This window comes from Triticum urartu, chromosome 2A, assembly GCF_056163025.1.
Source record: "Triticum urartu cultivar PI428250 chromosome 2A, HENAU_Tu73, whole genome shotgun sequence".
NCBI classification, from domain to species: domain Eukaryota; kingdom Viridiplantae; phylum Streptophyta; class Magnoliopsida; order Poales; family Poaceae; genus Triticum; species Triticum urartu.
The window spans coordinates 307,327,262-307,471,440 of NC_141874.1; the positions used below are offsets into that span (position 1 = coordinate 307,327,262).

The window sequence follows — 144,179 nt, forward strand, 5'->3', positions numbered from 1 at the left end:
CCAACCGTGCACCATACCGTACCAATCCAGAGGAGACGAAGGAGATTATGCGTCAAGTACAAGAACAGCTCGACAAAGGTTATATACACGAATCCCTTAGTCCTTGTGCTGTTCCTATCATTTTAGTGCCGAAAAAGGATGGTACGTCGCGTATGTGCGTTGATTGTAGAGGCATTAATAATATTACTATTCGTTATCGTCATCCTATTCCTAGGCTAGATGATATGCTTGATGAATTGAGTGGCTCTACAATATTCTCCAAAGTTGATTTGCATAGTGGATACCATCAAATTCGTATGAAATTGGGTGATGAATGGAAAACAGCATTTAAAACTAAGTTTGGATTATATGAGTGGTTAGTCATGCCTTTTGGGTTAACTAATGCACCTAGTACTTTCATGAGGTTAATGAACGAAGTTTTACGTGCTTTCATTGGACGATTTGTGGTAGTTTACTTTGATGACATATTGATTTATAGCAAATCTTTGGAGGAACATTTGGAACATTTACGTGCTGTTTTTATTGCTCTACGTGATGCACGTTTGTTTGGTAACCTTGGAAAGTGCACCTTTTGCACTGACCAAGTATCTTTTCTTGGCTATGTTGTTACTCCACAGGGAATTGAAGTTGATAAAGCCAAGATTGAAGCTATTGAGAGTTGGCCGCAGCCCAAAATGGTCACACAAGTGAGGAGTTTCCTTGGCCTCGCTGGTTTCTATAGGCGTTTTGTGAGGGATTTTAGCACCATTTCTACACCTCTCAACAAGCTTACAAAGAAGGATGTGCCTTTTGTTTGGGGTACCGCACAGGAAGAAGCCTTCACGGTATTGAAAGATAAGTTGACACATGCTCCTTTACTCCAACTTCCTGATTTTAATAAGACTTTTGAGCTTGAATGTGATGCTAGTGGAATTGGATTAGGAGGTGTGTTATTACAAGATGGCAAACCTGTTGCATACTTTTCTGAAAAATTGAGTGGGCCTAGTCTGAACTATTCTACTTATGATAAAGAATTATATGCTCTTGTTCGGACCTTAGAAACATGGCAACATTATTTATGGCCAAAGGAATTTGTTATACATTCTGATCATGAATCTTTGAAACACATTAAAAGTCAAGCAAAACTGAACCGTAGACATGCTAAATGGGTTGAATTCATTGAGACTTTCCCTTATGTCATTAAACACAAGAAGGGTAAAGAAAATGTTATTGTTGATGCATTGTCTGGTCGTTATACTATGCTTTCACAACTTGACTTTAAAATATTTGGTTTGGAGACCATCAAAGATCAATATGTGCATGATGCTGAATTTAAAGATGTATTGCAGAATTGTAAGGAAGGGAGAACTTGGAACAAGTTCGTTCTTAACGTTGGATTTGTGTTTCGTGCTAACAAGCTATGCATTCCAGCTAGCTCCGTTCGTCTTTTGTTGTTGCAGGAGGCGCATGGAGGAGGATTAATGGGACACTTTGGCGTCAAGAAGATGGAGGATATACTTGCTACACATTTCTTTTGGGCAAAGATGAGACGGGATGTTGAGCGTTTTGTTGCTCGCTGCAGTACATGTCAAAAAGCTAAGTCACGACTCAATCCTCATGGTTTATATATGTCTTTGCCTGTACCTAGTGTTCCTTGGGAGGATATATCAATGGACTTTGTTTTAGGTTTACCTCAAACAAAGAAGGGGAGGGATAGCATATTTGTTGTCCTGGATAGGTTCTCGAAAATGGCACACTTTATACCATGTCATAAAAGCGATGATGCTGTTAATGTTGCTGATTTGTTCTTTTGTGAAATTATTCACTTGCATGGTGTGCCAAATACTATTGTTTTAGATCGTGATACTAAATTTCTTAGCCACTTTTGGAGATGTTATGGGCTAAGTTGGGGACTAAACTGCTTTTTAGTACTACTTGTCACTCCTAAACTGATGGACAAACTGAAGTAGTCAATAGAACATTGTCTACTATGCTTAGGGCTGTTTTGAAGAATAACAAGAAAATGTGGGAAGAATGCTTACCTCATATTGAATTTGCTTATAATTGTTCATTGCATTCTACTTCTAAGATGTGCCCTTTTGAAATTGTGTATGGTTTCCTACCTCGTGCACCTATTGATTTATTGCCTCTTCCATCTTCGGAGAAGGTTAATTTTGATGCTAAAGAACGTGCTGAATTGATTTTAAAAATGCATGAGTTAAGTAAGGAAAACATTGAGCGTATGAATGCTAAATATAAACTTGCTGGAGATAAGGGTAGAAAACATGTTGTGTTTGCACCTGGAGATCTTGTTTGGTTACATTTGCGTAAGGATAGGTTTCCTAATTTGCGCAAATCAAAGCTAATGCCACGTGATGATGGTCCTTTTAAGTTGTTAGAGAAAATAAATGATAATGCATATAAACTTGAGCTACCTATAGATTTTGGGGTTAGTCCCACTTTTAACATTGCAGATTTGAAGCCTTATTTGGGTGAGGAAGATGCGCTTCCGTCGAGGACGACTTCATTTCAAGAAGGGGAGGATGATGAGGACATCAATACCATTGTTACACCCACAGCCCCTACTGTTACATATACTGGACCAATTACTAGAGCTCGCGCACGCCAATTAAATTACCAGGTACTTTCGTTTCTTGGTAATGATTCTAATGTTCATGAGATTATGATGCTGCCTAAATTGGATACATTTGTTTTGCTTACAAATGAAGGGCCTAGCTTGGAGAAGGATGAACATTGGAGCAAGAACACGCATGGAGTTGATGGCATGCGCAAGGGGATCAAGAACGGAGTTACAAGTGATGATTTCAGGACTTTGAAGCCGCCATAAGGAGTGCATGAAGCCTTGGACGAAATATACAAGATGCCACTTCATAATATTCGTCCATAGGCTATTCTAGGTGCTCTGTCACCTTATTAATGGGCTAGGCCCATGTAATTTCGAAATACTTAAGTATAGGCTATTTTTAGAGTCCGTATGTGTGGGGAAACAAGAGTTAGGGTTGGTTTCGGACCCCACCCTCAAGGGCCACGAAATTCCCCCCTCTTCCTCCATATATACAGCCCTTAGGGCGTCGTTTAGACTTTGGGATTTGTTTAGTTAAAAGTTAGCCATTGCAACTTCGTGTACTTCGTTTGTGTCCAACGACCAGACCAAGACCGCTTACGGATCCCCACCATTATCAATACCTCATATATATTTGCAATATTCAGATTGCTTTATCATATTCTTGCTCGTTCTTCGATTGCTTGCAGGAATAGACCTTCGTGGTCAGGCTGACCGTGCTTCCGGCATCGTCAGTAACCTCAAAGAGGCTAAGCATAGAGGCGAGGGTGTACCGATCTTTCGATGAGATGATAACTATCGATTTGGTGGAGACGACTTTGACGATCGGACTACAAACATGCACGACATTGCGCCTTAGCAATCGCTAAACCAATCTCCTGAGGTTACTGACGATGCCGGAAGCACGGTCAGCCTGACCACGAAGGTCTATTCCTGCAAGCAATCGAAGAACGAGCAAGAATATGATAAAGCAATCTGAATATTGCAAATATATATGAGGTATTGATAATGGTGGGGATCCGTAAGCGGTCTTGGTCTGGTCGTTGGACACAAACGAAGTACACGAAGTTGCAATGGCTAACTTTTAACTAAACAAATCCCAAGGAAAAAGCTACTGGATAGATCTACTTATATAGGAGCAAGGGGTGGCGGCCAAGGAGGTGGGAGGACGTCCCAAGGCAGCCTAAAACTAACCCTAGGTCGTACAAGGCTCATGGGCCCAAGTGGAGGTGATGCAACACCTTTGGGCTTGTAGTTTGACTCGGATTCTGCTGCAACGTCAGATTGTTTCGTCCGTAACTCAACGCTCTGGACGAATTTGAAGGTGAATCCAATTGGGTTGGAAAGAGCACGAAATATAGTTTCCAACAAAAAAATAATCACCCAATTCGGAGTCCGTATGAAAAAGTTGTTGGCGTTTTGAGTCAGGTATGTCTGTGCAGTCCGAATCTGAATCCAGAACGTGAAAGACTTGGACTCTATCTTCTCTTGGCCCAAAAGTGACGTGAGAGGACTTTTTGAACACAACATAAACTTCTCCTTTTCCCTTATCTTCATATGTGGATTGTACAAATGTCCCATACACCTGCAATTAGACAAAACACAAAAGTGTGTGAAGTATTTTTGTTCTGGATAACATAAATAGATTATTGAATAGTTTGCATTAGAAATCACCTGACAAATATGCATGTATGCAATATTTTTGGTCGTATCCAAGGTAGTCATGTCTTCATCAGGGAACCACAATGTCATTGGAACCAAGTGGATATTTAAGAACAAGCAAGATGCCCATGGGATTATCATTCGCAACAAGGCTCGTTTGGTAGCACAAGGCTACTCCCAAGTCGAGGGTATCGACTATGGTGAAACCTTTGCTCCCGTTTCTCGTCTTGAATCCATTCGCATGTTGATTGCATATGCTTCTCATCATAACTTTAAGTTACAACAAATGGATGTGAAGAGTGCTTTTCTTAATGGTCCTATTAATGAATTGGTTTACGTCAAGCAACCCCCCGGGTTCGAGGATCCCTACTTTCCCGATCATGTGTATCAACTCGATAAGGCACTCTATGGCCTTAAACAAGCCCCACGTGCGTGGTATGACCACCTTACCGAGTTGTTACAAGACCGTGGTTTTTGAAGTTGGGCTAATCGACCCCACCCTTTTTACTAAGAAGGTTAAAGGGGAGTTGTTTGTGTGCCAATTATATGTTGATGATATTATCTTTGGTTCACCTAACAAAGCTTTCAATGAGGAATTTGTCGCTCTCATGACCTCAAAGTTCGAGATGTCTTCCATGGGAGAGTTGAAGTTCTTTCTAGGGTTCAAAGTGAAGCAAAGAAGAGAAGGAACCTTCATCAACCAAGCCAAATACACTCAAGACATGCTCAAGAGATTCAAGCTAAGTGACGTCAAGCCGGCTTCCACTCCAATGCCCACCAAGTGCCAACTTGACATAGATCCCAATGGTAAAGTGGTGGATCAAAAGCTATATCGCTCCATGATTGGATCCTTGCTTTACCTTTGTGCATCTAGACCGGATATCATGTTGAGTGTGGGAATTTGTGCACGGTTTCAAGCCGCACCTAAGGAAAGTCACTATGTGGCGGTCAAACGAATCTTTTGATATTTGGCTCATACCCCAAACTTTGGCTTATGGTACCCAAGAGGATCAAACTTCAAGCTTGTAGGGTACTCTGATTCCGATTGGGCGGGAGACAAAGTGGATAGGAAGTCCACTTCCGGAGGGTGCCAATTCCTTGGTTGCTCTTTGCTAAGTTGGTCTTCCAAAAAGCAAAGTTGTGTGTCTCTCTCGTCCACCGAAGCGGAGTATGTAGCGGCCGGTAGTTGTTGTGCACAACTCCTATGGATGAGGCAAACTTTAAAGGATTACGGTGTCACTTGTGACAAAGTGCCTCTTTGGTGTGACAATGAAAGTGCCATCAAGATCTCTCTCAACCCGGTGCAACACTTCAAGATGAAGCATATTGAGATTCGGTATCACTTCATCCGGGATCACATTAGGCGAGGAGAGATTGAGCTCAACTATGTCAACACTCATGATAACCTTGCAGATATTTCCACGAAGCCCTTGGATGAAGCAAGATTTCGCGAGTTAAGGCATGAGCTAAATATCATTGATTCGAGCAATGTGGCTTGAACCCTTGCACACCCCACCACGCTCAATTTGCTGTCTAGTTTAGGTGTAGGCATGGACATAGGGGGAGTGTTGTTCTCTCAATGAACTCTCCCTCCCCCCATTATGCATAAATTGATCAAGTCTTTCACTTTAGCCATTGTTGATGGTACTTGTGTTTCAAAGACGAGTTTTGGTCATGGGCCCAAGGTTAAAATCTTCACGGCGCCATACCTCTTGACTCAAACATAGGTGGCCTCGGCCACCGCCCTCTCTTGAAGAGGTGTGTCTTGGCCGTTTGCTGGTGTGCTCTCTCTTCTTGCCTTTTTGTTTTCCTTCGAGCTAAGCCATGTTGTTTGGTTGCTGTGGCATGCTGGGCGGTACTAGCACTGGTGGTGCGTGGTACTACCGCCCCCAGCACGGTACTACCGCTGAGGGACGGGACCAGGGGGTTATATCGGGGCAGGGGGAGGTTTCTTCTCCCCCATACCCATTCGCTTTGCCCACTCTTTCCTCTTCCTCTCTCCAACCTCGCCTCGCCGCGGGAGGGCTTCGGCGGATCTTCGTCTCCGGGGCATCCCTCTCCATTTCCTTCGGTGGAGTCGATCCCCACCTCGTTCTCTTGCCATGGATGCCGGTATTGCCCCCGTTCCTTCTCTCCTTGTGTCTCGTTTTCAGATCTTGTTTCTTAGGGGCAATGGTGGTTGCATCTCTAGATTTTTGGCTAAATCTAGGCTTGAGTAGGTTGGAGAAGGCAACTAGACTATCTAGATTAGAGTTTGGTAGGAATATTTTTGAATTTGGCAGGCCGGTAGTGCCGGATCTGACCACGGTAGTAGGAAACTGCTGTTTCCCCGCCTCGAGCGGTACTACCGCTCTCGTTGGAGCGGTACTACCGCTTGACCTCGAGCGGTACTACCGCTCTCTTTGGAGCGGTACTACCGCTTGGGCGGTACTGCGGCGGGCATGTCACGGTACTACCGCTGCCTGCCAAGTTCCATCATGTTCCTGCCTTACCTTGATCCTTTTGTTGTGTTTGTTGGCTTATGCTCGTTCTTTCTGGTTGTTTTGTGTGTTTTTGTGGTTGGTTCCAGGTGATGAACATCCTGAGCATCAAGCTCGCCGTGTCAACCCCGGGCGTGCAACGTCAAAGCGCTACCGCACCTCTAAGCCAGCCGGTGGTTCCTCTAGCACTCAACTGCCACCAGCAGGTGCATCCGCAAGTGCTCCTCCACCACCTCAGTAGTCGAAGAGATCTGCCAACAAGCCAAAGGGAAAGACTGTGACTGAGATGACTGCTAAGGAGTTTTGGGAAAGGCGTCGCCGCAATCCCTATGAGGTGGACCAAGATCCCACTTTGGTCAACCGCCCGTTCTGGAACCGCTTTCAGTTTGCCATCTATTTTGATGTGATCAAGGCCAAGAAGAATCTCTATGTTGATGTTCGCTCCATCGACACTGATGCCATGGAGAAGGACCCTGCGTACTTTAGCGAAGCCCTTCAGATGTGCACTCAGCTGAACATTCTCAGGATCATGCAGTTCAACAAGGATTTCGATGCAGATTTGGTGGCTCAGTTCTTTGCTACCGTTCATCTTGGAACGGATGCCGACAGGACTCTGACTTGGATGACCAATGGCAAGTTGCTTTTTGTCAAGTGGAAGGCCTTCATGGAGTTACTTGATGTGGAAGATCGCGGGCTTGAGACTTCAGTAGGTTTCCACCCTCACCGCAATACTACATCCACTCACAAGCAAGCCCTTTGGCCCTACTGCACTGTGAAGGTTCACCCAGCGACTAAGAAGGAAACCTATGAGCTGTCTACGTATCTGGACATTCTCCATCATGTCTTCCGTGAGACTCTCTTCCCTCGCATCGTGAATCTGGATATGGTCCACTCATATCTTGTGGACATGCTTCTTTTCTGTCAGCATGAGAAGGAAGCAAACACTGGAGAGAGCCTGGATATTTCTCATGTTATGTGGTCTGAACTTCTCTCTGTCGTTTTTGAGCGCAAGTACCCGATATATGGTCCATTCATCATGAGGCTCATTGAGAGGGCCTGGGCACAGATCTATCCCAGAGTGATGCTGGAAACTGGAGACTTGGTTTCTCATGAGATCAAGCGTCTGAGGAAGAAGGACAATTGGGGCACCCCGGCGCCTAAACCCCGGGGTCCGTCTGCTGCTGCTGCTGCCATGGAGACTGAGGGTGGGGCTGCCACTGATGATCACGAGGAGGACTTTGGGCCCTGTAGTGCAGAACCTTTGTGGGCAAAGAAGCTTAAACGCAAGATGAAGAAGCTTTTCTACATGGAGTCTCATGGTCAGTACATGACTCATGTGGCGGAGAAGCATGCCAGGGTGCGCCACAAGGAGCTCATGCGTCACCTGGGAGTGACAGTTGCCAGTGGTTCTGAGGGACAGATCACTAAAGAGGAGGAATGGATTCACCAGCATTGCCCTTGGACCGACTCCGACGTCGAGCAGTTTCCGACCAACGACGAAGATGCAGATGATCACGCTGAGATGTGATGTTCAGCTTGCCATCACCTAGAGTCGTAGCTTCGCTCTTTGCCCTTTTGGTGTCTCGATGCCAAAGGGAGAGAGAGTTTAGGGATTTGTGTTGTTGTCGTCTTGTGTCGTCTTGTGTTTTCTTGTGTGTTCTTTCGTTGTCTTTGTTTGGTTTGGTTTGGTGCCTGTGAGACCTAAGTTCTAGACATATGGTGTGAGACATATGCTCCCTATCGCTACCTTATTACTTATGTCTATTCAGTACTGCAGTATTTTATACTCTTCTCTCATATATCATGTGCTTAGAATTGTTGGACTATAAAATATAGGGGGAGTGTTGATCCGGATGTGTGTGTCTTGCTTTCCAAAGGCTCCACTAACTAGATGCACACATTCAGGGGGAGCCCGTCTATATTTTATAGTTCTTAGTTTTCTTTCTTTTATATCTTTTCCTTGTGCAAATCCCTAGTTGTCATCAATCCACCAAAAAGGGGAGATTGTTGAGGCACATCTCTCTCGATGTAGTTTTGGTGATTGATGACAACATGTTTGCGGACTAATCATGTGCTTGATTAGTTCACAGATTCATCCTTGGCACGAGACGTTTTCTTCCCTTCGCAGTGTCATTCAAGACGGTGTAGCTCTTTCATTTCTCTTTCGATGGACTAGTTGCGTAGAGGGCACCGTACTATCAAGAGGGGGTCCGCTGGGGTATTTCTTGGGTGGAATCAACACATACACATCAGCTTCTCACCCTCAGAGCTCTTCCACTTCATTGGAGAGATCTCTTCTCTTTTTGTGTCCTGTCTGGGTTCCAGCGGTAGTACCGTGCAACCCAGCGGTAGTACCGTTGAGGAGTCACAAGCGGCAGTACCGCTCCACAGTGGTAGTACCGCCGATGACTCCACAGAAGTACTACCGCTGGCCTGCCTGGCATCACCGGCTCATCCTCAGCCTCGACGGAGAGATCTTCTCTCTCTTGTCTGTGTCCCAGCAGTAGTACCGCACTACCCAGCGGTAGTACCGCCGAAGGGCCACAAGCGGCAGTACCGCTCCGCAGTGGTAGTACCGCCGGTGACCCCGCAGCTGTACTACCGCTGGTCTGTCTGGCTCCTACCGCCTCGACTCGAGGACTCTTTTTCTCGTGTCGGGTTTTGTGGCACTAGTTGTGGCAGTAGAGGCGGTAGTACCGTTTCGGAGCGGTAGTACAGCCCTTACCACCGCGGTAGTACCGCGCTGGGTCCTGATCCCTGCTCCTCCCCTCTGCGCGGCAGTACCGCTAGCTGGAGCAGCAGTATCGCTGGCTCAGCGGTAGTACCCCCCCCCTAGCGGTACTACCGCCCTGTGCGGGGCTAGTTGGTGGGGCAACGGTTGGATTGTTGCCCCCACTATAAAAGGGGGTCCCTCTCTTCCCCGTTGACTCACCTCTTTCCCCTCAAGCTCCATTAATGCTCAAGCTCCATTAATGCTCCAAGCTCCATTTTCGCCCGATCTATTTCTCAAGCCAATCAAACTTGTTGATTTGCTCGGGGGTGGTTGAGAAGGCCCCGATCTACACTTCCACCAAGGGATTTTCGATTCCCCCACTCATCCCTAGCGGATCTTATTACTCTTGGGTGTTTGAGCACCCTAGACGGTTGAGGTCACCACGGAGCCATAGTCCATTGTGGTGAAGCTTCGTGGTATTGTTGGGAGCCTCCGATTAAGTTGTTGAGATTGCCCGAACCTTGTTTATAAAGGTCTGGTTGCCGCCTTCAAGGGCACCAATAGTGGAATCACGACATCTCGCATTGTGTGAGGGCGTGAGGAGAATACGGTGGCCCTAGTGGCTTCTTGGGGAGCATTGTGCCTCCACACCGCTCTAACGGAGACGTACTTCCCCTCAAAAGGAAGGAACTTCAGTAACACATCCTCGTCTTCACTGGATCCACTCTTGGTTATCTCTTACCTTTACTTGTGCAAGCTCTTTAGTGTTACTTCTCTTGCTTGCTTGTTTCCTTGTTGTTATTGCATCATATAGGTTGCTCACCTAGTTGCACATCTAGACAACCTACTTTGATGCAAAGTTTAATTTGGTAAAGAAAAGTTAAAAATTGTTAGTTGCCTATTCACCCCCCCCCTCTAGTCAACCACATCGATCCTTTCAGGGAGACTATCATTTGAAGCACAAGAGCAAGGAGTTCATTATCAACACACCATTTGTTACTTGGGAGAGTGGTGTCTCCTAGATTGGCTAGGTGTCACTTGGGAGTCTCCGACAAGATTGTGGAGTTGAACCAAGGAGTTTGTAAGGGCAAGGAGATCGCCTACTTCGTGAAGATCTACCGCTAGTGAGGCAAGTCCTTTGTGGGCGATGGCCATGATGGGATAGACAAGGTTGCTTCTTCGTGGACCCTTCGTGGGTGGAGCCCTCCGTGGACTTGCGCAACCATTACCCTCCGTGGGTTGAAGTCTCCATCAACGTGGATGTACGATAGCACCACCCATCGGAACCACGACAAAAACATCTGTGTCTCCAATTGCGTTTGAATTCTCCAAACCCTTCCCCTTACATTCTTGCAAGTTGCATGCTTTACTTTCCGCTGCTCATATACTCTTTGCATGCTTGCTTGATATGTATTGTGTTTGTTAAACTTGTGCCAAAACTCCACTTCAACTTAAAGAAATTAAAAACTGCAACTTTTGGTACTTAGTGTCTAATAACCCCCCCCCTCTAGACACCTCTTATCGATCCTTTCAAAAGGTAACAAGCGTCAGATCCACGTAGGATCAATCTCTTCAGTGATGCTCAATCACTTGGGGTTTGTAGGTGTTTGGGTTTGGGTTTTTCCTCACTTGATGATTTTCGCTCAAAGTCCTCGGAGGATGGGTTGCTCTCAAATGACAAGTGTCGGTTTCTCTTGGAGCAGCCAACCAGCTAGTGGTTGTAGGGGCGGCTATTTATAGCCTAGGGAGCAGCCCGACATGATAAGACATAAATGCCCTTCAATGATATGACCGTTAGGTGGATAGATATTTTGGGACAGCTGGCGCATAGCACAAAAACGGTCGGAATTTTGAGTAGCAAAATCCCCAGGGCTATCATGTTACTCACTGTGCAGGCAATCCGCACTGGCGAATTCCTAACTCCTCAGTCAGAACAAATTCCTCAGAGACCAGAAGAACTTCGTCTCTGTCACTGAAGAATATGACTGGACTGTATGAGATTTCCAATGGCTTCACTCGAAGGGATTGGTAGGTGTAGGATTTTGAGTTGAGCATCACATGGAAATTTTTCCTTAGTATTTCCTCGACCCCCTTTAACAGTACGGTGTTTCCTATGACTCAAGAAAGAGAAAATGAAACTACGAAAACAAAAGTCTTCACGCTTCATGTTCCTCGAATGAATACCAAGTCTTCAAGGTCACACCAATTTCTTCACTTTCAAAGTCTTCAGAAAGTGTGACGCCCGGATAATTAGGCTACAGTAATCACACGTTAATGATGCCACGTCACCATGGTTACTATTGTTAATCTCGCGTTAGTTCAGAACTGATCCAAATTCAAATTTGAAACAAAGGCAAAACATCAAAAGTTTTCAAACGTTAACACTAAAATGTTCAAAATGTGACAAATAAATCCTAAGTCATAATGGTGGAGGAACCACATTTTTGTAGAAGGATTAAATGCACTAAAATGGTTCAAACAGTAGCAAAAACAACTATTTAAACGCTTTTCGTATTTTATAAAATACTAAACTATTTTATATCGGGCCATACCTTTTTACAGTAGTGGATTGTTCTGAAACGTTATTTTAGGGGTTGTAGTCATATTTTACTAAACTAAAATTAATATGTAACTAAAATAAAACAGAAAAGAAAAATAACGAAAAGTAAAACTAAAAAACAAGACCAAACCCTCCCCCGGGGCCAACCGGCCCAGCTGGCCACTGGGCTAGCCAGGCCGGCCCACCTACTGGCCTACTTAGGCCACGCTGCTCCCAGCCAAACCCTAACCAACCACCCGCACCCCACTCGCTCTCTCCCCCTCCCCCCCCCGATCCAGTTCTGGATCAGGATCGGGCCGACGACCGCGCCCCGACGTCGGCTTCCCACCCCGTCACCGCACTCCAACCGCCCCTGGCGCCGCCACCCGCCGGCGGCGGACCCCTCTCCTTCGCCGCACGCCACCGGTCGAGGCCACCTCGCCGCCGCCCGTCATCGTCCCCCTCCCCACCGTCGCCGCCTCGCCTCCTCGTCCACTCCCCGAGCGCCGTCATCGGGGGCCGCCCCGACGTCGAGCTCCTCCGTCCTCGACCTCCTCCTCGCCGGATCTGCGATGCCGACCCATCGCCCGACCCCCACTCCTCCCCGTGCCCGCCTCGCTCAACTATAGGGCTTTGTGAGCCCCCTCCCCTTCTCCTCTCTGCCCCCCTCACCCGCCTGCTAGTTCGTCGTGGCGCCGCCGTGCTCGCCCGTGCTCGCGGACACTGCCGCCCCGCTCGTGCCCCGCCACGTCCGTCGCCGTCCGGGCGTGTGCCAAGCCCCGCCCGGCTCGCCCCGCTCACCTGTCGCCGCTCTCCCTCCGCTGTGCAGCCCTGCTGCTGCTGCTGCTCCGCAGCGGGCGCCGCTCACCGCGCGTCCGCGCTGTTCGGGTCCCGCATCGCCGTGCTGCCCCGCACTGGCCCGGTCGCACCACCCCCCTAGCCTGCGCTACCCAGCCCCGGTGCTGCCCCGCCGTGGCCTCGCCGGTGCCATCTCCGACGCCCGACGCCCCTCCGTGCCCGCTGGCCCTCATCCGGATCGGGCACCTCCAGCGCCCCCTCGTCCGCACCCGCACGCTTGCGCGCCCGCTAACCCGCATGGACCCCGTGGGCCTATGACACATGGGCCCTGCCCAGAACGTTTTTTATAAAAAAAATAATAAGAAGAAGAAAATAAATAAATAAAATTAATTATTAATTAATTGATTAATTAATTAAGTTAATTAATCCTATTTAATTAATCTAATTAACTAGTTAGATTAATTAAACGGTAATTAGTTTAGCTAAATCCTAGTTAACCTAAAACAGAGTATGACAGGTGGGTCCCACTGGACCCACATGTCAGTTTGACTTAGTCAACCCTTGTTGACTGCTGATGTCAACATGACATCATGCTGATGTCATTAATCCTGTTTCAAATTAAATTAAATAATTAATAGAATTCTAGAAATTAGTAAAATCTTTAGATAATCATATCTTTTAATCCGTAACTCGGATTAAATTATTTTCAACATGAAAGTTGCTCAGAACGACAAGACGAATCCGGATACGTAGCCCGTTCGTCCGCCACACATCCCTAACATACCGAACTCGCAACTTCCCCCCTCCGGTTCATCTGTTCGAAAACGCGAAACACCGGGAATACGTTCTCGGATGTTTTCCCCCTTCACCGGTACCACCTCATACCGCGTTAGGGCACCTCTAACGCCGTTACTTGTCATGTCATGCATCACTATGCATATGCTTGCATTATATCTATTGTTTCTTCCCCCTCTTCTCTCGCTAGACACCGAGACCGACGCCGCTGCTACCCAGTACGACTACATCGATGACCCCTCTCTCTTGCCAGAGCAACCAGGCAAGCCCCCCCCCTTGACCACCAGATATCGCCTACTCTCCTCTATACTGCTTGCATTAGAGTAGTGTAGCATGTTACTGCTTTCCGTTATTCCTATCCTGATGCATAGCCTGTCCTTGCTACTACTGTTGTTACCATTACCTGCTATCCTACTGCTTAGTATAGGATGCTAGTGTTCCATCAGTGGCCCTACACTCTTGTCCGTCTGCCATGCTATACTACCGGGCCGTGATCACTTTGGGAGGTGATCACGGGCATATACTATACACTTTATACATGTTCCATTACTTGTGATACTGTTCGGAGATGGGGGCTGAAGGGGCAGGTGGCTCCATCCCGGTAGAGGTGGGCCTGGGTTCCTGACGGCCCCCGATTGTTACTTTGAGGCGGAGCGACAGGGCAGGTTGCGACCACCTAGGAGAGAGGTGGGCCTGGCCTTGTTCGGCGTTCGCGGATACTTAACACGCTTAACGAGATCTTGGTATTTGATCTGAGTCTGGCTACTGGCCTATACGCACTAACCATCTACGCGGGGACAGTTATGGGCACTCGACGTCGTGGTATCAGCCGAAGCACTTCGTGACGCCAGCGACTGAGCGGCGCGCGCCGGGTTGGACCGCGTAACGTGACTTCCTTTGAAATGGAGGTTGCTAGGTCTGCTCTCCGGCCGCGTACGCAACGTGCAGGTGTGCTATGGGCGATGGGCCCAGACCCCTGTGCGCTTAGGTTTAGACCGGCGTGCTGGCCTCTCTGTTGTGCCTAGGTAGGGCTGCGACGTGTTGATCTTCCGCGGCCGGGCATGACCCCGAAAAGTGTGTCCGGCCAAATGGGATCGAGCGTGTTGGGTTATGTGGTGCACCCCTGCAGGGAAGTTAATCTATTCGAATAGCCGTGATCTTCGGTAACAGGACGACTTGGAGTTGTACCTTGACCTTATGACAACTAGAACCGGATACTTAATAAAACACACCCTTCCAAGTGCCAGATATAACCGGTGATCGCTCTCTCACAGGGCGACGAGGGGAGGATCATCGGTTAGGATTATGCTATACGATGCTACTTGGAGGTCTTCAGTCTACTCTCTTCTACATGCCGCAAGACGGCGGCTGCCAGAAGCGTAGTCTTCGAAAGGACTAGCTATCCCCCTCTTATTCCGGCATTCTACAGTTTAGTCCACATATGATAGCCTTATTCCAGTTGATACCAATGCATACATATGTAGTATAGCTCCTTGCTTGCGAGTACTTTGGATGAGTACTCACGGTTGCTTTCTCCCTCTTTTCCCCTATCCCTTCTACCTGGTTGTCGCAACCAGATGTTGGAGCCCAGGAGCCAGACGCCACCTTCGACGACGACTCCTACTACACCGGACGTGCCTACTACTACGTGCTGCCTGCTGACGACGACCAGGAGTAGTTAGGAGGATCCCAGGCAGGAGGCCTGCGCCTCTTTCGATCTGTATCTCAGTTTGTGCTAGCCTTCTTAAGGCAACCTTGTTTAACTTATGGCTGTACTCAGATATTGTTGCTTCCGCTGACTCGTCTATGACCGAGCTCTTGTATTCGAGCCTTCGAGGCCCCTGGCTTATAATATGATGCTTGTATGACTTATTTTATTTGTAGAGTTGTGTTGTGATATCTTCCCGTGAGTTCCTGATCTTGATCGTACACGTTTGCGTGTATGATTAGTGTACGATTGAATCGGGGGCGTCACAAGTTGGTATCAGAGCCGACTGCCTGTAGGAATTCCCCTTTCCACACTCCTTGGCCGAAGTCGAGTCTAGACATTGCAAAACTTTTACTAACATGGTTGTGTGCCTTACGGGCCCACGTCGCCATCTGGGTGGTATTAGGATCTTTTACTCCTCGATCCTTACTCTGGGACTCTGAGCTCTCTTCTATTCGGGTTAAATGAATTTTGCTAAATCTAACATTAGGATCTCGTTATCTCTTTCACCCAGAGAGCCCCTTATTACTGATGATCGTGTGCTGCATGCGGAGACCCTGAAGATACTCTCCGCTGTTAACCCGAGAACTTGTGTTCATCGCGTTTGCAATTCCCTTCCACCATCAACCCTTATGGATAACTACTTGCAGTTGTTATTCTTACATTCATCCCCAGTTGGTCTTGTTATTACAAGATACCACAAATTACTCGTCGATGTTTCGATAATCCTTTAAGCTTACTGCCTTGCAGTTATTTGTCACCTGAATACCCCTATGGAAAATTCTCACACTTATCGAGTATCCGCTCATCCCCCAGTTGTTCATGTGTTTCACAGTGGTCTTCGAAATACTATTCGATCTTCCGAAAATCCCGAGCAGCCTATTGCTCTTGAAATTCTCGCTTTCTGAAATTGTGGTTAATCCGATAAGTTTCGTAATCTTATTGGCCTCCCTTGTCTTTATCATTTTAAGTCTGTTGATTCAATATGTTGAGGATGCCCGCATTCCTCGGTCGAATCCTAGGATTCATCCTTCCAGCTCAGACGTCATTTGGATATGAGTTGGTTCTTGACTAATCAATGCCTTGATCGTTTGTGCTTCTAAGTCTATTGAACTTATTCATTTTTGATCAGAACGATTGCTTCTGATCCCTTGATTTGGGAATCATAAAATCTTTGCATTAAGCTTTGAATTAGTCAGTTGTTTCTATAATCTGATGCCTTGGCATTCCTTCTTCCTTTGATTGAGTACCGATACTCACATCAGCCCCGTTGTGGACCGCCATACCCATTGCCGGGTTATTTTCCGACAATGTCCTTCACAACCAAAATTCTTGTGAGTTCTTTACCTAATACATAATGCCCTTGTAAATTGTATACTCTACTTTTGTCAGCCATGCTCTACTTTTGAGCTTGTGTTATTTACTCCTAAAGTTCATGGTATATGTTCTAAGAAGCCCCGATGGGTTGAACCTATGTCTTCCTTAATCTGTGTGAACCCGGAAGTTTTCACGGGTCATACTCCTCTGGTAATTCACCGGGTAGGTTTTGACACTAAGATCATTTTTACCTAGAGCAATGAATGAAAGGTTATGCATTGAAGAAGTGGGAGTCGACCTTGAACTTTGTGTTCATGCCCATGGACATGATGTAGATCTTACCATTAAAGCTTCTCTTTAATTAATTATTCCCTTGGTAGAAGTTCATCTTATATCTGGGATCTGGCCTTCTGCAATCGTGGTTCCGACCATGTTCTTCTCTGATCCCATTTCTCGGGCAAGTTTAAGCACTTGTTTTCTGTAGGTCAATACACCAGTCCAACCTTTACTTTGACATGTCGTCGAGTATTACCCCCTGGTATCTCGAGATTATCATGGAACTGCATAACCTCTTATGAGTTCTTCATCAGGTATTACATTCGCACGGACTCCAATTTTTCATGGGCTTTGAGTTATGAAACACTCAAGGACACCGATAACGGAATCGAGTCTGCACTGCGATTCAACGAGGATTAGAGATCTTCATCGCTTACAAGTTTAATACTCCATGTCTGTCCTAGCCTGAACGGATACATCATTATCGTGCTAATTTTAATCATCAACATTCTGAGCTCTTCAAGGGTATCAACTGAATTCATGATGAGAAATACCATCCTTGCCCCTGATGATTTGTGTTATCATCGGCCACTTTATTGCCTTCCCTCCAACACAAACTTGTTCATGTTTTGTGTTATACCTTGAGTTCCTTGCTATCCAGCATTTGTCCTTCTTTACCTTGGAACATTACCACCTTTATGTCAAGAATGTCGTGGCAATTTTACCACCTCTTGAGAATTCTTGATATAGTAATATCTCTCGCCATTTGCGTTCATTCTTGGTCTCCGTGTTGTTTCTAACCGGAATACCTACAAATGGTCTATGATGTGTAAATTCTAAACTTCTAGCAACCCTATTGCTTTGAAGTTAATGGTCGCCATTTCATTCTTAGACCATTGGTTATCGAATCACCATTCTAACACTGATCATGCTACCTATGCCTATATTTTGGGCGCACATTTCAACCAATGTTTAATTGTGTATGTTTTCCTCGAGCATACATCATTATACCATTTGATCTGACAAATGTTATCTTCTTTTTCACATAGTTGTGGAAATCCATGTTTTGTTAATCTCGATGAATTGTCGCTGATTCCATCAGCCACCTCCTCATCCTCTCGTTGGTTTACTGATGAACTCTTGGTTCGGAACTCGCTTCCATAGTTCAATTCCCGAGAATCTTACAATGTCACCTCGACAATTTGTGTTGCACCTTTCTTCTCAGGCATCCTGAGTCTAAGGTATCCTAACACCAATTAGATCTGAATCTCGGTCAGATATGATGGTTGGAACATATTTTCAAGAGTTATAACATTGGTCCCTATATGCCCTGGTAAGGTGATGTCATGCCTAGCACACCTGACCAGAGGACCTAGTGTTATAGTTTCCTTTTAACAAGGTTAAATCATTTTTCCATGAGGAAATTGAATGCCTTGTTTAATAAGTTTATCCTGATGGATCCTTTGTGTATCCAAAGTCCGATCTTTGCTTGAAGACCATGTCAATACTATCTCGAAGCATGTCTATGGTACTCCGATTTTCAACAAGAACATTTGAAGCCCAATGCTAAATGTTTCCTGCTCAATTATCCAAACACCGTTGTATGGGTAATATCATGAAATTTCTCTCCCCTACCTAAAGAGTTTTCTACATTATATCCTGACATGGATATCATGCTCTGTTTGTCCTTGGGAAGGTTATACTCCTGATATATGTGTTTAAACACATTTTCCTTTCCATTGTTCTGTTTAATCTGATAATCACATTTTTCTTTCCATTGTTTTGTTTAACCTTCTTGAGGTTTATATGATCTAAGCAGTAATAAGTCACTGCTTTTGTAAGCACCTTGGTGTACAACTTTGTTAGTAAGAACCTGTTACTATTGTTGATGACATTCCGGTAACCACCGATGGACGGGAACTTTGCCCACTGGTCCGCCTCGTTCAACGAGCAGGAAAATGGTTCTCTTCGTCCCTCGCCCTTGGTACCTATCTTGTTGCCGACATGACCGACAAGCTATCCTCTAACTTGACTTGCTTATATGATCGTGCAAGATTTCATCACCCTTTCTACCTTCAACCCACATGGTGGGCTCATAACCCACAACTCCACAGGATCGAAACCTGACTCTTCTGTACAACCCCTCTTCGCAAGGTTGTTCCTCGCGCGTGGCCTCATATGTAATTCATGGGTCATCTTCTTAGAAATCTACTTTTGTATCAGACGCAATACTTATTCTCGTTGCTCTGGACCCCTTTCCCACTTTGTTCACGCATCAAACGATTGCCTACCCGCTTAAACTTCTCATGGTAACTTCTTACTTTGCTCTCGATTTTTTTAAGTTTCAGTTCAAGAGTTACTTTCCGCCACCTTCCCCGATGTTAGCTACCGGATAAGCAACCGTGGAGAGTTCCGTTCTTTCGAGTTACCCCTTATCATTTTACATAAGTACGATGAAGTTCCTGAAGAAAGGATGACGACTTCATCATGATGAGCTGGAGCAGAGAAATAAAGACATCAACGAAAGGGATCAACTTCTTCGAGAAGAGCAACCAAGACCGAGAAGATCCATTAGAATTTCGCAACCACAACTTCCCCCCTTACACCACCTCTTAAATCTCGGGACGAGATTTCTTGTAGTGGAGGAGAATTGTGACGCCCGGATAATTAGGCTACAGTAATCACACGTTAATGATGCCACGTCACCATGGTTACTATTGTTAATCTCGCGTTAGTTCAGAACCGATCCAAATTCAAATTTGAAACAAAGGCAAAACATCAAAAGTTTTCAAACGTTAACACTAAAATGTTCAAAATGCGACAAATAAATCCTAAGTCATAATGGTGGAGGAACCACATTTTTGTAGAAGGATTAAATGCACTAAAATGGTTCAAACAGTAGCAAAAACAACTATTTAAACACCTTTGGTATTTTATAAAATACTAAACTATTTTATATCGGGCCATACCTTTTTACAGTAGTGGATTGTTCTGAAACGTTATTTTAGGGGTTGTAGTCATATTTTACTAAACTAAAATTAATATGTAACTAAAATAAAATAGAAAAGAAAAATAACGAAAAGTAAAACTAAAAAAAAAAGACCAAACCCTCCCCCGGGGCCAACCGGCCCAGCTGGCCACTGGGCTAGCCAGGCCGGCCCACCTACTGGCCTACTTAGACCACGCTGCTCCCAGCCAAACCCTAACCAACCACCCGCACCCCACTCGCTCTCTCCCCCTCCCCCCCGATCCAGTTCTGGATCGGGATCGGGCCGACGACCGCGCCCCGACGTTGGCTTCCCACCCCGTCACCGCACTTCAACCGCCCCTGACGCCGCCACCCGCCGGCGGCGAACCCCTCTCCTTCGCCGCACGCCACCGGTCGAGGCCACCTCGCCGCCGCCCGTCATCGTCCCCCTCCCCACCGTCGCCGCCTCGCCTCCTCGTCCACTCCCCGAGCGCCGTCATCGGGCACCACCCCGACGTCGAGCTCCTCCGTCCTCGACCTCCTCCTCGCCGGATCTGCGATGCCGACCCATCGCCCGACCCCGACTCCTCCCCGCGCCCGCCTCGCTCAACTACAGGGCTTTGTGAGCCCCCTCCCCTTCTCCTCTCTGCCTTCCTCACCCGCCTGCTAGTTCGTCGTGGCGCCGCCGTGCTCGCCCGTGCTCGCGGACACTGTCGCCCCGCCACGTCCGTCGCCGTCCGGGCGTGTGCCAAGCCCCGCCCGGCTCGCCCCGCTCACCTGCCGCCGCTCTCCCTCCGCTGTGCAGCCCTGCTGCTGCTGCTCCGCAGCGGGCGCCGCTCACTGCGCGTCCGTGCTGTTCGGGTCCCGCATCGCCGTGCTGCCCCGCACTGGCCCGGTCGCACCACCCCCCAGCCTGCGCTACCCAGCCCCGGTGTTGCCCCGTCGTGGCCTCGCCGGTGCCATCTCCGGCGCCCGGCGCCCCTCCGTGCCCGCTGGCCCTCGTCCGGATCGGGCACCTCCAGCGCCCCCTCGTCCGCACCCGCACGCTTGCGCGCCCGCTAACCCGCATGGACCCCGTGGGCCTATGACACATGGGCCCTGCCCAGAACGTTTTTTATAAAAAAAAATAAGAAGAAAATAAATAAATAAAATTAATTATTAATTAATTGATTAATTAATTAAGTTAATTAATCATGTTTAATTAATCTAATTAACTAGTTAGATTAATTAAACGGTAATTAGTTTAGCTAAATCCTAGTTAACCTAAAACAGAGTGTGACAGGTGGGTCCCACTGGACCCACATGTCAGTTTGACTTAGTCAACCCTTGTTGACTGCTGATGTCAACATGACATCATGCTGATGTCATTAATCCTGTTTCAAATTAAATTAAATAATTAATTGAATTCTAGAAATTAGTAAAATCTTTAGATAATCATATCTTTTAATCCGTAACTCGGATTAAATTATTTTCAACATGAAAGTTGCTCAGAACGACAAGACGAATCCGGATACGTAGCCCGTTCGTCCGCCACACATCCCTAACATACCGAACTCTCAACTTCCCCCCTTCAGTTCATCTGTTCGAAAACGCGAAACACCGGGAATACGTTCCCGGATGTTTTCCCCCTTCACCGGTACCACCTCATACCGCGTTAGGGCACCTCTAACGTCGTTACTTGTCATGTCATGCATCACTATGCATATGCTTGCATTATATTTATTGTTTCTTCCCCCTCTTCTCTCGCTAGACACCGAGACCGACGCCGCTGCTACCCAGTACGACTACATCGACGACCCCTCTCTCTTGCCAGAGCAACCAGGTAAGCCCCCCCCCTTGACCACCAGATATCGCCTACTCTCCTCTATACTGCTTGCATTAGAGTAGTGTAGCATGTTACTGCTTTCCGTTATTCCTATCCTGATGCATAGCCTGTCCTTGCTACTACTGTTGTTACCATTACCTGCTATCCTACTGCTTAGTATAGGATGCTAGTGTTCCATCAGTGGCCCTACACTCTTGTCCATCTGCCATGCTATACTACCGGGCCGTGATCACTTTGGGAGGTGATCACGGGCATATACTATACACTTTATACATGTTCCATTACTTGTGATACTGTTCGGAGATGGGGGCTGAAGGGGCAGGTGGCTCCATCCCGGTAGAGGTGGGCCTGGGTTCCTGACGGCCCCCGATTGTTACTTTGAGGCGGAGCGACAGGGCAGGTTGCGACCACCTAGGAGAGAGGTGGGCCTGGCCTTGTTCGGCGTTCGCGGATACTTAACACGCTTAACGAGATCTTGGTATTTGATCTGAGTCTGGCTACTGGCCTATACGCACTAACCATCTACGCGGGGACAGTTATGGGCACTCGACGTCGTGGTATCAGCCGAAGCACTTCGTGACGCCAGCGACTGAGCGGCGCGCGCCGGGTTGGACCGCGTAACGTGACTTCCTTTGAAATGGAGGTTGCTAGGTCTGCTCTCCGGCCGCGTACGCAACGTGCAGGTGTGCTATGGGCGATGGGCCCAGACCCCTGTGCGCTTAGGTTTAGACCGGCGTGCTGGCCTCTCTGTTGTGCCTAGGTAGGGCTGCGACGTGTTGATCTTCCGCGGCCGGGCATGACCCCGAAAAGTGTGTCCGGCCAAATGGGATCGAGCGTGTTGGGTTATGTGGTGCACCCCTGCAGGGAAGTTAATCTATTCGAATAGCCGTGATCTTCGGTAACAGGACGACTTGGAGTTGTACCTTGACCTTATGACAACTAGAACCGGATACTTAATAAAACACACCCTTCCAAGTGCCAGATACAACCGGTGATCGCTCTCTCACAGGGCGACGAGGGGAGGATCATCGGTTAGGATTATGCTATACGATGCTACTTGGAGGTCTTCAGTCTACTCTCTTCTACATGCCGCAAGACGGCGGCTGCCAGAAGCGTAGTCTTCGAAAGGACTAGCTATCCCCCTCTTATTCCGGCATTCTGCAGTTTAGTCCACATATGATAGCCTTATTCCAGTTGATACCAATGCATACATATGTAGTATAGCTCCTTGCTTGCGAGTACTTTGGATGAGTACTCACGGTTGCTTTCTCCCTCTTTTCCCCCTATCCCTTCTACCTGGTTGTCGCAACCAGATGTTGGAGCCCAGGAGCCAGACGCCACCTTCGACGACGACTCCTACTACACCGGACGTGCCTACTACTACGTGTTGCCCGCTGACGACGACCAGGAGTAGTTAGGAGGATCCCAGGCAGGAGGCCTGCGCCTCTTTCGATCTGTATCTCAGTTTGTGCTAGCCTTCTTAAGGCAACCTTGTTTAACTTATGTCTGTACTCAGATATTGTTGCTTCCGCTGACTCGTCTATGATCGAGCTCTTGTATTCGAGCCTTCGAGGCCCCTGGCTTGTAATATGATGCTTGTATGACTTATTTTATTTGTAGAGTTGTGTTGTGATATCTTCCCGTGAGTTCCTGATCTTGATCGTACACGTTTGCGTGTATGATTAGTGTACGATTGAATCGGGGGCGTCACAGAAAGTCTTCAGAGATCCAAAGTCTTCAGTCGAAGAACTTTATTTTTAGTGGTCGACTTTCTCTGTAAATATCAAACTCCTCATAGACTTATAGACCTGTGTACACTCACAAACGCATTAGTCCCTTAATCTATAAGTCTTCAATACACCAAAATCACTAAGGGGCACTAGATGCACTTACAATGGGAATTTGTTAATATCCGGTTGTAGAAAACTTGATAGTTAACTTAATTAAAATGTATCAACCGCGTGTGTACCTGTGATGGTCTCTTTTCGGCGGAGTCCGGGAAGAGAACATGGTATCGTGTTATGCTTGAACGTAAGTAGCTGCAGGATCACTTCTTGATCACTTTTAGCTTCTTGACCGTGCATTGCTTCTCTCCTCGCTCTCTTTTGCGTAAGATAGCCACCATATATGCTCAGTGCTTTGCTCCAGCTCCACCTCACTACCCCTTTCCCACCCTTAAGCTTAAATAGTCTTGATCGCGAGGGTGTGAGATTGTTGAGTCCTCGTGACTCACAGATACTTCCAAACAGATGCAGGTGCCGATGATGCCAGTGCAGGGGATGCTACCGAACTCAAGTTGGAGTTCGATGAGGATTCGGGCCGTTACTATGTTTCTTTTTGTCTGGATGATCAGTAGGGGAGCCTAGTTGGGGTGATCGGGGATCTAGCATTTGGGGTTGTCTTTCTTTGTTTTGGTTCCGTAGTCGGACCTTGATTGTATTCTGGATGATGTATGATTATTTATGTATTGTGTGAAGTGGCGATTGTAGGCCGACTCTTTATCCCTTTCTTATTCAGTACATGGGATGTGTAAAGATTACCCCTCTTGCGACAGACCTATCATGCGGCTATGCCTCTAAGTCGTGCTCCAACACGTGGGAGATATAGCCGTATTGTGGGGGTTACAACTCTACTATGGGTGAGCCACTCTTTGTCACATCTTCACAAGTCCATTGCCACTACAATGGACGGCAAGCTTCAAGGATGATCTCTTCGCGATGCTCCACTTGAACTTGCACACCGCAACCTAACCCCACAAAGAACTCTCACGAATACCGTGGGTTAGTACACACAGTGTAATGGACAATGCTTACCATAACATGGGATCACTTGATCCCTCGGTACATCTTGTATGCTTTGTGTGTTGATCAACTTGATTCACTCTTGACTTAGTCTTGATCAACCTTGAATCTTTCCAACTCTCTTAATTTGGATGATGTCTTGAAGGTAGACATGAATGATCACACACTCTTCTTCTTCAAGACATGCTTGCAATAAGCTCATCACTCACATGACCAATCTTTGAATAATTCCTTAATAGCACCTTGGTCAACTCATAAACTCCTTGGATGATGTCTTTGGATAATTCACTCTTGAGTTAGTCTTGATCAACCTTGAATCTTTCCAACTCTCGTCATTTGGATGATGTCTTGAAGGTAGACATGAATGACACACTCTTCTTATTCAAGACATGCTTGCAATAAGCTCAACACTCACATGACCAATATTTGCATAATTCCTTAATAGCACCTTGGTCAACTCATAAACTCCTTGAAACCAACACATGGACTTCAAGAAAAGCCTATGGACAAATCCTGCAAATATAACTCAATGCAACCATTAGTCCATAGAGAATGTCATCAATTACCAAAATCACACATGGGGGCACCGCATGTCCTTTCACACAGAAGGAACAACGGCACAACATGTTCCTCCTGAAGCAACACCAGCTGGTGGAGGGCCAGATCTACGGCAAGCGCGTGAGCAAGGAGGCCGTGGAGGCCATGGCCACGTCGAACCCCAACTTCATCGCGAAGCAGCGTGCCACCTAAGATGTCATCCGCGCTCAAGCCGCCGCTCGTCAAGAATCAGCAGCTGTGGAGGCGCAACTGCAAGCCATCGCGGAGGAGAACAATGCCAGCTGCGCCTCCTACGCGCCGCTGACGAACTATCAGGCGGTCCGGTGGGAGGACGCCAACGCCGATGCCACCATTTCCATAGTGGACCTCACGTCTACCGATGATGGACATGCCGTGGACTCCTTCAAGGATGAGTAGGCCATGGGACGCGGCAGGTCCTTATGTCCCATGTGGTCTGGCTCGTCTCCCGTGTTCTACTCTTCCTCGCCGGAGACCGCACCTTCACTTCACGGGTCTTATCGTCGGTGCTCATGGAAACGGCGGACGGAGGACGACATGGGCTTGGACGCCGGGCGCTGCCGCCATAGGATAGGTTTAGGGCCGGGTCGGTTTTTTGTTCTAAATGTTCGAAATGCAATGAAAATCCGCCCTGTTTGTATGAAATCCGTCATGTTAATACGAAATCCGGGCGTGTTTTCACGAATTTCCTCCGTTTTGTTGAAAAGGAGTTTGAAATGTATGCGGCTACGGTTGGATGACGGCCTCCCGCATCCATGTTCGCGGACTGGTCCCCCCTGTCCGCGGATGGATGCGGGAGAAAATTTGCGGGTTGTCGTTGAAGATGCTCTTACTAGGGGACTGAGAAGATCTAGTTAGAATATGTGTCGTTGCATTCGACAAACGATTTACATGACTAAAGCGAACGAACGGAAAGAATGACGCTAACTCCTTGATATCAGCAATGATGAGTCCCACCGGTGAGCGACTGGCGAGCGACCAATCACCGAAACATTGGTTCTTTGAATAACGGACAAACAGTTTGAGCGGAAAACAACCCTGGGAAATCTTTGCCGGCGGGTGAGAGCCACCGCACATCGTAGTGCCGGTGCTTTAGCTAAATCTAGAGCGCTAACCTTGTCGGCGTGCTAGCGGCAAGCCAGCAAGCAATCTCCGATGTGATTCCTAATCACCATGCCAATTCTCATCCGTTGAGACTCCTTAAAAAGTGAAGCATCCACATTGACGGTCACTACATATGTCGATGACGGAACCCATTTAACACGAGATACCGGGATATCACGCCTTGAAACAATTGTAGTCTTACCACAATTCTGCACAATGAAGTCAACAAAAACTAAAGCTTTCTCAGCCACTCTACCAGGATGCATCCTAAAATCATTGTTTCTTCCAACATTTCAGGTCTCTTAAATGTGTCAATTATTACTACCAAAGCCGTGGCTTTGAGAGAGGTCGCTCTCTTGACGAAATCAAATATCTATTGCTTGGTATGAGTAAAACTTTTACGGCGTAGAGGTTTACGGCGTAGAAGCCTAAATTCCGCTTCAGAAGGTTTGCTAGACGCGTCAAAGAAATGAAATGGTCGGGGAATTTGGACGTGATTTACACAGCTCAAACCGGTCGCGGCCCGGAATGAGAAGTCGTCTCACCGCGGACACACAGGCACAGGCAGATCGGGCTCGTCTCCTCAGTGTCGGCGCCAATGGGCAGCCACGACCGGCAGAGAGACCCCCCGCGTCGTCTCGCCCAAATCGGAGAATAGTTCCAACACATCGCACATCGCACAGAAAAAGCTACTACGACTACGCGTCCCCTTTCCCACTGGTAGGAAGGAACCAGCATCAACTGCAGCGGCCTCCACTAGCAGCAGGACCAGCCGGGACGCGGGCGGGGATGGCGAACGCGTCGTCCATCTCGCGTAGCCTCCGGCGATCCCTCGCCCCTGACGACCTCCACCGCCTCCTCCTCCAGCGCTCGCGGGCGTTCGTGACGGCTGAGTGCCACCGCCCCGTCGTCCTTCACAAGCGCGGCCCCGACATCCTCCACGACCCATGGTTCAACCGGGTACGCACCTACTCGCTCGTCGTCGTCTCCTCGTTCCGTTTGCAGAGGGTTTCGCGGCGGTGGCCTGACGCGCGCGGGTTGTGCTGCTTCTGCAGGGAACGGCGTTCTCGATGACGGAGAGGGACCGGCTCGGCCTCCGCGGCCTGCTCCCGCCCAGTGTCGTTTCCTCGCAGCAGCAGATCGACCGATTCAGTACGACATGATACCCCGGCGCTTCAATTCCTTCCTTGCTTACTCCGTGTCTCGTTTACGGCTCTCCCAAAATTGGATTGGTCGGTGCCGCGCAGGGAGGTATTTTGGTGGATGATAACCAGACCGGTCCATTTTTAGGGGTTTTGGAGGGTGAGTGACTTTAGCTAGTACTCCAATTCACAGACATTGAGGCCTCCTTTGGTTTGGAGGAATTTCATAGGAATTTTAGAGGATAGGATTTTTATAGGATTTTTTCCTTTAGAGCCCTTTGGTTCATAGGAATAGATTCCTATTCCTACATAGGATTGGTTCCTATCCTTCACATTTCATAGGAAAATAAAAATGAGCCTAGACTCAATGAAAAAATTCCTTTGGTGTCAACCAAATGACATCTCGTTTCCTATTCCTACTCATAGGATTTGAGATACATGCCATCTCATTTCCTACAAAATTCCTATTCCTATAATAATCCTATCCTATGAACCAAAAGAGGCCACACTAATGTTGCTCAGTATGTGCATTGTTGAATCGTTGCTGAATGCTGAGCAACTGCAGGCTAAACTTTTTGGTTTGATCTCTAGTCTAGTGTAAATGTGTGCATTGTGTTTAGGCTCCAGCTTGGAATAATTCCAAATTTCAAAACCGGCTTCTAGTGCTCTACAAGCTAGGTCAAACAACTTCTCTGAAAACTAGAATCAAGTATAGCTGATGGCCCGATGTACCGGTTAAAGTTCAAACGGCAATCACAAACTCAGTTGAAAAATTGTCCAAACAACCAAGTGGCTCCAATGCTGAAGCTGCAAGTTTCACTCAGGTCTAGAGATGTATGAGGGTTTAGTACTAGCATACTAGGGGCTAAGGGTCTAGCGTCCATCGTGCCGTAGACGTCCGATTATTGTACTGGGGCTGAGTATACTCATTCCCTTTCATGCTCGTGCTAGCGATTACGCTCAATACTCTACATATCAATGAATGATACGCAAGCTTTGCGTATTCGCGAAAAAAAAAGTTAACTGAGGTTCTACAAGTGCTGATTTTAGCGGTGGATTTACCTCTTCTTTTATTTATATTTATTTTGATTATAGTGGGTGACCTTAAACGGCTGGAGCAAAATGCAAGAGATGGGCCATCTGATACTTACCAACTGGCGAAATGGCGTATTCTTAACAGACTGCATGACAGAAATGAAACGATGTACTACAAGGTGTGCAACTCCACATCTCACACATTCTTTTAGGCGCAAACATATTTCTGTTGATGATGTTTCTCTCATTATATGGTTTTGCAACCACTTTGTTAACTCTATTGTATTGCAGTCTCAGATGTAGGCTCCTTTTCAAAGTGGTTACCTTATTTAACCTTATTTTGATTCTTCATAGGTCTTAATAGATAATATTGAGGAGTATGCACCTATTGTTTACACACCGACTGTTGGCGCTGTTTGCCAAAATTACAGTGGCTTGTTTAGACGGCCTCGGGGAATGTATTTTAGTGCAGAGGATCGTGGTGAAATGATGTCCATGGTGTACAACTGGCCAGCTGATCAGGTATGCATTTGTTCTTGTCCATTTACTGATTTGGTCTTCTGTAGTTCAACTCTTTCAGTGTCTTAAAATTATAAAGCTCTTTTGCTAAGAGTCTAAGATATATCTTTTGCCTTTTGAAGATCTCCTAGGGCTGGGAGAGCATCTTCTGACGACAAGTTTCTTATATTTCAAATAAACATAAGTGGCTAATCTTTCGCAGGTCGACATGATAGTGGTGACTGATGGAAGCAGGATATTGGGCCTTGGTGATCTAGGGGTGCAAGGTATTGGCATTGCTATAGGGAAGCTGGATTTATATGTTGCTGCTGCTGGAATAAATCCCCAGAGGGTATGCTTTTGTTACTCCTTAGGAAACTGTTAGACTTACCTTGTTCTCTATCTTCCATTTTTTTACATCTATATTTTCATATTTGATATCTCTAATTTCAAATAACTATAGTTTGATATTTGAGTTACACGGATTTTATTCACAACAAAATAACGTTTTGCTACTCAATCTGATTGTGCCAATCAGCCTCTTCTCATAATAATTCAGGGAGATAAAATTTCTTTTAGAATGTTATCATTTTGGCTTGCTTTTGTACTGAACCAAGATAAATGATGTTTATCAAGCTGAAGCTTCAAATACGACTCTTGATGATCGCGTTTGTGTTGCATGACCTTACAGCTACAGCGCTGGTTGCTTAGATATTATGAAGTTGCAAAGTGTTCTACTGCTATATATTTCCTACTCGCTCCGTTTCTTTTGTAAGACATATTTTGATTTGTTCAGATAATGCTTGAATAATAAGTACTCTATTAATAGGTGGTGCATGTGAATATGTGATACCAATCACAATCATAAGCAATTACGTTTGAATTAGAATCTGATGACACCTTATGCTATATAAATTGCATACTGGTAGAGTAATTGATGGTGAAAGCCTTGTCTCAAAATACACCCTACCAAAAGCAACAGAGGGTGTATTATATTCTGTTGGTATAGTTTATATTTATATGTTCCAGTGCTTAATATTCTTGTAGGTTCTTCCAGTTATGATTGATGTGGGAACTAACAATGAGAAACTCCTCAAGGATCCTCTTTGTAAGTTCTTCTTTGAACATTTTGTTAGTTGCACATATTTTTCTCTAAAACATTTGACCACCCTTGTTCTCTAAAAGGGAAATAAATAAATATCAGAGTCACCTACTCACTCATTATGGCTGTATTTTAGATTGATTCAGATTCCAGGAAAGATGCATATGTGTGATGTTGTAATCTTTACTAGCTCGTGAGAATCAATGGCCTTTTCTGTTCTTTGTTACTCTCAAGCATTATTCTAGAATTTCTTTAGAATATGATGCAGGCAATTGCACCTTTTCACTAGATAGTGAACAAGAGATTGAATAGTCTTTTCTGCTATTATTTTCCTAAATTTTGTGCTGTACAGATCTTGGGCTACAAGAACACCGTCTTGAGGGAGAAGAATATGTTGAAATTATTGATGAATTCATGGAAGCTGTTTTTTCTCGTTGGCCCAATGTGATTGTACAGGTGCTATTTTGGTGTTTGGTGCTTGCTCAACTTTTTTCTGCATGTGTCTTTAGCTGGAACATTTTCAAAATTACTTTTTTTATGTCCTCTAGTTTGAAGATTTCCAAAGCAAGTGGGCCTTCAGGTTGTTGCAGCGTTACAGGAAGACTTATCGTATGTTTAATGATGATGTGCAGGTAACTAGTTTGACTTATGCCAGTTATGTTTTTCCATTATGTGTTGTCTTGTGCTATGATATCTACATGTTCCTTCTGGCACACCAACACTTTTCATGGCTAAGAACGTTGTGTATCCTTCTCTTTCGTAGTCATTGTTACCGAAAAAGGCTTTCGCCCCGCTTTATAAATAAAGCAACCACCAAGCACAAAGTATCGAGGTCACAACAAAACACAACACACACTCACCCAAAGCCACCGCTGCCCGGTCCAACACAAACACAAAGACAAACAGACCCAAGTTCAGCTGTGGGCACAACACAACATGCCCAACTCAGGCGCACGACGATACAACACATAAACGGCAGGGCGGTGGCGATGGCGAGAAGACGACGATCTAATCTGGTTCCGGTGGTGGTGGGGGAAGCGGTGGAGCCATCCGGAGAGCCATCGCGCGAAGCTGGGTGATGATGGAGGTGATGGCGTCTCTCTCCCTGGGGCAGCTAAGCGGCCGCCAAAGCTGCAAGTAACCAGACCATTTGAGCAAAGCGTCAGTAGCACGACGGAGAGGAATGCGCTGAATCACAAGTTTATTCCTAACAGTCCACAGCGTCCAGGCAAGCACCCCAATGGCCAGCCACCTAATGTGGCGCACTGCGGATGGGATCGCTTGGAGTTCGGCGAAGAGAGCGGGGAAGTTGTTGTGGTCCCAGCTTCCACCCACTAACTCGCGGAAACAGCTCCATAGGAACTGCGCGAACACGCATGTGAAGAAGATATGATTCGAGTCCTCTTCCGGCCCGCAGAGCGGGCAGCGCCCATCACCAGGGCCATTGCGCTTCAGGACCTCCACGCCGGACGGGAGGCGACCGCGAATCCATTGCCACAAGAAGATCCTAATCTTCAGGGGCAGGCGAAGCTCCCAGATGCATGTGAGAGCCTCATAGCCAGGCGATGGGGCGATGGCCTGGTAAAGAGATTTGGTGGAGAATTGTCCAGAAGGCTCTAGTCGCCAACTGGAACGGTCATCTTCAGTCGTAAGATCAGGCTCGTGCAAGGCAATGCAGTCGAGCAGCTCCTGCCAGTCGGCGGCCTCGGCCGGGCCAAAAGGTCTCCGGAACGCGAGTTGCCCCAAGTCAATAAGGGCCGTCGCTACCGAGATCTGTGGGGCAACCGCTATGGAGAACAGGTCGGGAAAGCGGGCCGCGAGGGGCAAGTCGCCAGTCCATCTATCGAACCAGAACAGAGTGGCAGTGCCGGATCCAACCTCGATCGAGGTCCCGATCCAGAGGACAGGGAGGAGCTGGATGACGGATTGCTAGAACTGGGAGCCTCCAGGCCGCTGGCAGAAAGCAAGAGGTTGGCCACGGAGGTATTTCTGCTGAATGATGCGAAGCCACAGGCCACCATCTCCGTTGGCAATCCGCCAAAGCCACCGAGTCAGGAGGGCAATGTTCATGCGTTTGGAAGACATGATCCCGAGTCCGCCCTGGTCACGAGGCTTGCAGATTTCTGACCACCTAACCATGTGGTACTTCTGCTTATCGCCCTCACCGGCCCAGAAGAAACGCCCCTGAATAGTGGCAATCTCGTGATGAAGGGTCTCCGGATGGCTGTAGAAGCTCATGATGAACAGGATCAGGCTAGAGAGGGACGAGTTAATGAGCACCGTACGGGCCGCTTTCGAGAGCCAGCGACCCTGCCAGGGCTCGATACGGTGCTGAAGCTTCCCCACCGTGGGGCGCAGGTCGGCCACCGTGAGCCTAGTGTCACTAATGGGTATCCCCAGATATGTCGTGGGGAAGCTCCCAAGCTGGCAGTTAAGCCGATCCGCAATACTCTGACACTCGTTCTGGGAGTAGCCCAAGACCATCACCTCGCTCTTGTCGAAGTTGACCCTGAGGCCCGACATCTGCTGGAAGCACAGCAGAAGGAACTTGAGGTTCGAAATATCGCTCGCCAAGCCTTCCACCATGATAATGGTGTCATCCGCATATTGGAGAAGGGAGATCCTGTTCCCCCCAACAAGATGCGGGACTGTACCCTTAATGTGGCCTGCAGCCTTGGTTATCAAGGATGGCAGCCAGAGCATCGACCACCATGTTATACAGGAACGGGAAGAAGGGGTCGCCCTGGCGTACCCCACAGAAAGTCGGGAAGAATGGGCCGATCTCCTCATTAATGTTCACCGCGGTCCGACCCGAGGATACCATCTGCATCACCCTAGTCACCCAACGATCGTCGAAGCCCTTACGAAGAAGGCATTCCCGAAGGAAATACCAGCTAACCATGTCATATGCCTTGTGGAAGTCCAGTTTCAGGAAGATTGCCTTGAGGTGTTTGGAGTGAACCTCATGAAGTGCTTCGTGAAACATCAGGACTCCGTCAAGGATATAGTGGCCCTGGATGAAAGCCGACTGATCAGGGTGCGTGATCCGGTCGGCAATAGGGGCCACCCTAATGGCGTACCCCTTCGCGAGGATGCGGAAGATGACGTTAATCACCGTAATCGGCCGGAATTGGCGGATATCCGAGGCCCCAGACACTTTGGGGATGAGGGTGATTACGCCAAAGTTGAGACGGGCGAGGTCGATGGACCCGACCAAGAACTCGTCAAAAAGGGCCATCACCTTAGGTTTGATCACCTCCCAGAAGGTATGGAAGAACTTCACTGGGAGCCCATCCGGGCCGGGAGCCGAGGATGGATTCATGCCCTTAATTGCCGCCCAAACTTCAGCCTCAGAGAACGGGGCCGTGAGGGCTGCGTTGTCCGCAGGCGAGATGCAACTGTGGGCAGGCCAAACATCTTGCGCAAGGGCAAGACCTCCCTGAGGGGAGGCAGAGAATAGGTCTCTGTAGAAGCCGTCAACATGTGCCCGGATGTCCTCGGGCCGCTACAGGAGGGACGCTCCGTCCCAATGGAGGGGGATGGAGTTCCGGCGCCAGCGGCCGTTAGGTAAGGCCTGGAAGTAGGCGGTATTGGCGTCCCCTTTGAGGACCCAATTCTGAGAACCCCGCAAACGCCAGTATGCCTCCTCGTCTGTGTATATGACCGTGAGCTGGTCTTCCAAGTCGTATCTAAGCATCCATTCGTCGGCAGAGAGGCCAGCGGCGTCGGCCCGCAGGTCAAGAGCCTGGATGTCTTCAAGGAGAGCTTTTTTCCGCTCCCGGATGTCACGGCCGACGTTTGCACCCCAACCCTTCATGAATTGCCGTGACCGCTTGGCGCAGAAGTGCCAGTTGTCAACGGCCGGAAGGGATCGATGGGGGGCCTCACGAGCCTCGCGCCATCGTGCGCCCACCGCGACAGAGAACCCAGACTGGCGCAACCAAAAGGTTTCGAAGCGGAATCGGGCGGAAGGGGAGGGCGCTCATTCTCCGAAGAGAGGAGTAAGGGGACGTGATCTGAGCCAATTCGTGTAATCGCTCGGAGCGAAGCTAGGGGGCAGCGAATGTCCCACTCAGGGGAGGCGAAGACCGTATCGAGACCGGAGCAGGTCGGCTCCACTTGACGGTTTGTCCAAGTGAACCTGGCCCCGACTCGATCGAGCTTCCGTATTTAATAGATTTTTTCTGTTACAAATGTTGATTACAGTAATCCCTCCATTCATCATTTTTTCGGACAAATGAGGGCAAGAGTTATTAATTCTACATGCATGCCTTACATTTTCGTAAAAGATTCCGAAAAAATATAGCCCTTACATTTTCTCTCCTATTCCCAAGATTAACGTGTCTACCACGGTCATGTCCTCTACTCCCTCCGTTCCGAATTACTTGTTGCAGGTATGGATGCATCTAGATGTATTTTAGTTCTAGATACATCCATTTCTGCGACGAGTAATTTGGAACGGAGGGAGTACTATTTAATGGCTCCTGAATCCTTGTGCTATACCGAAATACACATGAAATGAAATGTGAGGAAGTACCATCTATGCTCATGGAAAATATGTCAGTTGTGCCTTTCAGTAACACCAGTTCAATTATACTTGTAAATATTTATCAATATATCTTATGTTCAATTACTTTCAGACTTACAGTCAAAATCAAGTCTGTTAATCTGAGGTTTTGACATCTCAGCATTTATATTTGAGAATGTGCAGTCTAGCTTCCCTAGTTGGAAGGTCCTTTTCAGGAAGATATCACTCTTATTTCCCTTAGAATACCTGCCCACAAAAGGCAACCTCTAGTTGATTGGATTAGTGCTTTGTTGTAAATATGGGGGATCTCCCCCCCCCCTCTCATGTACATATGTTTGTTTCCTTCCTGATAAGATGCCGCGAATGGCTCCGCTTCGCTCTCCGCTCCCTAGCTCTCCCCTACCCAACTAGCCACCAACCCACCGCCGGTGACCCCTCGCCGGCTGCCCTCCCCACCTCCCCCTCTCCCCACCCTGCCCCTCCCCCTGCCATGGCGGACTCCGGTGCTGACCCTGTCGACCGCCGCGCGACCCTCTTCGGCGAGCACGTGTCCTCTGGTGACCGTTGGCTCAGCTCGGAGAGCGAGTCCCCGGCGCGCTCGTACAGCGACGTCGCCCGCACCCCGCCGCCTCCCCCGGCCCCGTAGAGGCAGGCTCCTCCGCCCACCCACGGCTCCTCGGCGGCGCGCCCCAGGCTGCCGGCCAGACACCGCCTTGGCCCCCGCTCGGAGGTACACCGTGTCTCTGGCGGGGATGTGGTGGACAAGGACGGATACCAGCTCCCTCGGCGTCGAAACCGCCGCCGTCGCCCGCGACAGGCGGCCACCCCCAGCCCGCCGGCGCCCCGCCGCCGGAGCCCCTCGCCCGAGGAGGTAGCCGAGCTCTGCTTCCGTTGCCTGGACCATCGCCACCGGGTGCGCGACTGCACTAACGACATCCGGTGCCGCACATGCCTGCAGTCTGGGCACGACTCCCGCTCCTGCGCCCCAAGTCGCCGGGATGTGGCGTCGCTTCGGCCACCGCACGGCAACACGGCCGCCCCGGCACGCGTGCAACCGTCGTCCGCGCTCACCTCCCTGCCGCCCCTCACAACGCCTGCCACGGCGACACCTACGGTCGGCGCGCGCCCATCAGAGCCTGTGCGGATCATCATGGCACGCACCGTCGAGATGGAGGACGCGGAGACGGTTCTGTCCTGCGCGATGGTCGCGTCCATCACCGGCAACTGCCTGTCCGCCTCCACCGACGAGGTTGCTGCGCTGCTCTGGGACTCATTCGACCTCGCCGACGGCGACTTCACCGTCCACCGCCACCACTCGGAAGACTTTCTGATCCTGTTCAGCTCACTGGCCATCAAGGAGCGGCTTGCCGGCGACCACTTCATCCGCTCGCCACGCTTCTCCCTTTCGATGCGGCCTTGGTGCAAGCTCGCGCACGCCGGCTGCAGCGAGTTCGAATTTCACGTCGAACTCGAGCTGCGCGTTGTCCCGGCACAAGCATGGCACCTCTCCACCGCCGAGCACATCCTCGGGCAAAGCTGCTGGATCGAACGCCTCCACCCCCACACCCGCTCCCGCGCCGACCTCGCCACCTTCCGGCTATCTGGGCGCACGCACGACCCCGACAAGATCCATCGCGCTGCCATTCTTGAGGTGGTCGACAGATGCCGGCGGCCTTGGACTCCGACGCGCCCACCATCAGGATCCTGACCTACCCCATCTCCATCGCGCTCGCCCGTTCCGTCATGATCAGACCGCCGGCGACTACAAGGCCCTCGGGTGCAGGGCCAGACCACGAGCGCGGCGCTGGCGGGAACCGCGACCCCGCCCCCGACCGCAGACCGGGCCGCGCGCGCCGCCGCGGACGCAAGCGCAGGCGCACGGACACGGCCGTCCCTGGCCGGGCCGACGGCATGGCCATGGACGACCTGGGCTGGCGCGTCGCTAGGCAGGGAAGGTCTGATGGCCTTTCCTCGTCGCCGACGTGGCCTACCGTCGTCGGCTCCGGCGTGGCTCTGCCCGCGAACCCGCTGCGTGCGGGCATGACGCCCTGGCCTGGACAACGAGGGGGCCACCGCCCGCGTCACCATGCCAAAAGAGGAAAAGGCAGAGGAAAGCAAAAGGAGCAGACAACTGAGGGCCCGTCTGGCTGCACTGACGTGGTCGCCGCAGACGCCCACCTGTGCCCGGTCGGGCCGCGTGTCGATCCACGACCGGCCGCGAGTTCAAGTCTGGTGGCTGGCAACGATCCCAATGACGATCCTGTGGGGCAAGGCCCGCCCGCCCCTGACGCACCGGCTTGTCGGGATCTGGCCCCTGCCACGGATGAGCCTGTCGCCTTACAGGAGGGATCTGCAGCATCAGAGACCCGGTCGGGACAAAGTGGAGATACCACCCCACTCGAGCCAGAGGTGGGGCTGGATTCCGCTGACCAGCCCGCCGCCACCAACCTCGCACGCGCTGCCTCAGGCGGGGAAACGCCCTCCCTCGGCGCCAATCCTCCCGCCCATGATGATGGGCCACCCCCACCTGCTGCCGCGCAGCCGGCCCGCAGCCCAGCTGGCCCGATCGTGATTCTGCGGCGGCCCACACCCACACCTCCCCAGATATCCCCAAACGCTGGGGCCGGGACAAACCAAAGCCCAAGTGGTCGCACGCCGAGCCGCTTCGCCTCGCCCCCAATTACGCTGCGGTGATCCCGAGGCCACACCACGCCACAGCCATGGACCCTTGGAGAGTTTCTGGCCTCCGCCACGAAACACCTCAACGCCGCCCTGCCGGCCCCGGGAAAGAAGCCACGCCGACCCCTCAACTTGGCCGCCCCGCGCCGTGGACGATCTGCAGCTACGACCTGCCAACCGAGCGCCCCTCCCACGTGCAAATCCTGCGCACTCTGGGGATCATCCGGATCGATCAGAAGATCACTGCCGCTGAGATGAAAGCCTACGACGACATGTTCGCGGCACCGCTACCCCTGACGGTCCTCAAGGCCATTGCCACACTGGTTGACCGCGAGATCCCAGTCTGCATGGCATCGGCTGCGACCGGCGGCGTCGACGTTTCATGTGAAGGCTAGACCAGTTCACGCGCGTCTACCCGTCAATCCCGTTCCTATGGATCACGGCCTTAAGATTGCTATCTGGAATGTACGCGGCTTGAACGTGCGGGCTCGGCGATATGCTATCCGGTCGCTGCTGGACACCACCGGGGCCTCCATTGTATGCATCCAAGAAACAAAAATGGAGTTGATCTACTCGGCTATTGTCCTGGATGCGCTTGGTTCTGAGTTCGATGACTACACATACCTCCCGGCCGATGGCACGCGTGGCGGCATCTTGCTGGCGTGGAAGAGCAGGGCCGTGACCATCACGGACCCAATGTTCACCACCAATGCGATCACTGCTAAGGTGACCGCGGCCACAGGCACACCTTGGTGGCTAACGGTGGTATACGGACCCCAGGAAGATGCCGACAAGGTCGCCTTCCTGCAGGAGCTTTGCGAGATCCGTGCCGAGTGCCCTGAACCATGGATGGTTTGCGGCGACTTCAATCTCATCCTCCGCGATGACGACAAAAACACGGGCAACATCAACCGGCGTATGATGGGCAAATTTCGCCGTCTCACCAATGACCTCGCGCTCAAAGAGATCTACCTCAACGGGCGGCGCTACACTTGGTCCAACGAGCAATCACCGCCGACTCTCGTGCAGCTCGACCGTGTGCTTTGCACTGCTGATTGGGAGGACGCGCATAGCGGATGCCACCTCCGATGTCTCGCGGCTGTGGTGTCAGACCACGCCCCGTTGCTGCTGGACTGCTCACCCACGCCTACCTCACACAGACGATTTCACTTTGAGGAGTACTGGCTACGCTTGGACGGATTCCACAATGTGGTGACCGCGGCCTGGGGCTCTACACACCACGCCGATCCCTTCCACCGCCTCATGCTACGGCTCCAAGCGACGGCGGCGCACCTCACCAGCTGGAGCTCCAGGTCCACGGGCAATATCAAGGACAAACTTGCGATCTCACGGGAACTCATCTCGCGCTTCGACCACGCCCAGGAATCACGCAGCCTCTCGCCACCGGAGGCTTGGCTCCGTAAGCAGCTCAAGATATCCTATCTTGGGCTCGCTTCCATGGAGCGCACGATCGCCCGGCAGCGTTCCCGAATTGCCAACCTCAAAGACGGCGACGCTAGCACCAGTTTCTTCCACCGGCAGTGCTCGTTCCGTCGGCAGAAGAATCACATCTATAGCCTGGTCTCGGACAGCAGGGTGCTCACGGACCACACTGACATGGCGGAGGCTGCCTTTGCTCACTTTGAGGCCTTGCTTGGCACGGCGACCACCCGTGAGCACACCCTGGACCTGTCTCAGCTCATTGAGCCGACTGACCTTGCGGACCTCGACGCGCCATTCAGCGCGGAGGAGATCTGGGAGGCTGTCAAACGCCTTCCCGCTCGCAAGGCGCCGGGCCCCGACGGGTTCACAGCGGAGTTCCTCCGTGCATGCTGGACCATCATCAGGCAAGATCTCCTTGACGTGTTCCAGCAACTTTATGACTTGCGAGGAAGGGGGTTCCACAAGCTCAACCAGGCATTGCTGACGCTGCTCCCCAAGCACGCCGACGCTCATGGGCTACGCGACTACCGGCCGATCTGCCTGATACACCTCGTGGCCAAAATTTTCGCCAAGGTGCTCTCACTACGACTTGGGGCCAAGCTGGACCACTTGGTTAGCCGCAACCAAAATGCATTCATCTCGGGAAGGAGCCTGCACGACAACTACGTCCTCGTCAAGCAATCACTCAAGCTGCTGCACCAACTGGGAGCTCCGAGAGTTATGCTCAAGCTCGACCTCACGCGCGCCTTCGACTCCCTATCATGGCCTTTCCTCTTTGAGGTGCTGTGCCAGTATGGATTTGGGAACAGATTCTTGGAGTGGACGGCCATCCTCCTGTCCTCTGCCAGCACGCGCATCCTCCTGAACGGCGAGCCCGGCCCCCCCATATGGCATCGACAAGGGCTCCGGCAGGGCGACTCCATGTCCCCGCAGCTTTTCGTGCTCGCCGTCGACACTCTGGGACGGCTCCTACGACGCGCACACAGCCTGGGCATCCTGCAGCCTCTACACCCACGTCGTCACATCCCGGCGATCTCCCTCTATGCCGACAATGTCATGGTCTTCTGCCACGCCACGGTGGAGGACACCACTGCGATCAAGGAAATCCTCGCCTTGTTCGGCAGGGCTTCCGGCCTGACGGTGAACTTCACCAAAAGCTCCGCCACCATCCTGCACGGCGACCAAGCGACCACGGAGATGATCGCACACCTCGGCTGCCCGACGGCGAACCTTCCAACCACCTACCTTGGCATACCCATGTCCACACGCCGCCCATCTGCCGCCCAGCTGCAGCCCATGGTGGACGCGGTCGGCGCGCGCCTGCTGACATGGAAGGCCTGGCTGATGACTAAAACCGGGCGCCTTGCGCTGGTCAAGTCAGTCTTGTGTGCCATCCCAGTGCACCAACTGCTTGCATTCGCGCCCCCAAAAAAAACCCTCAAGCAGATCGAGAAGATCCAGCGCGGCTTCCTCTGGGCTGGCCGTGCCGCTGCCAATGGTGGGCACTGCCATGTGAACTGGAGCAGAGTGTGCCGCCCCATCAAGCTCGGGGGCCTTGGCGTGCGAGACCTCGAGCGGGCCGGCCTTGCCCTGAGACTACGCTGGCTATGGTTTTCCAGAACGGACCCGGAGCGAGCTTGGCAAGGGCTCGACCTCCAATTTTCGCCCACGGAACGAGCCCTGTTCTGGGCATCCACGTTCACGATCCTCGGGAATGGGCTGTCCGCCCTGCTCTGGGAGGACCGGTGGATTGGCGGCCGATCCATGCGCGAGCTCATGCCCAACCTATACGGCTGCATACCCAAGCGACGACGGACGACGAGAACTGTGGCGGATGGGCTCAATGGCAACTCCTGGGCACGCGACATCCAAGGAAACCTAGGCCTCCACGAGATTGGTCAGTATCTGCAACTCTGGCAGATCATGCAGCGCACCGAGCTTTCCACCACACCGGACAAGTTGATTTGGCGCTGGACAGCGAGCGGCAACTACTCTGCGAAGTCCTGCTACACGGCGACCTTCCATGGAGCAACGGCCTGCCACTCATGGAAGCTGATCTGGAAGTGCTGGGCGCCACCGCGAGTCAAGTTCTTCCACTGGTTGGCCAACCAGGACCGATGCTGGACGGCTGAGAGGCTGGCTCGCCATGGCCTCCAGCATCACCCCCGCTGCCTCCTATGTGACCAGCAGCAGGAAACGGTGCGACACCTCATGCTGGAATGCCCTCTCGCCCGTCAGGCATGGCACGAGACACTGGCCTGGCTTCGCATCCCGGCCCCGATCCCCTCGCAGGAACTATCGCTTACGGACTGGTGGAGACAGGCCAACGAAGACACGCCGCCGACCCTGCGCAAGGCCCTGAAATCTGTTGCGTTGCTCGTGCCTTGGATGGTCTGGAAGCACCGAAACAGCTGTGTCTTTGATAATGCGGCGCCTTCCCTCAACACACTACTAGATAGCATTAGGGACGAGGCCCGCTCATGGGCGGCAGCAGGGGCACCTGGCCTCCGACTTGTGCTGCCCCAAACCTGGGATGTGCACTAATTAACCGGCTGTAACCTGCACATCCTCGGATGATTGTAACTGAACCCCCCCTTTTCAATGCAAAGAAACGCAAAGCTTTTGCGTTTTCTCGAAAAATAATTTTAAAAATACTGCAGGGGCATCCCACGGTCTCTCGGATAAAAAAAGATCAATTGAAATAGTACTCTGTTTGTTTTTATAAGGTCTATGGTTTTTCGTATCCACTGTCAGAAATTAATGCATGCACATGATTTTTTTCAGAAGGTTTATTGCTATTTTTCCTTTCTTGGCGTCGTTTATCACATCTTCCCACCTTTATAAGAATAGAACCACAAACTGTTCGCTCTTCCATATCCAAGATATTTAAATAAGAATAGCATAGTCATTTCTTTTGATATTTTTGTTGGCTTATATACTTAATCCTTTTCACTCACAATGTGCAATATATTTGAAAATTCATGGAGTAAACTTATCAGACTTGAGATGACTATTATTTATGTACAAAGGGAACTGCTGGCGTTGCAATAGCTGGTCTTCTTGGAGCTGTAAGAGCACAAGGAAGGCCAATGATAGACTTCCCAAAGCAAAAGATTGTTGTCGCAGGTGCTGGCAGGTTCGGATCATGTCCAATGTTTCAGAACTTATTACAAAATTAGAGTGTAACTCTTTCATGATTAATGACTGAATTGATCCTATGCACTAACTATGATGTTACTGAAACTTGATTACATCAATAAAGATCAAAAAATTATCATAACCTCTGATCAAGTGCATTTCAGAAGTATGACGTTAATTACATTTCACCTTTTGCAGTGCTGGGATTGGTGTTGTGAATGCTGCAAGCAGGACCATGGCAAGGATGCTGGGAAACAACGAGATTGCTTTTGAGAGTGCTAGGAGCCAATTCTGGATAGTCGATGCTCATGTGAGTCGGATCCCTAAGAATTTTTCTTATGCCTGCTGGAGTTTTCTTGTATTTGTATGATAATAGTTTCAGTAAGGATTACACTACTCTGTTGTTCTATCAAAAATTAACTGCATGTTCTATCAAAGTCCACTCCACTATCACATTGCTTGTGAATGATTATCATGCTTATCAGCCAATCATAAGCTGAATAATTTGGCAATGTGTTGACACTTGACACGGTCTAGAATTTTTGTATCTTCACGATTGATCTTCCTTGCATGCACTTTTGTAAACCTTACTAAATTATCTCTATTCTATTTTGGCCAGGGTTTAATAACAGAGGAACGTGTAGACATAGACCCAGATGCACGTCCTTTTGCTAGGAGAAAGAGTGAGCTAACTCATCAAGGCCTAAATGAGGGTGCAAGCTTGATTGAAGTGGTATTTATCTAAAGTTTATATTTATTATATTAGATTATAATAGATGGTTCTTTTCACAGCATATGTACTGTTAGGCATACATCTTACTGACTACCAAGATCCATGCATGGTAATATGTGCATGCCAGAGTTTATTCACTATTAGCAAGATTTTTTTCTAGCTTATTCGCTAAGTATAGTTGAATATTTTAGAAGTGCTCTTTTTAATGAGTTTAAAATGAACCTAGATGCAAAATGTTCAGAAATACTACTATCTCTAGCGATCTATCCCTACAGCCAGTGCTTGTATTATGTGGTATTCGCTGTTGTAATGTCTTTCACGAATTTTGTGTGGCCTAGAACTAATGTCATTCACAAAGTCCACATTCCATGTGGGAGTATAACTCAGATCGCAAAAAAAAAACTGTTACAAAAAAAACCCTAGGGCTCTAATACCATGTTAGGAAATATGCAACTTGTAATCCCATGAGGCCATAGGCCAGTATATATACATGTACAGGTGTAGGATATGCAGAAAGCCCCTTAAACAACGGGGTAAATACAAAAGGCTACATGGCTATATAAATAGTACTCTTAACAACTTTTAATCTCTTCCGGTCTGGTGCCGCCACCAATGGTACTGTGTGTTTCTTTTACATTTTCCCTGAACTTTATTTACGATATTACGATATATTGCATTTGTCAAGTTATATCAGTATAAGCTTTCCATCGAAAAGCCAGCCTTAAGTCTGTTTAAAATTCACATTTACCTTACCGAAATAAAATTCAGTTCATGAAAGAATAAGACATGTGGAGTTTAAGACTGATGCATATGAATAGTAGCAGTAGGATATATTACTGAAGCTCCAAATGACCCCATTAGAATTCAAGATTGTCCAGCTCATGCATTATTTAGTGTTGATCCTCTATAGTTTTGAGTTCAAGTTTTGGTGCTGCTGATGCTCAACTATTTATACTGTACCATGTGTATCGAACAGGTTAAAAAGGTGAAGCCTGATGTCATACTTGGACTATCTGCTGTTGGTGGTTTGTTCTCAAAGGAGGTATAATATTTTACAATAACTGCATGCCAAGTTTGTTCAGCGTTGATTCCAAGCAAGTTTCACCGAAGCTAAAGCCATAAGCTAATTCATGATCTGTGTCCTATTGTTGTTACCGCCACTAGTTTCAGTGACTAGTTATATGACAGGGCATTTAATATGTTGCAGATGGCAGAGCCATTAACTTCCCAGTTATGTCCGGACTGTTGCTAGTTAAATAATGAAATTCGTTATATTTATAGTACCCTTAGGTTGTACTCCCTCTGTAAACTAATATAAGCCGTTTTAGGTCACTAAAGATATAAGACGTTTTAGGTCACTCTTTTACAGAGGGAGTAGGTCTTTTTTTTTCTGGGTCTATAGGGCCCCTGCAAATCCTATGTTTATCTGAAGTTATGGACCTTGCATCAGGACCAGTTTGGCGCTCGTTGATTAGATTAAATCATTAGTTGCATGATGTCTGCTATTTTGACTTTTTGATAATGGTCAACAATTGAAGTGATGCCGCTGATTGTGGTGGGTTCTTTGTACCTTCAGGTTTTAGAAGCACTAAAAGATTCGTCCTCTTCCAGACCAGCAATTTTTGCGATGTCAAATCCTACTAAGAATGGTTTGTGATATGAAAGTTTACTAATGTTTTCTTTACAGCTGCCATCTAATTCTGTGTTGGTTACATATTATAGCTGAATGTACACCTGAAGAAGCCTTCTCAATTATTGGTGAGACGGTCGTATTTTCCAGTGGAAGCCCATTTGACGATGTGGATCTTGGTATGTCTGTCCAGTCTTGCGTCCTTCCTTTTGTGGTGCCCCTTCCAATGTCAGCTGAGCATCACTATGTCATAATGTGTCAGTTATATCTTACTATGCTTGGCATCAGCTAATGCAACGGATCAAACATATTGCGTAACCAAAACTGTGATGATTTGATGAATTGCGGAGATACTCAATCTGTAACATGTTACTCTGAGTAGCTTATACTGATTCTCTTGCAGGTGATGGAAAGATCGGCCACTCTAATCAAGGGAATAACATGTATCTCTTTCCTGGGTTAGTCCTGTTACTATTGTAAACTATATATATGCAACGAGACTTGGTTCTTGTGCAAATTATGATTCATTTCCGTTGCTTGACCACTGTGCAGAATAGGACTTGGAACCCTGTTGTCTGGTGCACGGATTGTCTCTGATGGAATGCTTCAGGCGGCGGCAGAGCGGTGACTTCCTTGACCTGTCATCTTTTGACACAGGCTGCTTATTTAATCTAGTTTATTTTATTAACCATGAAAATTGCTTAGCTTGGCTTCATACATGAAAGAGGAGGAGGTTCTCCAAGGGATAATTTACCCTCCAACCTCCAGGTTATATACTCGTACAATCAATGTTTCAGTTTTCCGTGTTATATGCCTATTGATTATATATGGTTACACTCAGAATACGTGACATCACTAAGGAGGTGGCGGCAGCAGTTGTGAGGGAAGCTGTTGCAGAGGACCTAGCTGAGGGATACCGTGACATGGATGCACGCGAGCTTGCAAGACTGAGCGAGGTAGGAAATCACCTTACTGCTCATCCAGGATTTATGATTATGTTATAGTTGATTAACTTTGAGCAAAAAATTTGTGTTGCAGGAAGAAACAGTTGATTATGTCAAGAACAACATGTGGAATCCAGTTTATCCAACAGTAGTGTACAAGAAAGACTAGAATTCTACTCATGCTGTAAAATACATGCTCATTCATCATGTGCAATTTACCTTAGGCTATTCTTTCGATCTTTGGAAATATAGCCACCTCCACTACGAGCATTGAGTCTCACGATTGTTTTAATGCGATCGATCACGTGATAGAACACAAGACCGGTCCCAGTTTTTAGTTGTCTAACGCTGTCAGAGGTACACTAGGTAGTGCGGGATAGGCTCGCAGCTCCCTGTCTGTCACATTTGAAGTTGATGAGGTACTTGCAATAATAACTGGAACTTGCATTCCTGTTTTCTCCCAACGGTCATATCTTATGTCGTGTGTCTCTAACTGGGACTTGGAAGCAGCAAGTTGACCGCTTGCCTAACATCATACGGTCGTTGGCAAAAGGGAGAGATGGCTTCAACGAGTAAACTAATTTGTAGCCCCTCTAGTCCCCAAATCATGGTCAATGTATTTCCTCCTTTCCAAGCTCCCATCTTTTTCCTAATCTCTTAACCTTGGTGCACGAGGCCATTGGCAACTGGGGCTGTTTGGTTTCTAGCCATATCTTGCCACATTTAGCCACACCTCATCTTAGGCAAGTTTGATCAAGTTAGGTGGGTGTTTGGTTCTACCACATCTAAGGCAAAAATAATAATTATGACAAGTGAATCCCACATTGTCATAGACACAAAGGTGTGGCAAGGTTCCCTTAGACATTCCAAAGTGTGGCTAACAATTTGAGCAATCAAGTTAGGCAAGTGTGGCAAAAATAATGTGGCAATATATGACAAATATAGTCACAATTCAAACAGCCCCTAAACCATGCAGGAATTCGCTGGTTTTGAAGGCACGTTTGGAATGATTGAATTGTGCTAACTACCCTGCTCCAAACCTGTTCGATGTAGAAGTATGAATGACTGAATTGTGCTAACTACCCTGCTCCAAATCTGTTCGATGTACAAGTATTGCCCATTATCTATGTTCGATGTACAAGTATTGTCCATTATCTATCACGTAAAGTAATTCCTCGGTACCAAAATACAGTCGTACAAACACTTAATTTGGGAAGGAGGGAGTGTGTGCTTGTATGAGTAGTTTTTCCAATGTTATCTTTCATCCGGGTGCATTTCAGTCTGAGTTCCACCTTCCCTACAGATCTTTCTTGCTCTAGATTCTAGTTCCAGAACAATATCTTCTTTTAATGGAGGTAGTTTTTTTTTGCCTCATTCATTAATTAAGAGGGAATGGAGTTTGTTACATGGCCCATGGCCCCAAATATATTACATTAGGTCTTTAGTCATTACTCCCCCGACATTATTAATCCCAACTTTTTCGCCCCGGCAATGGCATTGATTAATCCCAACTTTTTCGCCTCGGCAATGGCATTGATTAATCCCAACTTTTTCACCCCGGCATTGATTAATCCCAACTTTTTCGTGCCGGCAATGGCATAGATTAATCCCAACTTTTTCACCCCGGCAATGACCCAAAGCTTCGCTTCATTCTTTATATTATGAAGAAGGATCATCGGTGGGGTGCTCTTGTGATGAACGACTCTTGTGTTCCTTTCATTCCATATTGTCCACGATGCAAGCATTGTGAGCGAGGCCATGGCCTTTCTATTTGAGACGGAGTCATCGGACATTGTCAATCCACCAGCCCACAACAATATCTTCAAACAGGCCGAATAAGTATATAGTACAAAGAGGTGCAAAAGGTCAAAATACTATTTTACATGAACTACAGCTTATGCAGCATAGGATGAACAAGAAGTTGCAGGTACATATACACCAGAGAGAAAAATGTCTCCAATCCCATGTCTCAGCCATTCAAAACCGAAGGGCAAAGGTTTCCAAATCTTAGACTCATGAGAAACCCACAGCGGCTATAAACATACATGGTTCCATCTTCCTCTTGCATGCACCATTTCCAAAACTTGTTGCTGCATCCCCTTATCACAAATGGCTCTTCCACTTCATTGTCATCTCACATCTATGTTTTTTCTGCTGCCTTTCCTCTCCATGGTGTTTGTAGATGCAAACTTCACCGTTTCAGAAGCGGCATATTACCCTAATTCTGATACAAAAGGGATCAAAAGTAAGTATTGCATATCTCAATATGAGATATGCTGCTAAAATTGTGGAGGTCACATGTTGTCAAAAAAGAAAATACTACTACTTGTTTCTGACAAATACTTTTAGATGGAGCATGTGAGTGGCACATTTCAGGCAACACTTAACAACTTCGATGTTTCTGCATCGGCAAGCCTCTACAGGAATGGGGTAGGCTGCAACGTGCCAACACATGCTATCGGATCCATCTGTGGTGGTGCCCCAGGTTGCGTAAATCATAACACCATTTTTCTGTTTCAGATACAAATGCCAATATCCAACATGTGAGGTGCACAGATCCTTACTGCTCTGCAAATGGTGTGACAATCGTAATCACTCACTCGGTGTGGAGTGACGGCTCTAATTTCATCCTCAGCCTATGGCTTAGAGTGCGGATGGTGGTGAAGCGCTGCTTGCCCTTGTCGTGTTGAACTGAGTACAGAAGATGCGTGAATACAAGAAATGTGACAACCCCGGCTAAGAGAAACCGGATCGTCCCGTATTCCAGACCAGAAATCGAGGAGAAGTCTTCTGTAATACAGCACTACTTACCATAAAACAAATCAGCTCTTTATTACAATCTATATTGGGTAAAGGGGTTCTAATATAACGAGAAATTACATCGGCACGACGACACTACGCTTGCCACTGTTGCTTTATGCAAGCAGCAAAACAACTCGAAACAGCAGAATAACTTCTAGCAGCGGAACAACGAACTCCACTTCGCAGGGACTATAACTGGAACGCTTATCCTAACTCGCGAACAAGGGATCCACGGCAAACAAACAATCAATTCCGGCATGACCTGCAAACTGGCATGACACATCAGGTCAATATATTGAATGTACTTGCAAGCTCACAATAACCAGAAACATTCAAGACAAACAACAGCATGACAATTGCAGGTTAAGCAGGGATTATCATGAGATCATCAGAATAACATGGCATGAACAACATGAACATGATACAGCTAGAACAATATAAGCATGGAATAAACATATGAACATGATGATACTATCATGCAACCTGACGACATTATATACACCACTTATTCTGCTCGGGTTATCTCATAACCATCACATGCATCACTTACCAGCCTCGGACATCACACGATCATCTCAGAATCAAATCAAGTTTGGTATAAACAATGCCGTAGTAATCATTAAATGACCACAAGAAGCTTGATCTTTACCCATGATACCCACACATCACAAATATCCAACAACTCGGTATCCTCGATACCACGGTGATCATCTCACGATCACATAATGATCAACCAACTCTGGTATCTACGATACCTCCGTGATCCTCTCTTGATCACAACCAATCTCTTTCTCATCATCAAACAAGGGTTGTTGTTAAGCAAGTTATTATTATTACTGTTGACCCATAGTGTGACCGACACAAATTGGGCCCTTATCCACGGGCACGGCTATCGATAAATTTAATACACTCTGCAGAGGTAGCGCACTTTACCCACACCACGGAATCCATGGCCTCGCACTCCCATTCGGGTGGACCAACGGCATTCCGACAGAATTCACCCATTGCCATGACACTCTTATGGCCACTCCGACCAACTCCCCACTGGGCTTAGTCCTGGGTGGCCCAGCCTACCAAAGGCAAAACTACCACCGTCGTGGCAAATAAACAGTCTCAAACGGGGACACTGTACCATAACAACAACGAGTTCACAAGGTCATGTCTGCTTACCGGCCAGTGTAACCAGTGTAACACATGCCCATAACCTTCCCTCGTTGGAGGCACCGACAAAAGGCATGACAACGGACGACTACCAGCCTCCCCATAAAGTCAAATGTGGTTGCACTTGTCAGCCCGATATAGTGGCACCATGACTCAGCCAACAGTTGTTCAAGTTCAATTAAGTCGATTAAACTTGAATGCAATAAGCCGAGTCGTATGAAAATAACATGATGCAACTACAATACATGAGTATGACATCAACATAAGCATGGTTGGGCATCATTACTTCTTAACAATACAACAACAAATCATACATCTGACTGAGCATGGCATACTGACTAGCATGAACATCACAAGTATACACTTCTCAGAAACATAGCATGACCACTAGCATCAACAATAAATATCATGCAACAACATATCAGCAATGCTACCATGCAGGCATTTAACCAACGGGATGCAATGGAACATGCATAACGATGGCACTCGGAACAGATGATAGTCATGCACCGAAGACCATCTCCGACATCAACATGTACTACTAGCAAGCATAAGCATATGAAAGGAATACTAGCAGGAATACATGATAACCAAGTGCAAGACAACATAGCACGAGAGTGAACATGAAACTCTAAGCATCACCGGAACAACGGTAACCATATTTTAAACGAGCAAACATTGATTAAATATTCAAGTTAAAAACCATGGCTACTGCATGACTATCATGCAAGTGGGTATTGTGGCTTGCTTGGGGATGAAGAAGGCTCCGGGGAGAAGTGTGGAAAGACCGCGAAAGGAATCGCCGAAAAAGTTTCTCTCCCAAAGGGGGCTGATTAGGGGCAAGGGCAAATTGATCATTTTCAAAATTTCAAAACATGGTGAAAATGATTCCATCGAAACGGGCTCGACGAAACGAAGAAGTGGGCTTTGGATTCACCTCAATCGGCTCAATCGGAGTTACGAGCAAAAAGATATAGTTGCTTTTCTGCCAAGGACCCATTTGTAAATAAAATCATCACAAACAAGCCCTCAGCCGGAAAAACAAAACGCGCACTTCCGGAAATACGCCTTTGCCTCGGAGAAACATATTCTAGACTGAAACAGAGAGAAATACGCTTTCAATAAAAGAAAACGCACTCTGCCTGATGGAGAAGCAAAATACGCTTTCCAGAAATAGAAAGCATACTCATTGGAAGTACGTCGCCACTTATCCGACGTGATGATAGAGGCGAGGGTGTCCCGATCTTTCGATGAGATGATAACTATCGATTTGGTGGAGACGACTTTGACGATCCGACTACAAACGTGCATGACGTTGCGCCTTAGCAATCGCTAAACCAATCTCCTGAGGTTACTGACGATGCTGGAAGCACGGTCAGCCTGACCACGAAGGTCTATTTCTGCAAGCAATCGAAGAACGAACAAGAATATGATAAAGCAATCTGAATATTGCAAATAAATATGAAGTATTGATAATGGTGGGGATCCAGAAGCGGTCTTGGTCTGGTCGTTGGACACAAACGAAGTACACGAAGTTGCAATGGCTAACTTTTAACTAAACAAATCCCAAGAAAAAAGCTACTAGATGGATCTACTTATATATGAGCAAGGGGTGGCGGCCAAGGAGGTGGGAGGACGTCCCAAGGCAGCCTAAAACTAACCCTAGGTCGTACAAGGCTCATGGGCCCAAGTGGAGGTGATGCAACACCTTTGGGCTTGTAGTTTGACTCGGATTCTGCTGCAACGTCAGATTGTTTCGTCCGTAACTCAACGCTCCGGACGAATTTGAATGTGAATCCAATTGGGTTGGAAAGAGCACGAAATCTAGTTTCCAACAAAAAAAGAATCACCCAATTCGGAGTCCGTATGAAAAAGTTGTTCGCGTTTTGAGTCAGGTATGTCTGTGCAGTCCGAATCTGAATCCAGAACGTGAGAGACTTGGACTCTATCTTCTCTTGGCCCAAAAGTGACGTGAGAGGACTTTTTGAACACAACCTAAACTTCTCCTTTTCCCTTATCTTCATATGTGGATTGTACAAATGTCCCATACACCTGCAATTAGACAAAACACAAAAGTGTGTGAAGTATTTTTGTTCTGGATAACAAATAGATTATTGAATAGTTTGCATTAGAAATCACCTGACAAATATGCATGTATGCAATATTTTTGGTCGTATCCAAGGTATTCATGTCCTCATCACGTGGCAGGGACGGGGTCAACGCGTGTGGCTGCCAGGTGGGGTCACGTGGGGAGTGGGGCCCGCCTGGCCTCTGTCTTCTTCCTCGCCCTGCTCCCGCACGTGATAGAGGAGGCAGGGGAAGGCGCGTCACCGACGACGGGTCGGCCGGCTCCGGCCATCTCCGGCGAGGGCGGAGCCACCGGTGGGCTTGGGAGGCCACGCCGCTTCCATTCAAAGAGATAACGGACACCGAGGAAAGCTAGGATGGCCACGACTTGGAGACAACAGAGGACGGAGTGGCGGCGGCCGTTCGTGGGGCGGTGGCCAAACGTGGCTTCGGTGACAAGGCAAGTAGGTGGGGATGGTCGCCGGAGTGCGGTGGTGGTTCTGGTGGTGAAATTATGAGGAAGGGAGGCCGGTGCTGAGCCAATTTAGGCTGAGGCCGACGGCGGGCACGGTGGCCATGGGGGTCGAGGAGAGGCTCTCGAGCTCGGGTGAGAGGCTGGGGAGGTCTAGAGAAGGGAGGAGAGGAGGCTGATGAGCTCGGGAGGCCACTGGGATGGCTATATATAGCCGGGGCGAGAGGCACGAGCTCAGGTGCTGCCAGGCACGTCCGGCCGAGGCCCTGGCGACGGCAGTGATCACGGGGAGGCGCGGGGAAGGCGGCGAGGGGAGAACAGACGAGCTACAGAGGAGCACGGGGCAGCAGGAGCCAAGTGGGAGCAGAGGAAGAGGCCGAGCGCCATTAAAACGCTGTCGGACACAGTGATCCCGTGGGCGAACGACGACGAGCGCTGACAGAAAGGCTTATGGAGGGGAAGATGGCTCCAGGAGGACGGCGACGACGCGGGGAACCTGTTGGACATGCTCACGAGCGCGAAGACGACGAGAGGAGGAGGGGCCCGAGCAAAACACTACCCAGCTCGCGGCCATGGCATGCTAGGGCAGTGGTCACCGCGTGACCCTGGGCATTCAATGCTCACTGGCGCCCAAATTGGTGTCTAGCAGAAAGTCCCTGGTGCCCTTAGTCTATCTAAAGAAATAATTGGGTCCAGGGGCAAAGAAGAGATTTGCACCTAGCTCCAAAGCAGATCAACGGGAAGGTGTTTGTTGCCCTCCGTGGTTCACATGAGAGGATTTAGGCTCTGAGATTTGGCATAGCATGATTAATCACTAAGGTGATTCTGGTTACCAAAAATCAGACTAAGAGGAGAGGTTTAGCTGAGGATTGCTGTAGAAACTGTCATACTGGCCAGATTAGGTGATTTAGATGATGCACTCATTTGAAGAGGCAAGTTGATTTGAAATTGGGCATGGCCCAATGATTTGAAGATATGAAGATGCTCAAAAAGTTTCATGTTATTTGGATGAACCAAAATAGCACTTGTTTCATATAGTTTTGCTCTGGACAGAAACTTAGAAAAATTGCACAAAGCAAATGATGTAATGGATTGAGCTAAATCTTGGTGGGGAGAGTTTATATGGATAGGAGAATGCCCTGGTAAATTTTCAGCTTAAATGAAGCAATATAAAAGATGGTTGCTTCACAAACTGAAAATCTGACCAGAAACTAAGATTTGGGGCTGGGCTCACATAGTTGAGTTATATGAGCTCATATTTGGTGAAGAGTCATTATTTGATCATCTGAAGGACCTTGCAAAATTTCAACTCATTTGGATATGCCTAGCCTGTACTTCCTTCACAATCAATTCCCTTAGACGGGAACTTTGAAAAATTGCTCAGGAATATTTACTAGACAAATTAAGTTAAATTTTGGCATGATACAATTATTTGGACATGAAAAGGTGTCCAAAAAGTTTGGGGTCAATAGGGTAAAGATAATTGACACTTGCTTCACAACTGCCATTCAGGACAGAATAGGAAAGGAATTAATTGAGCATAGGACAGAATAGGAAAGGAATTAATTGAGCATGATGGGAAACATGGCCAATGAAATATTTTTCCATATTTGAGGAAGATATGACCCAAACAATTTATGAGAATTATTTGGGAATTTTTGGGAGTGATAGAAATATAGATTGCTTCACAACCTAGGGCAAATTGGGTTATTCCTTTAATAAAAGGAAGAATATTCTCTAGAAAAAGAATATTGGGATTAGGTCCAAGGTGGAAATGGAAAGGTCTAGGAAAGGATTTGAGGTTGACAAGCCACTCTGGAAGCAAAGAAAAGGTCATCTTCTTCAGTTTCCAGACCACATAGTCACGAAAAAAGAAAACTCAGACAAAAACATCAGAAGAAAGGGTCAAAAATCAGGCTGTTATAAGAAACCTGCCTCAAATTATTGCATGCACGACACTTGACTGCTTTCATCAGATGGCAAAAGGAAAAAAAAGAGAGGCAAAACTGAAAAGTACGCTAGTTCTGATCTTGAAAAATGAGTTAACAACAAAACTGACATGTTGCAGCTTCGTTGTTATCTCTCTGCTACAGGGTTTCATGTAGCTACCAAGATAAGAACATTGTCTTCAAGATTACTGAAGGCAGCAATTTCCTCTACTACCTAGAATTTGAGATCACAGTCCAACAAGGCAGCAAGGACATCATCACAGTCCATCTTTGTGACGTAAACACTAATTAAACTGTGTAAATCATGCATAGAATTATTTACACCAAATTATACAGAAAGCTTTCCATGTGCATAAATTTCACAGTACTAAATACCTGTTGATGGCTGGATGCAGACTGTGAACCAGACATGCCAACTGGCCCCTGTCCATAAGGATGCTGTTTAGCAGTAGAGCTTCCTGCAGTGGTGACCAGAAATGGCTAGTTCTGACAACCATAATACTTCCTCCATTTCACAATGTAGAGCGCTCACGCTTTCCGAGATCTAAGTTTGACCATAAATTTAACCAAGACCAACTGCAGCGAGAGCAAAAATACGAATTCTGTGGTATGATTTTTGCTCCCGCCGCAGTCGGTCTCGTTGGTTAAATTTATGATCAAACTTAGACCTCAGGAAGCGTGGGCGCACTACATTGTGAAACGGAGGGAGTACCGCAGAACTGGACAACAGGGGACATAAATGATTCTGACATGCAAGTGCAGCTGCAGTAGTTTTATACAGAACTTAGATACAGCATACAGAGAAAATATGAATTTCTTATGTACTCGTCATGAATAATCTTGTGAAGTATTTGTGGTAATTTGTCATGGTTGTGCTTACCTGTCTAGTCTGTGCGCATTTTAAAATTGCACATGGGAGAATAAATATAGCACGAGCAATTTAGCAGCTCTTCTCCAACTGTCTTCAAAAGACACCAGTCCTTGTTTATTAGATAGAGATCATTGATCAACCAATCATCACATTTCATGGAATAAATGCAATGAAGTCAATCATACTCTTATAATAATTGATTATAATTAGCACCAGTCTTACCAAATTGGAAACAGCAAGGTCTTCAGGATATACTTGCTTACATCAACATGGCAACATATAAGTACTGTACATAGCCATACTTCAACATAGATTTGGCTAAAACTACAAGGAACCGACTGAACCTTTCAATTGTCCACTGGAGGATAAGCAGAAATTCCCAACAAGGATGTCAGTCCTGATATTTTGTCAAGAAACAAACCAATTATCAGTAACCACTTAAAGGACTCATCAAAATAATAAATTTGACAGGAAGGTACAAATTAACACATGGTAATTGAATGAACAATATCATGTAATATCCTGAATACTCTAACAGTTTCAGAAGTCAAAAGTTCACAACACACACAAATTTAAACTTAAGTCAGAACCAGTTATAACTTAAAGAAGCAAGCTAATATGAAAATGACTCAAAATTTGTCAGGAAATTAGGTCAACGGTAAAGCAATTAGATGAGCTCACCCCAATCTCGGCAATATCATGTTATACAAACCACAGAAGCTGCAGAATTAACAGAGCTTCCAGTTTCTTGTTATAGAATATGTGGCGGCTATGTGCAACAACAAAGAAAAGCTTCTCGGTAAATAGCATTAATCTGCATGTCAAACATCTGACTGGGCACACACAAACTTTAGCATGGCGAGTGGGTGGTTGCAGGCATTAGGCAATAAGCATCAGCATGTTTTCTGCTTTCGTCTCATATACTGTCATGCCCTAGACAGCATTGATCATGATTTCTGTTTTCTCTTTCTTTTCCTTTTTGTTTGTTTCGAGAAAGATATCGTCCGATTCTCCTTCTATTGATTCTTTTCCGATCGAGACGTACGGATCCATGTGTCTACATACATAGATTCTGTTCATGGATTAACGAAAATGTGCAAGAGCTCTATTTGCCTCTGCCATTCTACAACTGGTAATTACACATCAGCCCACGGTCTGGAGGGGGACGCGCAAAAGGGTTGCACTGAGAAAAGAGATAAGGGATTGGAGATACTTGTTGCCCGTTCTTCATTGACAAAAGCATCCTCATATACAGAGGGGTTTCCTGACAGATTTATCTAGAGATCAAATCCAAACTTACTTTAAACTAACACAATCTCATTTACCTTAAACTAACACAATCTCGTATCTCCTAACATAATGGGCAGGGCATAGCCAGGACGCCAGCCCTTAGCCTCACTGCCCCTAGCCTGTCCGCCGGCTGTGGTGGTCTTCTCCCCATGTTGGTGTATCAGGGAAGTCCTCACATGACTAGAAAATAGAGACTTGAAACACGTTGGTAACAACACAGAGGACAAGAGACTGAGTTAAAATTCAACATAGTTTTGATGCCTGCCCGCCAAGCATCCACCAGTCCAATTTAGGAGTCTCGCAACCTACAATCTGCCCCCTCCATTAACATGCTAAACTATAATGAGTTGGAATGTTAAAACATTATACCATTCGCTGTATCTGCAACTGCTCTTGCTTGTGTTGTATGGTCAGGATGATTTCCTACAAAAGAAATTGCTTGACTACTTGAAGCAACATCATGGTTTCCATTCTCAGGATAGCTTGTCTGTAGAATTTCATCCAGATGCTTCAGAAGAACGCTTGATTGACTCTCAATGTATGACATTGCCTCCTCAGATTTGGCGGCCCTTGAAGCTATAAGGCTAACCATACGGCACATGTTAGAGAAGCGAACATCCAAAGATGACCGCATGATACTGCTAGATCCACAGTTAGGTTCTTCTCCCATTCTAACAGAGCGGGCATCTTTCCTCCATCTCTTCAAAATGTATTGTTCTGGGAGCTCCTTGATATTCTTGAGATCAAGTACCTTTAGTACATGACAACACTGGATTCCAACAGATTCAAACTTCCTGCAGCTGCAAGTGGCCAAGCCATCTAGTGCATCAAATTTCACAATGGCGTCTGATGGCTTCTCATCAAGTGTTATTTTGTACTCTGACACTGTCCCAACCGCACTGCAGGGGAAGGACATGCAGTTCATGTAAGCCTCAAACTCACCCTGGAACATCTTGAAAGCTTCAGGTGTATATGCATTTGAAGATTGTTTTAACATTCGCAAGGACGGGATTGGCAAAGTCACCTGATTTCCATCAACATCAGCCTGCAATTTCTTTGAGCGATGCTCTTCCAGCATGGTCTCGTAACGCTTGAAGAACAGCAGAATATCTTCTTGCTCATTGAGCTCCCGTTTTAGCTCATTAATCATACTATCCTTTCTAAGAGTACTGAGAATATCAGCAGAAAACACAGTTCTCCTATAAGGCAGAGCCCATTTTTCTTTCTCTAGAAATAGTCTGCTGAGCCATTCACTCTCACCAATGTCATGTTTCTCAATTAGCTTTTCCCATGCAGACAAGAACTCCATCTCATCCTCACAGTCAAAGAGACACTGGCTCAAAGCATTGCCAAAACTTTTCGAGCTTTCAAACACCTGCTTCAAGTGCCTCTTTGAACTGTGGTATATATGCCACACGCTTGTGCAATGGTTACTCCCAGGCCAGACCTCTGCTGCTGCAATGGCACATTCAGAACGCTCATCAATCAGAATAGTCTTTGGCTGCCTATCACGCATGGCATCATCAAACGCCTGAAATACCCATTTCAGTGACTGGATGCCATCATCATAGAGCAAGGCTGCACCAAGCACGAGTAACTGCTTGTGGTTGTCCACACCAACAAACAATGCAAATGGTCGCCCATACACATTCAGCCCATATGTTGTGTCAAAGCAAACGACATCACCAAAGCTTCTGAAGTCGATGATTGACTTTGCATCAGCCCAGAAGAAATTCACAGCTAAATTCCCATCAGGTGCCATTCCTACTGCATAATACAGTGAAGGGTTTCCCACCTGCAACCCTTCCAAGTATTCCAATGCAGCACCAGCATCCCCAAGCTGCACACCCTTTCCCTGCTTCCTTCGATGCAGTTCCCCTGGGCCAAGCTCATGCCCTCGAGCCCTCATCTTATGGGACCGCAGCTTGTGCACGGTCTCTGAGTTAGCGAGTGGGTGATTATGCTCCGCAATAAATTTAGCAACCCGGTATGTTCGGCATGGGGTGATCTTGATCACCATTCTTGCCTGGCAACCTGTTCGTGTTGGTGGTGGGCCTGGCCTAGGTGGGCCTGGTGCCCCTCCACCAGCATTGGCGCTGATACTGGCTAGGCCATCATGCTTGGCACGGTCACTGACGCCCTCACGGGAACAAACAAAGATACGAGACACGATCACCCCATGCTTGCGCTTCTTGTATGAGCGGCGGACGCTGAAACCCACATGCTCGGCGTACCGGTTGTAGAAGGCATAGGCGTCATCTTCCGTCTCGAAGTGCATCTCTGGGCGTGGCCCGTCCCTTGGGTCCGGCAAGCTTGCGGCGGCAATGGTGTGATGCGAAGAACTTGACGGAATCATTGCCACCGCGGACACTGCAGAGGCGAGCGGGTGGTTGTGCTCGGCGACAAATTCAGTGACACGGAAGGCATTGGCCGAAGGGAGTAGCTTGATGGTGAGGGACGCCAAGCAGCCGGTGCGTGAGTCCGGGCACCTAGGAGGCGGTGGCGATGCAGCAACGGTGACGTCGGTGGCGTTGGTCTCATCTTGAGGCTTCTTGGGTTCTTGGCGGAAACCTTGCTTGGAGCAGACGAAGAGACGGCGGGTGACGGTGTGCCGGGAGTTCTTGGACTTGTTGGACTTGCGGACGACGAAGCCAAGGCGGGCGGCGTATGCCTTGTAGAACTCGTAGGCGTCGTCCTCCGTCTCGAAGTACATGCCCATTTGGGGCGAGGAGGGGACGGCGGCGTCATCCCCGGCAGCAGAGGGGGTGGAAGTCGAGGTGGCTTGCCCGAGAAGCGCGGGCTCCTCGGAGCCAGCGACGGCGGCGGAGGAGGAGGGGGAGGATGAGCCGGAGGTAGTCGGCGAGGAGTCCCCTGAGAGGGAGGCAGGAGGGTGTGCGGTGGTGGACATTAGGGTTTGCGCTAGGGTTTGGAGGAATGAAGGGGGAGAGCAGCCGGAGGAGGAAGAAGAGGTTGGATGGATTGGCTGTGGAGGCGGCGGCTGTGGGTAGATGTGTGTGGTGGAGGGATTGATTAGCGCCATCGTGTGAGCGTTGGTCTTTGGTATGAATGTGCTTACAACATCTCCAACAGCCGCGTTATACTAATACAAATGCTCGTGCGTTGCGCCGGGCAAAAAATGACACAATCTTCTTCATGTGTCATTGTGCATCATTTTTATATCCAATTTAAATAAACATCGATAATTAGGTTAATTTTGGTAATTTTCTTATTTTTAATAAAAGTCAATTAACATCTATACTACTATTAAACAAGCAAACATATTCACCGCTAACTACACCCAGACTAATCTACACACAACAGCACGAAGAAATTATAGCCTCTTGATTAGATCACTTAATTTAGTCTAACCGTTTAGATTACACTAACCCTGAGCCAAAATCGCGTTTAGCATTTTTTCTGGACGGACGAAAACTCTGCCGTCCCGAGTAGTACTCATCAAAATCCCTACGCGAGGACGTAGCGTCCATCTATCCCCGCCTCTGTCGTTCCTATCGCCCTCCCTCCGCCACCGCCGCTGCTCTAGGGAGGATCAAGCCCACGCCTCCGCCGTTCCCCACACCTCCCTCCTCTCTTATCCTCGCCGTTGCCATAGGATGCCGCCGGACGAAGCTCGGCCTGCGTCGATAGCGTCGGGTCCCTCTCCTCCCTCGGGCGGCGGCGCAAGAGACAGCTGGCTCGCCCTGCGCCGGCGACAGCAGGGTCCCTCTCCTTCCTCGGGCAGCGGCGGCGGCGCGGGACACAGCGGGCTCGGCCTGCGCCGGTGACGGCGGGGACCCTCACCTCCCTCAAGCAGCGGCGGCGGCGCGGCACGCAGTGGGCGGCCACAGATGCAACGCTGGGTGCGGGGCGTGGCGGCTCTTGAGGGACAGGCGCGCAACGGTACCGTGGCGGCTGCCGTGTCCGATGCTCTGCACTGGAGGCAGAGCGGCACCGTCACCTGGCCAAGGACCAGGGCAGTTTTCCGAGTGGTGGAACGTCTTCGTACAGCGCGGGTGAGGTCGTGTTTCCTCTGCGTTGTACATTTGGATCCCGGAGTGTATGGCGATAACTGTGATGTTGTCGCCAATCTCACATCTTGTTTCTTCAAATTGTGTTCTTTGAAATCTGAAGCGTGCATCTGTGAATGATAGTTCCTAGAGCGCAGTGTGGTTAGGAGCGACCAAAAAGTATCGGGATGTACTGATTGACAATGTTTGATCTACTTTGATTCCGATATAGGCCTCTCTTTCTTCAATCATTTACTTTTGCTTTTTTCTCATTTCTTTGGCAGATTTCACAGCTCGCAAGTTCCAGTGTCCAAATGTTGATTTCAAACTTCAGATCCACAAGATTGGTAAGAAGTGCAATATTCTTTCTGCACACCTGCCTTGAGGTAGTAACAAAATCATTTGTGGCATGTTTAACTCAGTTGTTTGTGTTTACATAGGAGTGGAGTTCCAACTCTGCCAGTAAAACAAGATTAAGTGGGAGGGGCTGAAACTCTTTTGCATGGAAACGTTTAACTGACTGATTTAAGATGGTCTTAAATTCTTTAGCTTGCAACTATTTAACGAAATTATTTTTAAGTGGGCTATCACAGTGACACCATACCTTGAGTACCACTTACTACATATGAAAAGTAGATTATGATAATTGACCTTTCATGATCGGATCTCAGGCAATCATGATATTGTATTTTGCAGTTTTAATAATTCTGACTGGAGAGGTATTTCGTGACTTGTGAGTGTCAGGTTCAATGCATAAAAAATCATGGTCTATTTGTTATGTGCCATTCTGTGCAAGAACTTCATCCTCATTATGCTTTTCCCCCTTTCATTTGAGTTAGTAAAGTGGTTTCTGCAAGACCAATATAATCTGGTAATGTTATTGCAATGCCACTGAAATTCTGTCGTGCTCATCAAACTCTTTGACCTTGCAGACTATAAAATATAAATTTCATTACTGCATTATCAAGTGGTTCAGAAGATTGGTTTCTCTTGCAAGCAGAGGATTTCCCTCACTGTATGGACCAGAAATTGAACGTATTATTGATGTCTTTGTTACACGATCCGTGCCGTGTCGGGAACTCCTCTGCTACATACTCCTCTCCTGATTTTGTAGATGAATAACCTACCATTTCAATCTGTGAAATATTGCTGAATTTTGTAAAATGTCAGATCATGGTACTTACAACCAATGGAAACCATAGAATTGATGTTCATGAAAGTGGACCAATTACTGTATTGAGGAAATGTAGCATGTAAGATTTAGAGTACTTTCATATGAGAATGCTTTGCGCTACCAGGCGTTGATGATCTTTGTATATTTCAATGGGCCTTTGCGAAGGATCTTCACGTTAAAGGCTCCTCCTATTCTCAAGATTATTCAGGCGGTAAGCTTTGAGATTGATTTCTTTTTTGTTTCCCTTTCATTTTGGAGAAAGCAACTGACTTTCTGCTATATGGTTTCCCTTTTGTTTCAGAGCAAGCAATTGGCTTAATCTCTCAAGCAATTTACTCATATGTGTGATTGGAAAGATGACTGACATTTGATCTACGACACTACTAACTGAAGACGATTTTATGTTATGAGACTTTGGCCTGATTTCAGAGTTGTACTAAATTCTGAAGTTTGTTGTATGACACTACTATCTGACAAGTACATTTGTTCACACTTACTTGAGTGTACCCTATGTGTCAATTTGTGGTCTGTGATTTTAATATGTGTTTTTCTTGTTGTTGTCATTATCCTCGACAGATAATTCAAATGGTCGATTCATGGCTTGCTACAATAGATGATTTTCTGAATCTAATGTATTATTTTGCTGATGTTGTTAGGTTGTTAATTCATCAAGCCCGACTACTGAGTATACATATTGTGTTCATCTTCCCTGCCTTCTTAGGAAAAATCATGTACCGAAGTCTGAAGGTAAGCTATTCTTTATTTACATTTTATTTGTTTCTTCATGCTAACCCAGGTTCTAATTAAATGCAAGAGCTTGTGTAATGCTCATTTGCAAGCTACAGGTGTTGGAAATATGCCCTAGAGGCAATAATAAAAGCATTATTATTATATTTCTTTGTTCATGATAATTGTCTTTATTCATGCTATAACTGTATTATCCGGAAATCGTAATACACGTGTGAATACATAGACCATAATATGTCCCTAGTAAGCCTCTAGTTGACTAGCTCGTTGATCAACAGATAGTCATGGTTTCCTGGCTATGGACATTGGATGTCATTGATAACGGGATCACATCATTAGGAGAATGATGTGATGGACAAGACCCAATCCTAAGCATAGCACAAAGATCGTGTAGTTCGTTTGCTAGAGCTTTTCCAATGTCAAGTATCTTTTCCTTTGACCATGAGATCGTGTAACTCCCGGATACCGTAGGAGTGCTTTGGGTGTATCAAACGTCACAACGTAACTGGGTGACTATAAAGGTGCATTACAGGTATCTCCGAAAGTGTCTGTTGGGTTGACACGGATCGAGACTGGGATTTGTCACTCCATATAACGGAGAGGTATCACTGGGCCCACTCGGTAATGCATCATCATTATGAGCTCAAGGTGACCAAGTGGTTGATCACGGGATCATGCGTTACGGTACGAGTAAAGTGACTTGCCGGTAACGAGATTGAACAAGGTATTGGGATACCGACGATCGAGTCTCGGGCAAGTAACATACCGATTGACAAAGGGAATTGTATACGGGGTTGATTAATCCTCGACATCGTGGTTCATCCGATGAGATCATCGTGGAGCATGTGGGAGCCATCATGGGTATCCAGATCCCGCTGTTGGTTATTGACCGGAGAGTCGTCTCGGTCATGTCTGCTTGTCTCCCGAACCCGTAGGGTCTACACACTTAAGGTTCGGTGACGCTAGGGTTGTGAAGATATGTATATGCAGTAACCCGAATGTTGTTCGGAGTCCCGGATGAGATCCCGGACGTCACGAGGAGTTCCGGAATGGTCCGGAGGTAAAGAATTATATATAGGAAGTGCTGTTTCAGCCATCGGGACAAGTTTCGGGGTTATCGGTATTGTACCGGGACCACCGGAGGGGTCCCGGGGGCCCACCGGGTGGGGCCACCTATCCCGGGGGGGCCACATGGGCTGTAGGGGGTGCGCCTTGGCCTGTATGGGCCAAGGGAACCAGCCCCTATAGGCCCATGCGCCTAGGGTTTCCATATGGGAGGAGTCCCACTAGTGGAAGGCACCCCTGAGTGCCTTGGGGGGGAGGGAAACCTCCCCTGGCCGCCGCACCAAGGAGATTAGATCTCCTGGGCTGGCGCACCACCCCCCTGGCCCTCCTATATATAGTGGGGGAGAGGAGGGATTTTATACCTCAGCCTTTGGTGCTTCCTCTCTCCCCGTTACGTCTCTCTCGTAGTATAGGCGAAGCCCTGCTATTGTGACGCCCTGCATCCACCACCACGCCGTCGTGCTGCTGGATCTTCATCAACCTCTCTTCCCCCCTTGCTGGATCAAGAAAGGAGGAGACGTCATCCGTTCCGTACGTGTGTTGAACGCGGAGGCATCGTCCGTTCGGTGCTAAGATCATCGGTGATTTGAATCACGTCGTGTTCGACTACATCATCCCCGTTCTTTGAACGCTTCCGCTCGCGATCTACAAGGTACGTAGATGCATCTAATCACTCGTTGCTAGATGAACTCATAGATGGATCTTGGTGAAACCGTAAGAATTTTTTTGTTTTCTGCAACGTTCCCCAACAACAGGGGCATGCTCATTTACTCTTTTAACAGAAATTGTTTGCTATCCGTAGCTGATGTTGATTCTTTGTTGGATCTTATGTTAGTAGGGTGATCAATGTAATTGCCTGGAATCATTGGGTCTCCCTTTAATTCTGTCATCTTCTGTATAATGGTATTAAATATATCTGTGATGAATTGGCAGGTAAATTTAGGTATCAAATATACTCTTATCATTGCTAAATGCTGCTTATCCTTTGTGCTTCTTCACTGTATCCCATCAGATAAGCTAGCACGAGTACTAAATGTTTACTTGTTATTAATATATATATTTTTCTTCACCGGGCAAATTGATCTGTACGACTGAAGTGCGACAATGGGTTTCGTGCATTTTTTGTTGCTTTTACTCTTCTTTTCCGGCAATTGTTAATATGTAGATACTTTATCACACACTTTCTACGAAAAGTTCAGGCAATATAACAAACCAGCTCATCTTTTCGTCGCAGATGAAGAACCAAGCATGCCACCGGAACCGCCGGATCGGCCGCCTGCACCACACCTCAAACCTCCATACGCCAACGCTGGGAAGTCTCCACGCTCCGCAAAGAAAGTGAAAGAATTACGAAGAAATAAAGAAAAAGGAAGAAAAAAGAAAAGGAAAACATATATTTGTTTGTTTATAGAGTTGCGTGCATTCTTGTATGATAATACTGTGTTTATTGCCTGCCTTGGTGATGGGGCAGGGAAGGTAAGTGGGGGCTAACATGTGGCCGAGGCAAAAAAATAATTTTGGGTGAAAATAGAAGAGAAAGTGGGGGCTCCTATCCCCTGGAACCAAGTTTTTCATTAAATTTTCAGGGAATTTTTTTCTTTAATTGGATGGATTCGAATCTATAGTTGTTGGTTGCAGTGTCCATTCTGTACGAGGTAGCACTATTTTTGCATGAAGGGGTTGTTCTTTGGTTGTTGATTTGGCTCTCCAAAATCGAGATTTGTTTGTATTGTTCTTTGGTTCTTATATGTTGTTCTCATTAAATAATAACATGGTAGGAGAGGAGATGATTCATTGTTGAGTCACTGCTGCATATGGCATGTTATCAGTTAATGGGTTAACTGATACTCCCTCCGGTCCTTTTTACTCTGCATATTAGGTTTGTCTGAAGTCAATCTCATTCAACTTTGACCAAGTTTATATAAAAAATTATTAACATTCACATAACAACATATTTATTATTAGATCCATCTCGGAATATATTTTCATATTATATTTATTAGATGTTATAGATGTTAATATTTTCTAATATAAATTTGGTCAAACTTAGCAAACTTTGACTTCAGACAAAGCTAATGTGCGGAGTAAAAAGGACCGGAGGGAGTAACATGATAGGACCAATAATTTTATCATCATCGCATTTATTTCACCACTTCTACATTTCAGTTAGTTATTGCAAAGCGTTTTTCATTTACGTAAAGATACAAATTGCTGTGGTCATAGGTCAGCTTATATTTCCTATCATACAAGTTGTATGGCCTTGGAAGTGACGTTTTGATTATGTGCAAACTCATCTCGGAGAGAGTCGGAAATCAGTTCGTTTAAAAAGGGTGGTGATCATGGCTGGACACTCGATTCTTCACGTATTTGTTGGATCACAAAGATGTCTCACATTTGAAAATACAATTTAATCGGCATGACAACATTTTGTATTCCTTTGATTTTTTTTTCAAGACTTGTTTCAATAATATACTATGTGAACTTATCTGATAATTGTTTGAGACGTGCGTTGCACGTGCATGCTAACTAGTTTTCGTAAAAATTGGAACACTATTTGGGCTTGTCCCAACAAACACTTGCAGCATTGGTTTACAAAGTCATTGTACGTACAACCAGAAGGGAATAAACCATGCTGCTAGCTGTTATAGTTGGACGTACAAGTCATTGACTCTAGAAGCTAAATAGTAGAGATAATGCTCCATCGACAAAATTTCAGTGTCACAGTCTCACAGATGATCATTGATGTGTTCTTGCACATCCGGCTGCAGTGAGATCTGGGACCATCTTTTCTGGTCCTGCCATTTCAGTTTCTCGTGTTGGTGATCCATTGATCCCCCTGGGCACCGGCTTTGACCCCGACCTGCTTATCTAGGATGCCAAGATCATTTTCTGCAAATCCTTCTCTATGGAGGACTTCATTGCAGCTGGCTGGAATAGTTGGAAGCAAAGGAATGTGAGGAACGGCCACATGAAAGAACTCATGTGAACATATCAGACATGGTTGCTTGATAGAACATTCTTCTAAACGAAGCAGGTTGTACAAAGACTACAAACAAAGTACCCCCTCCGTTTTTAAATATAAGTCTTAGAAGATTTCAATATGGACTACATACGGTGAAAGTGGGTGAATCTCGCTTTAAAATCCTTCTATATACATCCTTATCTAGTCCATATTGGAATCTCTAAAAAAAGACTTATATTTAGAAACAGAGGGAGTAGTTCTTATCAACATGCTGAACCCAAAAAAAATGTCACGAAGAAGAAAAAAAGGAAGATCATCTGCAGCATTAGTTTCAAACTTTTCTATCGCTTGGCTCGCAACAACTAATATGCAATGTCATGAGCATAAACAAATTAATGAACGAGAGCATTTATCAGTAAGGAGAAAAGTGAAGTACCAGGCTCCAATCAGCCTCCTGGAATGAGGCCAGGAACTATCCAACTACAGTTCAAGATCCATACAGTGCGACATCCATACACCACCAAGAAGTAGTCATCCACCAATCCAGCGGAAGTGACATCCTCCTCCGAGACACTCTGGGCGAGCGGCCTCCGTTTAGTTGCTTCTTTTACTCATGTTTCCATTGTCCATTGAAATTGCTCTCCTGTTCTGCGACCATTGATGACCCATTCGTATTTTCAACAACTCTTGTTACTTTTTTTGTAACTGAAGGCGTGCAACTAAATTGCCTCACTATCACACAAAAGCATTATTATCACACAAAGGTATTATGAGTAAAGTTGCAAATACACTTTCAAGGTCTGCGCCCAACACCACCGAGAAGGTTAGCAGAGAAGGCATCATTGTACTGTTAATGAAGGGGGAAAGGCATCAATGAGGACACCTATAGAAGGATTAATGGAACCTGACTACTGGTCTCTTCTTCTGTTTTTCATGATTGCAAAAGCTTAAGTACTTGAGCTATCTAGAAAAAACACTAAAACTACTTACGAATCCAGTGCACCTCTATCAAGATAAATCACATTGTAGGTGTTGGCATCCATGGTCATTCCCCTATTCATATTCTGCAACTCCGGTCACACATACTCCCTCCGTTCGAAATTATTTTTCTCCAAAATAAATAAAAATGGGTGTATCTAGAACTAAAAAATGTCTAGATAAGCTTTTTGTTCACATACTAACGGAATTGCTCCTATGAATCTACTTCAAGCACTACAGACTTGAATCAACTTTCAGAATTGAATTAACGCGCACATAATTAAGAGTTGCCTATGGTAAGGTGTCATCTCTATTCTTGAGGTCCAATTAACAGCACACCGGTGATCAAGTTAAGCAGCATGTATAACAAATTATGCAATTTGGACGCGTTCGTAGCAATATCATGTAAATGCAGGGTGTCTCGCACCAATATATCAGGACTGAGGGGGTAAACTTACAGTATGCGCATCGTGTCATCGAGCGTTATTGGTGGCATGTCCAAGAGCCGAACTTGTTTGGCCTCCAACTGAGTTCGATCGGACGCCTTTGGCACCTGCACGCGCACACACAGTAGACATCAAAACCAGGCCAAATCAAGCCGAGCTCACACCAACCTATAGCTCTACAGGAGGGCAATCTATGGTGATGCTGCAACTAATTGATCTGGGGCCAAAGTATCAGAGATGCCATCAGGGGAGTGACAATGTGTACGAAAAACGTTATCGATGTTGATGCTGTTAGTATTTTGCTGTAGTGAATTAAAGAAGCATCAAGTGTGCCCGTCCCCGGACCCGCTCGTGCTCCCCCTGATTTCATCGGCCTTGTTGACGAGCGAGCCACTGCCGACGACATGAACTCATGCAGCAACGACATGCATGGCCATTGGTAACATCTAAATTTATCAAAGCAATCATGTATTTTTATGTAACATCTGCTTTTGGAATAAGAAATTATGACCCATTAAATATGATAATTCGAACTTAGTCTTACCAATCCACATTTTTTTAAGAAATCTCCACTGATGATTGTAACAAAAGAATTCAGTCGACACAAAAAAGCCAGTCACACATCAAATCTTGGGCCATTATCGTGAAGTGAAAATTGAATTGAGTTACACTCTACAAGAGAAGAGAGAATGCTTTTCAATTTGTTTGATTCTTGAACCTATTTAGCCTGATACTGAATTATTCCTGTAGGACCGGAGCAATAAGAATTATGCTTGGGCAGAGTACTGAAAGTATTGTACCCGGCTACAATCTTGCACGGAGATTGCATGCATACAGGTTTAGGTTTCATTGGCACTCACAGGTAATGAAGGATCGGGTGTACCTTGAGTGCTTTGTTCATATTCTGACCCAAGTTCATTTATTCTACTTATTGGATCCTGCAGTACCAGTAGTGAATTTCACAGCTGATTCAGAGCAAACAAAGAAACAAACAGAAGTAGGACCATGCACTCCCTTTGGCTGTTGGTACAACATGATGCAAATTATTTATGACAATCAATTATGCGAATTACCTATGATAATCTGAATCAACGAAACTACAAATATTAAGCAGGTGTACTGGATGCAGAGCAGCTGTACTGTTTAGCATACTAACAGAAGTGTAGCATCTATGAATCTAGTTGATGAAGCACTACAGACTTGAATCAACTTTCAGAATGATTTGCACTTCCCACTTGTGTGGCAGACAAAGCCAGCCAGCTAGGGGACAGAAACAATAACTGAAAGAGGGGCTTCTATTCATTGATTTGCTTTCAAGGGGATACATACCTCTCGTGTAGCCGCCGCAGGCGACATTGGACGGCTCGACGGATGTTCTTCTTCCGCCTGCGAACTCGGCAGCGACATTGGACGTGTCGTCGAAAGTTGCAATGCCGACGGGATTTGATGGAGATATCGACCGAGGCCCCTTCCTTCTTATAGTAGCTAAGTCCAATCTGGCTCAGGCACTCCAAAAAATCATACTCTTCAAAGGCCATGACAACATTTTGCGGCTTCACATATAACATTTTGGCCCCTCGCCTCTAGCCGCCATCTTGGACCTTGGATCTTCAAGACCTCTATATTCTTCATCAACGCCTAGTGATCATCATAGTTTTGTGAGAATAAACTTTCTCTCATTCTCTTGGCAGTGCCATGAGGTTAGAGAGTTTTTTGTCCTCGGAGATCCGATTATTCAGATCTGATGAGTTTATGCTACTGTGTTAAGCTTTTTTTGTTGGTTTGATTCTTTGTGGAGGTGAAATCTTTCATCGGCGCCATGATGAAGATATAGTGATTTGATGGCCTGCACTTCTAGGGGATCATCCCCGGCCCAAGTACATTCATCGATCAAGGCTTCTCATCTGTTTAGATGGGCGACTCAAGACAAGCTCTCAAAAACCATTATTGATAATGTTCGTGCGGGTGAAAGAGTGATAACATCATTGTTCCAGTTTAATTGTAGCCTCTTTACCGAAGACTTTGGAGTATTTTTTCGAGCAGAGAATACTACCGCCAAGAAGGTGTTTACAAGAGATTTCACGGTAATTCTTAGTCATATGAGTTACTTTATATTTTCTTGGATCTTAGGTTCAAATCAGTGTACCTGTAATTGTAATGATCAACAAAGTTACAGGTGTTTCTAAAAAAGCATTTTAACAAACATTTTGTTTAAACATGAACTTTTAAAAAAACATGAATTTTTTATTTCCCAAATATTTGTTTCCAGAATTCTGAATATTTTTTGAATACGCGACTTTAAAAAATACAAACATTTTTTGAATTCATAAATATTTTATGATTTATTGAACATTTTATTTAAAATTTCCCTTTTTTCTAATTTTTATTTTTTAAAAGTACCAGATTATTTAAAGGAGAAAATAAAGAAAACAAAAAAGGAAAAATAATAATAACAGGCCGCTCAAACATGTGCCGGCCCAAACAGGCACGCTGAACCTATCCTTGAACCATGCCAACGCAAGGGATTGTGAGTGCAGATTAGCATTTCTTTTAAGCACCATTATGCTGGCCTTTGGAGATAAGTTTGTTCGGATTTCAGTTTAAGACTTCTACAAAAAAAACCTATCTAAAATTGCAGTGTTATCCCTCAAAAACATACGAGTGTTATGAAATTCTGTATAAGAAAGGCCATGCTACTACGGAAATTACGTGGCATGGCAATACGAATGAAAGTAGAACAAAATAGGCAAGAACGTCAAGCTTGATTACAAATTACCCCAACTAACTTCCCACTAAAGTCTCTGATCTTGAGTGAAGTGAGGGACAAAGGTCAAGTCAGACCAGATTTAGTGATCTGGTGCATCTAGGAACATGTAGCATCCCTTTTGAATAATTATTAGGCCCACAAATAAGAGAAGGATGTAAGATTAGCATAACCGGAAAAAGATCAATAAGTAAATTTATGGCACGATCAGCAATACTCCCTCCGTCACAGTTTAGAAGGCACAGTTAAATTTGCGTGCGTTTCCACAATAGACATGGTTTAGGGCGCATTGCATTTATTTCTAATAGCTAATTAGTACTCCGATATACTATTTCTATATGCATGCTTAGCGTGAATGCTATTTTTTAGTCCATCTCACAACCAATAGATAACCGCCTAGGTCCCAGAGAATTTCCAATCGCGCCTTCTAAACCGTGACGGAGGGAGTACCAAAAGGAAATCTGCACATAGTAAATAACCTGACAGTTAAAGTGTATAATAAGAGGAGCTGGAACAATACAATTTCGCAAAATGTACAAACTTAACTCTACAGCCTGTAGTGCAGGCTATAAAGATCAATAAGTAGATTTATGGCACGATCAATTTATGTTCTCTTACTGAAGAGGCTCTACTATACTTCAGTTACCTGACTGTCCCACCAGTTAATTAGCCTCTCCTTGCTTCCTTACTTATCTCTCAGGTACAAAAATAAGGAAAATGGCAAGGAAGCGGCAGCCACAAATTGCGCGCACGCGCACAGCCAGAGCAAACAACGCAGAGGACGTTGGATGAACGGGTACCTCTCGCACTTATACGTCCCTCTCCCACTGGAAATGCAGTTTATGGACTGAAAATAGAACAAAAGAGAATCAGAAAATATTAGCAATTACGATGAACATATATCTTGGTCCCTTTTTGAAGGCCAACTACTAAGGTAGTAGTGCACGAAGCACACCATGGTTTCCATGGCTTCCTCAAAAGGGACACAACACTATAATAGTGAAAACCTGAAGTACATAAGCTACAGAAACAATATAGATAGAAGAACCAAGCATGTTCCTTTCCTGAGTACATGGTAGGGTGGCTGTTTCTGCTCATCAAAATAAAACCCACCAAAAGAAGGAGAAAGAAGATGAATACCATAGCTGGTAACTTGGACACACATCAAATATAGTACTGGCATAATTTAAAGCATAGTAAGGCTTGATAAATTAAAATTAGAGCTTTGCAAACAACATGCAGATTGAAGTATCATTTAAAATGAGTGAATTATTTGTAGAGATGTACTTTGTAGGTACAGATATCTTTCTCAAAAATATATTCCATTATTGGGACGTATCTAAGTGTGTACAACAATGGAGACACCGATAAAAATGCAGGAAAGGTCGTGTATCCTCTTCCTTCAGGACTGCAGAGGGTAAAAAAGAACAGGAGCCTGAATCATGAAAGGTATTATTGGTTGTTCGTATGCAGTATGCTCTCAAAATAGAGAAAGAGAAGATGCTGATGTCCTTACATTTTTTAGTCAGTTTGACCTTTCTTGTTAATCCGGAAATGAAGCATCAGTTGTTGGATCATCACCAATGGAGAACACCCCTCGGCAACAGAAAATGATGATTACAAACTAATTGCAGGTACACTGTTATAAAATCATCATAATATGCAATATCAAAAGTATATTTAAAACGCCTGAAGGAGGTACCCTTGATGACACAAATTTGCAGCAGTAGAACATGTGAGAGCCATTCAGCCAACGGAAAGCCGTGCATAATCTAGTTCCATCGTTTGCTGACATTCTCACAAATAGCTCATGTGCACAATCTCAGTCACAAAATACATTGGAAGTTGAAAGTAGGAAGCAGGGTAGGTGACATGTGTTGAGGAGTTTGGGAATATCAACAATGAGATTATCGTTGCTCATTGCGGAATATGCTGATCAAAAGAGGTCAACTGCAGATCAGACCCATGCAGATGGAATAGTGTCTGTGTTTTTCAAACAGTACTATCGCAAGCAGATAAAATACTTGCATGATTTAGAATTCCAGGACAAACTCATCAAATATAGAATCAAAGAAACTTGAACTATCTTTGCCTCTCTGGCAATTAATAGAGAAAAAAGAACACATCGCCACAATGACACACTCGAAGGCAAGTAACAACATCCTATTATACAAATAAAATAGGCAAGTAACTGCATCTGCTTGTCATCCATCTAAAGTCTTGCCCCAAGATCATCGTGAACCCAATGTGCATTAGTAGGTCTCCAGGTGACAGAGTGCAAATAACAACATGCAATTCTGTAAGAAGTTTCTCTAAAAAAAGTAAGAAGTTATTACTTGATGTTCCAAGTTGCATGGCCCAAGATCACAGTTGGTCATAAAGTAAACAGAGAAATCACTAACGTAGTTTTATCACCTGTGAACTTACTCGTGCGCGGCCAGGATAGGATGTTACCTGCAAGTACGCGAGAGCCTTGAGGGGTGAACTTAGGAAATATTGGTTGCTACCATCAGAGGAGGCATTCAGTTATACTGGTGAAGACTGGCTTCAAAATTTGCCCGCGACGTGTGATGAAACAGGCCGAGCAAGAGTCCTAATGTTAATCTGAAGAGCATGGCACTTACGTGATAATTGCGTACATAAGGAAGGGAAAGCCTCGGTGTCTGCTTCAGTTAATTAATTTCTTGATTAGATATGAAAATGAAACAGCAGGGCACTGAGGACAGCAGAAAAGGAAAATCAAACCTGTTCCATAATAAGGGGGATACGCCGCTTGATCCCGAACCCAATCATTGGTTGCCACCTCATGTAGACTGCTGGAAGCTTAATAGTGACACTTCCTTCCTTGCTGACATAAATTGGTTCCCTTGCAGTTCAGGTAAGACAAAGACAACCAAATTAAACAATTGAACAGAGAAAGCCATCCTGCAGGAGCAGAGGAGCAGGATTGATCAAGCAGTTGGGAATCAGTTAAAAAAACAAAGAGGAAAGGGGGAGAGGCTAGGGTGGAAGTGAGCTCGCGGGAAGGTGATGACCGGAGGGAGCACGGCGGCCGCGGCCAGAGCCTCCGCGTCTGTGTCGCCGTAAGCATCAGCCGGATCCGACGCGCGATGATTCTGATGCTGCCCCGCCTCCCGCGTTTCCTCCTCCTCCCGGACGTTGCCCGCGGCGGAGAGGAGCGTCTTGAGCAGCCGGTCGCGGTCGGCGGCGTGCGCTCGAGCCGGCCGGCACGGCCCGGAGTGCGGCGGCCTGTGCCTCGGCGTCGCCGAATAGCGCGCGGACGACTCGGACAACGCGGGGAGGAGGGCGCGGCGGAGAGGAGGCAGGCCAGTGTGCGGTGAGGACGGCGCGGCGGAGGATGGCGTGGCGGAGGATGCGGGCCAGCGGCGGGGAGGCGGCGGATCCATCGGTGGGAAGAGCGGTTGCTCGAATCGGGGGTGGGGTTTTTTATCTGTCGAACGCGTGCATGGGTGGGGCTGAACTGAAACGAAACGTTTTCTCTGACTAACTAAAGTAGGGACGGCGGCTTTAAATCCTAAAAACCACAGGGGCTTTTGTGTAAAAGTGTCGCGACGGTGAACCCGTCAGACATCTCTTTTTTTTCCATAATAAAGCAGGGACTGTTTCTTGTCGGCCGTCTCCGTCATGCCATTTTACAAATAAATCCCTCAGTTTTCTGTAAAACAACCCGCAGTACACGTTTAAGTTACAACCAAACCGTTTTTTTCTCATTTTCTCAGAAAACCCCCTAACGTTTTAGACAATCAACCCGCCGTCCATATTTAAGTCAGCTGAAACATTTTTTTTAGTTTTAACAGAAAACCCCTTAACGTTTCGGTTAATCAATCTACAGTTTATGTAAAATAAGATTATTCATATTTTTTAAACCGTAACTTAGATTTTAACATGTTATATATGAAACTTGATTAGAAAAATATGTAGAATCTAAATATGAAGTTATTTTTAGCTGTTAAATAATTCTAAAATATAATTTTTGGTGCAAACTTAAAATATAGTGTACAGTCCGTTTTTTTTTGTATCGTCGGTGATTCGAATTGCAAATAAACATCTATTAAAACCAGAGTGAGAGAAAAAATCATCGAGAACCATGCATACACAACTATGAAAAACCTTGCGGGAAAAAACAACATACTTTTTTATCTTATTCCAAGCGAGTGTGCGCACGTGCGCGCGCGCAAAACAGAGAGACATTAAGACTAACCACATTCAAACGTGTTGTCATTGTGTGAGGACAGAGGTCACTGTCGGCAACACAAATGTGATGCTATGTGAAACTAAAAGACGTGGGCCTATTAATGTCTTCAGTCATGGTTATTGGGTTAAGAGTGTGTGTTATTTTCTTTCTCGTTGCAATGCACGAGCTTTTTTTTTTGAGCGAGTGTGTGAGTACAGAGGAAATACAAATGTGATGCCATGTGAAACTAAAAGACGCGGGCCTATTAAGGTCTTGAGTCATGGTTATTGGGTTAAGAACGTGTGTTATTTTCTTTCCCGTTGCAACGCACGGGTTTTTTTCTAGTATTTTTTAAAAGGAGGAATACCTATGATCTCTGCATCAGTCGATGCATGCAGCCATATTATTAAAAATTGAAACAGAGTCTTAACATTCAAGTAAGCTCAAAATTCGAGAAAAAGGGATAAAATAAGTATGCAAAGCGCCACATCCGGCAATAAATCGCCACATCCGGCGATAAAGAACAGGTTACGATGCCTACATACCTAGCCTCTTATTAACTCGTCATCCAAATCAGCTGAAGATAGCCTGTGCTACCGTCTTCCAACGGTTGCATCCAATAACCATAGGCCCCCTTAGTCCGCATGGGTGAGTAACGACCATATTTGGATCCAGGTTGTAGCTTTGTAGATAACCTGCAAAAAATTGGTGAATGGTGTACCATTGAAAATCATATCATTTCTAGTGTTCCATATAGCTCATAATAAAGCACATATCCCTATCTGAATATGTTTAGCCATGTGTATGTCTACTCTATTAAGCCACGTCTCAAATAATGTGTTTATGCTCATTGGAGGTTGGATGTTAAAAGCTATATGAATAGATCGCCATAACAATTTTGCAAGTGGACACTCGAGAAAAAGGTGTTTAATCGTTTCATTTTGATCACAAAAACAGCACCTGGGGTTACCAACCCAATTCCTTTTCATCAAATTATCTTTGGTCAATATGACTTCTTTATGGATGAACCACATAAAGATCTTGATGCGGAGTGGAACTTTAATCTTCCATATGTGCAAAGACCTCGACAATGGCCCGGAGTCAATTAAGTCCAAATACATGGATTTCACAGAGAATAACCCATTTGTGGTTAACTTCCAACTAATTTTATCCGCCTGGTCTGAAAGTTGAACATCCATCAACCTACGAATCAGGTGTAACCAAGCATTCCAACTTTCCCCTACAAGAGATCTCCTAAATTGGATGTTAAGTGGTACTGGATTTAATACTATGGCGACATAATCCTCCTTATGTTGCACAATATTATATAGAGAAGGGTATTGTAAAGCCAGAGGCGTCTCCCCTAGCCATGTGTCCTCCCAGAATCTAGTAGAGGTACCACTACCAATTAGGAACTTCACACGCTGGAAGAAAGTTACTTTTGTCTTCATTAACCCTTTCCAAAACGGTGAGTCAGTTGGCCTTGCGTTCACCTGGGCCAAAGTCTTATTATTTAAGTATTTATTCCGCAAGATCTGTATCCACATGCCTTCGGTCTCCGTAGATAGTCTGTATAGCCATTTGCTAAGCAAACATCTATTCTTTACCTCTAAATTCTCGATCCCTAACCCACCCTGGTCTTTTGGTCTACACATGATATCCCATCTAGACAGTCTGTATTTCTTCTTGGCCTCATCGCTTTGCCAGAAGAATCGGGATCTGTAAAAGTCTAATATTTTTCGTACCCCCACCGGTACTTCAAAGAAAGAAAGGAGGAACATCGGCAAACTCGTCAAAATCGAGTTAATCAACACCAGTCGTCCTTCGTAAGACATTAGCTTGCCCTTCCAGTAGCTTAATCTTTTTTCAAATCTATCTTCTATACATTTTCATTCTTTGTTTGTTAACCGTCTATGATGAATTGGGATCTCGAGATAACCAAAAGGTAAGGATCCCATTTCACAACCAAACAAGTTATTGTAATTGTCTTGTTCTTCTTTAGCTCTCCCAAAACAGAACAATCCGGGGTTGTTAAATGCCTAGCTGCGGACGGGCCGCGCGAGAGCTGAGCCCTCCGTCGAGCTCCCTCCCCGCGCCGCGCGCCGCTCCCGCCGCGGCGGCCACCCCAAAGCCTTCCCCCTCCCTCCATGGGGCGCTCGCACGGCGGTCGCTCGCGCTCACCCTCGAGCTCGTGCTCGAGGGACAGCGAGGGATGGGGACAGCCCGCGTCGGTGCCGCTCCTGGCCAGATCCGCTGGTTCTTTGAAGGCCCAGAGCATTGATCTCCCCACCGCCCTCGCCAACGGCCTACCCGGTTTCCCCGCCGCGCATCCTGCTCCAGGGGGAGTGCTCCGGCTCCGCGACGGCCTTCGACACGCCGGATCCTACAGCGCCTCCCCTTTTTGGTAACCCCCGCCTAAAGTCCATCGTTGTTATGCCATCACCTCGGGCGCAGCTTTCCTCTTCGGGTGACATGGATGGATGGACCGAGGTCCGGTCCTGCAAAGCCAGGCACGCCAGCAGATCCCCTTCGGTTCGAGGCGGGCGCCGCGCGCCGCTGCGGTATAGCCGGCGCGCCGCCTTCAATGCTGAGGCCAGCCGGAGGGCCTTCTTAAGCCGTTTCAAAGGCCTCTGCCTCCGATGCCTCAGCCCTCGTCACCGCAGGGTAGATTGCAGAGATCCGCTCCACTGCATCAAGTGCAAGCTCCCCGACCATTTCGCGAGAGAGTGCCCCAAGAATCCAAAAAATATTCGCAGGGGCGGCTCGGACAAGGAGAGGCTCGGGCCGGCTATCGAGAGAGGCCCTGTCCGTGAGCGCCTGCGCTTCCCCTCCTCCCTCCCCACTCCCGCCATCCCGCCCACGCACCACGTCAACCCGTCGCGCCGACCGCGTTCCAGCCACATCATCATCGAGTCGCCTGCCATGGAGCACCAGACCGCCCTGCTGCGCCGCCACATCGTGCTGCTCACCGCCACGACAAAGCAGCATGCCGCTAGCCCGATGTCGATGGGTCGCGCCATCGACGCGCAGCTCCACACCCTGCCCCACCTGCTATGCGTGACCTGTCACGACCCTGAAGATTTCCTAGTGCACTTCGAGCTCTCGGCGCACCGGGACAATGCGGTGTGGCTCGGCGTGCTCACCGTCGACGGCACCCCCTTCGCCATCAAGCCGTGGCATGAGGACGACCATGTCATCTTCCAAGACTTCATGTTGCACGTCTGGGTCGTTATCGAGAAGATGCCGATGCAGCTCTGGTCGCTGCGGGGGCGGAGAAGGTGCTCGGCAAGCGCTGCATCATCGACAGGCTAGACAGCCGTACACACGAGCGCGGCCACACGAAGACGTTTGCATGCTGGGTTTGGGTCTGGGATGTTGCCCACATCCCTACCAAACCACACGCTGTGGAGGGCACCCTGTGGCATGGGCCGCGTCGAGGCCATGCTCGGATACTCGCCACCGAGCAGGGAGGTGGCACCGCCACCGTGGGTCAAGCGCCACGACTTGCTGATCCACGTCGACAGAGTTGAAGACTGGTCTCCGCCATCTCCTCGCTCCTCCCACTCGGCGTAGAGTGGCATGCCGTCCTCAGACTCTGACCAGGGGAGAGCCGTGCCCGCGGTCTGGCCTGGGTCTTGGACGATGCACGTCGAGGACGGGCAGGGCCAAGCTCGGCGCTACCCTACTGTTGTGGCCCCCTCCGGCTGTGGAGGGCTGCAGCTGGGGCCACAACGGGACGACGACGACCGCGATGGCGGCAAGGAGGGACGCCACTCCTGGAGGGACGCTCTGCTGCAGCACCTCTAAAGTTTCGCATTTCACCCCAAGTAGTATCACTCCGGTTCTCCCTCTTGGAGGTAAACAATGCCAGTCAAAATCAACCCCCCCTAAAACGGTGTTGAGAAACTGGGAGGTGAAATTATCTCTACCCGTCTCCAATAAAGCCATAAAATATAATTTTTGTTCTACTGATGTATCGCTAAGGAATCTCCTTTTAGCCAAGTCCACTAGACCTCTGCTATTCCATAATATCCCTTTCATATTTCATCATGGAATTTTTTTCTTTTGTTTAACTCTCGCACTCTGACGCGCCGCCGATGTAGGATAAACCTTCCTCTTCCAGGTTTTTCTTGGTTTATCCTTCATCTCCTGAATAGGTTGAGCATCGGTGTCAGGAGTGGCCTCTGGCTGCAAAGGGGCCACATATCCCTCTGGAACCATATCCTCCTCCGCCGCCGCCTCTAAGCCCTCCGTGGGGACCAAATCCTCACAGAGACTCTGAAGCGCAGTTACTCCAAGATCATTGATTTCTGCTTCATTCATGGGTTTTACCGCTGCTAGATGTCGTATTAAATCCACAACTCTATCTGTCTCTAAATCTAGCAGATCATTAATTGATTTTGCGATTTCTTTGTCATTACTACCACGAGAGATCCCTAGGTTGTTGGCTTTGTCAATAATATCATGCTCAGAAAAGTGCAGAATTGAACAACTTGTATTAACTGACATACCTGTCTGAACTTCGATGTCTCGAAGCTTGGCGGCCCTCATGGCTCGCCCCATCTGTATGTCATCCATGTCCGGTTGACCCTAGATCCGGTGACTGAACCGTCTGTCCGGAATACCTCCCAAAGCGATGACGTCCAAAAGTGATGACGTCCTCCCGAGCGACTCCAGCCGGGCTGTGGCCACCTGCCGTATGCCCGACTAAGTCAGAAGTGATGGGAGACACTGGCCTCCCAGACTGCTCCACCGCGGTACCAATAACCGCGACGCCCGAAGTACGGATCCCTGTCGATCTGCTATCATCACCGCCAGATCTGGTCACCACCTGTGTCGAACTGATCGAACATGACGCCGGAGAGCGAGATGGATGGCTAGAACCCTCCACTATAGGAGATGGAGAGGTCGTTGTCGGTCGACCCTTCACTGCCACCACCGCCATAGACACCTCTATCACCATGGGGGTGGCTGGGCGGCGATACGGCGTCAGCTGCGGTGAAACCTCATCCACCATCTATCGGTGCTCCTCCACCACCACCTCCTATGCTGGAAGATCATCATCAGAGTCCTCTATCTCCACGCGGTCACCCCAAAGACGGCTCGGTGCGGACACCGCCCAAAATGAACCAAACCGAAGAGATGCCGCCGAAGTGGTTGGGGGCGCCGACCCCTTGTCAGTCTTCAACTCAGTCGAATGTGTGGGTTTTCTAGCAGGTTTGTCCTATCCACTGTGATCGCCGGGATTGCCTTCCATCCCTGGCCACCACCACCATCACCACTACCATCTCCACCGTCAGTCATATCAACATCAATAGTCCCAGAATTATTATTTGCCTACTGAACCTCAACCACAATATCGAGGTCATAAGACACCCCATCATAAGTCCACGACACGAAGTCTGGAATATAATCCGCATTCACAACACCAACAAGTAGCCTCGCCTCTCCATGTAGGCGTGTGAATGGCATGTCCACCTTCTCTATTTTACCTAACAGAGAGCCAAGACTCGCAACAATAAGATAGTCATTAAGAAGAGTCTCTGGAACTCCTGAGAGCTTGACCCAAGCCTTTTCTAGCGGTATCCCCATCGGCTCAGGTTTTTTGCACTCATCAAACTCAAGAATGCACTTAATCCCGGGCACTTTATTGAGTCCCCACTTTAGCAGGTGGTGAAGGTCCTCCCTCCTAGGGAACTCCACTCTGTAAATCTGATCCTCCAACCTGACGAGAGACCAGTGAAAAGACTCAGACACTAACAGCCGCGCTATATAAGCGCCGCGCCGGATATTTTTGGTTTTTAGCGCGTGCGTAACCGCTCAGCGAGCTCCAACGGAGGAGCAATAACCGCACGCACGACATAAAGAGTTCAGTGCGCGGTTCGAAACACCATCGCGCACCGTTAATTTGCTGCGCCCGCTTCCGCGTGCCGCACACTCGAGCGCTTGTGCCACACCCTCTTCGCTGCGCCACTTTCGCCCTGCCCGCGCCCGCGGCGGCGAATTGGCCGATGGACGGACGCGTCGGCACCCCCCTCACCCCTTCCTACACCCACGACCGCTCCACCGGCGCCGCCGCCGCCGCAAACACTACCGCAGGGAGCTTTGGCTTCGCCTCTGCCAGTGCTCCTCCAAGCACTGGCATCGCGTGCGGCCTTTTCATGCCGCCACAGACGACCTTGGCGCCATGTTGCGTCGCGCCAGCGCCCGCCATGAAGCCTCGTGCCCCCCTCTTGAAGCTCCCAAATGTGGCGCAGACGAAGAAGGGCAAAGTATCCATGAAGAAGAACAAGGCGACGGACGGCTCCTCTAGGACGTCGAGGAAGAAGCTTGCATGGCGTGCGACGGATGCGGCGGTGACCGATGCACCAGTGAGCTCACTTGTTGAGTCGGCGGCTGACACGCACATGGTATTCGATGAAATGCCCACAAGGTAAAATTTCGCCAACTTTTTGTTGTTGTTGTTTGAATGCATACATATGGTGTGACGCCCCAAGACCGGAGCTTCAGATGCCTTCCAGGGTTTCCGGGTTTCGTTGTGTGTTTTTGTTTGGTCCGTTGCATTTCATCTTTGCATCATGTGCATTGCATCATGTCATCATGCAACCCGTTTTAAAACTCACTAAATAAATTGCATGGATCTTCGGTCCTTTTAAATCGAGGGAATTCACAGGGTGACTTCTCTTTATAACATATCCTCCCGATATTAGGGAGCTATTATAAATATTTCCATTCTTGTGGAATTACCATAACACACTTGCAAAACCCCAATGCCTTTGTTATCATGACTCTTGGCCTCTAACTTTGCTATTTACCCTTTCTCCATTTTCCGGAGCTCCACCAAAAATCCGAACATTTTTGGACCTTCCCAACCCTCACTTCCTATTCAAATCATTTGAATTTAATTCAAATGAGTTTGAATTTAAATCTTGCATTCGTGCTAACTTCTATTTTCTGGGATTAAGCATATTTTTGTGAGTCTGGAAAGACTTTTCTCCCTATCAAACTCCTTTGCTACTCCTCCGTTCTTTTCTTTTATCTCATATGTTTTTTCTTCTTATGAGTAATAGAAAACGGAGGGAGAGATCCAGCTAGGCCGTCCATCCCCGTAGCCCACTTGGGCCCCTACAACCAGCGCCCTCTACCGCTTTGGCCCATCTTCCCTAAGCCCACCTAACCTAACCCAACCCTAGACTCCAGGGAGCCCGACTCCCCTCTCCCTCGTTTCCCCTTGCGCCGCCAGGGTCCCGCGCAACCAGACTCCTCTCTCCTCTCGATCTCTCCCTCGTCCCAATCCCTCTCTTCCTCGTTCCGCCGCCAGAGAGAGAAGGGGTGTGCCACTCGAGCGCCGAACCACCCCGCTGCTGGCACCTTCGCCTCCCCACCGTGCGAATCTACACTGCCACCTCCCTCTGCTGCCCTCCTCCCTCTCCCATGCGCCGTGCACCACCGTCGCGCGCACCGGCCGCGTCCATCTTCCTCACCCGTGCCTCGGCCTCCTGCTTCCTCGACTCCAGCCGCCCCTGCCGGCGACCAGCGGGCCGCTGCCGTCCGTCTCATCCGCCTGGAGCCTGCATAGCCGCGCGCCTAGAGGCTGCCACCCGCTCCTCCCTCGATCCCGCCAGAGTCAAGCGCTGCCGTGCCTCCTGCCACTTCACCTCCAGCAGCTCCGGGAGCAGCCACAGATGCCGTCCGCCGCCTACAGCTCGAAGCTCTGGCGCGCCCAAGCCTCGGAGGTGACCAGATCGACATCCCCAAGCTCCTTCGCGCCCTGCTGCCGCTGTCCTTCTGCATCGCCGCCGTACGCGTCCGCAGGAGGCCACCGCTCGCCTCGCCCCTCTACTGCCGGCGACCGAGGCCGCTGGGGCATGCCCGCAGTCACCCAGTGTCGCCTTGCGCCGCTCCTCTCCCTCGCGTGGCCCGAGGACCCTGCTGGCTTTGTTGTAGCGCTCTGCCCCGCCAAGTCCTCACCGACCTTCCTCTGGGTGCCCGCAAACTCTACCGACTGCGGGTTGTGTGCTTTCCGCTGCCGGATACGCCAAGTTCACCCGGTCCAAGACCACCGCAAGTCCGTCTACACAAAACCGCCAAGTACCTCTACGTATCTGATGTCGCCAAGTACCACGACGCCTTTGGGAGACCCGTGAACATCAAGCTCCTCTGCCACGAACGGTCATAGTGTTGTGGATCCGACAAGTACCCCCTCTGGACCGCCAAGATCCTTTACCGGTGACTCGAAATTCCACGGAACGTGAATGATTACCGTCGCAAAAACAAGACCGTCAAGACCGGACCAGCAAGTACCCCGACGACCTTGTACCACTATCATCGCAATACCGCGAGCTCCCCTACTGACGGCCTTGAACATCTACGAAAGTGTACGACTACCGTTGCCCGAAGAACCGCGAGTCACAAGCGCCATGAACAACTACCGTCGCCGAGATCGCGAGAACCTCTACTTCCTCCTCGAAACGTGAACGTCTACCGTCGACCCCAAGTGACTCGGATTCGTCAAGTCCTTCTACAAAAACGTGTACCACTACCGTTGCGAGTATCTCTACCGTCGTCATGTACCTCTACTTCCACTACCGCTCCGATGATCGCCGATGAACGATAGGACGACTACTTCGACTACCGTCGCGTGAAACACTACTTCCCTCGACGTCCGAGAACGTTTACTTCCACTACTTCCTCTACGCCGACTCGATACACTTCGAAAACGCACGCTTCAAAGGTATAACCCCGGGACGATCGTCTGAGAACGAATGCTTGTGTCGTATGAGATGCACCCTTTGTCTGCACCGTGTCCGGAGTGTCTCTCGCTTCCATGCCTTCGACTCGTGGGACACCCAGAATCCGGGAGCGCCCCACCATCTTTTGCACGCATCCGCAAACTTCTCCTTTGCATCGGTATCTCAATCGAGTTACCGGAACCGGAACGTTGCCGTGGCACCATTTTTGTTATCGTTGCCGTGGCACCCTTTTTCCTTTCCACCACGGTGACAAATGTTTTATAATGCTCTTGTCAATTTTTAATAAAAAAATGCATAAGCTTGAACATGACATCCGCATCATGATAACAACATTTAAATGTTTAAAATTGTTGTTGCACCAAATTGATAAATGCATATGGGGTTTTACCGGATTTGTTGTTTGTTATATCCGGCCCCATTTAAATTGCTTAGTTAGATAGTTTCTTTTATGCTTCACCTCTTGCCATGCTTAATAACATTTAATATTGTTGGGTACATAACCGAGAGAGAACTAAATAAGTCATGTGGTGTTCCGTCAATATGCAACTCGTTGCATATTGAGATCCACTTAATTTGTAGTATTGTTTGTGCACTTTGCCATGCCATGCATATTTAAGCCGGACATGCATCATACTTGTTTGCACATCATGCCATGTTTATGTGGTGGTTGTTTACTATGTTGTTTGCTTCTTTCCGGTGTTGCTTCTTCGGGTTGGTTTCGATAACGTCGTGTTGTGAGGATTCGTTCGACTTTGTCTGTTTATCTTCTTCATGGACTCGTTCTTCTTCCTTGTGGGATGTCAGGCAAGATGACCATACCCTTGAAATCACTTCTATCTTTGCTTGATAGATGCTCGCTCTTTTGCTATGCCTATGCTGCGATACCTACCACTTGCTATATCATGCCTCCCATATTGTTAAGCCAAGCCTCTAACCCACCTTGTCCTAGCAAACCGTTGTTTGGCTATGTTACCGCTTTGCTCAGCCCCTCTTATAGCGTTGTTAGTTGCAGGTGAAGATGAAGTTTGTTCCATGATTGGAACATGGATATTTTGTTGGGATATCACAATATCTCTTATTTAATTAATGCATCTATATACTTGGTTAAGGGTGGAAGGCTCGGCCTTATGCTTGGTGTTTTGTTCCACTCTTGCCGCCCTAGTTTCCGTCATATCGGTGTTATGTTCCCGGATTTTGCGTTCCTTACGCGGTTGGGTTATAATGGGAACCCCTTGACAGTTCGCCTTGAATAAAACTCCTCCAGCAATGCCCAACATTGGTTTTACCATTCGCCACCTAGCCTTTTCTTTCCCTTGGGTTCTGCAGACTCAAGGTCATCTTTATTTTAACCCCCCGAGCCAGTGCTTCTCTAAGTGTTGGTCCAACTGAGCGATGTCCGGAGCTACCAGGGGCAACTCTGGGCTGGCCCACCCGACGTCTTGCTCATCCGGTGTGCCCTAAGAACGAGATATGTGCAGCTCCTATCGGGATTTGTCGGCACATCTGGGTGGCTTTGCTGGTCTTGTTTTACCATTGTCGAAATGTCTTGTAATCGGGATTCTGAGCCTGATCGGGTCTTCCCGCTAGAAGGAATATCCTTCGTTGACCGTGAGAGCTTGTGATGGGCTAAGTTGGGACACCCCTGCAGGGATTTGAACTTTCGAAAGCCGTGCCCGCAGTTATGGGCAGATGGGAATTTGTTAATGTCCGGTTGTAGAAAACCTGAAGTTGATCTTAATTAAAATACATCAACCGCGTGTGTAACCGTGATGGTCTCTTCTCGGCGGAGTCCGGGAAGTGAACACGGTGTTGGAGTTATGCTTGACGTAGGTTGTTCTAGGATCACTTCTTGATCATAGTTTCTCGACCGTGCTTTGCCTTCTCTTCTCGCTCTCATTTGCGTATGTTAGCCACCATATATGCTAGTCGCTTGCTGTAGTTCCACCTCATACCTTTTACCCTTCCTATAAGCTTAAATAGTCTTGATCGCGAGGGTGTGAGATTGCTGAATCACCGTGACTCACAGATACTTCCAAAACTAGTTTGCAGGTGCCGTTGAACCGTGCAGATGACGCAATCAAGCTCAAGGAGGAGCTCGATGAAGACCTCGTTTCTTTGTGTTGTTCCGTTTCCAGTTGATCAGTAGTGGAGCCCAGTTGGGACGATCGGGGATCTGTGTAGCAGTTGGGGTAGTCTTCTTTTATTTTGGTTCCGTAGTCGGACCTTGTTTGTATCTGGATGATGTAATGCTTTATTCTTGTATTGTGTGAAGTGGCGATTGTAAGCCAACTATGTATCCTTTTCCCTTATGTATTACATGGGTTGTGTGAAGATTACCTCACTTGCGACATTGCTTTCAATGCGGTTATGCCTCTAAGTCGTGCTTCGACACGTGGGAGATATAGCCGCATCGAGGGCGTTACATATGGATAGCTTATTTGCTTCATTGTATATACCTTGTAGTTTCAATAATGAGGCATATATGTCAACTATGGGTGTTGGCTCCAACAATTCTCATTGGTCTCAAACCAATGAGATGCATTTCGATGATCATGAGTTTGAGGTGGACGTGGATGGTGAGGGCATCGTCGATGCATGATACGTCTCCAATGCATCTACTTTTCCAAACACTTTTGCCCTTGCTTTGGACTCTAACTTGCATGATTTGAATGGAACTAACCCGGACCAACGCTGTTTTCAGCAGAATTGCCATGGTGTTATTTTTGTGCAGAAATAAAAGTTCTTGGAATGACCTAAAAATCAACGGAGAATATTTTTGGAATATATAAAAAATAATGGTGAAAGAATCAAGGCCAGGGGGCCCACACCCTGTCCACGAGGGTGGGGGGCCCGCCTACCCCCTGGGTGCGCCCCTACCTCGTGGCCCCCCTGGTGCTCCACCGACCTCAACTCCAACTCCATATATTCACATTCGGGGAGAAAAAAGCAGAGAGAAGGATTCATCGCATTTTACGATACGGAGCCGCCGCCAAGCCCTAATCTCTCTTGGGAGGGCTGATCTGGAGTCCATTCGGGGCTCCGGAGAGGGGAATCCGTTGCCATCATCATCATCAACCTGCCTCCATCACCAATTTCATGATGCTCACCGTCGTGCGTGAGTAATTCCATCGTAGGCTTGCTGGATGGTGATGGGTTGGATGAGATTTATCATGTAATCGAGTTAGTTTTGTTAGGGTTTGATCCCTAGTATCCATTATGTTCTGAGATTGATGTTGCTATGACTTTGCTATGCTTAATGCTTGTCACTAGGGCCCGAGTGCCATGATTTCAAATCTGAACCTATTATGTTTTCATGAATATATGTGAGTTCTTGATCCTATCTTGCAAGTCTATAGTCACCTATTATGTGTTATGATCCGTTAATCCCGAAGTGACAATAATCGGGATACTTACCGGTGATGACCATAGTTTGAGGAGTTCATGTATTCACTAAGTGTTAATGCTTTGGTCCAGTACTCTATTAAAAGGAGGCCTTAATATCCCTTCGTTTCCAATAGGACCCCGCTGCCACGGGAGGGTAGGACAAAAGATGTCATGCAAGTTCTTTTCCATAAGCACGTATGACTATATTCAGAATACATGCCTACATTACATTGATGAACTGGAGCTAGTTCTGTGTCACCCTATGTTATAACTGTTGCATGAGGAATCGCATCTGACATAATTATCCATCACTGATCCATTGCCTACGAGCTTTTCATATATTGATCTTTGCTTAGTTACTTTTCCGTTGCCACTGTTACGCTTGCTATAAAACTGCTACCGTTACTTCTGCTATCATTACTGCTACTATCATATTACTTTGCTACTAAATACTTTGCTGCAGATATTAAGTCTTTCAGGTGCGGTTGAATTGACAACTCAACTATTAATACTTGAGAATATTCTTTGGCTCCCCTTGTGTCGAATTAATAAATTTGGGTTGAATACTCTACCCTCAAAAACTGTTGTGATCCCCTATACTTGTGGGTTATCAAGACTATTTTCTAGCACCGTTGCCGGGGAGCATAGCTCTATTCTTTGAGTCACTTGGGATTTATATCTGCTGATCGCTATGAAGAACTTGAAAGACAAAATAACCAAGATTTTTCCCTCAACTACGAGGGGAGGTAAGGAACCACCATCTAGCTCTGCACTTGATTCACCTTCTGTTTTGAGTAAACTTGCGACACCTACTCCTGCTATTCATTCTGATATGTCGCATGTTATTGATGATGCCACTTCTGCTTTGCATGATACTTATGATGAAACTACTTCTATGCTTGATAATACTGTGCCACTAGGTGAATTTCTTGATGAACAACTTGCTAGGGTTAGAGAGAATGAAATTATTGAAACTGATAATATTGATGAAAGTGATGATGAAGATTCTCCCCTAGATATGAATTGCCTGTTGTGCCTGAGGGTTATGTTATGGATGAAGAAACTACTAGAGACTTCTTAGCTTGCAATGATAGATCTGATCTTAAGAAATTATTAGCTAAGCTTAAAGAAAAGTCTTTGAATGCTAGAATGAAATATGACCCTGCTTTTGCTACTTCACCTATCTTTATTTCCGATAAGGATTATGATTTCTCTACTGATCCTGAGTTAATTACTTTGGTTGAATCTGATCCTTTTTATGGCTATGAATCTGAAACTGTTGTGGCTCATCTTACTAAATTAAATGATATAGCCACCCCGTTCACTAATGATGAGAAAAATCGCTCTTACTTTATCCTTAAGTTATTTCTGTTCTCATTAAAGGGTGATGCTAAAACATGGTTTAATTCTCTTGATCCTGGTTGTGTGCGTAGTCCCTAGGATATGATTTATTACTTCTCTGCTAAATATTTCCCCGCTCATAAGAAACAAGCTGCTTTAAGGGAAATATATATTTTTGTGCAAATTGAAGAAGAGAGTCTCCCACAAGCTTGGGGGAGGCTTCTCCAATTGCTTAATGCTTTGCCTGATCATCCTCTCAAGAAAAATGAAATACTTGATATCTTTTATAATGGACTAACCGATGCTTCCAGAGACCACCTGGATAGTTGTGCTGGTTGTGTTTTCAAGGAAAGAACTGTTGATCAAGCTGAATTGCTATTGAATAATATGTTGAGTAATGAAAATGATTGGACACTTCCTGAACCACCTCCTAATCCAACTCCGGAGAAAAGGGGTATTCTATTTCTCAGTCCTGAAAATATGCAAGAGGCAAAGAAATCTATGAAAGAAAAGGTATTAAAGCTGAAGATGTTAAGAATTTACCACCTATTGAAGAAATACATGGTCTTGATAACCCGACATGGGTAGTAAAGGTAAATTCTCCCTATAGATTTGATGAAGGTGATATTCCTCGTAATAAGTCTGCTAGCCAATGCTTAGATGAGTTTGATAATTTTATTGTTAAACAAGAAAACTACAATGCTTATGTTGGTAGACAATTGAAATGCAATGCTTATATTATTGAACACTTGAGTTATTATATGTCTAGAGTTAAAGGTGAACTTAAACTTATTAGTAAACATGCTTCTATGGTTACCACTCAAGTAGAACAAGTACTTAAGGCTCAGAATGATTTGCTCAATGAATTAAATAATAAGAAAAATGATAATGTTGTTAGAGTTATGACTAGAGGGGGTAAAATGACTCAGGAACCTTTGTATCCTGAGGGCCATCCTAAGAGAATTGAGCAAGATTCTCAGAGAACTAATGTTGATGCACCTAGTTCTTCTAAGAAGAAGAAGAAGAAAAATGATAGGACTTTACATGCTTCTAGTGAACCTGTTGTTGACACACCTGAGAATCCCAATGATATTTCTATTTCTGATGCTGAAACACAATATGGTAATGAACATGAACCTTGTGATAATGTTAATGATGATGTTCATGTTGATGCTCAACCTAGCAATGACAATGGTGTAGAGATTGAACATGTTGTTGATCTTGATAACCCACAATCAAAGAATCAACGTTATGATAAGAGAGACTTTGTTGCTAGGAAGCACGATAAGGAAAGAGAACCATGGGTCCAGAAACCCATGACTTTTCCTCCTAAACCATCCAAGAAAAAGGATTATGAGGATTTTGAGCGTTTTGCTGAAATGATTGACCTATCTTTTTGCGTATGCGTTTGACTGATATGCTTAAAATGAATCCTTATGCTAAGTACATGAAAAATATTGTTACTAATAAAAGAAAGATACCGGAAGCTGAAATTTCCACCATGCTTGCTAATTATACTTTTAAGGGTGGAATACCTAAGAAACTAGGATATCCCGGAGTACCAACTATACCATGCTCCATTAAAAGAAACTATGTTAAAACTGCTTTATGTGATCTTGGAGCTAGTGTTAGTGTTATGCCTCTCTCTTTATATTGTAGACTTGATTTAAATAAGTTGACACCTACTGAAATATCTTTGCAAATGGCTGATAAATCAACTGCCATACCTGTCGATATTTGTGAGGATGTGCCTGTTGTGGTTGCAAACGTTACTATTTTAACGGACTTTGTTATTCTTGATATTCCCGAGGATGATAGTATGTCGATTATCCTTGGCAGACCCTTTTTGAATACTGCACGGGCTGTTATTTATTGCAACAAAGGCAATGTCACTTTTCATGTTAATGGTAATGAGCATACGGTACACTTTCCGAGGAAACAACCTCAAGTCCATAGTATCAATTCTATTGGAAAAATCTCAACAATTACTATTGGAGGCTTTGAATTTCCTCTTCCTATTGTCAAGAAGAAATATGAAATTCTTATTGTTGGGGATGTGCATATCCCCGTTGAGGTAACCTAGTGTTATTCGAAATTTCTCCGGTTTCATGCAATTCGGAATTAGTTTGTTAACAGGACTTGATCAACCTTGTTAGTGGATTCCTTTTGATGGGCATGGGATGGATGAAGTTAGAAAGCACAACTTTACGTACCCTCTTTCTACTTTCTATTATTTAAATTAAATAAAGTAAAAATAGTATTTCCTGTCTGTTTTCTGAATTATCCTTGCAATAAAAAATACCCCGAAAATAAAAGTTCTCCAAATGCCCTAAAAATTTAATATGAATTTTTCTAGAATATTTAAGAATTATTGTACTGAGAACACACCAGGGGGCTTCACCATGTGCCCATGAGGGTGGAGGGAGCACCCCCTGCCTTGTGAACCCCACGTGGGTCCCCTCCACTTATTCTTGCACCCACACACTTCGTCTTCCTCCAGAAAAAATCATCCACCAGCTCAAACCCGTGTTCTAGCTCATCTTGCTGCCATTTTCGATCTCTTTGCTCAAAGCTCCATTCACAAAACTACTTTGGGGGATTGTTCTTCGGTATGTGACTCCTCGAATGGCCCAATTAGTTTTTGTTCTAGTGCTTTATTTGTTGCAAAAATTTTGCTGCCTAGGTGACCCTGTTCCTGAGCTTGCATGCCAAATTTATGTGGTCAAAAGTAGTTTTAATGCATGATATAACCTCTAGACACTTGTAGGAGTAGTTGCTATCAATTTTGTTGAGTTTGGTTCACTTTTATTTTGAGTCACTAAAAAATTTCAGAAATTTTTCAGAGGAAGAAATATGTTTGGGAAAATGTACCAAGGTGGTTCCTCAAGGAAGCAAGGCCCAAGGCCCGCAATACGCGAGTCAGATTATGAACTACCAAGGGAGGCTCAAGTGCGGCCTTGTGAATGGCCGTCAGAGGATTTCATGGTCCAGGCAGGCATCAAGGAAGAATTTGACACATATGTGTGTAACGCTGATCTTGAGAGCTTCATGTCAGATAAGTGCCGGCAATACCTCTATTTAACTGATTCATTTGTGAGAAGGTTTAAATTTACATCCTTGTGCAATTCTCACAATGTCCTATTTGATCTTTATGATAAATCTTATACCATGGACTTAGAAGGTTTTAATACTGCTTGTAAACTCCCGCAGTGGGGTAGTGCTAGTGAACCTCACAAATCTGAATTTAAAGAATTTCTTGCTAGTATCACTATGGGGGAATCTAGAGAATTAACACAAGCTACCATAGGGAGCATTCATTTTCCTGCCATACATTATTTTGCTCTCTTCATGGGTAGATGCATTAATGGTAAGGATGAGGCATGTCACATGTGTGTTCCCGATCTTAGTGTTCTCAAGAGTGCTGTATTAGGAGATAAACAATAAAACTTGGGGGCTATTTTTGCACGTAGGTTGCATCTTAATAGTTTAACTGGAGATTTTTTTGGTGGAATTTATGCAACTCATGTAGCTAACTTTCTTGATATACCGATACGCGGGGATGATATTGAGTTGCCTCCTGCTTATCTATATTATAATGATATGGTTCGTCATCAGTTTGTTGAGAGGAACGATCAGTTCCTCCAGTACCGACTAATCTTTGACAAACGACGCACCGTCCATGTTGCTCTCCCTGCTCCTGCTTTCTTTGATTTTCAGACAAAAGGGAGATATGTTATAACCAGGGAGGAGGCGAACAAGTACGAGAGGAGGACGGAGGCAGCCCGCCTCCAAGCTGCAGCTCGTGAGGCAATAACTGTTGCATCCCAGTATGACCCCAGTTACAACTTTGGATTTCCACCAGGCCAGCCGTGGCCATAGACCAACTTAGGCCAAAAGCCTAAGCTTGGGGGAGTAGATATCTCTCACCAACATTACATTCATGTTCACACACTCATGCCAGTTGTCGGTGCTCATACTTTTTCATTGTATCATCCATGGTAGTTTATTTTCCGTTTTAAGCTTTCTTCTTGTGTGTTTAAAAAACCCTTAAGAAAACCAAAAAAATTAGTTGTAGCTTTTAGCTAGTTTACTTTCCATGCTTGTAGTGGTAATAATAAAAAGAAAACCCCCAAAGATTTCTCGTTCTTCTTTTGCTTGTTGGGAGCTTTCTCGTGTAAATAGTTTTATTTCCTTTCTTTTCTTTGGGGGTCGAGAGGAGAAGACCACGATGAAAATGTTGAGTGGATCTCATATGCATTATTGTTGATCTAACAAAGATCCCATATTACCTTGTCTTCTCTCTTGAATTGAATGCTTGCAGATTCCAGCTTAGTCCAATGCACGTGCACTATTACTATTATTCACAACGTTCGTTTGTGCAAGTGAAAGGCAATAATGACGATATATGATGAACTGATTGAGATGAGAAAAGCTGGTATGAACTCGACCTCTCTTTGTTTTTGTAAATATGATTAGTTCATCATTCCTGATTCAGCCTATTATGAATGAAACATGTTTGCAATGACAATTAGAGATTATAGTTGCTCATGCCATGCTTAATTTGCTAGGAGTTTATAATGGTTTACCTTGCATGCCAACATGCTATTAAAATGGTTGTCATGCGGTATGATAGGGTGGTATCCTCCTTTGACTGATTCGAGTGGCTTGACTTGGCACATGTTCACGCATGTAGTTGAAACAAAATCAACATAGCCTCCATGATATTTATGTTCATGGTGATTTATATCCTACTGATGCTTGCATTCAGTGTTCATTAATTTTAATGCATGTTCATGACTGTTGTCGCTCTCTAGCTGGTCGCTTCCCAGTCTCTTTCTAGCCTTCACTTGTACTAAGCGGGAATACTGCTTGTGCATCCAACTCCATAAACCCCAAAAGTTATTCCATATGAGTCCACCATACCTTCCTATATGCGGTATCTACCTGCCGTTCCAAGTAAATTTGTATGTGCCAAACTCTAAACCTTAAAATGAAATTCTGTTTTGTATACTCGAATAGCTCATGTATCAACTAGGGTTGTCTGTATCTTCCATGCTAGGCGGGTTATTCTCAAGAGGAGTGGACTCCGCTCCTCACTCACGAGAAAATGGCTGGTCACCGAGATGCCCAGTCCCATGCTCAAATCAAATCAAAATAATTGTAAACAAAACTCCCCCAGGATTGTTGTTAGTTGGAGGCACCCGTTGTTTCGGGCAAGCCATGGATTGATGCTTGTTGGTGGTGGGGGAGTATAAACTTTACCATTCTGCTTGGGAACTGCCTATAATGTCTGTAGCATGGAAGATATCGAGATCTCTCGGTTGTTATGTTGACAATGAAAGTATACCGCTCAAAATATTATCCATCTCTATTTCAAAATCGAGCTCTGGCACCTCTACAAATCCCTGCTTCCCTCTGAGAAGGGCTTGTCTATTTACTTTTATGCCGAGTCATCATCCTCTTATTAAAAAGCACCAATTGGAGAGCACCGCTGTCATTTGCATGTATTATTGTTGGTTTACATTGAGTATGACTTGATGGGATCTCTTTTACCATGAATTACAATTTCCAGTCAGTCCTTGATCTTCAGGGGTGCTCTGCATTTATGTTTTGTGGTCTTAGGAAGGGCTAGCGAGATACCATCTTGTTATATCATATTATGATTGTTTTGAGAAAGTGTTGTCATCCGAGATTTATTATTATTGCTCACTAGTTGATTATGCCATTGATATGAGTAAACATGAGACCTAAATGATATTGTGAATATGGTTAGTTCATAATCTTTGCTGAAAACTTGAATGCTGGCTTTACATATTTACAACAACAAGAGCAAACAGAGTTTGTAGAAGTTTTTCTTTATCAGTTTCAGTTTATCAACTGAATTGCTTGAGGACAAGCAAAGGTTTCAGCTTGGGGGAGTTGATACGTCTCCAATGTATCTACTTTTCCAAACACTTTTGCCCTTGTTTTGGACTCTAACTTGCATGATTTGAATGGAACTAACCCGGACTGACGCTGTTTTCAGCAGAATTGCCATGGTGTTATTTTTGTGCAGAAATAAAAGTTCTTGGAATGACCTGAAAATCAACGGAGAATATTTTTGGAATATATAAAAAATACTGGTGAAAGAATCAAGGCCAGGGGGCCCACACCCTGTCCACGAGGGTGGGGGGCGCGCCTACCCCCCTGGGCGCGCCCGCCTACCTCATGGCCCCCCTGGTGCTCCACCGACCTCAACTCTAACTCCATATATTCACGTTCGGGGAGAAAAAAAGCAGAGAGAAGGATTCATCACGTTTTACGATACGGAGCTACCGCCAAGCCCTAATCTCTCTCGGAGAGCTGATCTGGAGTCCGTTTGGGGCTCCGGAGAGGGGAATCCGTCGCCATTATCATCATCAACCTGCCTCCATCACCAATTTCATGATGCTCACCGCCGTGTGTGAGTAATTCCATCATAGGCTTGCTGGACGGTGATGGGCTGGATGAGATTTATCATGTAATCGAGTTAGTTTTGTTAGGGTTTGATCCCTAGTATCCATTATGTTCTGAGATTGATGTTGCTACGACTTTGCTATGCTTAATGCTTGTCACTAGGGCCCGAGTGCCATGATTTTAGATCTGAACCTATTATGTTTTCATGAATATATGTGAGTTCTTGATCCTATCTTGCAAGTCTATAGTCACCTATTATGTGTTATGATCCGTTAACCCTGAAGTGACAATAATCGGGATACTTACCGGTGATGACCGTAGTTTGAGGAGTTCATGTATTCACTAAGTGTTAATGCTTTGGTCCGGTACTCTATTAAAAGGAGGCCTTAATATCCCTTAGTTTCCAATAGGACCCCGCTGCCACGGGAGGGTAGGACAAAAGATGTCATGCAAGTTCTTTTCCATAAGCAGGTATGACTATATTCAGAATACATGCCTACATTACATTGATGAACTGGAGCTAGTTCCGTGTCACCCTATGTTATAACTGTTGCATGAGGAATCGCGTCTGACATAATTATCCATCACTGATCCATTGCCTACGAGCTTTTCATATATTGATCTTTGCTTAGTTACTTTTCCGTTGCCACTGTTACGCTTGCTACAAAACTGCTACCGTTACTGCTACTATCATATTACTTTGCTACTAAATACTTTGCTACAGATATTAAGTCTTTCAGGTGCGGTTGAATTGACAACTCAACTGTTAATACTTGAGAATATTCTTTGGCTCCCCTTGTGTCGAGTCAATAAATTTGGGTTGAATACTCTACCCTCGAAAACTGTTGCGATCCCCTATACTTGTGGGTTATCAATGCACCGAAAGGAAGAGGGGGCAACTACACCATGGATGAAGACATCTTGCTATGCAATACTTAGTTGCAAGTGTCGAGGGATCCCTCCGTTTGAGGGGATCAAAGTAGAGACGCATATTGGCTCCGAATGAATGAACACTTTGATGTACACAACAAAAGTGGAATTGACCGCTCCGAAAGATCTCTTCACTCCCGGTGGCCGACAATCAACCGACATTGTCAAAAGTGGTTGACAAGTTGAACCCAAGTGTCACTAATGATATAGATAGGGTAAGTGCCATTTCTTTCATGATTCTTCCATGTTCATCATGCTTCTTCTTGGTGTTTCTAGTGCTAACTTGTTTTTTTGTTTATAGCTCAATATTGCACAAAACTTGTTCCAAGGAGAGGAGAAGAAGACCAAGAAAGGAAAGATCAAGAAAGGGAGACCATTTACCTTGCCTCATTGTTATGAAGAGTTGAAGGATGATGAGAAATGGAAGCCCCGTGATGCCATCGATGATGATGATGATGAGAGCAACAAGCGCAAGAGAACTATTGATTTGGATGATGATGATGAGGAGGCATCAAGTGATGATGACAAGAGAAACCCTACACCAAACTCGGTTTCGTACTCCAAGCCAAAAAGACCGGATGGATGCAAGAAAGACGCAAAAGAAAATAAGAAGAGGGAAGGAGATGACGAGCTAAAAATGCTATGGAAGCTATTGCGAATGCAAGAAAGGAAGCGAACGAGGTGAGGAAGATGGCAAGGAACCAAGATGTCGCCGCTGAGGAGAGGAGGGTGGCGGCCGAGGAGAGGAAGGTGGCATTGGAGGAGAGGAAGGTGGCCATGGAGGAGTGAACTAGGTTGTTGGAATGGGAGAAGTTCTTGTTCTTCATGGACACATCTACCCTCGATGAGAAGAAAAAGGAGTACGTCAATCTTGCCCGGGAAGAAGTGTTGGTCCCAAAAAGAGCCATGGTTGGCGGTGGCATGGGCGGCATGGGAGGCGGTGGCATGGGCGGCATGGGTGGCGGTGGCATGGGCGGCATGGGAGGCGATGGCATTGGCGGCATGGGAGGCATCGGTGGCTTCGGAGCTACCATGGGCGGCATGGATGGCATGGGTGGCTTCGGAGCTACCATGGGCGGCATGGGTGGCTTCGGAGCTACCATGGGAGGCATGAGTTTTGCGTCTCTCATGGGAGGCATGGGAGCACCTCCGGGTGGCATGGGCGGAATGTCTTCTTGAAGGAAATATGCCCTAGAGGCAATAACAAAGTTATTATTTATTTCCTTATATCATGATAAATGTTTATTATTCATGCTAGAATTGTATTAACCGGAAACATAATACATGTGTGAATACATAGACAAAGAGATTGTCACTAGTATGCCTCTACTTGACTAGCTCGTTGATCAAAGATGGTTATGTTTCCTAACCATAGACATGAGTTGTCATTTGATTAACAGGGTCACATCATTAGGAGAATGATGTGATTGACATGACCCATTCCGTTAGCTTAGCACCTGATCATTTAGTATGTCGCTATTGCTTTCTTCATGACTTATACATGTTCCTATGACTATGAGATTATGCAACTCCCGTTTACCGGAGGAACACTTTGTGTGCTACCAAACATCACAACGTAACAGGGTGATTATAAATGTGCTCTACAGGTGTCTCCAAAGGTACTTGTTGGGTTGGTGTATTTCGAGATTAGGATTTGTCACCCCGATTGTCGGAGAGGTATCTCTGGGCCCTCTCGGTAATGCACATCACTTAAGCCTTGCAAGCATTGCAACTAGTTAGTTGCGGGATGATGTATTACAGAATGAGTAAAGAGACTTGCCGGTAACGAGATTGAACTAGGTATTGAGATACTGACGATCGAATCTCGGGCAAGTAACATACCAATGACAAAGGGAACAACGTATGTTGTTATGCGGTTTGACCGATAAAGATCTTCATAGAATATGTAGGAGCCAATATGAGCATCCAGGTTCCGCTATTGGCTATTGACCGGAGACGTGTCTCGGTCATGTCTACATAGTTCATGCTTAACGTTATGATGACAATTATATTATGAGTTTATATGTTTTGATGTACCGAAGGTTGTTCGAAGTCCCGGATGTGATCACGGACATGACGAGGAGTCTCGAAATGGTCGAGACATGAAGATTGATATATTGGAAGCCTATGTTTGGTTATCGGAAGTGTTCCGGGTGAAATCGGGATTTTACCGGAGTACCGGGAGGTTACCGGAACCCCCCGGGAGGTAAATGGGCCTTAGTGGGCCTTTACAGAGAAGAGGAGAGGCGGCCAGGGCTGGGCCGCACGCCCCTCCCCCTAGTCCGAATAGGACAAGGAGAGGGGGGTGACGCCCCCCTTTCCTTCTCTCCCTTCTCTTTCCCCCTCCCGAATCCTATTCCAACTAGGAAAGGGGGGAGTTCTACTCCTGGTGGGAGTAGGACTCCTCCTGGCACGCCTCCTCCCTGGCCGGCCGCACCCCCCTTGCTCCTTTATATACGGGGGCAGGGGGCACCCCAATAGACACAACAATTGATCAAGTTGATCTTTTAGCCGTGTGCGATGCCCCCCTCCACCATAGTCCACCTCGATATTACTGTAGCGGTGCTTAGGCGAAGCCCTGCGTCGGTAGAACATCAACATCGTCACCACGCCGTCGTGCTGACGAAACTCTCCCTCAACACTCGGCTAGATCGGAGTTCGAGGGACATCATCGGGCCGAACGTGTGCTGAACTCGGAGGTGCCGTATGTTCAGTACTTGATCGGTCGGATCGTGAAGACGTACGACTACATCAACCGCGTTGTGCTAACGCTTCTGCTTTCGGTCTACGAGGGTATGTGGACAACACTCTCCCCTCTCGTTGCTATGCATCACCATGATCTTGCGTGTGCGTAGGAAAATTTTGAAATTACTACATTCCCCAATAGTGGCATCCGAGCTAGGTTTTATGCGTAGATGTCATATGCATGAGTAGAACACAAGTGAGTTGTGGGAGATATAAGTCATACTGCTTACCAACATGTCATACTTTGGTTCGGCGATATTGTTGGACGAAGCGGCCCAGACCGACATTACGCGTACGCTTACGCGAGACTAGTTCTACCGACGCGCTTTGCACAAAGGTGGCTGGTGGGTGTCAGTTTCTCCAACTTTAGTTGAACTAAGTGTGGCTACGCCCGGTCCTTGCGAAGGTTAAAACAGCACCAACTTGACAAACTATCGTTGTGGTTTTGATGCGTAGGTAAGAATGGTTCTTGCTAAGCCCGTAGCAGCCACGTAAAACTTGCAAAAACAAAGTAGAGGATGTCTAACTTGTTTTTGCAGGGCATGTTGTGATGTGATATGGTCAAGACATGATGCTAAATTTTATTATATGAGATGATCATGCTTTGTAACCGAGTTATCGGCAACTGGCAGGAGCCATATGGTTGTCGCTTTATTGTATGCAATGCAATCGCCCTATAATGCTTTACTTTATCACTAAGCGGCAGCGATAGTCGTGGAAGCATAAGTTTGGCGAGACAACAACGATGCTACGATGGAGATCAAGGTGTCGCGCCGGTGACGAGGGTGATCATGACGGTGCTTCAAAGATGGAGATCACAAGCACAAGATGATGATGGCCATATCATATCACTTATATTGATTGCATGTGATGTTTATCTTTTATGCATCTTATGTTGCTTTGATTGACAGTAGCATTATAAGATGATCTCTCACTAAATTTCAAGATAATAGTGTTCTCCCTGAGTATGCGCCGTTGCCAAAGTTCGTCGTGACCAGACACCACGTGATGATCGGGTGTGATAAGCTCTACGTCCATCTACAACGGGTGCAAGCCAGTTTTGCACACGCAGAATACTCGGGTTAAACTTGACGAGCCTAGCATATGCAGATATGGCCTCGGAACACTGAGACCGAAAGGTCGAGCGTGAATCATATAGTAGATACGATCAACATAGTGATGTTCACCATTGAAAACTACTCCATTTCACGTGATGATCGGTTATGGTTTAGTTGATTTGGATCATGTGATCACTTAGAAGACTAGAGGGATGTCTTTCTAAGTGGGACTTCTTAAGTAATATGATTAATTGAACTTAAATTTATCATGAGATTAGTACCTGATAGTATCTTGCTTGTCTATGTTGATTGTAGATAGATGGCCCGTGCTGTTGTTCCGTTGAATTTTAATGCATTCCTTGAGAAAGCAAAGTTGAAAGACGATGGTAGCAATTACACGGATTGGGTCCGTAACTTGAGGATTATCCTCATTGCTGCCCAGAAGAATTACGTCCTGGAAGCACCGCTGAGTGCCAGGCCTGCTGCTGATGCAACTGACGACGTTAAGAACGTCTGGCAGAGCAAAGCTGATGACTACTTGATAGTTCAATGTGAAGGAAATATGCCCTAGAGGCAATAATAAAGTTATTATTTATTTCCTTATATCATGATAAATGTTTATTATTCATGCTAGAATTGTATTAACCGGAAACATAATACATGTGTGAATACATAGACAAACAGAGTGTCACTAGTATGCCTCTACTTGACTAGCTCATTAATCAAAGATGGTTATGTTTCCTAACCATGGACAAAGAGTTGTTATTTGATTAACGGGATCACATCATTAGTTGAATGATCTGATTGACATGACCCATTCCATTAGCTTAGCACCCGATCGTTTAGTATGTTGCTATTGCTTTCTTCATGACTTATACATGTTCCTATGACTATGAGATTATGCAACTCCCATTTGCCGGTGGAACACTTTGTGTGCTACCAAACGTCACAACGTAACTGGGTGATTATAAAGGTGCTCTACAGGTGTCTCCAAAGGTAAATGTTGGGTTGGCGTATTTCGAGATTAGGATTTGTCACTCCGATTGTTGGAGAGGTATCTCTGGGCCCTCTCGGTAATGCACATCACTTAAGCCTTGCAAGCATTGCGACTAATGAGTTAGTTGCGGGATGATGTATTACAGAACGAGTAAAGAGACTTGCCAGTAACGAGATTGAACTAGGTATGGGATACCGACGATCGAATCTCGGGCAAGTAACATACCGATGACAAAGGGAACAACGTATGTTGTTATGCGGTCTGACCGATAAAGATCTTCATAGAATATGTAGGAGCCAATATGGGCATCCAGGTCCCGCTATTGGTTATTGACCGGAGACGTGTCTCGGTCATGTCTACATTGTTCTCGAACCCGTAGGGTCCGCACGCTTAAGGTTACGATGACAGTTATTATGAGTTTTGATGTACCGAAGGTTGTTCGGAGTCCCGGATGTGATCACGGACATGACGAGGAGTCTCGAAATGGTCGAGAAATAAATATTGATATATTGGAAGCCTATGTTTGGATATCGGAAGTGTTCCGGGTGAAATTGGGATTTTACCGGAGTACCGGGAGGTTACCGGAACCCCCGGAAGCTAGATGGGCCTTAATGGGCCTTAGTGGAAAAGAGAAGGGGCAGCCCAAAGTGGGCCGCGCGCCCCTCCCCTCCCTTGGTCCGAATAGGACAAGGAGAGGGGGCCGGCCCCCCTTTCTCTTTTCCCCCCTCCGCGAGTCCTATTCCAACTAGGATTGGGGGGGGGGGGAATCCTACTCCCAGAGGGAGTAGGACTCTCCTGGCGCGCCTATGATGGCCGGCCTCCCCCCTTTGGTCCTTTATATACGGAGGCAGGGGCACCCCAGAACAACACAAGTTGATCCACGTGATCATATTCTTAGCCGTGTGCGGTGCCCCCTTCCACCATAGTCCTCGATAATATTGTAGCGGAGTTTAGGCGAAGCCCTGCTGCAGTAGTGCATCAAGATCGTCACCACGCCGTCGTGCTGACGTAACTCTTCCCCGACACTTTGCTGGATCGGAGTCCGGGGATCATCATCGAGCTGAACGTGTGCTAGAACTTGGAGGTGCCGTAGTTTCGGTGCTTGATCGGTCGGGCCGTGGAGACGTACGACTACATCAACCAAACGCTTCCGTTGTCGATCTACAAGGTACGTAGATCATACTCCCCCCTCTCGTTGCTATGCATCACCATGATCTTGCGTGAGCGTAGGAAATTTTTGAAATTACTACGAAACCCAACAGTGGCATCCGAGCCTAGGTTTTTATGGTTTGATGTTATATGCACGAGTAGAACACAAGTGAGTTGTGGGCGATATAAGTCATACTGCTTACCAGCATGTCATACTTTGGTTCGGCGGTATTGTTGGATGAAGCGGCCCGGACCGACATTACGCGTACGCTTACGCGAGACTGGTTCTACCGACGTGCTTTGCACACAGGTGGCTGGCGGGTGTCAGTTTCTCCAACTTTAGTTGAACCGAGTGTGGCTACGCCCGGTCCTTGCGAAGGTTAAAACAGCACTAACTTGACAAACTATCATTGTGGTTTTGATGTGTAGGTAAGAACGGTTCTTGCTCAGCCCGTAGCAGCCACGTAAAACTTGCAACAACAAAGTAGAGGACGTCTAACTTGTTTTTGAAGGGCATGTTGTGATGTGATATGGTCAAGACATGATGAGATATAAGTTGTTGTATAAGATGATCATGTTTTGTTGAAGTTATCGACAACTGGCAGAAGCCTTATGGTTGTCTCTTTATTGCATAAGATGCAAGCGCCAAATAATTGCTTTACTTTATCGCTATGCGATAGCAATAGTTGCAAGAGCAGTAGTTGGCGAGACGACCATGTGACGACACATTGATATAGATCAAGATGATGGAGATCATGGTGTCATGCCAGTGACGATGGAAATCATGACGATACTTTGGAGTTAGAGATCAAAGGCACAAGATGATGATGGCCATATCATGTCACATATTTTGATTGCATGTGATGTTTATCTTTTATGCATCTTATCTTGCTTTGATTGACGGTAGCATTTTAAGATGATCTCTCGCTAATTATCAAGAAGTGTTCTCCCTGAGTATGCACCGTTGCGAAAGTTCTTCATGCTGAGACACCACGTGATGATCGGGTGTGATAGGCTCTACGTTCAAATACAACGGGTGCAAAACAGTTGCACACGCGGAATACTCAGGTTATACTTGACGAGCCAAGCATATACAGATATGGCCTCGGAACACGGAGACCGAAAGGTCGAGCGTGAATCATATAGTAGATATGATCAACATAGTGATGTTCACCAATGAAGCTACTCCATCTCACGTGATGATCGGACATGGTTTAGTTGATTTGGATCACGTAACCACTTAGAGGATTAGAGGGATGTCTATCTAAGTGGGAGTTCTTAAGTAATATGATTAATTGAACTTTAATTTATCATGAACTTAGTCCTGGTAGTATTAGCATATCTATATTGTAGATCAATAGCTCGCGTTGTTGTTTTCATATGTTTATTTTGATATGTTCCTAGAGAAAATTGTGTTGAAAGATGTTAGTAGCAATGATGCGGATTGGATCCGTGATCTGAGGTTTATCCTCATTGCTGCACAGAAGAATTATGTCCTTGATGCACCGCTAGGTGACGGACCTATTGCAGGAGCAGATGCAGACGTTATGAACGTTTGGCTAGCTCAATATGATGACTACTTGATAGTTTAGTGCACCATGCTTAACGTCTTAGAATCGGGACTTCAAAGACGTTTTGAACGTCATGGACCATATGAGATGTTCCAGGAGTTGAAGTTAATATTTCAAGCAAATACCCGAGTTGAGAGATATGAAGTCTCCAACAAGTTCTATAGCTAAAAAGATGGAGGAGAATCGCTCAACTAGTGAGCATGTGCTCAGATTGTCTGAGTACTACAATCGCTTGAATCAAGTGGGAGTTAATCTTCCAGATAAGATAGTGATTGACAGAATTCTCTAGTCACCATCACCATGTTAGTAGAACTTCGTGATGAACTATGATATGCAAGGGATAACGGAAACGATTCCCAAGCTCTTCGTAATGCGGAAATTGACGAAGGTAGAAATCGAGAAAAACATCAAGTGTTGATGGTAGACAAGACCACTAGTTTCAAGAAAAGGGCAGAGGGAAGAAGGGGAACTTCAAGAAGAACAACAAGCAAGTTGCTACTCAAGTGAAGAAGCCCAAGTCTGGTCCTAAGCCTGAGACTAAGTGTTTCTACTGCAAAGGGACTGGTCACTGGAAGCGGAACTACCCCAAGTGATTGGCAGATAAGAAGGATGGCAAAGTGAACATAAGTATATTTGATATACATGTTATTGATGTGTACTTTACTAGTGTTTATAGCAACCCCTCAGTATTTGATACTAATTCAGTTGCTAAGATTAGTAACTTGAAACGGGAGTTGCAGAATAAACAGAGACTAGTTAAGGGTGAAGTGACGATGTGTGTTGGAAGTGGTTCCAAGATTGATATGATCATCATCGCACACTCCCTATACTTTCGGGATTAGTGTTGAACCTGAATAAGTGTTATTTGGTGTTTGCGTTGAGCATGAATATGATTTGATCATGTTTATTGTAATACGGTTATTCATTTAAGTAAGAGAATAAATTGTTGTTCTGTTTACATGAATAAAACCTTATATGGTTACACACCCAATGAAAATATTTCGTTGGATCTTGATCGTAGTGATACACATAATCATAATATTGAAACCAAAAGATGCAAAGTTAATAATGATAGTGCAACTTATTTGTGGCACTGCCGTTTAGGTCATATTGGTGTAAAGCGCATGAAGAAACTCCATGCTGATGGGCTTTTGGAATCACTTGATTATGAATCACTTGATGCTTGCGAACCATGCCTTATGGGCAAGATGACTAAAACGCCGTTTTCCGGAACAATGAAGCAAGCAACAGATTTGTTGGAAATCATACATACTGATGTATGTGGTCCGATGAATATTAAGGCTTGCAGCAGGTATCATTATTTTCTGACCTTCACAGATGATTTGAGCAGATATGGGGATATCTACTTGATGAAACATAAGTCTGAAAAATTTGAACAGTTCAAAGAATTTTAGAGTGAAGTGGAAAATCATCGTGACAAGAAAATAAAAGTTTCTACGATATGATCGCAGAGGTAAAATATTTGAGTTACGAGTTTGGCCTTCAATTAAAACAATGTGAAATAGTTTCACTACTCACGCCACCTGGAACACCATAGTGTAATGGTGTGTCCGAACGTCATAACCGTACTTTATTAGATATAGTGCGATCTATGATGTCTCTTACCGATCTACCACTATCGTTTTGGGGTTATGCATTAGAGACAGCTGCATTCACGTTAAATAGGGCACCATCTAAATCCGTTGAGACGACACCGTGTGAACTATGGTTTGGCAAGAAACCTAAGCTGTCGTTTCTTAAAGTTTGGAGTTGCGATGCTTATGTGAAAAAGTTTCATTCGATAAGCTCGAACTCAAATCGGAGAAATATGTCTTCATAGGATACCCAAAGGAGACAGTTGGGTACACCTTCTATCACAGATCCGAAGGCAAGACATTCGTTGCTAAGAATGGATCCTTTCTAGAGAAGGAGTTTCTCTCAAAAGAAGTGAGTGGGAGGAAAATAGAAAACTTGATAAGGTAATTGTACCTTCTCCCTTATTGGAAAATAGTTCATCACAGAAATCTATTCCTGTGACTACTACACCAATTAGTGAGGAAGCTAATGATGATGATCATGTAACTTCAGATCAAGTTACTACCGAATCTCGTAGGTAAACCAGAGTGAGATCCGCACCAGAGTGGTATGGTAATCCTATTCTGGAGGTCATGTTACTTGACCATGATGAACCTATGAACTATGAGGAAGCGATGATGAGCCCATATTCCGCAAAATGGCTTGAGGCCATGAAATCTGAGATGGGATCCATGTATGAGAACAAAGTATGGACTTTGGTTGACTTGCCCGATGATCGGCAAGCCATAGAAAATAAATGGATCTTCAAGAGGAAGACGGACGCTGATAGTAGTTACTATCTACAAAGCTAGAATTGTCGCAAAAGGGTTTCGACAAGTTCAAGGTGTTGACTACGATGAGAGTTTCTCACTCGTATCTATGCTTAAATCTGTCCGAATCATGTTAGCAATTGCCGCATTTTATGAAATCTGGCAAATGGATAACAAAACTGCAATCCTTAATGGATTTCTTAAAAAAGAGTTGTATAGGATGCAACCAGAAGTTTTTGTCAATCCTAAAGGTGTTAACAAAATATGCAAACTCCAGCGATCCATCTATGGACTGGTGTAAGCATCTCGGAGTTGGAATATACACTTTGATAAGATGATCAAAGCATATAGTTTTATACAGACTTGCGGTGAAGCCTGTATTTACAAGAAAGTGAGTGGGAGCACTACAGCATTTCTGATAAGTATATGTGAATGACATATTGTTGATCGGAAATAATGTAGAATTATTCTGCAAAGCATAAAGGAGTGTTTGAAAGGAGTTTTTCAAATAAAGACCTCGGTGAAGTTGCTTACATATTGAGCATCAAGATCTATAGAGATAGATCAAGACGCTTGATAAGTTTTTTCAATAAATACATACCTTGACAAGATTTTGAAGTAGTTCAAAATGGAACAGTCAAAGAAAGAGTTTCTTGCCTATGTTACAAGGTGTGAAATTGAGTAAGACTCAAAGCCCGACCACGGCAGAAGATAGAAAGAGAATGAATGTCATTCCCTATGCCTTGGTCATAGGTTCTATAAAGTATGCCATGCTGTGTACCAGATCTATTGTATTCCCTACCAGTGAGTTTGGCAAGGGAGTAAAATAGTGATCTAGGAGTAGATCAATGGACAGCGGTCAAAATTATCCTTACTGGAATAAGGACATGTTTCTCGATTACGGAGGTGACAAAAGGTTCGTCGTAAAGGGTTACGTCGATGCAAGTTTTGACACTGATCCAGATGATTCTAAGTCTCAATCTGGATACATATTGAAAGTGGGAGCAATTAGCTAGAGTAGCTCCATGCAGAGCATTGTTGACATAGAAATTTGCAAAATACATGCGGATCTGAATGTGACAGACCCGTTGACTAAACTTCTCTCACAAGCAAAACATGATCACTTTTTGGGTCTTAATCACATAGCGATGTGAACTAGATTATTGAATCTAGTAAACCCTTTGGGTGTTAGTCACATGGAGATGTGAACCAATCACATAAAGATGTGAACTATTGATGTTAAATCACATGGCGATGTGATCTAGATTATTGACTCTAGTGCAAGTGGGAGACTGAAGGAAATATGCCCTAGAAGCAATAATAAAGTTATTATTTATTTCCTTATATCATGATAAATTTTTATTATTCATGCTAGAATTGTATTAACCAGAAACATAATACATGTGTGAATACATAGACAAACAGAGTGTCACTAGTATGCCTCTACTTGACTAGCTCGTTAATCAAAGATGGTTATGTTTCCTAACCATGGACAAAGAGTTGTTATTTGATTAACGGGATCACATCATTAGTTGAATGATCTGATTGACATGACCCATTCCATTAGCTTAGCACCCGATCGTTTAGTATGTTGCTATTGCTTTCTTCATGACTTATACATGTTCCTATGACTATGAGATTATGCAACTCCCGTTTGCCGGAGGAACACTTTGTGTGCTACCAAACATCACAACGTAACTGGGTGATTATAAAGGTGCTCTACAGGTGTCTCCAAAGGTACATGTTGGGTTGGCGTATTTCGAGATTAGGATTTGTCACTCCGATTGTCGGAGAGGTATCTCTGGGCCCTCTCGGTAATGCACATCACTTAAGCCTTGCAAGCATTGCGACTAATGAGTTAGTTGCGGGATGATGTATTACAGAACGAGTAAAGAGACTTGCCAGTAACGAGATTGAACTAGGTATGGGATACCGACGATCGAATCTCGGGCAAGTAACATACCGATGACAAAGGGAACAACGTATGTTGTTATGCGGTCTGACCGATAAAGATCTTCGTAGAATATGTAGGAGCCAATATGGGCATCTAGGTCCCGCTATTGGTTATTGACCGGAGACGTGTCTCGGTCATGTCTACATTGTTCTCGAACCCGTAGGGTCCGCACGCTTAAGGTTACGATGACAGTTATTATGAGTTTTGATGTACCGAAGGTTGTTCGGAGTCCCGGATGTGATCACGGACATGACGAGGAGTCTCGAAATGGTCGAGACATAAAGATTGATATATTGGAAGCCTATGTTTGGATATCGGAAGTGTTCCGGGTGAAATTGGGATTTTACTGGAGTACCGGGAGGTTACCGGAACCCCCCGGAAGCTAGATGGGCCTTAATGGGCCTTAGTGGAAAAGAGAAGGGGCAGCCCAAAGTGGGCCGCGCGCCCCTCCCCTCCCTTGGTCCGAATAGGACAAGGAGAGGGGGCCGGCCCCCCTTTCTCTTTTCCCCCCTCCGTGAGTCCTATTCCAACTAGGATTGGGGGGGGATCCTACTCCCAAAGGGAGTAGGACTCTCCTGGCGCGCCTATGATGGCCGGCCGGCCTCCCCCCTTTGGTCCTTTATATACGGAGGCAGGGGCACCCCAGAACAACACAAGTTGATCCACGTGATCATATTCTTAGCCGTGTGCGGTGCCCCCTTCCACCATAGTCCTCGATAATATTGTAGCGGAGTTTAGGCGAAGCCCTGCTGCAGTAGTGCATCAAGATCGTCACCACGCCGTCGTGCTGACGTAACTCTTCCCCGACACTTTGCTGGATCAGAGTACGGGGACCGTCATCGAGCTGAACGTGTGCTAGAACTCGGAGGTGCCGTAGTTCGGTGCTTGATCAGTCGGGCCGTGGAGACGTAAGACTACATCAACCAAACGCTTCCGTTGTCGATCTACAAGGTACGTAGATCATACTCCCCCCTCTCGTTGCTATGCATCACCATGATCTTGCGTGAGCGTAGGAAATTTTTGAAATTACTACGAAACCCAACACAATGTGCCATGCTTTACGGCTTAGAACCGGGACTTCAAAGACGTTTTGAACGTCATGGAGCATATGAGATGTTCCAGGAGTTGAAGTTAATATTTCAAGCAAATGCCCGGATTGAGAGATATGAAGTCTCCAATAAGTTTTACAACTGCAAGATGGAGGAGAATAGTTCTGTCAGTGAACATATACTCAGAATGTCTGGGTACCATAATCACTTGACTCAGCTGGGAGTTAATCTTCCGGTTGATAGTGTCATTGACAGAGTTCTTCAATCACTGCCACCAAGCTACAAGAGCTTCGTGATGAACTATAATATGCAAGGGATGAATAAGACAATTCCCGAGCTCTTCGCAATGCTAAAAGTTGCGTAGGTAGAAATCAAGAAGGATCATCAAGTGTTGATGGTCAGTAAGACCACCAGTTTCGAGAAGGGTAAAGGGAAGAAGAAGGGGAACTTCAAGAAGAATAGAAAGCAAGTTGCTTCTCAGGAGAAGAAACCCAAGTCTGGACCTAAGCCTGAGACTGAGTGCTTCTACTACAAGCAGACTGGTCACTGTAAGCGGAATTGCCCCAAGTATTTGGCGGATAAAAAGGATGGCAAGGTGAACAAAGGTATATGTGATATACATGTTATTGGTGTGTACCTTACTAGAGCTCGCAGTAGAACCTGGGTATTTGATACTGGTCCTGTTGCTAATATTTGCAACTCGAAACAGGGACTACGGATTAAGCGAACACTAGCAAAGGACAAGGTGACGATGCGCGTGGGAAATGGTTCCAAAGTCGATGTGATCGCGGTCGGCACGCTACCTCTACATCTACCTTCGGGATTAGTATTAGACCTAAATAATTGTTGTTTGGTGCCAGCGTTGAGCATGAACATTATATCTGGATCTTGTTGATGCGAGACGGTTATTCATTTAAATCAGAGAATAATGGTTGTTCTATTTATATGAGTAATATCTTTTATGGTCATGCACCCTTGAAGAGTGGTCTATTTTTGATGAATCTCAATAGTAGTGATACACATATTCATAATGTTGAAGCCAAAAGATGCAGAGTTGATAATGATAGTGCAACTTATTTCTGGCACTGCCATTTAGGTCATATCGGTGTAAAGCGCATGAAGAAACTCCATACTGATGGACTTTCGGAACCACTTGATTATGAATCACTTGGTACTTGCGAACCATGCCTCATGGGCAAGATGACTAAAACGCCGTTCTCCAGAACTATGGAGAGAGCAACAAATTTGTTCGAAATCATACATACAGATGTATGTGGTCCGATGAATGTTGAGGCTCGTGGCGGATATCATTATTTTCTCACCTTCACAGATGATTTAAGCAGATATGGGTATGTCTACTTGATGAAGCATAAGTCTGAAACATTTGAAAAGTTCAAAGAATTTCAGAGTGAAGTTGAAAATCATCGTAACAAGAAAAATAAAGTTTCTACGATCTGATCGTGGAGGAGAATATTTGAGTTACGAGTTTAGTCTACATTTGAAACAATGCGGAATAGTTTCGCAACTCACGCCACCCGGAACACTACAGCGTAATGGTGTGTCCGAACGTCGTAATCGTACTTCACTAGATATGGTACGATCTATGATGTCTCTTACAGATTTACCGCTATCATTTTGGGGATATGCTTTAGAGACGGCCGCATTCACGTTAAATAGGGCACCATCGAAATCCGTTGAGACGACGCCTTATGAACTGTGGTTTGGCAAGAAACCAAAGTTGTCGTTTCTGAAAGTTTGGGGCTGCGATGCTTATGTGAAAAAGCTTCAACCTGATAAGCTCGAACCCAAATCGGAGAAATGTGTCTTCATAGGATACCCAAAGGAAACTGTTGGGTACACCTTCTATCACAGATCCGAAGGCAAGCCATTCGTTGCTAAGAATGGATCCTTTCTAGAGAAGGAGTTTCTCTCGAAAGAAGTGAGTGTCGAAAGAAGTGAGTGGGAGGAAAGTGGAACTTGATGAGGTAACTATACCTGCTCCTCTATTGGAAAGTAGTTCATCACAGAAACCAGTTCCTGTGATGCCTACACCAATTAGTGAGGAAGTTAATGATGATGATCATGGAACTTCAGATCAAGTTACTACTGAACCTCATAGATCAACCAGAGTAAGATCCACACCAGAGTGGTACGGTAATCCTATTCTGGAAGTCATGCTACTAGATCATGATGAACCTACGAACTATGAAGAAGCGATGGTGAGCCCAGATTCCGCAAAATGGCTTGAAGCCATGAAATCTGAGATGGGATCCATGTATGAGAACAAAGTGTGGACTTTGGTTGACTTGCCCGATGATCGGCAAGCAATTGAGAATAAATGTATCTTCAAGAAGAAGACTGACGCTGACGGTAATGTTACTGTCTACAAAGCTCGACTTGTTGCGAAAAGGTTTTCGACAAGTTCAAGGGATTGACTACGATGAGACTTTCTCACCTGTAGCGATGCTTAAGTCTGTCTGAATCATGTTAGCAATTGCCGCATTTTATGATTATGAAATTTGGCAAATGGATGTCAAAACTGCATTCCTGAATGGATTTCTGGAAGAAGAGTTGTATATGATGCAACCAGATGGTTTTGTCGATCCAAAGGGAGCTAACAAAGTGTGCAAGCTCCAACGATCCATTTATGGACTGGTGCAAGCCTCTCGGAGTTGGAATAAATGCTTTGATAGTGTGATCAAAGCATTTGGTTTTCTATAGACTTTTGGAGAAGCCTGTATTTACAAGAAAGTGAGTGGGAGCTCTGTAGCATTTCTAAAATTATATGTGGATGACATATTGTTGATTGGAAATGATATAGAATTTCTGGATAGCATAAAGGGTTACTTGAATAAGGGTTTTTCAATGAAAGACCTCGGTGAAGCTGCTTATATATTGGGCATCAAGATCTATAGATATAGATCAAGACGCTTAATTGGACTTTCACAAAGCACATACCTTGACACAGTTTTGAAGAAGTTAAAAATGGATCAAGCAAAGAAAGGGTTCTTGCCTGTGTTACAAGGTGTGAAGTTGAGTAAGACTCAATGCCCGACCACTACAGAAGATAGAGAGAAAATGAAAAATGTTCCCTATGCTTCAGCCATAGGCTCTATCATGTATGCAATGCTGTGTACCAGACCTGATGTGTGCCTTGCTATAAGTCTAGCAGGGAGGTACCAAAGTAATCCAGGAGTGGATCACCGGACAACGGTCAAGAACATCCTAACATACCTGAAAAGGACTAAGGATATGTTTCTCGTATATGGAGGTGACAAAGAACTCATCGTAAACGATTACGTTGATGCAAGCTTTGACACTGATCCAGACAATTCTAAATCGCAAACTGGATACGTGTTTACATTGAACGGTGGAGCTATCAGTTCGTGCAGTTCTAAACAAAGCGTTGTGGCGGAATCTACATGTGAAGCGGAGTACATAGCTACTTCGGAAGCAACAAATGAAGGAGTCTGGATGAAGGAGTTCATATCCGATCTAGGTGTCATACCTAGTGCATCAGGTCCAATGAAAATATTTTGTGACAATACTGGTGCAATTGCCTTGGCGAAGGAATCCAGATTTCACAAGAGAACCAAGCACATCAAGAGACGCTTCAATTCCATCCGGGATTTAGTCTAGGTGGGAGACATAGAAATTTGCAAGATACATACAGATCTGAATGCTGCAGATCCGTTGACTAAGCCTCTTCCACGAGCAAAACATGATCAGCACCAAGGCTCCATGGGTGTTAGAATCATTACTGTGTAATCTAGATTATTGACTCTAGTGCAAGTGGGAGACTGAAGGAAATATGCCCTAGAGGCAATAATAAATTTATTTTATTATTATTTATTTCCTTATATCATGATAAATGTTTATTATTCATGCTAGAATTGTATTAACCGAAAACATAATACATGTGTGAATACATAGACAAACAGATTCTCACTAGTATGCCTCTACTTGACTAGCTCGTTGATCAAAGATGGTTATGTTTCCTAACCATAGACATGAGTTGTCATTTGATTAACAGGGTCACATCATTAGGAGAATGATGTGATTGACATGACCCATTCCGTTAGCTTAGCACCCGATCGTTTAGTATGTTGCTATTGCTTTCTTCATGACTTATACATGTTCCTATGACTATGAGATTATGCAACTCCCGTTTACCAGAGGAACACTTTGTGTGCTACCAAACGTCACAACATAACAGGGTGATTATAAAGGTGCTCTACAGGTGTCTCCAAAGGTACTTGTTGGGTTGGCGTATTTCGAGATTAGGATTTGTCACTTCGATTGTCGGAGAGGTATCTCTGGGCTGTCTCGGTAATGCACATCACTTAAGCCTTGCAAGCATTGCAACTAATGAGTTAGTTGCGGGATGATGTATTACAGAACGAGTAAAGAGACTTGCCGGTAACAAGATTGAACTAGGTATTGAGATACCGACGATCGAATCTCGGGCAAGTAACATACCGATGACAAAGGGAACAACGTATGTTGTTATGCGGTTTGACCGATAAAGATCTTCGTAGAATATGTAGGAGCCAATATGAGCATCCAGGTTCCGCTATTGGCTATTGACCGGAGACGTGTCTCGGTCATGTCTACATAGTTCTGGAACCCGTAGGGTCCGCACGCTTAACGTTACGATGACAGTTATATTATGAGTTTATATGTTTTGATGTACCGAAGGTTGTACGGAGTCCCGGATGTGATCATGGACATGACGAGGAGTCTCGAAATGGTCGAGACATGAAGATTGATATATTGGAAGCCTATGTTTGGACGTAAGTGTTCCGGATGAAAGCGGGATTTTACCGGAGTACCGGGAGGTTACCGGAACCCCCGGGAGGTAAATGGGCCTTAGTGGGCCTTTACGGAGAAGAGGAGAGGCGGCCAGGGCTGGGCCGCGCGCCCCTCCCCCCTAGTCCAAATAGGACAAGGAGAGGGGCCCCCCCCTTTCCTTCTCTCCCTTCCCTTTCCCCCTCCCGAATCCTATTCCAACTAGGAAGGGGGGGGAGTCCTACTTCCGGTGGGAGTAGGACTCCTCCTAGCACGCCTCCTCCCTGGCCGGCCGCACCCCCTTGCTCCTTTATATACGGGGGCAGGGGGGCACCCCAATACACAACAATTGATCAAGTTGATCTTTTAGCTGTGTGCGGTGCCCCCCTCCACCATAGTCCACCTCGATATTACTGTAGTGGTGCTTAGGGGAAGCCCTGCGTCGGTAGAACATCAACATCATCACCACGCCGTCATGCTGACAAAACTCTCCCTCAACACTCGGCTGGATCGGAGTTTGAGGGATGTCATCGGGCTGAACATGTGCTGAACTTGGAGGTGCCGTATGTTCAGTACTTGATCGGTCGGATCGTTAAGATGTACGACTACATCAACCGCGTTGTGCTAACGCTTCCGCTTTCGGTCTACGAGGGTACGTGGACAACACTCTCCCCTCTCGTTGCTATGCATCACCATGATCTTGCGTGTGCGTAGGAAAATTTTGAAATTACTACGTTCCCCAACACTTCTGGTGTGCCTCATCACACACCTTTCGTTGAAAATCTTGCCAACACCTTCCGAGCTCCACATGATGATGCGACGCATGACAATGAAGAGGAGGAGGAAGAATCGTCTTCGGATGAGGATGATGAATTGGAGGAAGAGGAGGATGAAGACGAGGATGCAGCATGATTGTTGATGGCCCATTCGTTTGTGTGAATTTTATGTCATGAACTTGGTTCAGATTTTGAACTTGGTTGGATAATGTTGTGGGCATTAATTTAAACTTTTATGTCTTGAACTTGTTTGGGTGATTTAAACTATGCCATGTCTTTGTTTTGATGTTTGAAATATCATCATTGTCTTCAAAATGCAACATATGTCAAGCGCCGGCTCCTCACGCGTTCTGCAGTTTTAGCGCGTCTGTTGGAGTGGCCCGAGCGCGCTATAATTTGCAGCGGCCGCTGGAGCACGCGTTCCTCGCCGCGCAAAAACTCACGATCAGCGCGCTACAAACATTTTTTAGTGCGCCACACGTTGCACGACTGTTGGAGATGCTCTTAGCCGTGCCCCCAACAGGACCCCTAGGGCGACTTTTTTCGTGCCGGCGCCAAAAAAAACCCCAATCGCGCCCCCAAGACGCCGGCTCGGCCCGTTTTTTGGCCCGGCAATCCCAGGCCAAACCCAGCGCACTGGGGGCGCTCAGGGGTTCCAGCGGAAGGGGAAACCACGTCTGGGCCACACTGTCAGGTGAAAAGTCAAGACAAACGTCCAGATTCGCCCCCTCCCCGCGTGCCCTCCCGCCACCTTGCTGATCTCGGCGCCGCCCATCGTCCACCACCACTAGATAGGCCATTCCCTGCCGAAAAAGAGAGGGTTTCGCCGTGGCAACCTCTCCACCACCTTCCTGGGGCAGCTTTCCGGTGCTCCGGCTACGTAGGGCGGGTTACCGGCGGCTGTGCGCCACCACGCCCACGAGGTGTTTGGCGATTTGTCTGCTTGGCGATGGACTCAGACGACGAGGAGGCGCTCGCGATGCTGCTGGAGGAGGAAGCCGTTCCCGACTTCCAGGACAAAGAGCATCTCATGGTCCTCGCTACCCTGGCCGACCTGATCGCGAGCAATGCAAAGCCGCGACGAGGTGGCTCAGCGCCGGGGCGGCTGAAAGCAAAGAACCGGCATCGACTAGAAGGCCATTGCATGCTCTACTCTGACTACTTCGCCGACGCTCCACTGCATGGCAACAAAGTATTTCGCGCGCTGTTATTGGATGAGCCGAAAGCTTTTCCTCAGGATTGTGAATTCCATCCGGGAGTTCGACAACTACTTCAAGTGGAAGAAGGATTGCACCGGCAAACTTGGATTCACCTCAATCCAGAAGTGCACGACAGCTATGAGGATGCTTACATACGGAGCTCCCAGTGATTCACTCGATAACTATGGGCGCATGGCCGTGTCCACAATCATTGAGTGTTTATACAAGTTCTGCAGGGCAGTGGTGGCAGTGTTCAGACCCCAATACTTGCGATCACCCAATGCTGAAGACGCTGCTTGGATCCTAGCACAGAATACAACAAGAGGATTTCCTAGGATGCTTGTAAGCATCGACTGCATGCATTGGAAATGGAAAAACTATCCATTTGCTTGGCAAGGGATGTACAAAGGAGCCAATGGCGGTTGTAGTGTGGTACTTGAGGCAGTGGCCACACAGGACCTCTGGATTTAGCACTCCTTCTTTGGTATGCTAGGAACTCACAATGACATCAACGTACTGCAGTGCTCCCCTGTCTTTGCCAAGCTTGTTGAAGGTCATTCGCCTCCGGTGCACTTCGAGGTCAATGGGCGGCGCTACAACAAGGGATACTACCTAGCAGATGGCATCTATCCGAGATGGTCTACATTTGTGAAGACTATCTCAAACCCTGTGCCAGGAGGCAAGACCACCTACTTTATGAAGGTTCAAGAGGCTTGCAGGAAGGATGTCGAGCGGGCATTTGGTGTGCTCCAATCTCGATTTGCTGTTGTCTGGTACCCTGCTCAGACCTGGTTGAAAGATCAAATGTGACAGATCATGACTTGTTGTGTCATCTTGCACAACACGATCATTGAGAGCGAGCAGGAAGAGCCAGTGTTTGACACTGGACCATATTACAGGCAGGGTCCTCTTGCCCAAGTTGATCACCAGCTACCAGCAACCTGGACTATGATACGTCTCCAATGTATCTATAATTTTGATCGTTTCATGCTGTTATATTATCAATCTTGGATGTTTTACAATCATTTTATAGCAACTTTATATCATTTTTTGGGACTAACCTATTGACTAGTGCCCAGTGCCATTTGCTATTTTTTGCTTGTTTTCTACTTCGCAAAAAATCAATATCAAACGGAGTCCAAATGCAGCGAAACTTTTTGGAGATTTTTTTGGACCAGAAGACATCCAGTGGGCCAAAGAAGTACCAGAGGGGTGCCCCGAGGGGGGCACAACCCACATGGGCATGCCTGGGGGCCCAGGCGCGTCCTGGTGGGTTGTGCCCACCTCGGTGGCCTCCCGCACCCCTCTTCACCCTATAAATTCCGAAATATCCCAAAACCCTCGGGGTAACCCTAGATCAGAAGTTCCATCGCCGCAAGCCTCTGTAGCCACAAAAAACCAATCTAGACCCTGTTCCGGCACCCTGTTGGAGGGGGAAATCATCTCCGGTGGCCATCTTCATCATCCCGGCGGCCACCATGATGAGGAAGGAGTAGTACACCCTCGGGGCCGAGGGTTTGTACCAGTAGCTATGTGTTTAATCTCTCTCTCTCTCTCTCTCGTGTTCTAGAGATGTCACAATCTTGATGTATCGCGGGCTTTGTTAATATAGTGAGATCATATGGTGTTTTCCCCTCTCTATCTTGTGATGAATTGATTTTTCCCTTTGAGATTTTGTTTTATTGGATTGAATACTTTTATGGATTTGAGAACACTTTATGTATGTCTTGCTATGAATACCCATGGTGACAATGGGGTATCATATTGATTCACTCGATATGTGTTTTGGCACTCAACTCGCGGATTCCCGAGGTGACATTGGGGTAATCTATGCATAGGGGTTAATGCAGGTTCTCGTCTTTGTTTCTTTGGTATAAATCTTGGGCCACTATTTGAGGTTCTTTGTGTTGGATTGAGTATTATGAATCTGAAATTGTTTGATGCATATCGTATAATCAACTCACGGATACTCACGGTGACATTGGAGTATCTAGGTGACATTAGAGTTGGTTGATGTGTATCATATGGTGTTATTTTAGTACAAACTCTTGGTTAGATCGATAGAAAAAAATAGCTTGGTGTTATTTTAGTATGAACTCTAGGATAGATTGATCGTAAAGAATAGCTTTGAGGTGGTTTCGTACCCTACAAACATTTTTTTCTTATGTTCTCCGCTAGATAAGAACTTTGGAGTGATTCTTCATCGCACATGAGGGATGGTTATATGATCCAATTATATTAGCATTGTTGAGAGATTGCACTAGCGAAAGTTCAGACCCTAGGCCTCATTTTCAAGCATTGCAATACCGTTTATGCTCACTTTTGTTACTTGCTACCTTGCTGTTTTTTATTGTTCCTACTACAAAAACCAATATCTATTATCCATATTACACTTGTATCACCATCTCTTCGCCGAACTAGTGCACCTATACAAATTACCATTGTATTTGGTGTGTTGGGGACACAAGAGACTCTTTGTTTTTTGGTTGCAGGGTTGTTTGAGAGATACCATCTTCATCCTATGCCTCCCACAGATTGATAAACCTTTGGTCATCCACTGGAGGGAAAATTGCTACTGTCCTACAAAACTCTGCGCTTGGAGGCCCAACACGAGTCTACAATAATAAAGTTGCATAGTAGACATCAAGCTCTTTTCTGGCGCCGTTGCCGGGGAGGCGATTGCTTGAAGGTATATCTTTTGATCTTGCAATTGAATCTTTTAGTTTCTTGTTTATCACTATTTGGTTTATAAAAATAAAAATAAAAAAAATAAAATGGAATTGAGGTTGCATCATATTATTCATCTTTATAATGTCTTTCATGAAATGATGGAAAGGAAAATTGTGCTCAATTGATAGAAGAATAATTTTATAAAATGTTTGATAAAAAAACTTTGAATGATGAGCATGATTGCAATGTTGTTAGTATGAATTCTTTAAATATTCATGATGCTAATGATACGCAAAACCATAAGCTTTGGGAAGCTATGTTGGATGAAGATGATACTTTTAGTCCCCCAAGATTTGATGTGAATTTTTTTTATAATGATTGCATGCCTCCTATTTATGATGATTATAATGATGAAAGTGGATTTGGAGAGGTCATGACTTTATTTAATGATGAATCCACTACTTTGGAAGAGGTTTCAATTGACTATGACAACAAAGTTGCCATCTATGATGATTATGGTGAGACATGTATTCTATGAGGAATAATGATAACCATGAAACTTATCATCATGATTTTAATTTTCAATCCCATAATAGTTATTTTGTTGAGTTTGCTCCCACTACTGTTCATGAGAATACATTTTCTTATGTGGAGAGTAATAAAATTTCTATGCTTGTGGATCATGAAAAGAATGCTTTATGTGATTGTTATATTGTTGAATTTCTTCATGATGCTACTGAAAATTATTATGGGGGACGAACTTATGCTTGTAGGAATTGCAATAATATCAAGTTTCCTCTCTATGCGTTGAAAATCTTGAAGTTATGCTTGTTTTGCCTTCCTATGCTAGTTGATTCTTGTTCCCATAAATTGTGTGCTCACAAAATCCCTATGCATAGGAAGTATGTTAGGCTTAAATGTGCTTGCCATGTGATTCATGATGCTCACTTTGTGTTTCAATTATTTTCTTTTATGTGAGCATCATTGAAATCATCATGCCTAGCTTAAAAGCCATTAAAGAAAGGCGCTTGTTGGGAGACAACCCAACACTTTTACCTACTGTTTTTGTGTGTTCACATGATTAGGCTACTGTAGTAATCATGTTTTATTGCTTTTATTTCAATAAAGTGCCAAGTAAAGCCTTTGGGATAGTGTGGATGATAGTTGACTTGATTCTGTGCAAAAAAAAACTTTTATGCCCAGTCCAGGAATTTCTAAAATTCACTTGAACGTGATTTTGATCTGAATTGTTTACATGTGATAGATATACAAATTTCCTATGTTATCCTAAAATTTCAGAATTTTTGGAGTAGCAGAAGTATGCTTGGAGTACAGATTATTACAGATTGTTCTGTTTTTGACAGATTCTATTTTCAATGCATAATTTGCTTGTTTCCTAGTTTCTATGGCTTATATTGCTCAATATAAATTGTAGAATGATAAGGTACATTAGGCATTGTGTGAGAACAACTATGAATTGTATTTCACAATACTGAAGTGAATGGTTTGCACTTTATCATACTAACCTATCTCACGAAGTTCCGTTAAGTTTTGTGTGATTGAAGTTTTCAAGTTTTGGGTGAGACATCGATATGAGGAGAATAAGGAGTGACAAGACCCTAATCTTGGGGATTCCCAAGGCACCCCAAGTTAATATCCAAGTAAGATCCAAGCAACTAAGCTTGGGGATGCCCCGGAAGGCATCCCCTCATTCGTCTCCAACATTATCGGTAATTTTACTTGGGGCTATATTTCCATTCGTTACATGATATGCGTTTTGATTGGAGCGTCACTTTATTTTGTTTTGATTTTCTTTCTTCTATATATAATAATGTTTCGCATCTTTTACTTCAATAAAAATGTCAAGTATAGCCTTTGCCATGCTTATTTTGCAAGTATACGAGTTGTTGTTTCAAAACAGAAAGTTTGTTGCTGTTGCAAAAATTCCCGAGAAAAGTCAGAATGTGATAAAATTTTGAAACATTTTGCACAATAATCTCTGATAAATTTTCTATAGTGTGTTAAAATTTCAGAATTTTTGGAGTTAAGTAAGTATTGATATTCATGCATTCTTTACAGTCTGTATTGTTTTGACAGATTGCTGTTATGTTTGCATTGTTTCCATATGTTTGCTTGTTTAATGATTCTATTTGAGGATATGACTATTAAATATGCAGAGGCATTTAGTATGCAATGTTAAATAATAATTTTAGTGATTTGCTACAGTAGATAATGATAAGGTTTTGCATTGATTTATACTAACGTATCTCACGAGTTCTTGTTGAGTTTTGTGTGCATGAAGTTTTTAAGATTTAGGGAAACCATGATACAAAAGGAATTAAGGAGACACAAAAGCTCAAGCTCGGGGATGCCCAAGGCATCCCAAGATAGTATTTCAAGAAGTCTCAAGCATCTAAGCCTGGGGATGCCCCGGTAGGCATCCCACCTTTCTTCATCAACAATTATCGGTTAGTATCGGTTGAGCCTAAGTTTTTGCTTCTTCACATGAGTTGTGCTATTCTTGGAATGTCATTTTGTTTTGTTTTTCTTGCTTTTTAATAAAATTCTTAGATCTGAAAGTTTTTAAATAAGAGAGAGTCCTCAAATAGCTACCCATTTACTTAACTACTCGTTTGATCTTCACTTATATCTTTTTGGAGTAGTTTGTCATTCATTCTCATGCTTCACTTAGATTATTTTGAGAGATGAAATTTTTTATGCTCATGTTCTCCACTTAAATTTATTTGAGCTTGTGAAAATCAATTGCAACATATGAAACTAGTCCCAAAGTGATAGATATTCAAGAGGGATATAATAAAAGCTTTCATGAAGATCATTGGACAAAATAAACTTGATTCTTTGTAATAGTTTGAGATATGATGATAGTGATATGTGAGTCATGGTGGTGAGTAATTATGCTTTAGTAAGAATATTGATGTTAAGGTTTGTGATTCCCTATGCAAGCACGAAATTCAATAGTTATGCAATAAAATCACATCCTACTTGCGGTGCATTATTCGGTGTTAGTTATGCTTAATGCTCACTTATGTGATTTTTCGTTTTTTGGTTGGTTGCTTCTCAATATTTTTGCTAGCCTCCACTTGTACTAAGTAGAAATACTACTTGTGCATCCAAAATCCTTAAACCCAGTTTTGCCATATGAGTCCACCATACCCACCTATATGCTGTATTTTAGTGTCGTTCTAAGCACATTTATATGTGCCATCTCTAACTTTCAAAATAATTTCCTTTTTGTTTGCTCATACCGCTCATGAAACGGTAGGGGGTGGCTGATATTTTTCCATGCTAGATGTGTTATTCTCAATATGAGTGTTTATTCACTTGTCATTAATTGCACAAGAGTATGACAAAGGTATTAGGGATGCCCAATCCCAAAATGAAAAATGAATTTACTTTATGTTGTCAAATAATAAATTCCTAGGAAAGTGTTGGTATGGACGACACATGTGGATTCAGTTAGCCGTGGAATGTGAAAGTATGGTGGAAAAAGGATTAAACTTTACTTTCTGTTTGGGAACTGCCTATGATATATCTAGCATGGAAAGTATTGGGAACTACTTGATCGTTTTCGTTGACAGGAAAGGCATGCCACTCAAAATGTTTTATCTCTATACACTACTGCAGGATGCTGCTAATGCGACACTACGATCAGAGACCCTTTGAGAAACTGTGTGCGATGCAATAATCATAAATGGTGGTGTATGAAAACCGTTAAAAAGGTGCAAAATGTTTGCGATGGAGGATGCATCAAACACGGTTCATATTTTTGTTGCGTGTGTGATGAAGGGCATACGGTTCAGTTCAATTAACTATTTGCGATGAGGAGGAACAAAAGAAACGGCAGCCAGATGAAGGCATGTGCAATACACAGAATACAGTTCACTCGGATGAACTGTTTGTGATTAGGCAAAACAAAAGAAACAGGCAGCCAGATGAAGGTGTGTGCGATATAAGGCATGCGGTTCACTCGGATGAACTGTTTGTGATTAGGCAACACAAAAGAAACGGTTAGCCAGATCAAGGTGTGTGCGATAAATGACATGCAGTTCACTCGGATGAACTATTTGCGTTGACACAATAGAACAGAAACGGTTCAACTTAACAAGACGTGTGTGTTGGGCGATGGGATTGCATACAGGACAACAACACACACACACACACACACATATATATAGTAGCACTATTCTAATCCCAGGATTAGAATAACTATTTGGATCACGATCACCATATATAGGGCCGATTAGGTGTTCCCAAACTCCTGAACGGTGGGAACGAAAAAAAACAGCGCCCCCACTGTCCCCGCACCCCATCTCTTCCACTTCCCATCCCGAACTCCACCATCCCACCTTCCCGCCGCCGGGATCTAGCTAACGGCGAGTCAGCGACCACCACCAACCCACCTCCCCCGCCACCGGGATCCATCCACGAATCCACCGCCCCGCCGTCGGGATCCAGCCGCCAATCCCCCTCCCTGCCGCCGAGATCCTGCCACTGCACAACCGCCACCAACCCAACCTCCCATCGCCGGGATCCTGCCATCGCGCGACAGCCACCAACTCACCTCCCGCGTCGCCGAAATTCGCCCCTCAGCGGCCTTCCTCCTCTGCTGTCGAGACCTTCCACCTCTGCCACTGCGGCCTTCTTCCCTCATGTGCCTCCCCAGATCGGCGACGCGATGCACGTTCCCCCACCGGTGACCCTCCCCCCGAGTTCACTCTCTTCCCTCCATGGCCAGCCTGAGAGCTACCCACGCCACCCCGCGCTGCCACCTTGCTCCTCCCAGTCGACCTCCCGGATCCGGCGCTCCTGTACAGAGCAGTGCCACCGTGCACCACACTAGTCAGCATTAGCGCCCCTCTTCCTCCATGCTGTTGCTGCCCTCTTCCTCCATGCTGCTGCTGCCTTCGACTCTGCCCCCGCACTCCATAGCCTCCGCATTGAGATGCCCTCTCCTTCAACTGGTAGTGCACACAAGCTGTTTGTGTATATGCCTCAAACAAAAAAGTGTGTTTTCTTTGTAAGATTCTACCTTGGCTCAGTGCATTCTCTCTCTTTGTTTACAGGAGAAGTTCATATACAGCGACAACAACAAAGTTCATGTTGTCAGAAAAATGAAGTCGATGTATATGGAAGATGATGATTGTTGTGTGTATGTAGGGGAACACAAAAACACTTGTGGCTGACAAATTTTTCTGGTTTATGCACTTCCTAGTGTTTAGATGTTACTCCCCTAAAAATGAAAATATTAGAGGTTGCTGTGTAGTACTTTTGGTTTCTTGTAGCTGATCAGCTGAGTGAAGCATCTCAGAAGTTACTTTTAGTGTATACTTTCAAGCAAAGCATGATAAGTTCCATTAGTTACTCCTTATTGGAATGCTTAGATATACGTGGTTGGATGTTCTGAATTCTGATTGTTATCGGCCTACTTGTTCGCCAAGTACTGAGCTCCTTCATTTCTTGTACCCATTTTGCAGTTCATGGACAAATCAATGCAACATCATGGACTCATCTTCTATAGCACATAAGTAGGCGTGTATGCCAGATTGGTTCCTTCAACTACCTAGCTGATGTTGTTTGTACCCAGACTACCCACAATGCCTGATGAAGCTTCAAGACCGCAAATAGACAAGCCCACGGAGAAACAACATCCTTCTGTATCTTGAGCTGCTGCATCACTTGATGGAACGAGATATGGTGTCGGGAACACAGCATGATTAGCAAGTAATTTCGAGACTAATCTTGTATGTGCCCTGGGCTCAGTTTGCGCCGCGATAAATTGTTTTCAACATGTAATACATTTTTTCGCCGCATGCCAGGTGAGATGGCGAACTGGGTGTGCTTTCTGTGTTTGCGTTGTGTGGGACCGTGGGAGAGTGATTTTTCTTCAGAAGGTTCAGAGTTCTATTGGGTTAAGGCGAACTCAGCTTATCATACAGTCTTGTTCAAACCGTGATTTTTCTTCAGAAGGTTCAGAGTTCTATTGGGTTAGAAACATGTACAATTTGTCAGGTTGTTTCAGGTCGTCTAAATCTGGAGTTCTAGACTGTATGATCTACTGGGTTGCCTGCGCCGGTCGTCGAAGCCTACCGAGGTGGTGCCCCACAGCTGCTAGCGTCTCACTGCACCCTCCTCCACACCACAAGGACGGCCAAGATATCAGGTTGTTGTTGTTGCTCTTCTACTACATCTTCAGGTTCATAAAAGGCAACAACAACGTTTCGCTGTGCGGTGTAGGCTGCGGCGGCAGGACCATTTTCCTCTTGAAATTGTTTTAATTTATGCGTTTCTCCTACTGCCAATAGAGGAGAAGAAAGGCCAGCACCGAGCTACTGTTGCTACTGCTTGTTTTAGCTTGCACAACCAATTTGGGCGTTACCAGGAAGAAGACAAAGAGAGAAAATTATGGAGTGGAAGAGATAAAAGAGTAGAGTGCCTACGTGGTGTGGATATGAAACGTGTGGTGTGTGAGAGGATAAGGGATGTGTGTTACTATTCAATGATAAAAATAACTTGTGGTTTAGAGAAAAAGCAACGTTCTATTTACCTAGTGCTCATGATCAGCTATAAAGCTTGAACTTCTTGAACTTTTTTTAACTCTGATTCACACTAGAACTTTATAAAAGAATTTGAAATTATTTGCTCTAATATTTTCACTACTTACAGTTCAAAAACAAGAATAGTTAAATTTCAAGATATGTAATACTTGACAATAAAGAAGAAAAATAACATTCAAAAAAGTCAAAAACTTCAATGACATAAACAAGCAGATTTCATTCACTCTCTCACTTCTAAACACATGGGAAAAGCCATGTAAAATTCACGCGAGAAGTTCATCATTAAAAAAAGGCGAAGTTCAAACGAGCACAAAAGGAAGAAAGTATCACGTCACTAATAATCAGAAAGGAAGTTCATCATTAAAAAAAGATGAAGTTCAAACGAGAACAAAAGGAAGAAATTATCACCTCACCGAAAATCAAAAGGAAGTTCATCATTAAAAAAAGACGAAGTTCAAATGAGAACAAAAGGAAGAATTAAAAGGCAAACTCTACAAATTTTGTTGCTAGAAGTTCAAGTGATCGGCCCGAGAAAAAATCACAATTCTTGTGAGAGAGGTTCACCTTGTATTTCCATGCTCGATTTTTTTCGTATAAAAATCGAATACAATTCTTTAATCAAAATATAAAAAGGTGAAGTTCAAACTGAAATAACACAGAAGTTAGGAGTTTATTAAAACCTAGGATTTACCTGTTCAAAAAATAAAAAACACAACGCCATTTTTTGCACTTTTAAAAACAACCCATAAACGGAAAAAATGGTTGCTAGAAGTTCAAGTGCTCGGCGAGGAAAAGTTTAAAAAATTCTTGTAAGAGAGGTTCACCATGTATTTAGATGTCCAAAATACATAAAAATGTAGTTTTTTGTGTTTTAAAATAATTCTCTCAAACCAGAGAGAAGTTCAAAGTGATAACAACCGGAAGTTCACGTACTACATGGCGTGTATTTCATATAAGAAAAATACAATAAAGTGAAACTGAGTGAAGTTCAAACAGACATGTCCCAGAAGTTCAACTACTTCACGCGGTGCAAAAAACAACACATCAAAAAACAGCACGTCAAAAACAGAGTGAAGTTCAAACAAACATGCCCCGGAAGTTCAACTACTTCACACAGTGCATTTTCATTCGCGATGAACGCATAAATCATGATCTCGCCATTTTTTAATTTACCTCAAAACGACAGGAATATCATTTGTGTAAGTTCAAGTCCTCGGTCGGAGAAAGTTAAAAAAATTATTGTGAGAGACGTTTGTACAAAAGGAATATTATTTGTGTAACACTAACGAATGGATGAGAAAATGACAAACAAAAATACGTCACAGAAGTTCAACGTGAAAACAGCAGGAAGTTCAACTACTACGCTGAATGAATTTTAGATGAAAAACTTTTAAAATCGTTGCGAGTATGAAAAGATGATCAACACGGGAAACTTGTGTGCTTACAACAGCTTTCCATCCGTATAGCACCTGCTCAATTCCGGTGAATGGATGGAGAGTTAATAGGAGTGGATGGAGACCTACGAGCAAAAAAATCACGTGAAAAACAGAGTGAAGTTCAGGTACACGCGCCGAGAAGTTCAGGTTCTTCACGCGGTGCATTTTCGAAGAATCTATTTCGCGATAAAGGCAGCACGCATGATCCCGTCGTTTTCGAAATTACTTGAAAACGGCTAGGAATCAGAGAAAACCATCAACATGAAAAAGTTTCGCATTTTCCGTAGCTTTTCAGCGGTACATTATTTGCCCCATTCCGACAAAGTTTGTAGAAATTACGGCACAAAATACGTTTTTCGCCATTTTCAAAACTGACTTAAAACCGTAAAGAATTGGGAGAAACAATACATACCAAAAATTTCGCATTTGTTCAAGCTTTCCAACGCCATATCATTTGCTGCATTCGGACGCAGGGTTAAAAAATTAGCTCCAAAATACGAACTCGGTAGGACTTGGACCATTTTCTAAATTACTCTTAAACCATTCAAAACTAGAAAAAAACTTTCAAGATGAAAAGTAGCGCATTTTTATAAGCTTCCAACGCCGTATCATATGCCTCCATTGGATTAGCCGTTTATAAATGACATCGAAAAAACAAACTCAGCTGTTTGATTTACGAAATTTTACGTTTTTTCAAATTACTCTTTAACCATAGGGAATTAGAGAAAACTTTCAACATGTGGAAGGAGCAGTTTTGCAGCAGCTTTCCAACGCCATATTATATGCCTCATTTTGATAAACGGTTTAGAAATGCGATCGGAAATACGATTCACGTTTTTTGTGCGAAGAAAAAAACGGTTTTCAAAACTGCTCTTAAACCGCTTATATTTTGCCAAAAATTTAAGTTGGGTCATGATATTGGTGTCCATAGCTTTCCAACGGTATATCGCAAGCCCCATTTGGGCAATGTTGGCGGAAGTTCAACCTAGTTCACAGGGAAGTTCAACGTACTACTAGCGGGGCATGTTAGGTTGTGATCAGAATATTATTCTGATCCCGTGATCAGAATATATATAGACACACACACACACACTTATAAGGACATGCTTGCATAACCAAATTAAACATCCACTCACATAGGTGGCTACTACAACCATGACATTTGCACACACCAAAGTAAACTATTACATGCATAATTACATAGGTTACTACTACACACATGACATTTCCACACACCAACAATAAAGTAAACTATATATTACATGCATGATTAACTAGCATAAACGATCATCTGATCATCATCTACTTCTTGTGACGCTTGCTCTGCTTGTGGCTCGATCCGGGCTCGTCGATTTTGGTAACGAGGCACTTCCTCATGTCAACGATCCGCCTGTGCATCTCGTAGCATGTGTACACGCTCTTGGCCGCGAACCTGAGGTGAGGTTCATCCAGTTGCCGCATCCAGGCCCCATGCCAGGATACGGGACTTGTTCTCTGGGCATCCTGCTTCATCTTTTCATAGTAGGGGTCGATGATGACCGAGGCGAGTTCGACCAGGGAGCCCTTCTTCGTGCTGCCCTAGACCCTGTAGTGGTCACGGATTTCTACAAGGTTCTTTCAGGCCAAGCCCATAACACGGAGCACATTTACATCGTTGGTGGTTTCCACTGTGGTGAACTTGTAGTCGGAGCTGTTGACAAACCTGTCGAAACGGTCGCAAGGCTCTGTGTCCATGCAGTAGTGGTAGATGAGGACATGATGGCCCACACACAACTGGGCGACGACAACCTTCTGATCTATGCCAGGACGACGGATGGTGTACTGGAGGTCGATGCAGACCACCTTGTACTTGTCTCGAGTAAGCAACTGCTCAACGCTGTTGATGTAGTCGTCCACCACGGCCGGGTTGATGGTGTACACCACCGAGAGATCCGTCTCCCTCGCGTGGGTCTCCACTCTATGCTCGCCGAACTCCATTGGAGCGCCGCTGGACATCCCCTCTCTATGTGTCGTCATGGGTGTGCTTGTTGTGTTGTGGGGCACGATCGAAAGGTTGAAGAGACTAAGGTTATAATGGTCGCGGGAATTAATGGGGAAGCCGGATGGCCAGGAATATCGGCAGGCCCTAATGGCAGTTCTAATTTGCAGCGCGTAACTCCATCGTGCCGCACATAACTACATTGCATGGCAACGCGCATGGCGCAACCACATGCATATGGAACCCCCGACGAGATTGTGTGCATGCCCAACCGCTGGCAAAGCGCGCGCGGAGGGACGCGAGCAGAACGCTCCACGGTCGCCTCAATGGCGACCAACCATCTCTATCTCTACTCTTATAAAAGACCGAGTTGGTGATGATGTTGTGCCTGACATCGTGTAATATACCATCCGATCTATATCTGACGGTTAGACATCAAACTATGACAATTTTGCAAAAAGATACCCGCACCTCTCTCCACACTTGCAGATAAGGATTTCTCTCGTTCATCATTTTCTCTCACAAGATAAACTACTCACACAAATGTATCTTGATGTTCCGTGTAACGCACGGGCATCTTGCTAGCATATATATGCATATAGCAGTTGAACGCGCAAGGAAAAGCTATCCACAAGCCGAGCACGCCGACGGACGTGAGCAGAGCGCACCAAAGAACGTGACAAAGCACGCCGCGGCGCCTAATGGCGAGCACCGCGCGCTGTGGCGCCTAACAGTGTGCAGAGCTTGTCGAGGGACGCGAGCAGAGGACAACACAGTGATACGTGGCAAATAAGACGAACTTTGCGAGTAGTGTCGGAGACATCAAGCATGAATCAGATTAGAGTTGCGTGTGCGATACATGGCATACAGTTGATCCATCTGAACTGTTTGTGATGGAATAAGCCGTGTGTGTTGCGGGCAAACGCTTGCTGGTATATAACCTTAAATTTAACCAAAACAATGTTAATGCATGTTACAAAAATTGTATAGATGGAAACTATGTTCAAATACGACTCCAACGATATAATCTTTGGCGACATGCATTCATATTTTATTAGTTAACTCCTACTTATAAACCAGGACGGGGGTATAGTAGATAAATAAATCGCAAACGTTTTTTTATTAAATGTGTCCTCTCGCACGTCTTGTCACCTAGCTGCCGCAGACGGCTTACAGCGCAAGCTTGCGCAGCGCGCGGGGGCGCTCTTTTGGCCAAACGGTGGTGCCAATGAATCATCGGTGAGCCCGTTCCTGCATAACCTCACAGGTCCCCGCGCAAGCTTCCCGCCCGACTCGGTGAAATCCCCCAAAATCGCAATGCTTACCGGCCTACTATCAAAACCCTCACGGCCGACGAGTCCGGCGTCGCATTTTCCCCTCCCTCCTTGTAGCTTATCATGTCTGCTTCTCCCACAATCGCCAATGGCATAGGTCCGTCGTCGTCGCTCAGCCACTCCGCCGTCATCAGAGGACAACTCCAGCTGGGAGGCTACACCGCGGCTGCGGCGCAGTCCCCGACGAGTGTATTGCGCATGGCGTCCCTGTTGTGTGTGCGCGGAGCACCCACACACGCTCCACCGCCGCTGCCCATCGGAAGCTGCTGCCGGCGGCCATTGCCGCCACACCACCGTCGAAAGCCAGGGCCATCTCCCGCTCCATCACCGCGGCCCGAAGGCGGGAGGTGTCCGTCGTTGCCGCCACCCCACTGCCGGCCACTGTGGCCATCACCCGCTCCGCCACCGCGACCCGAAGGCGGGAGGTGGTGGTCGTGGCCGCCACTCCATCGTCGGCCGTCGTGGCCGCCAGCCCACCGTCGACCACTGGGATTATCACCCACTCCGCCGCCGTGGCCCGAAGGCGGGAGGCGGAGGTAGAGGCCCGCACGTGCGTCAGCGACCTTGCGTGCTACATCGAGTTCCTGCGGGAGGAGGAGCGCCTCGTCAAGCACGCAAAGAGCCTTACCACAGCCGTGGCCGCAGCACACGCCGACGCAGAGGCGAGGAATCAGGAGATCTACGAGTAGTCTGGCCGCTTTGAGAGGGATCGTCTGGAGCGGCAGTGGGTGTTCGAGCTGGCGAGCGTTGCTAAACGTGCAGCACCGGCAGGCACCGTATTGCATTTGTCCAGCTCGCCGATAGGCTCCTCCTCCTCCTCCTCTGCCTCTTACTGAGGGGGTGAGCACGCTCGGCAGAGGAGAGGCTGCCGGAAGTAGCACAAAGCCCCTCCGTGGTAGTAGTAGTATTTAGGGGCAATTTTGTTCAGTTCATCTGACTATAGATGTGTGGTCGAACTGTACAACGTACTTAAAATTAGCTAGTATATATAGTTGAACTAGCTATTTGAGTACGTGGTTGGCAACAATTGGGGAGAATTTTGGTCGGTTCAGCTTTTGAGTTGAACTGTTTGTATAAATTAAGAATGCCTGCTTAATTTATGAATAAAATCTATGCTTAATTACTGAATGTTAGTTGCAAAAATTAGATACCGCTAATGATTTCTAGCTGCATATTTTGACAAATCACAGTGTTACAAGGATTGAAAAATGGCAACATTACTAGATCTACAAATGTAAATCTTTCAGTTTGACAAATGACAACATACCCAATAATTGTTTGTACGTGGTTGCACACGGGTCATCCAAAACAACCGTTTGCGTTGAAGGGATGCACAAATCCTGCGCTGCTCTCACTTTGCATACGGGTGTTCTATCTAAAACGTTTGTGATCAAGAGCTGCACAAATCCTGCTTGGCACATTTTCCCTTGGCTTCCTAGGGAAGCTGTCGGTTTGCATACGGGTGTTCTAACTAAAACATTTGCGATGAGTGTTTTATATTTAAAAACCGAATTAAACTGGGGAAACTGCATTAAACCTGGGGAAGCTGACAATTTTTTACCACGGCATGTTGATGCTTCTCCATGATAGCATGCCAAGTTTCATGAATTTCAAACGAGTGTTGGATTTACTAGAATTTGAAAACCAGGTATCTCAATGTTTGCAGCCGAGTGATGGTGGCAGAGTGTTTGAAATTCATTCCCATTTCTTGCATGGGACCTAAGCATGCACCCAAGGACACATATTTGATTTTTTAACCAGTTTATATGCATCGGAGAATGTGCATGTAGTTCAAATTTGAATTATGCACATAAAATGCCTGGAAAACCCAGTTAATGTATAACAATGTCCAAATGAACCATGAAAAATTCCAAAATCGAAAACAACACTCTTGTTCTATGTTGACACTCAATTTTTTTTGAAAGCAATAAGAGGCAACGGATATCATTTCGTCCCCAAAGGTGGCACGTTCCCTACCGAAACCAGCACGCTTGTTGTGAGAAGCTTATACCCAAACCTGCCCCAAATGGGACAAATTTTTTACCACGACATGTTGATGCCGCTCCATGATAGCATGCCAAGTTTCATGAATTTCAGACGAGTTTTGGATTTACTAGAATTTAAAAACCAGGTATCTCAATGTTTGCTGCCGAGTGATGGTGACAGGGTGTTTGAAATTCATTCCCATTTCTTGCATGGGACCTAAGCATGCACCCAAGGACACATATTTGATTTTTCAACCAGTTTATATGCACTGGAGAATGTGCATGTAGTTCAAATTTGAATTATGCACATAAAATTCCTGGAAAACCCAGTTAATGTATAAAATGTCCAAACGAACCCCGAAAAATTCTATAATTGAACACAACACTCTTGTTGTTCTATGTTGACACTCGATTTGTTTTGAAAGCAATAAGAGGCAACAGATATCATGTCGTCCCCAAAGGTGGCACGTTCCCTACCAAAACCATCACGCTTGTTGTGAGAAGCTCTGGTTTGTGAGAAGCTTATGCCCAAACCTGCCCCAAATGGGACAAATTTTTTACCACGGCATGTTGATGCCGCTCCACGATAGCATGCCAAGTTTTATGAATTTCGGACGAGTTTTGGATTTACTAGAATTTAAGAACCAGGTATCTCAATGTTTGCTGCCGAGTGATGGTGGCAGGGTGTTTGAAATTCATTCCCATTTCTTGCATGGGACCTAAGCATGCACCCAAGGACACACATTTGATTTTTCAACCAGTTTATTTGCACGGGAGAATGTGCATGTAGTTCAAATTTGAATTATGCACATAAAATTCCTGGAAAACCCAGTTAATGTATAAAAATGTCCAAGCGAACCCCGAAAAATTCTAAAATTGAACACAACACTCTTGTTGGTCTATGTTGACACTCGATTTGTTTTGAAAGCAATAAGAGGCAACAGATATCATTTCGTCCCCAAAGGTGGCATGTTCCCTACCGAAACCATCACGCTTGTTGTGAGAAGCTCTGGTTTGTGAGAAGCTTATGCCCAAACCTGCCCCAAATGGGACAAAATTTTTACCACGGCATGTTGATGCCGCTCCATGATAGCATGCCAAGTTTCATGAATTTCAGATGAGTTTTGGATTTACTAGAATTTAAAAACCAGGTATCTCAATGTTTGCGGCCGAGTGATGGTGGCAGGGTGTTTGAAATTCATTCCCATTTCTTGCACGGGACCTAAGCATGCACCCAAGGACACATATTTGATTTTTCAACCAGTTTATATGCACGGGAGAATGTGCATGTAGTTCAAATTTGAATTATGCACATAAAATTCCTGGAAAACCCAGTTAATGTATAAAAATGTCCAAGCGAACCCCGAAAAATTCTAAAATTGAACACAACACTCTTGTTGGTCTATGTTGACACTCGATTTGTTTTGAAAGCAATAAGAGGCAACAGATATCATTTCGTCCCCAAAGGTGGCACGTTCCCTACCGAAACCATCACGCTTGTTGTGAGAAGCTCTGGTTTGTGAGAAGCTTATGCCCAAACCTGCCCCAAATGGGACAAATTTTTTACCATGGCATGTTGATGCCGCTCCATGATAGCATGCCAAGTTTCATGAATTTCAGATGAGTTTTGGATTTACTAGAATTTAAAAACCAGGTATCTCAATGTTTGCGGCCGAGTGATGGTGGCAGGGTGTTTGAAATTCATTCCCATTTCTTGCACGGGACCTAAGCATGCACCCAAGGACACATATTTGATTTTTCAACCAGTTTATATGCACTGGAGAATGTGCATGTAGTTCAAATTTGAATTATGCACATAAAATACTCGGAAAACCCAGTTAATGTATAAAAATGTCCAAACGAACCCCGAAAAGTTCCAAAATTGACCACAACACTCTTGTTGTTCTATGTTGACACCCAAATTTTTTTGAAAGCAATAAGAGGCAACGGATATCGTTTCGTCCCCAAAGGTGGCACGTTCCCTACCGAAACCATCACGCTTGTTGTGAGAAGCACTGGTTTGTGAGAAGCTTATACCCAAACTTCCCCCAAATTGGACAAATTTTTTACCATGGCATGTTGATGCCGCTCCATGATAGCATGCCAAGTTTCATGAATTTCAGACAAGTTTTGGATTTACTAGAATTTAAAAACCAGTTATCTCAATATGTGCGGCCGACTAACGATGGCAGGGTGTTTGAAATTCATTCCCATTTCTTGCATGGGACCTAAGCATGCACCCAAGGACACATATTTGATTTTCCAACCAGTTTATATGCACTGGAGAATGTGCATGTAGTTCAAATTTTAATTATGCACATAAAATTCCTGGAAAACCCATTTAATATATAAAAATGTCCAAAGGAACCCCGAAAAATTCTAAAATTGAACACAACACTCTTGTTGTTCTATGTTGACACTCGATTTGTTTTGAAAGCAATAAGAGGCAATAGATATCATTTCGTCCCCAAAGGTGGCACGTTCCCTACCGAAACCATCACGCTTGTTGTGAGAAGCTCTGGTTTGTGAGAAGCTTATGCCCAAACCTGCCCCAAATGGGACAAAAATTTTACCACGGCATGTTGATGCCGCTCCATGATAGCATGCCAAGTTTTATGAATATCAGACGAGTTTTGGATTTACTAGAATTTAAAAACCAGGTATCTCAATGTTTGTGGCCGAGTGATGGTGGCAGGGTGTTTGAAATTCATTCCCATTTCTTGCATGGGACCTAAGCATGCACCCAAGGACACATATTTGATTTTTCAACCAGTTTATATGCACTGGAGAATTTGCATGTAGTTCAAATTTGAATTATGCGCATAAAATACTCGGAAAACCTAGTTAATGTATAAAAATGTCCAAACGAACCCCGAAAAGTTCCAAAATTGACCACAACACTCTTGTTGTTCTATGTTGACACTCAAATTTTTTTTGAAAGCAATAAGAGGCAACGGATTTCGTTTCGTCCCCAAAGGTGGCACGTTCCCTACCGAAACCATCACGCTTGTTGTGAGAAGCGCTGGTTTGTAAGAAGCTTATACCCAAACCTGCCCCAAATTGGACAAATTTTTTACCACGACATGTTGATGCCGCTCCATGATAGCAAGCCAAGTTGCATGAATTTCATACAAGTTTTGGATTTACTAGAATTTAAAAACCAGTTATCTCAATATGTGCGGCCGAGTAACGATGGCAGGGTGTTTGAAATTCATTCCCATTTCTTGCATGGGATCTAAGCATGCACCCAAGGACACATATTTGATTTTTCAACCAGTTTATATGCACTTGAGAATGTGCATGTAGTTAAAATTTGAATTATGCACATAAAATGCCTGGAAAACCCAGTTAATGTATAAAAATGTCCAAACGAACCCCGAAAATTTTCAAAATTGAACACAACACTCTTGTTGTTCTATGTTGACACTCGAAAAAATTTGAAAGCAATAAGAGGCAACGGATATTATTTTGTCCCCAAAGGTGGCACGTTCCCTACCGAAACCATCATGCTTGTTGTGAGAAGCGCTGGTTTGTGAGAAGCTTATACCCAAACCTGCCCCAAATGGGACAATTTTTTTACCATGGCATGTTGATGCCGATCCATGATAGCATGCCGAGTTTCATGAATTTCAGACAAGTTGTGGATTTACTAGAATTTTAAAAAACAGGTACCTCAATATGTGCGACCGACTGACGGTGGCAGGGTGTTTGAAATTCATTCCCATTTCGTGCATGGGACCTAAGCATGCAACCAAGGACACATATTTGATTTTTCAACCAGTTTATATGCACTAGAGCATGTGCATGTAGTTCAAATTTGAATTATGCGCATAAAATGCCTAGAAAACCCAGTTAATGTATAAAAATGTCCAAAGGAACCCTAAATAATTCCAATTTTTTGGACGACACACCTATAGTTGCATGTTCACTGCAGATAAAAGTTCTAGCAATTGAAACACGGTCCATGGCTGCTGTGACCCCATTATGTAATTCAAATCAAGATGAAAAATCAAGTAGATCCCACACAGTTTATGATATCCAACCGTGTGAGATGCAGCACAAAATATCTTCGGACCGTGTATGAATAAGGGACCGTATCTGATGACACTTTCCGTGCCAGTTTTTTGGCTGAAGTGATTCCAAATTTTCGGCTTCCGCGGAAATATCTACCTCCCCGCCTCCTCCCCCTTACCAAAAGCCACATTTCCCCTGTTTCCGCCTTCTTTTCCAAGTTGAAACCTTCACTCCTTGCTTGCAACGCTGCCACCTCCTCGCGGGCGACCCTCCTTCACGCTGCTTGGCCTCGCCTATCCAGGCGGGTAATACACACCCGACCCCCATCCTACCCCCCTTCCACATCCCACATGCCCCGACCACCAGCGCGAGCGCAACACCTTCCACCCAAATCACCGACCCCTCCACCAAATAAACGTCGGCCTAAACCATGGTGCACGCAGTATAGCCAGGACCTCAAGGAGCATTTGGCAGCGGAGAAGAAAATCGCGGCCGCACGTGTGGATGAGGTCGCGATGGCTGCCATTCGTGCCGACCCCCAGATCTTGAAGGAGCACCTTGTTGCTAGCTACGCCGGTTAAGCATGCTCGGTTTACCCGTTGCGTGTGCTGCTCCTGCCTTTCCTTCACAAATTCTAGTGAATTGTGCTATCTAATTTTACCATGCAATCTGTTGCTCTAGTGTATATGTTCTATATGTCGTGCAGTGTGGTGCTCACTTATTAACTATTTTGTTAATTAGTTGTCGTCCTTAGTTAACTGTTTGGTTCAATTATGCAAATGTGATGTTCAATTCTTCAGGCTGCAAGTTTGTATTGTCTCCCATGTGAGAAATAAATCGAATTTATCTTTACAAAATACATGATAAATGAATACAATTGCTATATTTCCAAGCTGTTAAGCATGCTTGGTTTGGTTATACATTGTGCAATGTGGTGCTCAGTTAACGTTTGGTTCATTTGTGTTGTGGTCTTTAGTTAACTTTTTGGTTCAATTCTGCAATGCGATGTTCAATAGTTGTGGGTGCATTCTATTATTGTATACCATGCGAGGAATAAATTGAATTTGGCTGTAGTAAATACATGAGAAACAAATACAATTTCTACAATTGGCTGTAGTTAACTGTTTGGTTAACTGTCTGATCTTCTATTAGGAGTATGTTATATTGTGCAATGTGGTGCTCAGTTAATGTTGGTTCATTTGTTGTGGTGTTTAGTTAACTGCTTGGTTCAATTCTGCAATGCGATGTCCAATTGTCGTGGGTAGAATTTTGTATTTTTGTGCATGTGAGCAATAAATCGAATTTGGTTGCACTTAATACATGAGAAACATATACAAGTGATATATTTCCTAGTTCTTAATCATGCTTGGTTGGGATAAATGGGTTTTCCGTGTGGCTTGAATTAATCTGATGAATCTGCAATGTGCTTATTTTTCATCAACATATTTTACTGATAGCATGCGAAACGTTACTTAACCTGATGACTAACTACCTTATATGTGTTGCAGGGAAACAATGGGAAGCACTGAGGTTAGCATGTGCATGGTCCCTTGTCTAATAGCACATTATTGTGCAATTGCAGGAACCATTCTAATATTTAGGTTTTTAACAATTTGGTCTTGCACATGTAGGTCCTGCGGTCAGAGGTTTTGACCCACTGTTCGACCCTTTTTGCATATGGGGAAATGAGTGGTCCATGAATATCAGTCAAGTCAAGAAACTCAGAAAGATTGTTAGGATAAAGAAATTAGTGACAAAAAATAACAAGATCTTTGTTTTCACAATGAAGAAGACATCAGTTCACTACAGGATGGTACTGACTATTATACCTTGCCTTTTTTATTCCTTTGCCCCATTTCCTATATAGAAAAGATATTTATGCACATCCTTGTTTTCAGGCCTTTCCAAAGCAGTTCATTGATGATTACCTCTCAGACCACCTATATGGTTAGGAGGCGAGGAAGGTATTCATACAACACCCATGGTTCAATATTGAAATGTTCCTAAAGAGGACGAAGGATGGACGGTCAATCATCCACATGCACTGGCCTAAAGTTACAAAGACTGTCAACATCAATGAAGGCTCAATATTCGCCTTCTACTTCAGCAGTTTTCCAGATGAGATACATCTATCTATGTACCGTCTACGATGCTAATTTCGAAAGGTTATAGATGTTGCATGTGAAACTTGGTCCTAGTGTAGTTGTGTAATGGGGTAGCTGAGTGCTGAAGCTATATTATGTTGTACTCTGATGTATTTCAATTATGAAAATGGAATATATTGTGTGCTTAATATGAAATGTCAATTAGATTAATAAATGGATTATGAATAATCGGATAATTAGCCTGCCAATGGCGAATTAGCCTGCTAATTGGGTTTTGCTATTGCAAACGGTTGTTGAAAAAATACCGTGGGCGATGACCTCAGGCAACACACACAGTTTCTAGGAATAAACCGTGTTGGATCAATGAACAATCACACACGACTTTCTCTTGAAAACGGTTTGCGTTAGGCCACCTTGCACAAACATTTACCACATAAAAACTGTGTGTGATGGAGAGCCTTTGCCACACAGTTTCGTCTACAGACCGTGTGTGATACATTCAATAACACAAACGATTTAATTGGAAAAAATGTTTGTGATGTACCTGTGAAAGGAAACGTTTTCCTTGGAGAGACTGTGTGGGATGTACTTGCGACCGAAAACAATTTCGCCGTATAATTGTATTTTTTAGCTCTACTGTACGTATTTCCGTATTTGAGCGCTCGCCGGTCGCACATGTTCTTATTTTGCCGAGCCTGTGGGCCAGGAGGGCATATCCCCGATGGTTTCTGGGTCGTGTGGGAAGGAGCCCCTATCGCCCACACTCACTTGGCGATGGTTCCAAATGCCGTCGCGGAAAGTGGTTAAAAACCGTTTGTTTAGGAGCTCGCTGTACTAGTGATATTTTTCACTTTGAGCTCTGGCACCTCTACAAATCCATACTTCCCTCTGTGAAGGGATTTCCTATTTACTTTATGCAATTTTTATTTTGAGTCTCCATCTTCTCTTATAAAGCACTAACTAAAGGGCACTATGATCGTACTTGAGCATTTGGTGTAGCTAATATCACTACTGCAGGATGCTGCTAACGCGACACTACGATCAGAGACCCTTCGACGAAACTGTGTGCGATGCCATAATCGCAAACGGTGGTGTAAAAAACCCATCAAAAAAGGTGCAATACGTTTGCGATGGAGGATGCATCAAACACGGTTCAGATTTTAGTTGCGTGTGCGATGCAGGGCATACGGTTCAGCTCAGTTAACCGTTTGCGATGAGGAGGAACAAAACAAATGGGCAGCCAGATGAAGGTGTGTGCGATGTACATCATACGGTTCACTCAGATGAACTATTTGTGATTAGGAACACAAAAGAAACGGGCAGCCAAATGAAGGTGTGTGCGATATAAGGCATGCGGTTCACTCGGATGAACTGTTTGCGTTGAGGCAAGAGAACAGAAACGGTTCAATATAACAAGATGTTTGTGATATGCTGCAAATAGGTCTGTAATCAGAAATGTGTGCGAATATCGATAATAACAGAAACGGTTCCCTAGTGTGGTTCGTGTTCATCTGATCATCATCTCCTTCTTGTGCTAGCTCAATGTTCCTTCTATGCTAAGTTTCCACTAATTGATGGCGTTTTATGAACACGCCACCGTTTCCGGCCATTTCCTCACCAGTCTCCTGCCACCCAGCAATATTGCGCATAGGAGGCACGCGACGCACAGAGGCGACAAGTGCAACCTGTAGCACATCCACCTTTTCCAAGCATGCCAACCCACCAAAGCGCCGCCCCTGCCATCAACCTCGTCGACGAGGAAAACGAGCAGGCGCCACGGCCCGTCGAGGCCGAGGCGCTCCCCGGCAATGCGATGGACGATGCCGTGATGTGCGTCATCGCCAGGGTCGAGCAGACCTTTGGCGCATGGCGCTTGATTGCCGCGGATCAAGATAGGCATGCCAGCGCCGACAGGCTGCAGCTCGCCGCACAACATGATCGATGGTGCGCTGCAGAGCAAGCTAGGCACGTCCGCGCCGATAGGCTGTGGCTCGCCGCACGGCGAGACCGTTGGAGCGCTGCAGAGTGTGTTTCATGAATGGATCAATGATTGAGCATAATGGGCTAGTGATAACTTGCTTTAGTGTTGATATTTTGAAAGACATGGTTGCTTGTTGATATGCTTGGGTATTGAAGTCTTCATGTCAATGTTGGGGAATGTAGCATGCAATTTCAAAAAATTTCCTACTATCACGCAACATATATCTAGGATATGCATAGTAATGAGAGGGGGACAGTGTGTCCATGTACCCTCGTAGACCGAAAGCGGACGCATTAGCTTAACACGGTTGATGTAGTCGAACGTTCTCTCGATTCAACCGATCAAGCACCAAACGTACGACACCTCCGAGTTCTGCACACGTTCAGCTCGATGACGTCCCTCGAACTCTTGATCCAGCAAAGTGTCCAGGATAGTTTTGTCAGCACGACGGCATGGTGACGGTAATGCTGAAGTGATCCGCGCAGGGCTTAGCTTAAGCACTACGACAAAATGACTGGAGGAGCAAACGGTGGAGGGGGGCGCCGCACACGGCTAGGAACAATTTATGTGTGTTGGAGGCGCCCCCGCCCCCATATATAAAGGAGGGAGAGGGGAGGAGGCCAGCCTAGGGGCGCCCCAAGTGGGAGGAGTCCCACATGGGCTCCTAGTCCAATCCGGCCCCCTTCCTTTTATCGGAGGGGGAAAGGGGGAAGGAGAGGGAGAAGGAGAAGGAAAGGGGGGCGCCACCCCCTCCCCTAGTCCAATTCGTACTCCTCCCTTGGCGGGGGGGGACCCTTGTGGGCTGGCTTGCCTCCCTCCTATGGCCCATGTGGCCCATATCTTCCCCCCGGGGAGTTCCGGTAACCCCTCGGTACTCCGATACATACCTGATACATTCCGAAACACTTCCATGTCCGAATACTATCGTCCAATATATCAATCTTCACCTCTCGACCATTTCGAGACTACTCGTCATGTCTGTGATCTCATCCGGGACTCCGAACAATCTTCGGTCACCAAAACACATAACTCATAATACAAATCGTCATCGAACGTTAAGCGTGCGGACCCTACGGGTTTGAGAACTATGTAGACATGACAGAGACACCTCTCCGGTCAATAACCAATAGCGGGACCTGGATGCTCATATTGGTTCCTACATATTCTACGAAGATCTTTATCGGCCAAACCATAATGACAACACTTTGTCATCGGTATGTTACTTGCCCAACATTCGATCGTTGGCATCTTCATACCTATTTCAATCTCGTTACCAGCAAGTCTCTTTACTCGTTCCGTAATGCATCAGCCTACAACTAACTCATTAGTCACATTGTTTGCAAGGCTTATCATGATGTGCATTATTGAGAGGGCCCAGAGATACCTCTCCGATACTCAGAGTGACAAATCCTAATCTCGATCTATGCCAACCCAACAAACACCTTCGGAGATACCTGTAGAGCATCTTTGTAATCAGCCAGTTACGTTGTGATGTTTGATAGCACACAAGGCATTCCTCCGGTATCCGAGAGTTGCATAATCTCATAGTCAAAGGAATATGTATAAGTCATGAAGAAAGCAATAACAATAAAACTTAACAATCATTATGCTAAGCTAACGGACGGGTCTTGTCCATCACATCATTCTCCTAATGATGTGATCCCGTTCATCAAATGACAACACATGTCCATGGTTAGGAAACTTAACCATCTTTGATTAACGAGCTAGTCTAGTAGAGGCATACTAGGGACACGGTGTTTTGTCTATGTATCCACACATGTATCAAGTTTTCGGTTAATACAATTCTAGCATGAATAATAAACATTTATCATGATATGAGTAAATAGAAAATAACAACTTCATTATTTCCTCTAGGGCATATTTCCTTTAGTCTCCCACTTGCACTAGAGTCAATAATCTAGTTCACCTCGCCATTTGATTTAACACCAATAGTTCACATCTTTATGTGGTTAACACCCATAGTTCACATCGCCATGTGATTAACACCCAAAGGGTTTAGTAGAGTCAATAATCTAGTTCACATTTCCATGTGATTAACACCTAAAGAGTACTAAGGTGTGATCATATTTTGCTTGTGAGAGAGGTTTAGTCAACGGGTTTGCCACATTCAGAACCGTATGTATTTTGCAAATTTCTATGTCTACAATGCTCTACATGGAGCTACTCTAGCTAATTTCTCCTACTTTCAATATGTATTCAGATTGAGATACTGAGTCATCCAGATCAGTGTCAAAGTTGTCATCGACGTAACCCTTTACGATGAACTCTTTGTCACCTCCATAACCGAGAAACATTTCCTTAGTCATCTTAGATAACTAAGGATAATCTTGACCGCTATCTAGTGATCTACTCCTGGATCACTATTGTACCCCTTGCCAAACTCATGGCAAGGTACAAAATAAGTTTGGTACACAGCATGGCATACTTTATAGAACCTATGGCTGAGGCATAGGGAATGACTTTCATTCTCTCTCTATCTTCTGCCGTGGTCGGGTCTTGAGTCTTACTGAACTTCACACCTTGTAGCATAGGTAAGAACCCTTTCTTTGACTGATCCATTTTGAACTTCTTCAAAACTTTATCAAGGTACGTGCTTTGTGAAAGTCTGATTAAACGTCTTGATTTATCTCTATAGATCTTGATGCCCAATATATAAGCAGCTTCACCGAGGTCTTTCATTGAAAAACTCTTATTCAAGTATCCTTTTTATGCTATCTAGAATTTCTATATCATTTCCAATCAACAATATGGCATCCACATATAATATTAGAAAAGCTATAGAGCTCCCACTCACTTTCTTGTAAATGCAGGCTTCACCGAAAGTCTGTATAAAACCATATGCTTCGATCACCTTATCAAAGCGTATATTCCAACTCTGAGATGCTTGCACCAGTCCATAGATGGATCACTGGAGTTCACACACTTTGTTAGCATCTTTAGGATCGACAAAACCTTTTTGGTTGCATCATATACAACTCTTCTGAAAGAAATCCATTTAAGGAATGTAGTTTTGACATCCATTTGCCAGATTTCATAAAATGCGGCAATTGCTAACATGATTCAGACAGACTTAATCATCACTACGAGTGAGAAAATCTCATCATAGTCAACACCTTGAACTTGTCGAAAACCTTTTGCGACAAGTCGGGTGATACTACCATAAGTGTCTGTCTTCCTCTTGAAGATCCATTTATTCTTAATGGCTTGCCGATCATTGGGCAAGTCAACCAAAGTCCACACTTTGTTCTCATACATGGATCCTATCTCAGATTTCATGGCCTCAAGCCATTTATCGGAATCTGGGCTCATCATCGCTTCCTCATAGTTTGTAGGTTCGTTATGGTCTAGTAACTTGACCTCCAGAACAGGATTACCGTACCACTCTGGTGCGGAACGCACTCTGGTTGACCTACGAGGTTCAGTAGTAACTTGATCTGAAGTTTCATGATCATCATCATTAACTTCCTCACTAGTTGGTGTAGGCATCACGGGAACAGTTTTCTATGATGAGCTACTTTCCAATTCGAGAGGAGGTACAATTACTTCATCAAGTTCTACTTTCCTCCCACTCACTTCTTTCGAGAGAAACTCCTTCTCTAGAAAGGATCCATTCTTAGCAACAAATGTCTTGCCTTAGGATCTGTGATAGAAGGTGTACCCAACAATTTCTTATGGGTATCCTATGAAGACGCACTTCTTCGATTTGGGTTCGAGCTTATCAGGCTGAAGCTTTTTCACATAAGCATCGCAACCCCAAACTTTAAGAAACGACAGCTTAGGTTTCTTGCCAAACCACAGTTCATACGGTGTCGTCTCAACGGATTTAGATGGTGCCCTATTAACGTGAATGCAGCTGTCTCTAATGCATAACCCCAAAACAATAGTGGTAAATCTGTAAGAGGTATCATAGATCGCACCATTTCTAATAAAGTATGGTTATGACGTCCGGACACACCATTATGCTGTGGTGTTCCAGGTGGTGTGAGTTGTGAAACTATTCCACATTGTTTTAAATGAAGGCCAAACTTGTAACTCAAACATTCGCCTCCGTGATGAGATTTTAGAAACTTTATTTTCTTGTTACGATGATTCTCCACTTCACTATGAAATTCTTTGAACTTTTCAAATGTTTCAGACTTGTGTTTCATTAAGTATATATACCCATATCTACTCAAATCATCTGTGAAGGTCAGAAAATAATGATACCCGCTGTCAGTGTCAAAACTGGCAGATCTCGGGTAGGGGGTCCCGAACTATGCGTCTAGGGACCGAAGGTAACAGGAGGCAGGGGACATGATGTGTACCCAGGTTCGGGCCCTCTTGATGGAGGTAATACCCTATGTCCTGCTTGATTGACTTTGATGAGTATAGGGGTTACAAGAGTTGATCTACCTCAAGATCATAATGGCTAAACCCTAGATGTCCAGCCTGTATGATTATTACTCCCTCTACGGACTAAACCCTCCGGTTTATATAGATACCACAGGGGACTAGGGTTTGTACAAAGTCGGTTTACAAAGAAAGGAATCTTCATATCCGAACGCCAAGCTTGCCTTCGACGCCAAGGAGAGTCCCATCCGGACACGGGGGAAGCCTTCTATCTTGTATCTTCACGGGCCACCAGTCCAGCCCACGTCACATAGCCCAGATGCCCAGGGACCCCCTAATCCAGGACTCCCTCAGTAGCCCCTGAACCAGGTTTCAATGACGATGTGTCTGGCGCGCAGATTGTTTTCGGCATTGCAAGGCGGGTTCCTCCTCTGAATACTCCAAAGTAGTTGATCAAAAGAACTATATCCGGCTCTGTGCAATAGTTACAACCCTGGTCCACAAAGGCAAAATACTTTAAACAAAAGTAGGTTATGTCCTCTGACAACTTTTTCGGCTAGGCATTGAGTCCCGGCCTTGTTATTATTTTCAACCGTTTTTTCAGCCTCCTGTTTCGCGTTTCGAGACGCAACTCCCAGCGACATGTCTTGTCAAAGCAAAGATCGCATCCCCTTATTGCGGGGTTTTCATCAATGAGGGTTTGGGTAATCCAACTATGCCATCCGCTCGACCCCTTGGGAATAGGCAAATTTTAAGGCTTGTGCGGGGTCACTTGACATTCGTTGCCTTTATCCTCTCTAGAACACCCCCCCACACTAGCCTCCTCCGTCCGCCACCCCATCCATCGCCGCCGTCCTACACCCCATCCATCGCCACTGTCCTCCACCATGTCGGAGCGCCTACCAGGACCGTGTCGTTCACTGCTAGAGATGGACGTTTCTCATCCATGAAGATGGACCAGGAGCCTTGCATCGTGTCCTCTCACTTCTTCGGTGCCGTCGTCCTCTTTGTCGGGGCCGCTCACACGACCTTCTCATCCACCGCAACGAGAATTATCCCCTGATGCACCCATCAACCGTCGCAGATCTACTTCAACGCCACCGACAGCCATCGCACCCCCGATGCCTACACTGTGCTGCAAGAGAGGTGGTACTTCATATCTCCTCAACTTTTTGAGCTCAACCAGAAAATAGATCATAACTTGGTTACTGTACTTTCTTTTCAGCTCTTAGATTTTAGTTCTTAGTTTGAAGCAAACAATGGATGCTAAATAGCATTTCTGTGGTTTGCAGCTTTAAATCTGCCATGGCACAATCATAATAGGGTTTAA

The 144,179-nt window shown here is 45.5% G+C and overlaps 3 protein-coding genes, 1 long non-coding RNA gene and 3 pseudogenes across 15 annotated transcripts; 4 read left to right on the forward strand and 3 right to left on the reverse strand.

Annotated features, from left to right (window-relative positions):
* Positions 1 to 26,738: 26,738 nt before the first annotated feature.
* NAD-ME1 (NAD-dependent malic enzyme 1) lies at positions 26,739 to 45,461 on the forward strand. Its single transcript, XM_048700575.2, has 19 exons — positions 26,739 to 27,085; positions 27,181 to 27,277; positions 28,363 to 28,481; positions 28,657 to 28,824; positions 29,024 to 29,152; positions 29,848 to 29,908; positions 30,255 to 30,358; positions 30,451 to 30,534; positions 41,582 to 41,688; positions 41,889 to 42,000; positions 42,310 to 42,423; positions 43,400 to 43,465; positions 44,000 to 44,072; positions 44,146 to 44,232; positions 44,457 to 44,511; positions 44,606 to 44,677; positions 44,759 to 44,821; positions 44,895 to 45,009; positions 45,092 to 45,461. Exons 1-19 carry the CDS (start codon positions 26,915 to 26,917, stop codon positions 45,164 to 45,166), a joined length of 1,872 nt encoding a protein of 623 aa, XP_048556532.1. The 5' UTR covers positions 26,739 to 26,914; the 3' UTR covers positions 45,167 to 45,461.
* A 140-nt stretch (positions 45,462 to 45,601) lies between these two features.
* Positions 45,602 to 54,219, forward strand: LOC125536682 (expansin-like B1; annotated as a pseudogene).
* Positions 47,811 to 58,655, reverse strand: LOC125537280 (protein FAR1-RELATED SEQUENCE 5). Of its 4 annotated transcripts, XR_015616325.1 has the most exons (3): positions 55,979 to 58,655; positions 54,542 to 54,716; positions 47,811 to 54,428 (listed from the first exon to the last, which is right to left on the reverse strand). XR_015616325.1 is itself a non-coding variant. In XM_087543801.1 (2 exons), exons 1-2 carry the CDS (start codon positions 58,647 to 58,649, stop codon positions 54,667 to 54,669), a joined length of 2,721 nt encoding a protein of 906 aa, XP_087399927.1. In that variant the 5' UTR covers positions 58,650 to 58,655; the 3' UTR covers positions 47,811 to 54,666. The 4 variants fall into 4 exon arrangements, 1 of the variants encoding a protein (XP_087399927.1); XR_015616327.1 differs by having other exon boundaries at positions 47,811 to 54,716; positions 55,645 to 58,655; XR_015616326.1 differs by having other exon boundaries at positions 47,811 to 54,716; positions 55,001 to 58,655.
* Positions 58,656 to 65,019: 6,364 nt separating this feature from the next.
* Positions 65,020 to 73,227, reverse strand: LOC125537278 (uncharacterized). Of its 9 annotated transcripts, XM_087543803.1 has the most exons (7): positions 72,788 to 73,227; positions 72,498 to 72,677; positions 72,377 to 72,415; positions 68,318 to 72,206; positions 67,001 to 67,095; positions 66,001 to 66,212; positions 65,020 to 65,530 (listed from the first exon to the last, which is right to left on the reverse strand). In XM_087543803.1, exons 1-2 carry the CDS (start codon positions 73,157 to 73,159, stop codon positions 72,651 to 72,653), a joined length of 399 nt encoding a protein of 132 aa, XP_087399929.1. In that variant the 5' UTR covers positions 73,160 to 73,227; the 3' UTR covers positions 65,020 to 65,530; positions 66,001 to 66,212; positions 67,001 to 67,095; positions 68,318 to 72,206; positions 72,377 to 72,415; positions 72,498 to 72,650. The 9 variants fall into 9 exon arrangements, 2 of the variants coding, with proteins under 2 accessions (XP_087399929.1, XP_087399928.1); XR_007295737.2 differs by having other exon boundaries at positions 68,318 to 70,599; positions 71,269 to 72,415; positions 72,498 to 73,227; XR_007295738.2 differs by having other exon boundaries at positions 68,318 to 71,160; positions 71,269 to 72,415; positions 72,498 to 73,227.
* Positions 73,228 to 75,982: 2,755 nt separating this feature from the next.
* LOC147984921 (uncharacterized) lies at positions 75,983 to 77,477 on the forward strand (annotated as a pseudogene).
* A 517-nt stretch (positions 77,478 to 77,994) lies between these two features.
* Positions 77,995 to 79,539, reverse strand: LOC147984922 (uncharacterized; annotated as a pseudogene).
* Positions 79,540 to 121,352: 41,813 nt separating this feature from the next.
* Positions 121,353 to 122,949, forward strand: LOC125541540 (uncharacterized). The gene is made up of 2 exons (XR_007297575.2): positions 121,353 to 122,129; positions 122,587 to 122,949. It is a non-coding gene; the product is annotated as an uncharacterized LOC125541540 (long non-coding RNA).
* Positions 122,950 to 144,179: the final 21,230 nt, after the last annotated feature.

Coding starts and splice junctions, on each gene's coding strand:
- NAD-ME1 (XM_048700575.2), top strand. CDS start 26,915: ATGGCGAACGCGTCGTCCATCTCGCGTAGCCTCCGGCGATCCCTCGCC. Junction 28,825..29,023: donor ACAACTGGCCAGCTGATCAG/GTATGCATTTGT, acceptor AATCTTTCGCAG/GTCGACATGATAGTGGTGAC. Junction 41,689..41,888: donor GTTGTCGCAGGTGCTGGCAG/GTTCGGATCATG, acceptor CACCTTTTGCAG/TGCTGGGATTGGTGTTGTGA.
- LOC125537278 (XM_087543803.1), bottom strand. CDS start 73,159: ATGGATCCGCCGCCTCCCCGCCGCTGGCCCGCATCCTCCGCCACGCCA. Junction 72,678..72,787: donor CGGCCGCCGTGCTCCCTCCG/GTCATCACCTTC, acceptor CTGCTCCTGCAG/GATGGCTTTCTCTGTTCAAT.
- LOC125537280 (XM_087543801.1), bottom strand. CDS start 58,649: ATGGCGCTAATCAATCCCTCCACCACACACATCTACCCACAGCCGCCG. Junction 54,717..55,978: donor AGTTGCAGATACAGCGAATG/GTATAATGTTTT, acceptor ACAAAATATCAG/GACTGACATCCTTGTTGGGA.